General features: G+C 37.2%; 5 protein-coding genes across 10 annotated transcripts in view; 3 read left to right on the top strand and 2 right to left on the bottom strand.

The window, feature by feature from the left end:
* The window catches only part of LOC131436812 (Ig-like and fibronectin type-III domain-containing protein 1), a 380038-nt gene extending 344361 nt beyond the window's left edge, over positions 1-35677 (top strand). For all 4 annotated transcript variants that reach the window (XM_058605742.1, XM_058605740.1, XM_058605739.1 and 1 more), the window contains 11 exons: positions 3822-3995; positions 25173-25307; positions 26089-26919; positions 31034-31623; positions 31686-32186; positions 32248-32706; positions 32769-33015; positions 33078-33256; positions 33316-33812; positions 33874-34321; positions 34425-35677. In XM_058605742.1, the coding sequence (XP_058461725.1) occupies positions 3822-3995; positions 25173-25307; positions 26089-26919; positions 31034-31623; positions 31686-32186; positions 32248-32706; positions 32769-33015; positions 33078-33256; positions 33316-33812; positions 33874-34321; positions 34425-34616 (4253 nt within the window). In that variant the 3' untranslated portion in view covers positions 34617-35677. The remainder of the gene's footprint in view (positions 1-3821; positions 3996-25172; positions 25308-26088; positions 26920-31033; positions 31624-31685; positions 32187-32247; positions 32707-32768; positions 33016-33077; positions 33257-33315; positions 33813-33873; positions 34322-34424) is intronic.
* Positions 35678-60471: 24794 nt separating this feature from the next.
* Positions 60472-62543, top strand: LOC131435334 (retinoblastoma-binding protein 5 homolog). Its single transcript, XM_058603100.1, has 6 exons — positions 60472-60623; positions 60682-61109; positions 61174-61355; positions 61417-61536; positions 61595-62238; positions 62297-62543. The coding sequence occupies exons 1-6, from the start codon at positions 60605-60607 to the stop codon at positions 62380-62382; spliced, it is 1479 nt and encodes a 492-aa protein (XP_058459083.1). The 5' UTR covers positions 60472-60604; the 3' UTR covers positions 62383-62543.
* A 111-nt stretch (positions 62544-62654) lies between these two features.
* Positions 62655-73519, bottom strand: LOC131435333 (inositol polyphosphate 5-phosphatase OCRL). Its single transcript, XM_058603099.1, has 9 exons — positions 73217-73519; positions 72672-72852; positions 72099-72618; positions 71879-72038; positions 71637-71815; positions 71136-71580; positions 70416-71067; positions 63095-63328; positions 62655-63037 (listed from the first exon to the last, which is right to left on the bottom strand). The coding sequence occupies exons 1-9, from the start codon at positions 73292-73294 to the stop codon at positions 62856-62858; spliced, it is 2631 nt and encodes an 876-aa protein (XP_058459082.1). The 5' UTR covers positions 73295-73519; the 3' UTR covers positions 62655-62855.
* A 5138-nt stretch (positions 73520-78657) lies between these two features.
* On the top strand, positions 78658-80405 carry LOC131435413 (B-cell receptor-associated protein 31). 2 transcript variants are annotated; one of them, XM_058603269.1, is made up of 4 exons: positions 78658-78842; positions 78936-79213; positions 79414-79706; positions 79765-80405. In XM_058603269.1, exons 2-4 carry the CDS (start codon positions 78985-78987, stop codon positions 79942-79944), a joined length of 702 nt encoding a protein of 233 aa, XP_058459252.1. In that variant the 5' UTR covers positions 78658-78842; positions 78936-78984; the 3' UTR covers positions 79945-80405. The 2 variants fall into 2 exon arrangements, with proteins under 2 accessions (XP_058459252.1, XP_058459253.1); XM_058603270.1 differs by having other exon boundaries at positions 78664-78842; positions 79417-79706.
* A 1701-nt stretch (positions 80406-82106) lies between these two features.
* LOC131435414 (uncharacterized) lies at positions 82107-125127 on the bottom strand. Of its 2 annotated transcripts, none has more exons than XM_058603273.1 (5): positions 124843-125127; positions 115756-115896; positions 99639-99988; positions 83844-84015; positions 82107-83684 (listed from the first exon to the last, which is right to left on the bottom strand). In XM_058603273.1, the coding sequence occupies exons 3-5, from the start codon at positions 99981-99983 to the stop codon at positions 83569-83571; spliced, it is 633 nt and encodes a 210-aa protein (XP_058459256.1). In that variant the 5' UTR covers positions 99984-99988; positions 115756-115896; positions 124843-125127; the 3' UTR covers positions 82107-83568. The 2 variants fall into 2 exon arrangements, with proteins under 2 accessions (XP_058459256.1, XP_058459254.1); XM_058603271.1 differs by lacking the exon at positions 115756-115896 and having other exon boundaries at positions 82111-83684; positions 124843-124994; positions 125054-125109.
* Positions 125128-144179: the final 19052 nt, after the last annotated feature.

Below are 144179 nucleotides of genomic sequence, written 5' to 3'. Positions count from 1 at the left end.
TGGTATCGAAAAGTTGGAAAATCGCTATAATCGCTGTATCGCCTCTGATGGCAATTATGTTGAATAATTAAAACGAATTTTGGCAAAAAAATGTGTGTTTCTATTAAACGATACGAACTTTTCAGCCGAACTGTTACGGACAGTGTGAAATATTTTACACACTTCAGGACGGGTGCCAGAGAAATTTCACGGTACTAACGCGCAACGCGAAGTTGAAATCGATCTGCGGATTTCTTTTCCGAAGTTCTTTTACGGCTGCCGTTTAACAAGATGGTTTTGAATACTGATATCAAGGCTATTCATTCCACCGCTAGCAGGTGCTTCTATCTTCAACTGTTTGAAGGTGCTTTGTTAAGATTCTGCATATTTTTTATTTTATTTTGTTTGCATATCCAGTTTCTACTCTTTTCACGTGTACAAATTATTGCTAAGTTATTGAATATCTTATACAAAACAAATAAATATAACGTCCGAAAATTGTTGGCATAAGCTTCTCAAACAATAAATTTTCTAGCCACTTCGATTACAGCTTTTGGTTACTGTGAAATAAAAGTAAAATGGATAAAAGGCGGGTGGGTGATGTCAGGGACATAATCGGATTGCCGTGAATACGAATAACATTAGCCCGATGAAACTAGAACTATGCCCTTATAAAGCACATAAAGCTGCGCATGAAAACTACAGGGTAAAATTTTGGCTTAGTAAGACATATAATAATAATACTAATAATAATAGGGGAGAGTGTTCGGTTGCCGCCACCCTTTTATTTTAAGCTTATAACTTCTGACTAAGTGCACATTATGCGAACATATATACATCAATGGAAAGCTAAAGTCCCTAGCTAACAACTGATTCAGAAACTAAGTTGATTCATTTGATTGAAAAAACTTCATTATCAATTTAGTAAAGTGATAAGTTTTGGCGATTTCAAAAGAGGTGTTCGGTTACCGGCACCCGAAGAAATTTCGCTAAAAATGGAAAAATATATGTGAAGATTGCAATTGTTCACAGAAAAAACGAAAAAAAAAATTTTTTTCGGAGGCGTTTTGGACAAAGGTCTTCATTGTCTGATGGTGTTTTCACCTAGGCTCTCTTGGCCGATGATTTGGAAAGTGACGCATTTGATGTTGATTTGGCCGGTCTTCCACGTTTTTTTCTGAACCGGAGTATCTGCTGTATGAGTAGCTAGATGTGTGGACTAAACTTTGGCTTGCTTTATCTCTCTGCTTCTCTGCATATCACTGACAATTTGTCACGATTTGTCGAAAAAAATTGGATGCCGGTAACTGGAAACAGAAATTGCGAAAATTTTGGTAACATTCGGTATTAAATCACGAAATAGATCGATTTCACCTCATAAACATTCAATCCACTCACCTTTTCGATGGATACTCTTCAATTTATGATACTATAAAATAAGTAAAAAAACTGTTGAGGTGATTTTCAAGCAATTAAAATTTGTTTTGAGCGCAGTAAAAAGTACAAGTCTGTTTGCTTTGATATTCGACAAAAAAAAACGTGCTGTTATTACAAAGACATGTCTTTTGTCAAAATGACGCTATCTCCTTTATGTCAAAAAGTTACCGAACACTCTACCCTAATAATACCAATGTCACACAACGAAAATATATGACATAAGAGAAACAGTTCTTAATAATAATGCTTGTGCTATACAAAATAATATACATTTGAGCTAGAGTAGTTTTACAAATCAGGGAAAATATGTGAAGAATATCACTCATTGTATTTAAAGCCTTGATTCGTGGCCTCTACCATTAATATGATTTCGTTAATGTTTGAATTACTGCATGCTTACGTAGCCGATTGAGCCATGTTTTGGTTAGATAAAATTATTATTTTATTTTTTATTTTGGGGGTGGTTTCTGTTTTCGTTTTGTTTTTCTTGTTGATTGCGAGTATGGCGAAAGGGAAGCATGGCGAAATTTTTCTCCGGTATCCGGAATGGCGTGCGAATGTTACGTATGCGACTGCATAAGGCAATTCCATTTTATGTAATTTGTGGTCAAGACGGAGGGCAATGTACAAGGTGCTTCTACAGTAAATAGCAACGAGCCCAAGCCTGCGGGAAAGGTCATGTACACTTACTTTCATGACATCGTCCACCACGAATACAGGGATTTTGTATTTAACGCACCACGTTTTTAATCGAAATGAATGCAATTGCATCTCTTTCACGTTTAAACATAATGTACACATAGTTGGACGCTTTGTTGAATTGAATCTCGCTTACATCATTATCGTCTAGATGCATTCGTTCGGCTGTTCGGCCACCAATGGAAATTGATCGTTATTGTCAACTTCTCTTTCTGAGCAGCCTCGTAGTGTCGGTAACGGTTCTCAACAGGCTAAGAATAATACTACGGTCCACCTGTCCACGGTTCACAAAACCGCATGGCATCCGGCGGAATTATTCCAACCAAGAACTGATCCAATTGGGTTTCCTGTTCCATGTCGTAAAAGGTCACTAAAACGCAAGTAAAGTTGTATTTTCGACCCAATGACTGAATGACTGCAGGAGTCTAAAAGAGGCAGTCGTAAACGGAACATTTGTGGGCTATGCCCTTGCGGTGCTCGAAACTCCGTGTCACAGTTAGGCTGACTAAACGAAGGCATGGACAGAAAATATGTCTATTTTTCGACATAATTGCCGTGTAACTGGTCTTCGCCGAGTGATGACTTCATATTCTTCATATCATAAGAATTCCTGTGGAGCTAAAGTAATTACAAGTATATTCATTTCTATTTATTTGTTCTCTTACAATACTTTGTTGTTTATAGTGTTAGTTCATGACGCTGCCAAGCGAAGAGTGATATCCATCATAATCTTTCACTGACGATTACGGGTCGTTTGTTGATTCAGCAAAGCAAAACGCTTTTAGTAAGGCTTGTTGAGATGGCTATGTATTTCACTCAAGTATCCAAATTTCAAATGCGGAATTATGTAACTATTGCATCTTCATCCTACGGGACAGGACCTCATAAGATGGATGATTCAGTTGGAATTTCACCCGCCGTTGAAAATTCGGATGTTGGAATTTTTCAGTTATCAACTATCTCGGACGAGTTTGCTGAAGCTGAATTCACGAATAAAAGATCCAGCTTTATCACGATAAACTAGCCAAAGATCTTCCCGGAATAATGATATGAATCCTTGTTAGAAGCATGGGACAGTCGATGTTATTATCAAACAAATCAAAAACGAAAAACCGTTGATGGAATATCCGTTAATGTCTTTATTGTTGCGTTTGATAAGTGTCAGGATGACAAAACAATTCCTATTCAAACAGTGAACTTATGTATATGAAATTGTTGTCTCTGTTAGAGAAAACCATGGTAATTAATTGAAGTTTATTGTCTGGAATGTATAGTTTTATCTACTAGAATCAATTCGTAGTAATTTTTACAAGCAGTAGATGTAATGGCATCGGAAATAGATGTTTATAATTTTACCGTATTTTTAATTCGTACACTTAAATACAAAATAAATTCGTAGTCCTATGGTAAAAAAATTTATTATATACATTAACCGTTAAGCGTGTAATGTTAACGAATCCATTCCATTCGAAAAGCAAAGTATATATAAATACCGGAAACTGAACTTAGGCGTGATTTTTGTATTCATTTAATCGGGTACCGTTTACCATTAACATTTACTACAAGAACATTGTACATTATCGTTTAGATAACATTTTAACTCGCCGAACGCATTCTTTTTCTCACCTTTTGCGTAGGATGGAAGCAGCATTAATTTTCGTTACCTTATGAAGCTCACTCCAGCGTTTTCTCTATTCTTCTTCCAGGAACCGGTGGCCCTTCGATGGTACACGAGGGTGAGGATGCCCTGTTGACCTGTGTCGTAATGACACCGTACAACAACGACACGGTGCTGTGGCGAAAAGGTCCGAACGAGATCCTGTCTGCGGGCGTAAATCGTGTTACAAGCGACAAACGCATCAGCATTTTACACGACGACTGTAAGTACCCTCATCGAGACTGCCATTGGTTTAGCTTATTTTCCGATTCGGTAACGGACTGTAGCGTCAGCAGGGCGGTAAAGCAGCAGCAAAGGTATCGTATAATTTCGGAATTGCTCATGGCGGTTGAATGGTGTCGAAATAGTCCCTCGCGAAAAAAAAATGGTTTCGAATAGATGAGCGAGTAAACAGTGAAAGCAGTTTTGTCGCCCATTTAGCACAGCGACAACTTTAGCCGGCCCCCGAAGCAATAATCGTTTCTCATTAACTCACTAACGAACGAAGCGAACCAACACTCTAACGACGGATAATACCTTGTGGGAAGTGGAGCAGATCATGATTCTGACAAAGTTCATGCTATGCGCTTTGGGCGCAGTGTCGTTGCGTTGGATGGGCGCATTCAAGCCACAGCAATAATCGGATTGGCATGGTGTGAATCGGAATTCCGAGGATAAGTGTGGGTCAAATATTCCACTTTTCGGGCGACATTTTAATGATTTCACCCACGCTGCCACCAATCAATCCTCAGTACGATTCAAAAGATTTCACTCTGTTTTAGAAGTGCCTCGCAAATTTTTCACTATGCATAGCAACCCCATCGCATCGAAGGAATTATCAATAACTCCTCTGCAATTTTAATTAAGAGACAGAGCCGCCACCGTGACAAAGCTCTAACACTCTCTATGGCACCCTCCGGGAATGCTCTTAATGGTTTTCACTGCTCCGCTATAAGCAACTTTCCCGGAAAATTTCGGCACGTCATTAAAGTTCACGATGGAATTCCAACCAAATGAAACGAACGTACGGAGGTGTCCGTTTGCCAGGTGAACCTTACCTTTCCTATAATGGCGATGCCAACGAGATGAGAGTAATATGCAAAGAGTTATGTTATTTGCTCATTACCTTTCCCGTTCGGCGCATTAGATAGAACGAACTACGGCGAAGAATAAATATGCTTTACCCTGCCCGAAAATAAAGGTTCATGGTGAATTACTCGACAAACAATTAAAGTTACTCTCGGTGTCGGGTGCTTCTGTTTCGAAGTACGGAGCTGCTTTGCGTTAGCATGAATACACAAGACACTTTTCAAGCTTGTACTTGATGTCGCATTTCTAGCGAGCTCAGGATTTTTAATTAAAAGGTATTAAATTACTTTCGCTGGTTCATCATGAAAAATGGCACGCCAAACAGTGATAAGCACTTGAACCGCACGAAGTGTTAATCGGCGTATGACTGGAGGACGAAACACTAATGAGAATGGTAAAGAGGGCTTAAATTGATGACGCTTCCGATGTGATTAGCAGTTATATTTCAAACATTAGCTGGGTACTCAAAATTCGGAACGTCCTACAGCCGTGAATATATAAAAAAACCTAGTTGAAAATCAACTCTAAATAACAACTACAAAACTACATGATCCTGTTAGTATCCACTTCAATAAAACATTCAGATGCTTATAATTAATTAACCAATTCATGCCATAAGCTTCCTCAATTTATGTATGACTGACAAACAAATCATTCACCCACGACACATTATTGAAACCACTGATAATGAATCAATTGCTCACCAGCCGCAAAGCATGGTATGAGTAAAAGGAAGACAGCAACAGATTGCGATGAACTGCAACTGCAAACCAGAAGGCATTCGAAAATCTCTGTAAATGGTTTAGAACTTTTGTATCTCAATTTCAGCAACGGTCGATTCGATACTCGTCAATGCCATAGAAAATGAATGCTTTTGAAAAAAACCAAAAATTTCACATTAATTCGCACTTTCTTCCACTTGTTTCACATATTTCTCACTCCATTGATTGACAGCGGTTTACCGAAGAAAAAGAAGTGTTTCTGTGACAGTCGGTGTTGAACAGTCGTTCGCACCGCACGCGTATAGCTCTTGGCTCCTGGAAATTTTTTCTGGCTACCTAGAGTTTCATTGATTCAAGGCTTCAGTCTTTTTAAAGACTAACAATTAGTCAGCTTTTCTCAAGGCTATACAAAGAGTGATATTAGAGTGACTAAGTGATATTAGAGTGACTAAGAAATTAATCAGCCTTTTTTCTAAGGCTAGCTAGGAGTCTAATCGAAGACTAATTTAGCCTAGTTAATTTAATTTAAAATTTCATTCATTTCAAAAATGCCTGCGTCCAACCGGAAAGGCAACAAGCCTAAGGCTAAAAATAATTCAATACGGAATAAATCACAATCCGTTATTCAACATTTTCCTAATAACATTCACGATCTTATAGAATCTGAATGTAAAAATAAGAGACAACGGACGGAATTCCCTTCCGTTGATTCTATGCCGTCTAACAATATTTACGAGATTCTTCCTGAATCCGATTGTGGCGACATAGAAGAAAATTCTTCAAAAATTCCCAAAATGGACGCTTGTCGTTCTGGGAAGAAACATCAATCTATGCCACCAGTGACGGTGATGATTTCCGACTTCTAAGCATTCCGTACTGAGCTTTCTACTTTTCTCCCGGAAGTAAAAGTCTCATTTCAAATCGGACGAAGAGGAGAATGTCGAGTCTTGGTTGATGGATTGGAAGATTACGAATGCCTTATTCGATATTTGTCCGAGAAACTTCATAAATTTTATTCATATGATATAAAATCAGACAGACCCTTCAAGGCTGTCTTGAGAGGCTTATCAAATGATCAAAGTATTGATGAAATTAAAAATAAACTAAAAGAATTGCTTGGTTTTGCCCCTTCCCAAGTAATACATATGAAAAAAAGAGCGAATGGTACTTCCAAACCACGCTCTGGAATTTCCCATGAACTTTACCTAATACACTTCAATCGAAGTGATGTAAACAATTTGAAAACTTTAGAAAAAGTACGTTTCATTTCCCACATTAAAATTCATTGGGAACATTATAAGCGGCATAATCGTATTGCAAACTTAACGCAATGTCGTCGTTGCCAAGGCTTCGGCCATGGAACCAAAAATTGTCATATGGATATACGGTGTTTGAATTGTGGTAAATCGCATTCGAAAGACGTTTGTCCAATGAATGAAACCACTGATAAATTTTAATGTTCAAATTGCGATGGAAATCATAAATCCAATTATTTGAAATGTCCTGTCAGGGAAAAAATTTTAAACGCTCGTTCGTTTAGACAACAAGTCGAATCAACGACCTTAAATTTACATAACATACCTGAAAATCAAAAAACCGTTACAAATGCCACGCCTAATTCATCTAAGGCACTTATTTTTTCGAATTCAAAACAAAAAACAGGTACGCCTACCAATTCCTCTTCTAACGAAAACAATTTATTGACAGGTAGATCGACCTCGTCGTCATCTTCTTCTAATGTCAGTTATGCTGGTATATTAGGTAGAAATATACCACCTATTTCTTCTAATGTAAATAATCAAAACGCAGGACCGCCTTGCAGTCCATTTTCTAACGAAAACAATTTATTAATAGATAGACCGGCCAAATCATCTTCTTCTAATGGCAGTCTACCTACAAATATTCCTTCAATGCCATTCGCTTCTTTAAATGAAGTCGATTTAGGCGATATAACTGAAAATAAAATGATCTACCTACAAGATCAATTTTTCCAAATGAATTCGACTTCATCACTTTTTGAAGCATTTCAAATCGGATGGCAATTTGCAAATAATATTATAATGAATTTATAATTTAACAGTGATGTTAAATAATTATTTGAATATTTTAAATTGGAATGCTCGATCTTTGAAATCGAGTGAAGATGAATTTTATAATTTTCTCTAAGTTTACAAAATCCATATTGCCATTGTGACAGAAACTTTTCTTAAACCAAATGTCAAATTGAAAAGTAATCCACATTATGTGGTTCATCGGTTTGACAGGTTTACTGGAATGGGTGGTGGAGTTGCCATTTTTGTCCAACGGCAAATTAAACATCGAATTTTACCTTCTTTCAATACTAAAGTTATTGAAAGCTTGGGAATCGAAGTTGAAACCATTCACGGAATTTATTTCATCGCTGGAGCATATTTGCCATTCCAATGCACCGGCGAACAATAAAATTTCTTTAAAGGCGATTTGCAAAAACTCACAAGATATCGACCGAAATTTTTCGTAATAGGGAACTTAAATGCTAAGCATGTCCAGTGGAATTGTAGGCAAAATAACAGTAATGGTAAAATACTTCATAATCAACTCTCTGCTGGTTACTTCACAGTTCTTCATCCCAGTAATCCTACTTGTTTCTCTTCCGTGAAAAACCCGTCTACAATTGATCTGGTTCTAACAGATCAAAGTCACATTTGTAGTGAACCGATTACACATGCTGACTTTGACTCAGATCATTTTCCTGTAACATTCAGACTTTCCAACGAAGCTATAATTAATCATATTAGTTCTATATTCAACTATCATAGAGCAAATTGGTTGGATTACAGATCTCACATTGAAAATCATGTGGATCATGAAACTATTTTAGAAAATTGCGGACATCGACACAGCAATTGATAATTTGAATCATTACATTATCGAAGCTAGAAATCTTTCAGTTCCCAAAGCTCAAACTAAATTAAATTCTCCTATCATCGATGACAATCTTCAACTGCTCATTCGGTTGAAGAATGTTCGTCGACGACAATATCAACGTTCTCGTGATCCTGCTATGAAAAACATAGTTAAGGATTAGCAAAAAGAAATTAAACAAAGATTTACTCTTTTGCGAAATGAAAATTTCGCTAATGAAGTTGAACAAATTAAAAATTATCTTGTTGAGAATGATGTCTCATATAAATGAGGCTTCAATTTTTTTACAAGAGCAGTTTGGATTTCGTCATGAACATTCAACTACTCATCAACTTGTCAGAGTAACGAACATGATAAAAGCAAATAAATCTTCTGGGTTATCCACTGGAGTTGCTCTTCTAGACATAGAAAAAGCATTCGACAGTGTTTGGTACAAAGGTTTAATAGCAAAAATGTCTGATTTCCAGTTTCCCATATATTTGATCAAAATGATTCAAAATTATTTAACTGATCGTACTCTTCAGGTTAGCTATCAGAATTGTAAATCTGAATTGCTACCCTGTAAATCTGAACACCGGCTCGTTCCGCAGGGTTCGAGCGTAGCTCCAATCTTGTATAATATTTTCACTTCCGATCTTCCAAATCTACCCGTTGGTTGTCAGAAATCGCTATTCTGTGACGACACAAGTCTGTTAGCCACAGGTAGAAATCTAAGAGTGATCTGCAACCGCCTACAAAGAAGCTTAGTGATTATCTGTCAAAATGGAAAAGTAAACCAAATGCAGCAAAAACGCTATTAATTATCTTTCTTCATAAGCCAAGAGCTTCTTTTCTTAAACCAAACAATAATCACATTCTCAAATTGAATGGCTTGGAATTGGCATGGTCTGATCAAGCGAAATACTTAGGTTTAACGTATGACAAAAAACTCGCTTTCAAGGATCACATTGAAGGAATCCAGGCAAAGTGTAATAAATATATTAAATGTTTATATCCTCTTATAAACAGAAATTCTAAGCTCTGTCTAAAAAACAAATTGTTAATTTATAAACAAATTTTCAGACCAGCCATGCTTTATGCAGTACCAATTTGGTCAAGTTGGTGTTCCACCAGGAAGAAAACGCTTCAAAGAATTCAGAATAAAATTCTGAAAATGATTTTGAAGCGTCCTCCCTGGTTTAGTACAAATGAGTTACACAGACTTACAAATATAGAACCATTAGATGTAATGTCACACAATATTATTAGCAAATTCCGACAAAAATCGATGCAATCTTCAATTGAATCGATTCGCTCTCTGTATTAGTTAGTAAGTTAGTATATGAGTTCCTTTTCCCCATTACACAATACAAGTAGGTTTAATTTTCCCTACACAAAAATCTCAGAATTGCGGAAGCAAATAATGTCCTCATGGTAATAACCAAATCATATATATAATAGGGCTGAAAAGTCACCACTTGTGGCTGAACACCCAATTTAAATCTTAATAATTTAATTTTAGCTCATATTCCAATAAATAGTTATTTAAAAAATAAAAAAAAATTGTGTTTCTGTAAGCCAGTAGTAAATTTCGTGCAGCTTTATCGGATGTTTTATATTGGAAACTGTGGGACATATGCTCAATTATTACGCATGAGCTACCTTATTCTTTAATAGTTTGTTTGTTGTTATCATATTTATATGAATGCCGTACTTAACTTATCTAGACAATCTTATACCGTTTTCGTTTTTTGATCAGAGCAGCCCGAGGGCTGCCCTAGAGTCACCCAAACAACTTTTAAAATGTTTGTTTTAGCAACCTGGAGTTGCTCTGGTGTTTACTCTAATAGCCTAGTTTCGCTCTGAATTTATTCAGTTTGCAGTACGACATTCAAATATCAGTCATCAACAAACGAGTTTTGGTATTAAAACATATTGTACTTGAGCTCTTTACTATCTGGATTGTAAGTATTATAATTATAATCGTTCATAAATAAATATTCTATTTTCTTTAATGTTTCGCATTGCGATAGAAAAACGTAACTTGAGACTACATTTTTTCTTCTCCTACAAAATTGTTTTTCGAGGAAGAATACTATTTGATATATTATGGTTATTCTCATGGACCTGTTAGAGTCAAGTTCGAACGAGGATGAATCTGATGAAATGTCATTTCCTTTCCTAGTTTCACCAACGATAACAACACAGAACTTTGTACCAAGAGTTAAGAATTTCATTGAAACGGTTGTGGGAAACTATTCAAACTTAAACCGTTTCGTTTAAAGAATTTTTCGGTGCATATCCGTCAGCTGGGCACTAAACAATCCATCATATTGTTCTGGTGAGTGGCTTGTCCTATCTCGCTGCCGCACGTTCGGGGCTAATTGGTGTAAAGTAGGTGAGTAGACAGGATAAACGAGGCTGTTACAGATTTTGAATGGAATCCAATACCTCGTTCACATGTCCTATTGATGTTGTCGAAATTGATTCAATTTTGTTTTCAATTCAAATTGATATCCATTAGTTGATCTCATGGAAGTGTAATGAATATGAAAAGAGCTGCTTTCATCAAATCAACACTCAAATTGTTCTTATGAAATAAATAAGAAGATTGAGGTCTGAAAGGTTACCCGCTGCGCTCCTTTTCTTTTTATACCGGTCGCATCATTGTCGAGGACAATTTTAACCGGGCTGTTCTACGAAATTCTAGCAACATGTCCGGCCCACCGTAACCACCCAAACTTGGTCGTTTGGATGATGCATTTCACGGTTCATTCGCCTTCACCACGTACCGTCGTTCCGTTCAAAAACACCCAGTACACGTCCACAAGCATTTTCGGGTCCGTAGAGGTAAACCGGTCTAATTCGAGTTTTGTAGTTACTTAACTTCGTACAACGGCGAATTCGACTTGATTGAAGCGTCCTGCGAAGTCCAAAGTTAGCACGATCTCTTGACAAGATGCGGCTCTGAGTTCCTCTGCTGGCGTAATGGGTGGCTGACATTATCTCATCTTAAGCTCCTGCGTTTCATGTGCTTTGTCTCTAACACATTTAAATTATTTTCAATTTTTATTACAATTTCAAAGAATTGCCGAAGAAAATGATGTCATAATGGTAATAATTAAATCATGTTTATTATAAAGCTGAAAAGTTTGTATCTATGATTGAACACCCAACTGAAATTTAAAAAAAAATTATTTATGCTGAAATAAAGAATACTTTTAAAAACTACAAGGATCAGCCCCTTGGGGTTGTTCGAGCCGTTGATGTGGAACAAGGCAACTAAAATTTCCAATGATTGACATTTTCAATTAATCGTCACACTTTTGAATCCGCAAATGCACAAGAGTCTGCTTAGATTGATCCTTATTAGGAATCAACACCGAACACGCGAACCCAGAATATAGACTCTATTTATCGTGATTTGTATTTGTTTCGTAGCCGACGAAATTACATCAATAGCACAAATGTATGCAATTAAATGTTTGTACATGCTTGCGATACGGATAACGATATTTAAGCTTCTCTTCACCAAGCTTGTGTTCATGTTTTGTATGCAAGCAGTTATTTTTAAAGCGTTTCTATACCATTACTACCATTCTGCTATTTCGGTTGAAGCGATAAAATATTTCTCATTATCAATCGAGTTCATCTTATATAAATAAAAAATTAGTCTTATGCACTCAAAATTTACCCTGGGGTAGTTTTCAATTTCTCAGGCGAAACGACATAACATGGGATTTCATCCAATCTTGCATGACACAAGATCAGAGCATACCAATAAAAGCTTCAAATCGTTTATGGCACTTTTTGTCTTGCTGTGTAGTAACAACCTACCTCTAGCAAGCTACGCATAAGACTGAAACGTTAGCTATAATTTCGCTTCTATTTGTAGATTCGCGTGCTTCCAACAGCTTTGCTTTTGCTTCGATTGACCAATCAGAGCGCTGCTTTCCCTTTGATATATCGCTTACTCCTTCAAAACCGTCGACTATGGCAGGGAAATCCGGTATGCCGGAGATTTTTTGCAGCCAAAATAGGACACTGCTAGCTATTAATCAACATTTCAATGATATAAAATTAAAAATACATGGCTATGAACATTCAAACCAATACGTAGAAATATTTCCAATCAAATGGTGACATGAGATTAATAATTGATACAAAATTGACTGAGCTGTAATTGTTCAAAACCTGACCACATTTCTACGTGTAGTTTTCTTGAGTTTCTAATTTGCACCCCTATATAGAAAACAAAAATGTGTTCCACATTAAAAATTGGTAGAATTTAAACATCACTAAAAACCGTAAATATTATAATTTTAACAACGTAGATGAATCCGTCATATAAATATAGACAAATTTCTATTTTTCATAGTGAATTCTGATAATATAGTAGTAAATAAGCAAGACATACGTGAAATTTGTTAACCTTTAGTTAATGACTTTGACGATTTGAATATGATCCCAATATGTCACTATTATGAATTATTTTGCATAAATTCTATTCGCTCATTTTTACTGTAGAAGTCAATTTTATTTAGAAATGTTTAGGGAGTACTCTATTTGTCTTTTAGTCTATATTTAGTAAGTGTGAAATCAGTTTCTGAGAACAAGAACTGTGGATCAAAGCTCAAGCTCTAACACACCTCCATAAGCTGTTACTTCTACCATTTAAAATTGTATTATTGTCTCGTTTATCTCGTCCACTCACCAACTTTACCTCAGTTTGGTTCAAAAGTGCGGTAGCGAGATCGGCATTTTTCTTCTGGTTCCCGGCTAATAGATAAGTACCAATCATTCAATTTGGAAACAAATGATTAAAACATAATATGTGACATTTGTGTTAGGATTTATTTTTTATTTTTCTTTATATCTTAAAAAGTCGAGTTTCACAGTGATTACATACAGTTGTATTTCACAGTTCTAAAAAAATTTTCGTCTCAGTTCTAAAAAAATTTTCGTCGCCAACTGGTTGATTCAGCAGCTCGAAAAATCGCAATATTTTAATTTATATACAGGAAAAGGACGACGGTGTATATCTGCGGAACAGTATACAGTATACAGTAAATTTGTTAGAAAATTCTACACAATACTTCAATCATTAGCTCAAGTTTCTATTTTGAAGGTTTGCCGTATACAAAGAGACTTACAGAGAAGTAGCAAATTTGTTTGATATTGCTTTGTCTATTTTTTTCAAATATCTCAATAATATCCTGGATTTCTTGTACAACATTTCCAAAACCATAATTAAATTTCCTACTTCTACTGAAGAGAAGAGAACAATTGCGGAAGAGTTTGAGCGCGTAAAAATGCTTATTTAAACACACGATCATTTGAAAAGAACAACAGGTTTATAGTTTCTTAACATTTTTAGATTCGAAAATATTTATCAACGCTCAAGCAACGACGTTACAATCTGAAGCATTATTATTATTATTAATATCATTTATTTTACCCCGGCTTTAACCTTTTTGTCTCGACTCGAGTAAAAATTGAAAACGCTTTCGGAACTCTTAAATCTCGGTTCCGCCAATTAACACGTCTTGATTTTTTCACGGTTATGCGAATGAGCCCATTTGTACTTTCATGCTGTGTATTGCACAATATTTGCATGAATAGAAATGATTTCATGGATAATGAAGACGAAAATCATAAGGTGCCAGCAGAAGACACAACACAATTTTCAGTAGCCGTTCCATCTATTGGTTCAAGATATGATGCCCTTCACCGGTTAGGAGTGCTGAAACGAAACACAGTTGCTGGCATACGATGAATATATTAATTTTAAGAGATCGCATTGATGCTTCTAAATAAAAATTTACTTTTCATTTTTTTTTTGTCATTTTAAATTATTTTTTATTATTTTGAGTCAATTCATAAAAGCTTGTGTAAGTTGCTGCACGGCGTTCTCGATGTCTGTTCTCGCGTTTTTCTTCGTCGTATTTCTCCCATCTCTCTCGCACCTCGCATTGTTGTACATACAGCTCCAAAACTTCGTCCTTACGGCATCTCTTTCTTAGTTTTTCATCGAAGTATCCGGTTGTCGTCTCTTCCGATGGACCAGCTGAAGGTTCATCTGAAGTGCATGTTTTTACCCTTTTCCGTTTGATTGTTGTGGGGGTCATTATTATCTCTGGTTTTAGAGAGTCATCGAGGGCAGCGATCATATCGATCTCCTGTTCGAAAGTTGAAGTTTGGCGAATGTTTCCAGAAATAGAGTTCTGTTTCTTTATATTTTTGTTGCATTTAATTACATTTCTATATCTGAAAATTGATCGATAAGAGGATGGATAGTGTTATATGGTGAATTTTTTACCTGTTCTCTATTTGAGAACCGGAGAAATTCTTTTTTTGTTTTGAATTTTTTCATTGGTTCAACGGCTTCCATGTTTTGCTTGTACACACTTACCATGAATTTTGTTTGCATGTCGTTCCATGCAATAACTGTTTTCGTGAATTGGACTTTTGGAAACTGGAAATGCAATTTGTGGTGCATTAAATTTAGTGCATTTGTACAAAACATCTTTTTATACTTTCAGTGTTGGCCATTGCAAAATTCGGCAGCGCTGCCGATGGACCATCAGAATCGGACATTTGTTCCGAACACGATTCATGTGCTAACGACAGATTCTTTACAATTTTTTATTTAAAAGATATTTTATTCAGGCCTATTTGCGTACAAGCTTTACGTGGCCGATTTAGCTAAGTTTTTAGATAAAAATTTTTTTGTATTGGATCTCGTTGTCACCCTTTTTCTAGGGGGAGAGGAGCTTCCATTTTCCTCCTGCGAGGATTGAGGGGCAGTTTGTTCGTGGTTCGTCTCGTCATCCATTGCCGTGGTATTGTTGTTGATTTCGTTGCTAGTTGCTGTAGATGCGCCTTGTTGTACATTGTTTGCAGTTGCTGGTTGGTTGGATGGTAAGCTGTTAACTGCAGCTGGTGTACTTTGTTCTATAGGGGTTACGTTGGATGGTTCCGTTGAAGGGGATGCTTCATTGTTGTTGGCGGCTGTCACAGGTGTACTGGGGTTGCTTGGGGTTGAAGTGAAGGAAGCACCGATGTCCTTTGGTAGATTCTTTACAATGTCAATTGGCGTTTTGTAAGCTGGAGAATCTGTAATTGGCAAAATTAGCTATTCTAATACATATATGCATATTTCATTATTACCTGAGAGATGCTGTATAAATACCGTGCCAACAGGTTGGAACCACATTCCATTTTCTGTTCTCATTGCCTGAAATTCGGCCAAATTGAACGTTTCCATTCCCTTCAAAATATTATCACTAGCGAGAAATCAAAGGTTTGTTGAAAATACACTTGTTGCTATGATAAATAAAACCAATACCGTTAGACGAGCAACCCAACGAAATTTCACATGTTCGTTTTACTCGGAGTCAGAGTCGCCCGCGCGTAGGTTCAAAAACGAAAACGGTATTAGGAACGTTATAGCCCTGAGATTAATGTCGTTTTCGCTTGAGAAAACTGAAACTGACCCAGGGTAGTTCCATCAAACAAACGCTTTTCTCGAAACTGTGTTAGGTTCGCACTTAGCAACGGGGGTTTGAGCAAACCTGATATAAAAACTTCGAAACTGACTGGAATTTCAGTTTGTTATTGAAACTAGGTTTGAAACTAGCTTCAAGCAAATGGTTTGACAGCAGTTAGGGTGGAAACTGGGTTAGATTTGGCATCAAGCGAAAACGACATAAAAGAAAACGCGCTCCATGGTTATATGTTCTTTGTATCCACAAAAATACAACCTCAGATTCAATCAAAGCAGGCGATACACAAACTGACTTATTCCCTTTTCAAGTTGGATCTTCGAAAAGAACAGAAGTATAAGTACTCGGCTCTGAAACAAAACGGACAATTTGTGCATTTAATGTGAGTCACAAAAGATATATTTTCACATTGGCGATCCAGCCAGAATTTCATTTTGTCTTTCATTGGTTAAATAGCAGCGAATATTATTCAATAAATAGATTTTTAACAGAAGCTAGAACACTTTTCAACAACTTTACATTGTTATGTTCGAGTGAAATGATGGAAGATTTAAAAAAAAACAACATCAATTGTGCAGCACGCTGCTCCTACCCGATTAGAAGCACATAACAAAATTGAAAAAATATAATTATGTCAACCTTCTATTGACCCTTTCCTAGGACAGTCGCGATCAATTTTGTAGAAACAAAGTATGCAATGCGGCTTTTCGTAGCAAAGTCTACGTATCCATGAAGTGTGATTGAAGTCTTGGAAGATGCTGGCTCGGTTCAAGTGGGTTCAAAAGAATACTAGATGATTATGACCGTTTTTGTTGAAAAAACTTATTTCCTTGTAAACTCCCACCAAACCTTTTTTTTTTGTGAACCGATGTTCACATTTTAAATCAACTTTTTTAGTGAGAAACTCAATTTGGAATTTTGCTTCTCTCTATAGAAAGGTATTAGAATTGCTGGAAAACTAAATCCTGGACCGGAATTTTGCTGCAGATCAGCAGCCTGGTCCAGAGTTCGGCGTTCAGTCCCGAACCAGAATCCTTTTCTCGAATTCAATTCAACAATCCAATCCAACAATCAGTTCCTGAGTTCACATGCAGAATTCAGTTCCAGAATTATATTTGAGTTTCAGAATTCGGTTCAAGTATTCGGCATCAAAGCTTCCTTCAGAATTCCAGGTCCAGAGTTCAGATTCTTTAATATCAAAGAAACTGATCCATCCATTTTATTCGTATTCATATCATCCAGTTATGTCACTAGCATTACCCAGTCACCTTTTTTGGGGATTGCTGACTTTACCTTTTCAAATGAATAAGAAATGAAATGATGTCCAAGGATAACGTTGCTAAGTACAAAGCTCACAAAATTGAAAATCCTTTCTAGCACAAAAAAACAGCGTAACTTTTTTTGCGGATGCACCAAGTTCACCTGAGTTTCCTATAAATTGAAGGACATGAACCTGTCGCACAACAACAGTTTCTCAAAAAAAACAAGAAAGCATTTTCCTTCGCTGGACAAAAAACTACGGGATTTGTGCAAAGATTAAAATGTACTAGAAGCATCAGCAGTGCCAAGCTTGGCCAGTGTAAAATTCGTTTTTTTTCTCATATGACTGCTAAACCAAAGAAACGGTTGAACAATGATTAAAGAGTACACACAACAATTCCCGTTTATCCCGAGCTAAAAAGCGGGTTCGACTGAAGAAAGGAAAATGTTGCACAAAAGGACGCTAATTACTGCCATGCAGCTACTTCTCCTCTGGACAAAATGTATAGTTTGTTTGAAGAAGAAACGGAAGCGGACTCCCCCAGTCTGTCAGTATCCCTCGTACGGTAAAAATACCAGCAAAAACATTTGCGGTAGAAACCGGAAAAGAAAAACTCACTCTCGTGTTAACGATTGAAAGTTATACCGGCAGTGACTAGCTGTTTGCGGGATACTTCAATGCAACGGTGCACATGAACATACGGAAATGATTCATTGGTTTTGGACTGGTGCAAAGTGTAACGGTTTCAACTTTTGGATACAAGTTATTTAATATATTTTAGAGGTTCTGAATTCTGGGTCATATTTTTTGTCCCAAGCATGCACCAACATCAATGAGTGGAATTAGGATAAGAAACAAAACATTAAACAATCTTGATCATTCATGAACCGAACGGAACAAAATTTAATTGTTCGCCCTGTATTTATACAACAATCCTACGAGCACTAGAAGACCGTAATGATATGAAGCTCAAAAGCGTATCCTCCCACAAATACTTTCGGAAACTTTCGAACTTTGTCTACTGAATTATTGTTGACATCAACTTCCTCTAGCTCAGTGCAACGCCAGGGTTCATTTTCAACCATCCGAATGTCACTCCAATCAGCCTGCAGTCTCGTAGCTGTGTGACTTCGTACAAATTGCCTTTCAGGCTTGATGACACCACCGGGGTCAGTGCTTGATAGCGATGACGGTATGAGCACTTCAACAAACAACATAAATGAAATCGCCCTCTTGCCATGAAGGGTTGAAAATGGAAAACAAACATTCTTACCTCTAGTGGAGTAAACTTGAAGAGAACCATTCACCAGTTTAGTCGTTTTTCATTGAAAACTTCACATTTAAACAGAAGTGGCAGTGTAACACGAGCAATGCGTCCGTCTGCCTGTACGGTAGTCAGTCACGTACCAAGGGGCCCTGGTCCCTCCTGAAATTAAAATTATAATATAATTACATTAATACAATAGCAGTGTCAATGGAAAAGTTTTAAGTGTCTGTCAAAAACACCCGTAAAAGGCACACCGAGAGTTAGGTACATAAGTAATCTTTAGTAGCATTATTTTTTTTATCTCTGGGCCCCTCCCGAAACGAAACCCTGGATACGGGCCTAACGATAGTGAAAGGTACTGTTCGGATATTCTCTAATCGTTACTGAATCGTACGCAAGGGATGACAGCACGGCCTGAAGTAAAAGTATGGGATACATTTTCCGGAGCATACACACATGAAAAATAGGCAACACTGTACTGGTTATTGTGAAGTTTGCCGAATTTTTTTGGTGGATTTCAGTAGAATCGCTTTAGATTGTGAACCATTTCGCGAATGTTTATTTTTATTTTTCGTGTACCTAAATTTTCAAAATCATTTGGATGTATTCTTAAGTATAAAAACTTGAGAAAAACTCACTTCGATTGACAATATATTCTCTTTTTTTAGATAGAGCTGTTATTAAAGCTTGTGTCGTTTTATATCGAGACACATTGTTCCTTTTATTCTGGTGCTGTTAGTTTTGTTTTGACAGAAGTTCATTTTGAAATGTTTCCTCTTTCTATGTTAAAAATTTCGAAGAAGAAGCGAATCGAGAATTAATATTGGACGTCTACTCCAAAAATCCAACAAGATCAAATTCAAAAATCGCGAAATCGTAATGGAGCTAAGAATCGAAAGCTGCACTTGAAGGTGTTAAGAGAACAGTTAGGGCAAACCAAGAGCTGTCAGATTACGGTATCACCAGGAAATTTAATGTCAATTAAAGTGCCGCCCGGAATTCGTTTGCAAGGAGGATTTCACTTTTTCCAGACCAGAAAGCAGCCAAAAAGAACATTGAAGCAGAATCTATTAGCCAAGTAAAAAAAACGCCACTGGTCAATATGATGCCCAAGAATAATAAAAATTAAATTCTCCAGAAAGCTTAAGATCTGACAAACTATTTGCAGCTGCAGACAAAAACTTCCATCTATCACGCAATGTTATCAAGAAACTGTTCCTCAGATTCCTGTCTGATTAGATTTAGTTATAGTCTAATCAGTATTAATGTAGTTTAAGTCGAATTAGTCAATAATAATGAATTGAGTATAAGAAAAATGTGTCATTTGGATGATTAAAATCTGTTGATGCAAAAGATGAGGTGGTTTCATGCCTGTTGAAGAGCAAATTTGACAGAAACTAACTCCAGTGCGCTTTTCCCTGCTTTCAAATAATCAAAATAAACAAAACACCTAGAATTTCGCGATAAATAAAACTATAGATTCCCAAATATGCAATGCACAAACGATCAGAAAATTCACTGCGGAAAAGTAATGAACGCAATCCTCACTAAAACTGATTTTACATGGCAAAAAATCAGTATTGAAAAGTTCACTAGCACACATTCTCCTTGATAATATTTAAGAAAAAATTTCACATTTTTAGTATATCTGATGTGGATCTCGAACAGAAGAGTTTTAGGAAATGAATTTTCATAGCCGTTATATCTTAACCCTTTGCGGAATACATGATGGATATATTCACCAATGAACAAAAACTGAACCCTTCTGAAAATGTGCAATTTATTCAGCAATATTGTGGTGGTGGTGATTGATAGTATATAATAATGAAAACATTAATAAAAAAACAATCAAACAATTTATTATTTTTACGTTTCGTCTTTGACTCGTCAGTTCAAATTGAACTGCTTAGTGCTAAACTCGGCAGTTCAATTTGAACCGTTAGGCAGACGTAAAGTTTCTGCTACTTAAAATTGTCGAAAATACGTTTTCGTTCGGCACGTCAGAAAAGACATTGCACTCCGTTGCAAAACAAAAAGTGTTCTGTAAATAGCAGAAACTTTACGTCTGCTTAGCGGTTCAAATTGAACTGCCGAGTTTAGCACTAAGCACTGATGAGTCAAAGACGAAACGTAAAAATATTAAAAACGGTTATGTGCCCTAGCACAAAATTTGGCCTAAATGAATCAAGCAATACTTTTCTTTACGTTTCGTCTTAGACTCGGCAATGGCGAGCGGTTCAAATTGTACAGCTTAGTGCAAACTTAAACAGTTCAATTTGAACCGCAAAGCAGACGTAAAGTTAATGCTATTTGCAAAACACTTTGTCAATTGGCACCGAAGTGTCATGTCTTTTCTGACGTGCCGAACAAAAACGTCTTTTTCGGCTAATACTGGCCGATACAGGAATGGTCATTTAGGAGTTATCCTAAGTCTAAGACGAAACGTAAAGAAAAGTAAAAACGGTTATGTGCCGAAAGCACAAACTTAGGATAACCCCTGAATGACCATACCTGAATCGGCCAGTATTAGCCGAATTTCATATGCAGAAGTAACAGGAGCGAAGGCTATCGCTACGCCAATTCAAACGTTACGCCTGCTGTGTATTCGAGACTTGCAAAAGACTGCGCTCCTGTTACTTCAATAAATCAAATTCATGCTAAATAGCATTTTGGGTTTAATCTAGATAGTGCAGTGTAATCAACCAGCTGGAATTAAAACCGCCTTTCGTCGTTATAATCACTGTTTGGAATGAGGAAAAAAATATTATGATCCATACTGACCACCCTACGTATATCGAAAATATCGCAATCATTACTGCTCAGGTGCGATTCAGTTGCGAATTTATTATTAGAGATTTTATTATTGATTAAAATGTAATAATTAACTCTTGAACAAATCACTTCGGTGCTGAACTGAGTGTAATGGAAATTCAGCATCGAAATATCATCGGTGACTTTTCTTCCTTTCGATTATGTCTTTAACAAAATTTATGTGGGAGAAAACTCGTCATCAAGTTTCGCTGACACAAAAAATCATTTATGGATGTGAATTTGTATTAAAATTCTCATGAACTCATTATTTCACAATACTAATAATAATAATAATAATAATAATAACAATAATAATAATAATACTAATATTATTATTATTAATATAATTATTGTTATTATTATTATTATTATAACGATAATACAACATCAAGTTCCAATCATATTCATTAGACATTCTAAAATAAACAATGGAATGTAACAGAAGTGTATTACTGAAAGTTCTATAAAAACGATAGAAATATATCGCAAAATTCTGAAAAATGAAGGGAAACAACCCCAATTTTTTAGAATTATCCAATTAACAAACTATAGAAACTCACAGAATATTCTATAAAGTTGTTCATCTTTAACACCGATAGAACAAATTCGAAATTTCCAGGATTTTTCAAATAACAATCCAAGGAAACTTGTGAAACATCCCAGAAATCCAATAAAATTTTATCGAAATTTCTGGAAATTAATGATATCTGCATCTAACAATCCTGAAAAAAAACATCTATGACCTAACAGATCGGCTGAAAAGTTCGTATCGTTTCTATGAGAGGGCGCCACTAGAATTAAATCCATACCATTTTCAGTTAGTACCAACCTTCAAATGATACGTGTATAAATTTGACAGCTGTATGATTATTAGTTTGTGAGATATAACATTTTGAGTGAAGCTACTTTTGTTATTGTGAAAAAAATGGAAAAAATGGAATTTCGTGTGTTGATGAAACACTACTTTTTGATGAAAAAAAGTGCCGCCGATACCAAAAAATGGCTTGATGAGTGTTATCCAGAGTCTGCACCGGGCGAAGCAACAATTCGTAAGTGGTTTGCAAAATTTCGTACTGGTCATATGAGCACCGAAGACGATGAACGCAGTGGACGTCCAAAAGAGGCTGTTACCGATGAAAACGTGAAAAAAATCCACAAAATGATTTTCAATGACCGTAAAGTGAAGTTGACCGAGATAGCTGAAACCCTAAAGATATCAAAGGAACGTGTTGGACATATTATTCACGAATATTTGGAATGAGAAAGTTTTGTGCAAAATGGGTGCCGCGTGAGCTCACAATCGATCAAAAACAACAACGAATTGATGATTCTGAGCAGTGTTTGGAGCTGTTATATCGAAATAAAACCGATTTTTTTCGTCGATATATAACAATGGACTTCACTCCGGAGTCCAATCGACAGTCAGCTGAGTGGACTGCACGCGATGAACCGAACCCAAAGCGTGGAAAGACTCAACAATCGGCCGGTAAGGTTATGGCGTCTGTATTTTGGGATTCGCATGGTATAATTTTCATCGACTACCTTGAAAAGGGAAAAACCATCAACAGTGACTATTATATAGCGTTATTATAGCGTTTGAAGGACGAAATTTCAAAAAAACCGGCCTCATTTGAAGAAGAAAAAAGTTTTGTTTCATCAAGACAATGCACCGTGTCACAAGTCGATAAAAACCATGCTGGAATTGAACGAATTGGGCTTCGAATTGCTCCCTCATCCACCGTATTCTCCAGATTTGGCCCCCAGTGACTTTTTCCTGTTCTCAGACCTCAAGAGAATGCTCGCTGGTACAAATTTAGAAGCAATGAAGAGGTAATCGCTGAAATTGAGGCCTATTTGAGGCAAAGGACAAATCGTACTACAAAAATGGTATCGAAAAGTTGGAAGATCGCTATAATTGCTGTATCGCCTCTGATGGCAATTATGTTGAATAATAAAAAGGAATTTTGGCAAAAAAATATGTGTTTCTATTAAACGATACGAACTTTTCAGCCGAACTGTTATAAACACTCTGAGCATTTCCAGGAATGAGTAGACGAAAAAGTGACAAAATCAGAATCGACCTTCTCCGATTTGGATGAAACTTTGCTCATGGCTTCAGTATGGCAAACCATAAGTTTTGAACCGATGGAGAGGTCAATCCGACTCATGACTGATTTTTAAAATGGGCGTATGTAATTTTGCATTCCACAAAAATTGCCTTTTTCAAATCGTTGTAACTCGGAAACCGTTAATTGTACAAAAATGGCGTTCAGGAAGAAGTTGTAGGGAATCGATTGAGCACTCTAAAAAAATATATACTGAAAAAATAATTACAAAATAATCCGAAAAAGTTAAATAAAAAAAATCAGGGTTTTAATTTTTTTTGATGATTTACATTTTAAAGCTATTATTAAAACCTACAGATTGATGGCTATCCCATCCGTGCTTTTTGAAAAATGAAGAAGTTACAGCTTAAACACTTTACGGGTGCATGCAAATGATCAAGTTCTTCTCGTTGTAATTCGAAAAACCGTTCATCGTACAAAAATGGCGTCCAGGAAGAAGTTGTAGGGAATCAGTTAGGCACTCTAAAAAAATATCCACTGAAAAAAGAATTTGATTTTTTTCTCAATAATTTCAAAATGAACCAAAAGAATTAAATTTAAAATATCAGGGTTTTGATTTTTTTTGATAATTTTTATTTTGATTGATGGCTTTATTTTTTTAATATATACCAATTTTTATGGTTGTAATTTACTTAATAAATTCCAATTTTTCGTTCATAAATGTTTTGTACACTTTTAGTGCCCTTTTGTGGGTGCCCCATAAATTAGTAATAATGTTTCATGTTAATCAAATTAGTTAACAGGACAATTGGAAATGTCACATAAACAGGACAATTGGAAATGTCAAATAAATTTTTTCTTTCTTTTTTCATCATGGTCCTTTCATTGTTAATTATTGTTTAAAGCGCGTCACAGCAATTTCTAACCATTGTTGATTTAAGACAAAAGAAAAGTGTCTGCTCTCAAACAAAAACACACTAAATCGAAATCTTCGTCATAAATATTCCTTTCTCGAAAATAACAAAGAATATGCAGAAAATGTGATAGAATTATTCCAATTGCATTGTCATGAAAAGTTCAACAAATTTGACAGTGTCATTGACTGTGCAAAATAAAACGTGCTCGGAAGTATGAATATGTGAAGAATATTTGTGCTTACACGACCTATGAAAAATGATAGAGAGTATTGCTTTGTAAGGGTTTTCTTGTATCAAAATTAAATTCAAAACATCGCGTTCGCTTTCTTCTGACACTTCTAACATTTTGTGTAAGTATCTCATTGTTCTCATTACTCAAGCAACTTCTAATGGTTAAAGCAAATTTTATTTCTGATCATAATAATCTTTTTGTTCTGATAAACTCTTTCACCGAAAACCATCGTTAAAAGTTGCATCGCAGTTCAGCGTGTCACAGCGAAGCAACACGCAACTTTGCAAATAAAAACATAGAATATCAAAAAACTTTTCCTCCAGAGAACAAACGATTGAAACTCAAACCGCACTAAGAGTTATCTTCCGAATTAACCTAGCTTAATTTGTAGCTACCGTTGCGAATAGCAACACAATAGCGGGTGAAAACTAGAAACAAACATCCTTCTTCACCGCTCTACTGAAATCCCTCGCTACGCCAGAAACCGCTAGCAGTTAATTCCAAACTAACTTTCCTCATTGTCTTTAGGTACTTCCTCTTTACTCCATCGCTCCACCTCTCTCTCTCTGTCTCTCTGTCTGTTCCTATATCTAGTAGCGATACATATGTGTTACACCTTTTCCTACATAATTCTCTCTGTTTTTCAGCTCCCAACGGCAGAACCCCCCTGGGCGGCGACGTTTGGGTACTGCTAATTAAAGACGCCCGTCTAAACGATTCCGATGTTTACGTGTGCGAAGTGAATAGCGATCCGGTGGTACGAAGTTTCCATCCCCTGCGAGGTAATTATTACTTTCCACTGCTCAGCCGTGCACGAAACCCTCTGTCCCCACGAAGGATACCCGGAATGTATGGCAGTGGAAACTCGTACATGTGCAGCCAACTCGCGATCCATATCCCTGTGGCTGCAGGTGACAACAAGAAAGACATTGACTATGCTTAGGGAAAATTTACGAACATAGTTGAACTTTTCCTCCACGCGAAGTGCTATCGAAACGGAATGTCGTTGCCGTCAGTCCCTGGTACGTCCTGGTTCTGGTAAACGAGGACATGTGGGCGGTGAAGACATCTTCGTGATGTACTTTCAAGTGGGACCAACAAAAACTTTTCCTAACAGCATATTTGCATCCCTCGAGCTCTGACACATAGAATTCGCAAGTTTCGAATCGTTTTACACTCGGAGTCCACCAGATGTGTACATAGATCTTCCGCTACGTTTGAGAAGACTGTGTTTAAAGTATTTGATACAAGCAAATTCTGAAACTATATATATACAATTGATTCAATCAGGATAAAGTTATGTTTTTGGGATAGACACCATTAACAGGTTAGAAATTTATAATCAATTTGATGATTTTGATATCACCAACTATTAGAAATGGACAGTTTCTCTTTGCCAGTTGATTTCAATGTACACCATGATTATCTCCTCTCTCACTTTTCTAATCAAATATTTAAAAAAATATTAAACTTATGGGTATTCCTCGAGCACTGGCTTCAAATAAATAATGAAATTAATGTTTTGTTTTTAAATAACAACTAAACATTTTTCTCATCTCACAGTTAAAAAGTCGAAGAAATCGAACATAACTGAGCTGACAGCAGCATCTGAAACAACGACGTTAGCCGAGAGCAAGCAGCGCAACTCCAATGAGCAGGACGATGAGGAAGATGATGAAGTCACTCCCCTTGGAAGTCCACGACTCAGTCATGACTTTACCGGTTGCTGTCAGTCAACCAACGTCAGCGAGGCGTGTTTGGGATTTTGTGTACTGCACAACATTCTGGAAGGGAACACCGGGGTAGAACCAGAACAGTGCGAAAAAGACTTTCCCAACATTGTGAAGTGTATGGCAGATGGTCGAAACCACGTACCTTGCTGTGTGGAAAAGGGAATACCGGATCTCTGTCAGGACATGTGTCGAGGAGAGTATACTCCATTCACGGATCTGCTGAAATCGCGTGTGTCCTGTGTACAACACACCCTTCCCGGACTTCAATGTATACTGGATAACATTAAGAAATTACCCTCCGTACCACAATCCGTCTTTGTTGAACCATTGACAGAACGATCTCTACAAATTAGTTGGTCTCCACCGGAACAATTGTCCAAAACAGTCAAATACTACCAAATCAACGCAACTAAGTTACACTCTTTTGATCAGGATTTCCTGGCAAATGCCACCAAAGATAGTTTAATAAGTATTCAAGTATCGGCCGATCAATACTCGGCTATTCTCAGCAATCTGGAACCGTTTACGATGTACACGGTCACTGTGAGTGCTCACAACGATTTAGGGTCCAGCCTGCCCAGTGTCCGGATACGAGCGTTGACTTTGGAGAACGGTGGTGGTAGCAAGCAGACCAGTGTGGCCGTCGTTCCCGTACTGCCAGGTGAGTAAGGATCAGTTTTCCAGAATAGAAATGTACATCAATTCCCAGTGGTCGTCCGTATCCACTTTCCAGAGCCGAATTGTCAAAGGTACGCTTTACAATTGACCTTGAAAACAGAATATGTTTTAAAACTAAGATTTCACACGAAAACAGCTATCCAACAAACTATAGATTGTTAACACTCGAAACACCAAGCCTGGAAAAACGTTGGAACGGTAACTTCGAGCTGTCATAGCTCAGCTGTTTTCCAGCGAATCTCATAAAATTTTACACCCTCGAATTTTGTGAAGTTCGTAGATTGATTCAAAAACTTTGTAGCAGACGATTGGTAAAGGAAAACCAATGATTTTGATTTTTCCCGTTCCGGGTTTTTTTTCACGCGCCCAATATGCCCTATCTGCTTCCCTATTTTATTTCCTTTGGCTTCGACGTTGAATAGAAAATATTGAACTCTTCAACTTTACCGAGTCATAACTTTGTTGTTAGTCAACCGATTTTTGAAATTTGTTCGTCATTGGAAAGTTACTACTTCCAGAAATAAAATGCACTGGAAAAAACGAAAGATAGGGTTGTCTACTCAAAGTTATAATAGAAACTGTAGATAGATGACCTCAGAAAAGAGGAGACTGTTTGCAATAATCGTAAATATGATTTACACATCATTCGATTGCTAGTGATACCAGCTACAATTTTCGCACAACTATTATTCTTGCATATTTTTTCACAAAAACTGAAACTTGGATTTTACTAACAATCTTAAAAAATTTGGTAAATATACCTAAACTCTAAAAATAGTTATATTCTTGTACTGGTCAAGAAATCTAAACAATTTTTATGCACAACCCAAACGCAATTGATAACTACTAAAATTTTGATTTTGTTCTAGGTTTTCCGTAGAATCTCAGAAAAGTCGGTGGAATTTCCGATATATATTACGTTCCAACGTTTCTGCAAATCAAAGTGAATATATTGCAATCCGTGTTAATTTCATCTATTTCATAGAGACGTAAAATTTGAATTTTACTGATAAAATAAATTTTAAATAATTTTTTTTTAGAAATAGATCGTGAAATTATATGAATTTTATATACTAACCCATGGAAAAAGAAACCAACTACAATTAAAAAATAATACATTGCTTGATTTTTGTTTTACAAGCAATTAAGAACAAAAACATATATCTTAAATTTTCCGCGATCCTAAGCGACATCAACTATAATCGATAGAATATTAAAATTCAAATTTCACAAACTTAGAATTATTTCGGAATGTATAGAATTCGGAAATTATTTGAAATTTTTATTAGTAATCATCGAAATCCTTGGACATCATTTCATTTCTCCTATAGTTAGGCCTTTCTTCGTAATGTCAATCGATGTTCATCAACCGCAATCAGCCTGCTTTCGGTATGCGAAAGAAAGTTTAACCAGAAATGCGACTTATAAAATAAATTGGGGTAAAACGGTATAACAAGATTCGTGCGGTCATTGAATTCGTTTGTAATCTTATGTCTGAATTCATTTGTAATCTTAGGTCTGTCTTTCTTCGTAATATCAATCGATTTTCATCAACCGTAATCAGTCTGCTTTCGGTATGCCAAGTAAAGTTTAGCCAGAAATACAACTTATGATATAAATTGGGGTAAAACGGGTTGAACAGGCTAATATTGTCATTCCCATTGTGTTTAATTATATTACAGATGTTTTGTACGTAATATGAACCAATATTGGTACGTCATATTGGATCTGCTTCGGGATTGTACATCTGAACTCAACATAAAATTTTATTTGTGGGCAAATTGGGGTAAAACGATGTAGCACGAAGCTTGGTCTTGTTTAACCAAAATTGGTCCAAACACCGATCATTAGAACTTTTTTTTCTGTAAATTCATGGAAGAAGATAACTGGAGGTAAAACAGAATACAGTTATTTGCGGTCCATCTGATTAAAAACAATGCATTTATCTAACTTATGAGCATGTCATGAATACCTTCCGAATGGTCGAATTGAATTTTTTCCAGAGTTTCACAGTTAGTTTTCGAAATAAAGTCAGAAAAAAAGAGGAATTGGGAGAAAACGGACAGGATAGTGAATTTTGCGGATAACTATCATAAATCGATTATACGGAAAAATTTGCCTAAGAAATACTAACTTTGAAAATACTTGCTTAGGTTTTCATAAAATTATTGAGCAAAGTCGCGTTTTTGACCGTTTTTTCCCCACTGGGCAATGTTTTGTCATACCGACATGTGCGAAGTTTCATCGGAATCGAAGCAAGTCGATCGTGATTCCATCAAGGATTCTAAACAATCTGATCTTGTATTTATTGCATTGAAAATTATTTCTTGCAATAAATTTTGAAACATAATTCAATCTTCAGATTTTTAGTAGTGAATAAATCATTTTCGAACGCATCAAAATGCATCGGTTTCATTTTTTCTTCAAGAACTGAGAAAAGTACGTTTAAAACGAACATTTTTGAATGGCATACCACTACTTGCTCATCGATTATCTCGACTTTGAAGACGTATATCGTAAATCTATGGTGACGAAGTCTAGATAATTTAGTACGATTTAGTACGATTAGTACACGTCCGCCGTTTTGTCCGCTTCAATTTCCTGGTAGCGTTCGGAAAAAGGAGAGGAGAGAAATGAAATCGACTCAGCAAAGTTCTTAAACACACAGACGTAAAGAGAATTCAAAATCTCTACGCGACCCGCCGTCCTCAGGCCTTAATGTTAAATTAACAATCAACCATGCGTTTCCATTGAACCTATATTAAATGGAAACGCATGGTGCTAGGTGCTAGTAGCTATCCACCATGCGTTTCCTTGTAATAGAACTTCAATAGTGCTAATTTTGTTGACAAAAACTTAAAAAATAAAAAAAATATGTAACCGTAGCCCTTTAATGTGTCCAACAATTAATAATTTATTACTAAAAATACAGAACGATTCCAGAATCGGAAGAGTGAACAAATAATTCTCAAAATTCAAAGTATTTTTAATACATTAAATATTTTGAAAGAATTAACATGTTAAATTTTTTTTAATTCGATAAAAAAATTATTCTGGCCTATTCGCTTACAAGCTTCACGTGGCCGAATGAGCCATTTTTTGTGAACAAGAATTATTATTTTTGTTATTGTTTCTCGTTGTCATCCTTTTTTTTTGGGGAGGGTAAGAGGAGCTTCCATTTCAATCAAACGAGAATTGAGAGGCATGAACAAAATTTAACCCTTCTTGAAATTGCCCGGTTTGGCGATTCCAGCCTCGACCTGGAAGGATTCTTAGTGTTTGACTTAGTTCCGAATTTTGAATATTTAGTTCCGAAATATTCACGTACTAAAATATTACAGATATAATTCCTAAACTTCGTTATGGTAATCTCGTCATGCAGTATGAAATTATTAAAATTGGAACTACGAACAATTTCAAGGATTTCAAGGATCTTCAAAATTAAAGCAGATGTTACTATTCACGAGCTCATTCAAACAAACTGAATGGATATCCATGAACGCATCACACCACACCATACACTTCCGATTTTACCCAACTGTAATCGTTATCCACTCGTAACTGATTGTTCGGGGATATGAAAATACACAAACGTTCTGTCACGTACAATGCCCCATCAGCCGAGCTTTAATACGTTCAGAAAGGATTTTCATCCGACTGGGCCCCAACTCCTACACCCGGTCTACCACCGAAAGGCACAAATCATGAAGCTCTTGAACTTGAACAATGTAATCCTCAGCCTTTCCTCTATCGAAAAAACGACCGCCATTTCCGGTTTTCAGCGTTTTTTATTTTCTTTTTTTTTCTCGATAGTAATAGGAGGACGGCATCTTCTGCAACATACTTTATGTCTGATGCTCATCCGGAGCAACTGGGGCAGAAACATCAAAGGCAGCGAAAGGTTTGCTGCACCGTAATTTCTAGAGGATTATAGCGGAGAAATTCTTCCGGCTTTTTTATTCCTCTTGCAATACTGTTTCTCTTGTGAATACCACTGCGCCCACAACTCTTCGTGCTTTCTGTCAGAAGAACATTTCAATTCGAAAAGCTTTACTGAAAATAATTTCCTTTTTTCCTGCACCCAACTGCTCCAACAGACGTTCGCGGTTGCTGCATAAAGAATGGCGTTACCCACCGGACCTGTTTGGATAAAATGTGCGATCCGGTAAAAGCTGATTTCACCGAGGTCCCGGATCTGATGGTTTGTGCTCCCTGGGCTAATATCACATTCGGCTGTTTGGCTAACAAAATAGATCACACTTCGTGCTGTAAATCACGTGGAATTGCGGACGGATGTTTGGCATTCTGTTCCGGCACAGTAAAAGCTATCAATTTCAACTATTTCAAGTGTCTTCAGTACATGTCCGACTATAGCAGCTGCCTGCTTCAGGGCTACGGTGTACTGTCGGGTCCCCCATCGAAGTTGAAGGCACCGCTGATTGCGTCACATTTTGTGGTACTCGAATGGAAACCACCTAAAATTCTTCCGGATACGGTAACATCCTACCATCTGCACTACAGGCGACTGGGTAGTGGTGAAGAATACAGCGTTATGGAGAAGGATCAATCACCAGTCATCATTGAAGATCTGGAAGCGGGACAATATTACGAAGCTTTTGTAGTTGCAGCGAATGCCCATGGAAAGGGCGGACCCTCTCCGCGGCTGGTGTTCCAAACTAAAAGAGAAGTAGTGCATTCGAAAACAGGATTTCCGAACATTTAGTTAATTGTTTGCATTGTTTTCGACAGACTCAAATTGAACCGGTGACTCCTGCATACAATATCTCGTCTTGCTGTCACGCTTCTGGATTACTGCCGCAGTGTGCTCCGCTCTGTAGTTATGACGTGAGAATGTCGGATCTGCAAAAACTGGGAAATAGCTGCAGAGGACAAATTGGAACTATTGTTCGCTGTAGCGCCGGTGGTCGCGATCACTCTTCCTGTTGCGCTCGTCGAGCCGTTCCGCCCAAATGTCAGTCACTGTGCCGTGGGGTAATCACACAGTCTCCGGCTGACTGTTTGCCATACGCCGGAAACATCATCCAGTGCTTTGAGGAAGGAATCGGTCACATCCCATCTCCGGTGGAAGATCTACATGTCACCTCGGTTACGAATACTAGCATTTCGCTTGCCTGGGTTCCATCGGAAGTTGATCCGAATAATACGGATACACAGGCCTCTGATTATGTTGTTCAGTATGGAAAGGTCGATAACATGACCATGTACGAAACCATCATTAAACTGGATAATGTAAGTATATCAGTATTTTGTTGGAGTACACGAACTACAAGTCATTCTTACCGTTCCGTAGGAAGTAAACACGACAGAAACTGACATCGAACTAACTAACCTAGAACCGAAGGGTCTCTACAGAATAACCGTTATCGCTCGAGGGCTGCATGGGTCATCTCTCCCATCTTCCATGCTACTGATCAACACTTCACGAACGGACGCTGCCAGTACCGTGTACGGTGCTCCTTCTCCTCCACATTCACTTTCCGTGTCATCTCACAGCGCCACCTGGATAACAGTAGCGTGGCAGCCGCCTGAATTCTCACATCCTCATGAAACCATCACATACAGGGTGATTCACAAGGTGGCTAATAATTTCACGGTCATCGATACCAGACTGTTGTGGGTCCGAATTTCAAACCTGCAACCGAATACTCAACACATCGTATATGTGGTAGCCTTGGGCGCTAAAGGAACTAGTCTACCGTCCGAGACATTAGTTGCTTGGACGGACCCAGCACTTCCAGCTTTTGTTGACGTGAGTAAACTTTGAATGTTTAATTTTAAAAAGCCTAAAATTCAAAATCATTCCCCAAACAGCCTCCAACAGTGCACCCTTCGGATATTATCTCAGAAGGTGGTTCGATGACAATTCTGTGTCTTGCCTTGGGAAATCCTGCCCCAACGATCTCACTTTATGTTGGTGGGCACTTGGTACGACAGGACACCTCACGGCACATGATCACAGTCATTCACAACGTAACCATCGATATGGAACACATATCGTGTTACGCCGACAACGGATACGGAATTCCGATGCAGGCCTCCAAAAAAGTGAACATCAGTTGTAAGTTTCTATCCACCTCATTACTTTAGTCAAATCACGGAATGCTGAAATATTACTTCTAGTTGCTCCTCGGATACAAGCTTCGGGAATCACGGTAGCATCTGTCGGTGAATCAGTCGATCTGAAATGTACGGTTCGAGCAAGACCGATTCCAAAAACGATGTTCTGGCGAGATCACGATGGTCGTGTTCCAGTTATTCAAGGGGGTAATTTCGATATGTCAATGAGAAATGATGTAGACGTAAGTGTCATTCCTTCAGACGTATTAAAATTGGTTTTACAGCTAAGTTCCATTTGTAGGACTCCTCGCTTTACACTATGACCCTGACTATTAACAAACTGACAGGCCAGGAAGTCGGTGATTATTTCTGCCACGCAGAAAACGCTCTCGGTTCATCAACCCGCGCCGTTTCAGTGCGGATTCGTAACACAGCGGCCGCTTCCAACATATCCGAATGCTGTGTAGCACAAAATGTTTCATCGGCCTGTATGAGCGCATGTTCGTTCTACATCGACATTGAGAGTGTCATCGATCGTCCGGAATGTCTGGTGGACTTCGACAAACTGATGAAGTGTGCCGCTGATGGGTCGGATCATCGTGGATGTTGCGCTTCGAAGGATATTCCTAGACGCTGCCTAAATTGGTGCCGAGGAGAGCCAATCAATCCCCCCGGAATATGTGCATTGCAGCATACGCGAACAATTGTCGGGTGCTTCCAGGAAAATCGAGAACGTCTACCGGGTCCGCCCCAGAATCTTCAAGTCCAGATTTTGAATGATGAGGAAGCCATCATCAAGTGAATGCTTTAGAGGATTTTTGTTTTGGCGTTAGATTAAAATATATTCTTCCATTTTCAGATGGGATCCCCCAACCAAAAATCCTCACACTGTCGAAGGATACCGGTTGTTTTGGCACGATATGGAACCGGTGACGGATAACTTCTCCAACGTTATCAGTGGACTCGGAACAAGCCGACTTGACGCTAAGGAAACCAGCACCAAACTCGAAGGACTGAAACCAAACGTCATGTACGAATTGGTGATCAAAGCCGGAAATCATTTCGGAGCATCGATCCTATCGGAACCGCTGCGATTCACTCTAGGCGATAATCATATCACATCGGCTTCGCAAGCATCGAATGCCGGTGTGGTAAGTGGAATCATTGCCGGTATTCTGGCAATCGTGCTGGCTATTGCAGCGCTGGTGATTATGAAGAAGCGAAAGTTTGGTCAGAAACAGGCCAACGGAGGGGTGGCTTTCGAAAATCCCAGCTACCTCCGAGAGATGAATGTGGAACATGTGCAGGTAATTGTTGAACAGATGTGCCTAGAATCTACCAGTTTTATTTACTACATATATCAATGGCCCAAAAATTCACTTCCAATCATATTTCGTATTGTCGTTTCAGATCCCTGCTGTTTCCGGGCAATCCACTACCGACTGGCGGCAGGAGTCTCTGCATTCGGCCAACGGAACTGCCACCACCGGTCTCAACCAGGACAATTCTGTTGTACCAATGGCAACCGAAGTTAATCCATCGCTTTATGAAGAACTTAAACTCGGTCATGATCGGGCCGGGTTCAAAAGACTTGTTTCTTAGGAATTGGTGAACACTGCTCCCTAGGACGAAAGATCAATGATGACCTATTTCGTGCTGAAAGGAGCTTCGGGAAACATGATGCAAAGTGTACTTGTAAATACCAGTGGACAGTTCTAGATGTGATCAATTGAGATGTATGAGGTTAGGAGAATTGATGCTGGACCGCTATATAAGGTCACAAGTCGTTCTCCATTCGTCGTCAGCAGTTTTTTGTACTAGTTGTGATCGAGGGAAAGATGGTGATGAACTTTTAGGTGCTGAATAAGATTTTTTATAGGATTAGAATAATTTTCTATAGCGAAGGTTTAAGAAGAAAACTCTTCGCATATCAGGAGCAGGTAACTCTTAGCACTAACACACATCACCCAGCAACCGTATAATTATGTAGTACTGTAAATTTAAGTTTACTTGATCCAGTAGAAAGAAGACCAGATTCCGATAATTAGACACTTACACCACCACCATAACCACAACAATCTAGTCAAAACGATGAAATCAGCTCACCGTAGACGCCAGTTCTCCAGTAAAATCTGAAACGAAAACAAACCAGTCGAACAACCTTCAAGGTAGTACGAGTAACCAGTGGCAATAATTTTTTAAGTTACCTAAACCCTCAAGAATTAGATAATTATTTCTTATACCAATAAAGGAATACTGACCGAAACAAGTACTTCTATACATCATGTAAAACATCGAACACTTTATTTCATTTTTTACTTTGGTTAGTGATGTGTGTATGATAATAAAAAAAAATCGATAAATCTATGCAAAGCCGTTCTAGGAAAAAAAAACATGAATAGTTAATTAATTGAGAAATTTATGTTCGGCATTCTCTGCTGATTTTTCTTCCACATCTGGGCTTTATTTAGAAGAAATGCGTGTATTAGTGTGTCAACGTTGTAAATAAAGTCCACATGGCAGATGATTTTAATTACGTTTAGGAAAATAGTTGGAATAGAGAATAGATAAAACACATTAAAAACACTATTGCGTAGATTATGAAGGAATTCTTTGTAAGAAAACCACTAGAGATGCAATAAAAAACATTAGTTTTATATAAAAAAAAATAATGCAGTATCATTTCATCATCCGAAACTACTCAATACATCCGAAACTACTCAATACATACCGCGATACCCATATGCCAACACCAACCCAATCTTCCATACACTTTTTGAGGTATGGCTCTCAGCTCCTTCAGCGAATTCTCTTTTATCGGTTCATTCGACTCAAAACACTTACCACGAAAGGACAATATAAGTTTCGGGAACTGAAAAAAACGAAAGGTGCCAAATTTGGCGAATATGGTGCTTGAGCGATGACAGTGGTGCCGTGTTTGGTATAAAAACCGTTTTATTTTGCTAAAATGCAAGGTATTTCGATACAAACAAATATATCATATATCAATAATGATGACTCTAAGGAATCCAATACAAATCGAAACCTGTTTTAATCCACCTAGTGGTGGTTTTAATGCCAGTTTCATGCTATTCATTTTCTCCTATATATTAAAGACTGTCCCAGAAAGTATGGATGCAACCAAAAACCGCTGCCATTTCGCAATGGTTCAGAATCTGTCAATTTTTATGGCTGCGTCCTGTTGTTTACACTCTTCTCTAACCACTTATGCAGTTGTTTTGTTGGCTCAGTCATTTAACGGACGATTTTTGTGATCTAATCATTGTCGGTTTTAAGTTGCAGCAGTTGTTATTCTCCAATCGCCCAATTTCACATGTTCTTGAACGTAAATTTGCGTAGTAAGCGACGCTCCATTTATATGCATCATATAAGGTGTAAAATCACAATATTTTTTCTTACTTTGTATGTTATGTTTGCAGTTAATTTCATCAAGTTTGACATCAAAATAGACACAACTTTACGTGTTAATAGGTATGATCACATACAAATAATAATACTACCCTAGGTACCATACAAACGGATCGTCAATATTTTGTTCACCAAATCAACAAGTGAGTCTAGCCCGTTCTTATAATCAGCTTCGACAAGTATAAATTACTGAAAATGTTACTAACTGGCATAATTAGTTAATGTTGCTATGGTTATGTTAGTTTTATTATTTTCATTTATGGCGTTTTCGTTTTTAATTTGCACTACACCGGTGCAGTGCTACACTGAGGCATGAATAAACGAACAAAAATGACGAAAACATAAACAGTAACCATTGACTACAATAAACGATTCCATTGAACAAAGCTACACCAAACTTTTGATGAGTGCTACACCAGTGGTTTCGGTGCAGAAAAAGTGTAGCACTGATTTCGTGCAATTGGTAAAAACGAACGGTTTCAGTGCAGCTTTCGCTACACCAGTGTAGTGTAATTTAAAAACGAAAACGACATTAAACAAACTCAAATATTCAATCCACTTCAAGATGTTATGTTTTATCCCTTATATGTTCCAAATTTCAAATGAATATCTTGAGAAATCAACTTCTACAAACAGTGCTGTAAAACTTCATTCAATTCAATTGAAATCGAATATGTGCACACACTGAGAGCAAATTCAGCAGCTGCAAAATTCATATGGGTGGTCTATAATGTAAATGAGACTGAAACAAACGTATGCCCAGCAATCCGTTTTAGTTTTATTTATTCGACCAGTTCTACTGTCAAATTTAAAACTGGTATACATTGCCGTTCTATTTTTTCTATATTTGAAACAAAGATAGAACGCTGCTGGGGCTGCCAGTTTATTTTGTTATAATTTCATAAACTGACATAAATTATGCATCTAGAACTAGAACACTCCTGAATAAGCCCTGACGAGCACTCTACTGCAGGAAATTTCACATTCTAACACACGCATTCGCATGAATCGGGACCATCCCGTCCTTCATTCGTTTCTCTCTCTACCGAAGCTCAGTTTAACTACCGTCAGTTTATCTCTTGAAGTAACAAAATATCTCTTACAGTTGAGAGCGGCCTTCAAGTGAGGTTCATGTAAACATTCGAATTGGTTCAAGATAATGGATGAATGGTAAACCAGTCATGATAACTGATATATCAATTAAAAAATAAAAATAAATTAATTGTTCCCTCGTTCAGTTTTCATTTTCAATATTTCGAAACACATCTCAATACATTTCAAACAGTCGAAATTTTGTGATTTTAACTTGCTGGTGACAATTAAAAACTCAAAAGAGAACCGCCACCCTCTATTAATCATTAACAAAATTAGTCCCAAAAATATTTAAAACGCTTCAGTAAGATTAGATCTAAGTGAAACATTTGGAATAGGATTAATTTTGTTTGAACGCAAGAAATGTTAACTTAATAGTATTCCCATGAAACAATTGAAAATCTAGCTATCAAAAATATTAATTAGCTTTATTTAGAATCTATATTCGTAGTAACAAAAAAATCTGCTTCCCTGCTCATGTTCTCTGCAATGAGCGTTTTTTTTCTTTAAAGAAACCTTAGTATAAACTTTTTCCTAACACAGGGTTCGCCATGTACCTTTTTTATATACGCAATAAAACACAAACGGTTCATCCGATTTCAAAATTTATTTTTTCATATTAAAGTACAAACCTTCCGGTTAATTGTGGAATATAATTTCATTCAAATGGCCGCCTCGACTGGCCTTGCAGTACGCCATACGGTCGGTCCAGTTTTTTAGTACTTGTTCGATTGTATGCAACTTTATTTCAGCTATGGCTGCACGAATGTTGTCCTTCAAGGCTTGAATTGTCTCTGACTTGTCCATATAACACTTATCTTTGACAGCCCGCCAAAGATAATAGTCTAACGGCGTCGAATCACAGCTCCGAGGCGGCCAAACGACATCCGAATTTCGACTGATAATTCGATCTTCGAAGACTGTGCGAAGAAGATCGATCGTAGCGTTGGCTGTGTGGCACGGAGCGCCGTCTTGTTGGAACCAAAGGGTGCACGGGTAAAAATCTTTTGCCGGTACCATGATTTTTTAATTATGGAATTATGAACCATGGCTTCTCATAAAATTTCATGAGCAAAATGTTTGACATCATGAAAATTTTCATGAAAGTTGTGTTATTGTTCATGATATCAATTGTTTTGATCATGATATCATGATTTATTATTCATGATAGACATGATTCATGATTTCATGATTTTTAATCATGGTTCCGGGAATAGATCTTCAAGTAACGGGAAGAAACAGTCGCTAATCATGGTCATTGACCGTGGCGGCGGCTCTTGCCTCATTTTCGAAGAAAAATGGCCCAATGATGCCGCCAGACCAAAATCCGCACCAAACCGTCACTCTCTGAGGATGCATCGGCTTCTCCATAATAACGTGCGGGTTTTCCGTCCCCCAGATGTGACAATTTTGCTTATTAACATACCCGCCGAGATGAAAATGTGCCTCATCCGAGAAGATGATTTTTTGCAAAAATCGGCGTCTTTTTCAAGCTGATCGCAAGCCCAGTTTCAAAGTAAAACTGCACTATTTTCACGCGTTCCTCAAGCGTATACACAACCATTTTCGTTCAGCGGAAGGATAAAACTAAGTTTCTGTCAAATCAGAAGTGACATTAAGGTTACCAATGTCGAAATAACCTTTAGTTAAAAAAATGTTAAATGGCGGACCCTGTTTTCCACAGATGCTACTTAAACCAACTGAGATTTAGTTTTTTCTTTGCGAAAAGCACCGGATCGAAGACATTGATTAATAGCAGTTAGAAGACGTGAATGTGGTTTCATGTATCGGTTTAAGCTAGCAATTCTTGGATAAATCACAAACACTTCGTATTATAATTTGTATTTGGTATAATGTCAAGAAATCATCATTAGACATGCTTTGATTTGTTCTGGAGCTAACCTATTCATGATGATTTGCCAAACAGTACTGAGCAGGGACGTCACTTTACACTGCCAAAACACCCATTCTCAACATTAAATTTGGTTCCGCATAACTTTCTTTTTGATATTCCCACTCAAATTCAAATCGAATGTTCATGTTCTGTTATATAAAACGAATGCTGAATTCTGTTACACCTGATTCAATGGCGTTTCACAGGTTTTCACAGGGTTCGCTGATTCGGAGTCCATGGTGCCACTTCGTTCTTCGGTCAAATATCAAACGTTGTCAGAGCAAATTGGAATTAAGGTTCTACTGATAACTTTCGAAAGTCAGCCAGTGTTCAGGCCAGGCTTAAAAAAGAAAGTATTTTACATTCGTTGTTTTGGCCCTTTTCATAATTTTCTCAGAAATAACTAAACTAACTAAACCGATGTCTAAAATCTTAGACTTAGATCGCCAGATCATTCATCAAGTAAGAAAGGCACAAGGCGAACAGGTATAATTTCAAATATATGTTCGTATAAGTGCTGTAGTCTTTACAATTGAAATTAATTTCTTAACAGATTTCAGCAATTTTAGGAGGATTTTTTCTGAAAGCTACTACAAGGCCACAGATCGCATTTGGAAGGCTCATGGTGAACATTTCCGGTTCCGATATAATATATAATATAATATAATATAATATAATATAATATAATATAATATAATATAATATAATATAATATAATATAATATAATATAATATAATATAATATAATATAATATAATATAATATAATATAATATAATATAATATAATCATATGAGTGATGTAACCGAAAATCCGCACAATTTTCCTACAGATGGTGGCAGTGATGACTGAAGCCCATTTAAAGCTACACACAGTGGTCACAGAATTCATTCAAATTGGATTATATAGGACTTTTCCAGTTCTGGATATATAATCGTATAAGTGACGTAACCGATAAAACCCACTACTTTCTCTGAGATGTCTCATCCAATTACGACAAATTTTAGCTCGGTTGAAATTTTTAATATGGTCTCAAAACACGTTTTAATAGTTCGTTCCGAAGAATAAATCAGATAAGTGACTCATCCGACAAAGCGCATGGCTCCAGGTGGTTTGGAAGTGTAAAAAACTACCACGTGAGCTCGAATCAAATGTTATTAGATCGTGATGAGCACGTAGAGTTTTAGGAAATATTAAATGTTTTACGTGTGATATAGGGCTATTGTACCAACAGTAATCTCATTAGTAAAGTCGGATCGGATACAGTATCCAAACTAGGTTTATTTCTGTAGTATTCCTTGAATATCAAAAAGCTTATCTTCTTGTGAACAAACCCAGACCCATCAGTATGTTAATGAACGGCTGATACCTCGAGGATATCGTCAGTCTAACTGAACGAATATCAACAATTTTCTTTTTCACCTGTCTGAGTAGCACGACTAAAATCAAGTCGAAAATAGTTTTTCTGCATTTGAAACAAAGACGGTCAGACAAAATCTGATGCTGGCGAGTTTTCCTCTGCCACGAATGAAATCTTTTCACGTCTACGGCAGTAGTCTATTGTAATTTGAGTTTAGCGCATGGTTGCGGAGTGAAATAAAACTTTCTCGTAGGGATCGAGAACTATTTGCGGTAGATGTGCACGCTAGGTTCAACAAAAGTACTTATGCATGAAAAAAAGCATGGAAATAAAAATTTGATATAATCTCTTCGTTCGTTTACCAAAGGAAATGTTGTTGCATTCACACTCTTATTTTAACCGTTGTGGAAATGGTTATAGGTTTTCTTTATTCAGTTCAGTATTCCATAACTGAAGAGACAAACTTTAAAAGGATTACTTTTAAAAGAGTGCATAATATATATTCGTATTATGCAATATTTATTATTCCTGTTTATTCAGTAAATTAACTGTTTATAGAATCATACTCTCAAGTACTGAAAAAAATGCTTTACTATATCCCTACTCTCAAAAACTGTCAGAAAACTTCACTTTGAAATCAAAATCACTTTTCAGCGGTTACGTGGGAAGCAGTATTTGCAGCTCTTGGCTATGTACAATATATTTTTTACGCCACTGAATTGTACCAAAGAGGGGGATGGGTGTGAATATTTGCTTGTGCGATATGAAAGAAAACGTTTTCTCAACAAGTCCGGATGCTAAAAGTTTACTTCTTAACTTTCTCTCATACTTCCACGTCGGAGCTCTTTGAATCATTCGAAACTGCATTGAGCAAGCGAAGAGTTAGTTTCAACTGGAAGTACTAGTATTCAGATAGAGTTCTGGCATGAGGTACACGCAGAGAAAACAATTGTAAAGATAACTAAATGTGGGGTTCATACAACGATTTATTTTATTGAAATAGTGACAAAAAAATCAGGTTTGATACAGTAAATATTGCTGCTTGAAACACCAAAACATGAGAACTAATTTCTTTTGGTGAATTAGTTTGATTCAATCAATATCTTGATAACAATAACAAATATTTTATTTGTGTGTTTCTGTCAATTTCTTGACAAACAATTCCGTAGTAAATTCAATTTGAAAAATTAGTTTGAAATAAACGAACTCTAGTTAAAGTTAATAATTGTAGCGCTTTGAATTTCCTAACTTTTTAGTTGTAATAAATGAGTTTGAATTTTGTTATTTCAACTAACGCTTTTGTATGTTACAATCTAACATTTTTGTTTCATTTCTTTCAAACTATTTTGCAAGGTAATTTATGATTGCACTTTCGTTTCGTTTTATACTTATAGTTTTTGATTGAAATTACCAAATTTCAAGACATGTAGCTCTTTTGTCGCAAAACGGTCGAATCATTCACATACCACAAGCCCTAGTACTTAAATTTGTATCAAATGATTAGGTGCTTCATCAGTCCGGTCAAGGTCTCTGCATCAAATACTTTGTTGTTAAGAAAATCTGTTAAGTAATGTTATGCAATTTTCAAAAATATCATTAATTAAGAACAATACATACGCTTGAAATGTTGAAAATCCCTAAGAAATGAAAGAAACAGATAAAGTTTCACTTGGAAAACGCGCACAAACTTTATCCGCGGGAGAAAAAATACCCGGGTTTATTTGTGCGGGAAAAATTGCTATAGTTTACAAGAAATAAAATTGGTATGGTTCATTTAAACAATAAAGTTAGTTTTATCATTACACAAATAAGATCATAGATAAATTGAACCAAATGTTTTCTTGAAATAAAGGAATAGCAGGATTGAGTCAACATAGACATGGCCGATAACATCAACTCAACTATGGTTGACATGTAATAAATAGTTAGTTGATTTCATCAATAAAATCATCCGGAACAAATACTCCGTTCATTTGACTAGACCAAAATTTTGGTTCAAATCAAACAGAGAAAATTGCTGATGTTGAAGGATAAAAATAGTTCAAAGCAAACATAATCTAGCTAGATACCATCATAGATTGAATTTGAAAATATACTAACAGTTTTGTTATTTTAAACATGCTCCATTTCTCTACGTGTATGCTTTATGGATGAAGGATGACTGCATTTTTGGAATAAAGTGCATTTTCAATATTGGCAAAAAACGCTTCTCACATTTTCACGTTCATGATCCATGTTTAGCCAATGCTATATAGACACATGGAATACTACTAAAATTAGAAAAACAAATCGAGAAGAACACAGCAACACACTGAAATACTCTGATGGGCAAAATAAAGTGCCCGCCGCATCACTTTTAGACATTCCTTTTAATAGGCAGCAGGGATTCGCTAGTAAGAGTATGACTTCAGTCCATCTTGCGAATCGTATTCGTTGTTCTGACTTTATTAATAGGATCGATTCGACTTGCACTAGATTGCATTTATGTAAATATTTTGACGTAGAACTACGTCTTGTTTACTATCCTAACCTGTTGCATTTTCTAAACTTCACAACAAGAAAATGTAACGAATTTACTCCAGTTGTGATTTCTTCATAACTTTTTTCCCTGTTTTAGTATTTTCTCTAATTCTTCCATGAAACGAATGTAAGAAGGTGTAAGATTGTTGTTAATACCACATTGTTTAAATAGTAAAAAATAGGTCCAAACACGAAATATCAAAATCAACCGAATCTATTAATAGACCCTTTTGGATGTTTGCTAGCTTTAGTCTATGATAATCCCTGAACGGAAACACATCGAGTGCGGAAGCTACCGTATATGCCAAGACCAGAGATGCCAGGTATTTTCATAGGAAATCTGTATTACTCTCTATAAAAAATCTGTATTTATATGTATTCACTAACAAAATTAAGTTTCAACAATAAAATGATGTTAAAAGATGTTATTCCAACACATTATGGCTGTAGAATGGTAGATTCAATGATACCAAGACCTTTCTTCTCGTCACTGCAATCAAATACTAATAGATTGCTCATACGAAATAGTTTTTTTTTTGCTTCTTGGGAGATTCGCATTAAATTTAGGAAATCTGTATCAAATCTGTATTCTGTATGCGTATGTAAAAATCTGTGTAATACAGATAAATCTGTATAAATGGCATCTCTGGTCAAGACAGTGGAACAATTATTCAACTGATGCTTCAGACAATGGCGAATAAAGGGTTCCGTTCCTCAAGCTCAAACACAGAAAAACCAACAACTAATTCTTCTGTGAGCATATATGCTGTTGGACGTTCGCAGGGTGAGTTTCACTTCAAACAAAATCGATTGGGTCATCCAGCTGCTGGTCGTTAACATTAGAGAAAAAATAAACGAAAAGTGGACAACGATGGGGAACATTATATTAAATCAAACGTTCTAATGGCTCTAAATGTTATCTAAAGAACTATTAAAATTACTTCTTTTCAAATCGGAGGTAAAAATCATAAATTTAGAGCAAATCTAGAATATTTTGGGTAGCTTTATGCTATTTGCAGTGAGAAATTTGAACCGAACGATCGCAAATAAAGCTAGCATTTGGCTGCTTCGCGTTCAAGAAAAATTGTTCGAAAACTGTTTAATATCGTAGAGAATTTGAATTTGATAATGATTTTTTCTAGGTCAAGGGGCGAACCTACAAATGACTTTGACTGATGCCCTTCGTCCTGCAATATGAACGTAATCATCCGTAACAAAAAAGTCATTTCCTGGACTCCAACGCCACTAACGGTCCTTTTCAGGACCGCAGAAGTAACGCAAAGAAATTATTTAGAAAACTGTCTGAACACATGGGCTGAAAAGTCCCGGTCCTAACAATGAGAACGCGACTTTTTTGGTTCAAAATTAACTTTATTCATCAACGATATTTCCATCAAGAGTAATACCATCATTCCAGCGCCGCTCTAGCATTTCAGTACCACTTTTATAGAATGATTTATCTTTTGTCTCAAAATAGGCCAGTTTCAGCGATAACTTGTTCATTCGTGCGAAATTTCTTACCGGCGAGCATATGCATTTTCCATATGCGGTCGTTTCATTGAAATTTCAGCCTTCAAACGCTCCAATAACGCTATATAATATTCACTCTTAATAGTATTTCCTTTCTCAAGATAGTCAATAAATATTACATTGCGCACATCCCAAAATACCGAGGCCATAACCTTTCCAGTCGATTGTTGTGCTTCGTGCGCTTTGGGCGAGGTTCACCAGCTACTGTCCACTCAGATGACGATCGTTTTGATTTCGGAGTGAAGCAACGAATCCATGTTACATCCATTGTCACATATCGACGCAAAAATTCCGGTTTATTACAAATACTGCTCAGAATAATCAACACATTTTCGGTTTTGGTCAATAGTGAACAAACGCAGCACCCACTTTGAACAGAGCTTTCTCATAGTCAAATGCTCATGCAATAAAAACAACTTCAGCTAACTCACACAACTTCATTTTTCGATAGTTCAATACAATTTTGTGGATTTTTTTCATGTTTTCTGGTGTTAGCGCCTAATATGGACTTTTTATTCTCCATAGCTTTTCAAGCCATTGCTTTGCTTGAACGATATTTGTTCCCACCAAGGAGCAGTGGAAAATCAAAACACGAAATTGTTTCCGATTCATTGTTCTGAAAATAACAAAAGTAGCGTCACTCCTAGCACAATAACTCTCAAACTAATGAATAGAATATCATGAAATTTTAACAACTGTCTTTTAAAGGTTAGTTAAGACTGCAATAAAACTAGCGCCATTTATGTGTTAGGCCCAAGACTTTTCAGCCCATGTGTTAAACTGCCGCTCTAATTCCTAGAATACAAACGCAATTGTCCGAAACCGAATGTTTTTTTTCAGGGCTACAAAATCTTAAACGGTCAAAAGGGTATCAAATCAATTAATATCTATACACATCTCGAATGCAGTCCTACAACAAACTCTCGACTATGTTTCTGACATAACCTACTCCAATTTTTTTTCGTTCGGTGAAATAATGCGCCGCATATACGTTCTAACAGGTGTACTCCCAAATGATTCCTGGTTTTCTATTTTGGTGAAACATAGTTGTCAATTCCCTCCGTAATATTGATAGTCGAAACTGTGTACACATTATTTGTTTGTGATGGGACTAGACCGGTGTGTTCTACTTTGAGCTTCTGAAACCTGGTGAAACTAAGGAGTGTATCGATAAGTAGTTACCTACATTCAAACAGTTATTACTCTGAAATGGCTTAATTTTTTGCTGCGTGTTTTGCGGTGACATGTTTGTTTACATGTCAATAACAGCTGCGCAATCGATTGGTTTCGGTACGATTTATCATTTCAATGATGAGTCGAATTGATCCGGAAACGCGAAAGAAAATTCTGCACACTTGGTGCTCAAAAAGTGGTGTCACGTACAACGAACCAGTGTCCAAAATATTATCGAGAAGTTCGGTAAGACCCTTTCCATGAAGGATTTGCCCCGATCCGGTAGGAAAACGGATCCCAGCCAGCCCGGCCGGGACTTAAAAGAGGTTGAGTACATCAGGAAAAACCCATCGGCGTCGACGCGGGATTTGGCCAAGCAATTCAACACCAGCATCGGGATGATTCAATGGATCAAAGTTCGGAACTCCCTGAAAACGTACAAGAAACAGAAGGTGCCGAAATAGTCCCTGGTACAGCAAGTTCAGGCCAAACAAGAGCGCGAAAACTGTATAACCGGTTTCTACAGAAAAAAGACGGATGCATCCTGATCGACGACGAAACCTACGCCAAGGAAGACTCTCGAGCGCTGCCCGGACCGAAATTTAATACGAAATCGGTGTACCAGGACCTGGACGACGCTGACACCATGATGGCGATGGAAAAGTTTGGGCAGAAGGTGTTGGTCTGGCACGAGGTGTACGAGGAAGAATGTTTGAAGAAGAGAATGCTGCCACTGTACAGAAAGCATAAGGCTCCTCCTCTCTTCTGACTGGATTTGGCTTCAGCCCACTACGCCAACTCCGTTCTTCAGTGGTTGTCAAAAAATAATGTACAATTCGTGGAAAAGGACATCAACCCACCGAACTGCCCGGATCTTCGGCCAATTGAAAGGTATTGGGCAATTGTCAAGCGGCACTTTCGGAAGGAAGGTACAGTGTCCCAAAACATGCAGGAGTTAAAATAAAACTGAACAGCTGCCACCAGGAAAGTCACAAAAGTAACTGTGCAGAATTTAATGAAGAATGCCAAGTCCAATGTGCGAACGTTTCACAGTAAGGATTTTCTTCAATATAATCAGTGAAATGCAAAAAAATGTATTTTTACTACAATATATCGAAAACTGATGTCAACATATGTTTTTTTTTTTTCGCTTTTTTATTCAATAATCAATGTTGCTAACTACTTTTCGATACACTTCTTATCAGCGATGTTCGCTATCAACAACTAATGAACGATTTGGACCGAACTATTGCAAAATAAATGAGATACGCATATAAGGGGTATTTCTCCACGATAAGGCACCATCGTATAAGTCGAAAAGGTTGAAAGTCTCCAGTGGGAAGTGTTTGACCAAGCAAATCACTCTTCAGATTTAGCTCCATCATACTACCACCATTTTGGCACGTTGGACCTCGCACTTTCTGAGCAGCATTTTGATTTTTTTTCCGGAAATTTGTCTTTTAATAAGGTGTTCACAATTATCCAGAAATTGGAAAAAAAATTGTGTATAAAAACGATGGAAAATATTTCGATAAAAATAACTAATGTGTTTTCTTTAAAAGCAAAATCTAAAAATTTATTAGGAGTGCAGCTGATACTTCAAACGAAATTCGACACGTTCATGAAGGTGAACAACTATAACGCTATCGTTTCTACGCGTATTTAAGCGTATATATTTTAGTAAAACGCACGTATACCTACTTATAGAAATATATGCAAATTTTAAGTGATATCAAACCAGCAAACTTCTACTAATACCGCTATTCGATTCTTATAGTAGATCAACGTTCTACTTAATCTGAGCATATAATTGTGTTTTTCCTATCTCGAGTCCCACTGCACAGTGGGAAAAAAATCTATGAAAACCCGCAAAGAATTCTGTAACTCATGAACTAATTGAGATAGGTCAACAAACTGAAGCGTTTCTTATGTAAAAATGTCCAAGAAATTCAATGGAATGGTTTACAATGACCGCACGAATCGCAATCCTGCTCGTTTTACCCCAAATGTACCGCAGTTTTGGGGTTTCCTATAACATTCGCTCTGTAACTTGAAAAGAAGTCGAGTGTGATATTCTGGAATAGCCTACTTTCATGAAAAAAAAGTCTGGAGAATCGATTAGAAGAACCCACACTGGCCGCACGAAACGTTTTGGTGGCTATTTTACCCCAATTCCTCTATTTCATGAGATCCTTATTGTAAATCGTCCTCAAATCTTGGTAAAACTTCTTGCAAGTTTGCTAAATCAAGTTTATGTTATGTAAAAACCTGTTTGAATCCACCTAGTGGTGTAATGATGACTGTCGCGCCCTGTGCAACGAACCTCCATGGAACCAGCAACCTTGCCGTATATAGTGATGCTACCTGAGCTCTCGGTCAGTAAAGTTGTCGAAAGAAGAATTAAGAGTCGTTGAAGTGAAGCGTAGGTGACCTAATTCCTCTGCCGTTGAATAATTATTATAAACCCAAAATTACATACTCTTATAACATTTTCAATTGATAAGTGCATCTCATTGAATTATATAGAAATTGAATTCGTATCTAAGCTTAACAATAGGTAACAGTAATTAATATGGTGAATGAGTAGAACTTAACCTAAATATGAATTTCAGCACATCCGCGTTAAACGTAGCTTATAGCTAACCTAAGCAGGGAAATACTAAACGTGAGTACAAATGGTCACTTAGATGGTCTGCATTTATAAATAAAAGTCTAGCTAATTTGTACCGGTTCTCTTTCTCCAAAAGGTATTTTTTTAAACCAGCCTCATATCAGAAAAATAAAGTAGTTTATCAAATCGGAAAGTCTCTGTTTTCAGTTGCGCTGCAACAATGCCTTTTTTATATTACTTATATTTTAAAAAATATCACCAGAAGACTTTGTGAAGAATTTTTTTTTCAATCTTGAATAAAATAACAAACTTTCTTTGGGTATAAACTAACATAACCTTTTCAAATTATAAACAGTTATGTCAAGTTGATAAAAAATTTTCCTTATTTTGCATCGTTGCACTAAATGATAAAACACTCTTTACCCTATGGTTCTGGAACCGGAAATCGGACCCGGATGAAATTAAACAGCAACCTATGAGATTGTAGGAACTTTTATTTGAGTCTGTTTGTGGAAATCGATTAAATCTCTAATCGATCTAAGAAAATAGAGTGAGCCTTATATTCAACTTTTTGACCACTACTTCTGGTACTTTTGGAACCAGGAACTTGGAACCAGTATAGCCAAAGTCGGATCGTTTAGTAAGTAACTAATATAGCCTACGAATTGAATCAGTTTTAATCCAAATCTAGAAGAATTTTACCCTTCGTCGCTCTAAATGACTGTGTGAAATTCAATAGCAACCTACAGGACTACGAAATTTTTTTCATGAGTGACATTATTTGACACATACTCACACACAGACACATACATTGCTCAGCTCGATAAACTGTATCGAATTACATAGAACATATTGTATAAACTTTCTATATGAGAACGCCAAGAAGTGCACTTTGATTGAAAAGCATCGTTACCATGATCTTGTAATAACACAAACAAGTAGGTACAAATTGAATAAAAGGATTAGAAATTTACATATTTTTCTCCTGAAAAATATAAATTTTAATGTGGCAACCCTGCACGCTATCCGAAATTGAACAAAGCACGCTGTGACTGGAGCAAAGCCGCACGTATCGTCATATTTTTTTCGATTATAGCGGTTTTAACATTGTTGTCATTCACCTCTCCGGGCCAGAAAAGTTTTCTGACCCTATGTGCGCGGGGTTAGGAATCGAACCCAGGTGGGCAGCGTGAAAGGCATCGACTTACCCATAACGTTATACCCGTTCCACTGCATCGTCATTTTGAATTTGAATGTTATGACACTCCTCGCCTTATAACTTCGGAACCGGAAGTCGGATCAGGATGAAATTGCACAGTATGTTTAAAGACAATGAGAGCCTTTATTTGAATAATGAATCGTGAAAAACGGCTTAACCGTTGCTGAGAAATCGACGAGAGTTCCGTTTTTGGAGAATTTCTTCACTATTATCGGTGCTTTCGGAAGCGGAAACCGGGGACTAGTAGTTTCAAAGTAATTTTATAAATTCACTAACTAATAAGATCCGTCAACTAGATCAATTTAGCAGTAAGTTTTATAACAATGTGCACCTCGTTTCGCCATCGCTAGTGAAAAAATACTCATGAAATTGAAAATTTTCACTAATCACTGTAATACCGGAACCGTAAGTCGGATCTGGATCAACTTTTCGGGAACTTTTTAAAAAATTTCAAAACCTTTTATTTGCTTCTTAGTTTGTAAAAATTGGTCAAGAAATTTCCGAGAAAATTGATTGCATATTTTTTCATAAATTTTCACATATTTCCTTGTAATTCCGGAACCGGAAGTCGGATCCAAATGAAACTCAGGAAAATTGTATAAGGTCATAAAACCTTTTATTTGAATCTAAGTTTGTGAAAATCGGTTCAGCCATCTTTGACAAACGTATGTGACTATTTTTTTCCTTTTTTTATGCATATCACCCTGTAATTCCGGAACCGGAAGTCGGATCCATATGAAACTCAGGAACTTTGTATGCGACCTCAAGACCTTTCATTTGAATCCAAGTTTGTGAAAATCGGTTCAGCCATCTCTGAGAAAATTGAGTGACATTATTTGTCACACACACACATACATACATACACACACATATACACACACAGACATTTTGAGATCTCGACGAACTGAGTCGAATGGTATATGACACACGGCCCTCCGGGCCTCGGTTCAAAAGTCGGTTTTCACAGTGATTGTATAACCTTTCTATATGAGAAAGGCAAAAAGTCTGGAGAATCAAATGGAAGAACCTGCACTGGCCGCACGGAACTTCTGGTGACTATTTTATCCCATTTCTCCATTTCATGATATCTTATTGTAAATCGTCCTTAAATCTCGGTAAAACTCATTGGAAGTTAGAACCTACACTGGCCGCACGAAACGTTTTGATGACTATTTTACCCCATTTCCTCTATTTTATGGTATTTTATTGTTAATCGGTCTTAAATCATAGTAAAACTTTTTGGAAGTTTACTAAATCCAGCTTATCTTATGTAAAAAAGTCTGTAAAACCGAATGGAAGAACCTACACTGGCCGCACGAAACGATTCCGTGCGGCCAGTATAAGTTCTGACATTCGATTTTCCAGACATTTTTACATAAAATCAAGCTATTTCAGTAGACCGCACTCGATTTTTTTTCAAGTTACAGAGCAATACTACAGAAAACCCTAAAACTGCTGGGCATTTGGGGTAAAACGAGCAGGATGGCGATTCGTGCGGCCATTAAAAACCATTCCATTGAGTTTCTTGGATTTTTTTACAGAAGAAACACTCTTGTTTGTTGCCTTTTTCCATGATTCCCGATTCTTTGCGGGTTTCCTGGGTTTTTCCCACTGCACTGGTTGGAGTATAAATGAAAGAAATGGTTTCCATGTCTCTTTACACATGCCAATCCTGATAGGTGTCTGCTCAATCGTATGATACAATTCGTGTAAAGAGTAAATCGTGTTCCGAAGTCATCGTTCCATTGACAAGCCTCATCATTATGCAATGTTAGTCCCAAACAGAGCATGTTAGGTTTATTATAAATTTCATTAATTAGGAACACATTCTATAATCGCATCAACAAACCGATTTGCGCTCAATAATAGTATTCAATCGTATACATTCGTGGGTTCGAATTTTACGATTGAAATCGATTTATATAGTAAAGTCGTATATTGGTCGGATAGTCGAAGTCGTATAAAGCTGAAGGTTATAGAAATCTGTTAAGTTACGTTACGATTGCCAAACTTTTCATATGCCCCCAACTCCCCTACAAAACAGAAAAACGATTGACAATGGGATATTCCTTGAAGCGTTTCAATGTTGTCTCCTTTGCGAATGTTATATATCTTGCAGCTATACTTAGAAAAAACGGAAATGCATCTACCTAACATCCGATGCTTCCTAGGCGCACAGTCTTTCTTCAATGAGTTGACATAGGGCAAAATGCTGTATCTTTTGTTCGATATTCAGTTGAGTTTGGCTCGCTTAACTGATGGCAAAGTAAACTCCGACAAAAAACTAAGTGATATAATTTTTCCATAGTGAAACAATCGCGTTAAACCAAATATTTGATAGCTCGACTGTGAAAAGATTTTTATTCAACAAAATGAGTTGCACAGCATCCGTTAGCTACACAGTTCATTCGATTGAAAAAACATTTAAAATATTCATCACTCTTGTTTACATTCTATTTGCCCACTGAAAAAATACGGAAATCTTGCAAGACTCGTACTAGAGCACGCTGGGGCACTTGCCTCTGGCTAAGCAAAACAATATCTTGGTACATACTACATTCCTATGTGAAACTTTGTTCTTTTGTTTCAATGAACTTCATCGGAGATCCTGTAGTGTACAGGACAATTGCATTGATATGATACTACAAGCACCAAGAAAAATCGTTACTAATGGACTTGCGTAACTTGAATCATCGTGTTAAGGATTGAGTCGCCCTAATAAATAACAGATCGGCTGAAAAGTTCGTATCGTTTCTATGAGAGGGCGCCACTAGAATTAAATCCATACCATTTTCAGTTAGTACCAACCTTCAAAAGATACGTGTATAAATTTGACAGCTGTCTGATTATTAGTTTGTGAGATATTGCATTTTGAGTGTAGCTACTTTTGTTATTGTGATAAAAATTGAAAAAAAGAAATTTCGTAAGTGGGTGAATCGTTTTAAAGAGGTGAAAAATATCGGCGACTTTTCAAATCGCAGCTCTATCGGTGTACCTTATGATAAAAAAAGAATCGGAATTATATTAAAAACGTGTTTAATCCACCTAGCAGTGAGATGATACCTTTTTTTATCAATCCGCATGTGTTTTTTGCATGAATAATCTTCGGTGTTTAAGTTTTCATGACATTATTTTAATGACCGTAGTTTTAAGCGACAATTTGAGATTTTAATCACTCATTACTCTGTAATGTCGAAACTACAAATCGGATCGAATGTGAATCTAAAAATGTGATAATCGATTAAGCATGCCTTGATATGTCGAAGTAAGTTCCACTTTAGAGTTTACGGTAATTTAAGGTACTTCCAGAGCCGGTATTCAGGAACCAGCATAACCCAAACCGATTCGTATGGCCATATGACGAATAAATTACAACAGTTTTGAGTCCAATTTTGAAGCTTTTCGGGATTGTCATCTTCTATATCGGTTTGAATTTTAAAAATTCATCATCATGTAATTCCAGAATCGGAAGCCATCATTGGATAAAATAAATTAATTTTGTAAGGGACTATAAGTTTATTTTAATTTGAATTTTTGTTTCTGAAATTCGATTAGGGTTTTTTTTGAGAAAACGATTGAGCTTTGAGAAAGTATTTGATACTGGAACCGGAATTCTAAAATTGGTATGGCCGAAGTCAGATAAATTCACCTGGGTAGCTGTATAGTTTACATTTGTTTCAAAATGTTTGGAAATCAGTGTAGACATCTTTGAGAAATCATAGCACGAATTAAATTTTTAGGTGCCTTCTGAATCGAAAACTGAATACCACTAAAACTGAAAAAAGTTTATTTGGTTCCACGACTATCCAAATCTGCTAACCCGATAAACCTGATTAATTTATGTGAAATGAATATTTTTATACTAATCACCTTGTATCTCCGAAACCGGAAGTTGGATCTGACTGAAAAACAAGATGTTTTATAGAATCTTAAAACTTTTCATTTGAATCTAAGATGATTCTTTGATTTCATTTGAATCTTAGATCGGTTCAGCCATCTACGAGAAAAATGAGTTAAACAATTTTGATTTCGTTTCACATATCATCTTGTAGTTCCGGAACCAGAGGTCGGAACCAAACATAATTCAGGAGCTTTGTTTGGGAGTATACGACTTTTCATATGAATCTGAGTTTGTAGAAAACGGTTGAGTCATCTCCAAAAAAAATGAGTGAAATTATTTGTCACACATGCATTTTCTGATCTCGACGAACTGATTCGAATGGTTTAAGGATGTTATGTTCTTCCAGCATTTAGTGCTGTAATTAGTTTAAAATAATATAATTAAAAAAATCCTGCCATCATCTGGTTTATATATGTCATATTCGAACGATTATGTTGCCAAAAACGAGCCGTGCTAAAATCGGCCCGAGGCTAAATGTCATGAAAAAGGATGCTGTACACGGTCTTTTTGGTGCTTAGAAACAATTGTATGTAACAGTATAAAAAATCGTGTTTTTCGTTGCTCCCAAGCATTGCTTTATCATATAGCGCTCAAAACTTCTACTACTGGAATAGGGGGAAAAGTCGTTTACACAAAAATTTCGATATCTCCGTTAAAAATGGACGGATTTTCGCAATCTATGGCTGGTTGGATAGCTATTAACGTGCGGAATCTAAGTATGAAAACATATTCTGTTTTCAAGGTCAATTGTGACAGATACTGTCAAAAAACTGAAAATTTTGACATAAAACTTCGTACAACTCAAAAAGTAAACATCCGATCTCAAAACCATTCAATAGCGTTTTGGGTGACGGGGAGACCTTTCATTTGCGACTAGTTTGATCAAAATCGATCCAGCCATCTCTGAGATCTCGACCTCTTAGTTGACAACACACATACAGACACACACACACATACACACACACACACACACACACACACACACACACACACACACACACACACACACACACACACACACACACACACACACACACACACACACACACGGACATTTGCTCAGTTCGTCGAGCTGAATCGATTGGTATATGTCATTCGGCCCTCCGGGCCTCGGAAAAATTTTCTAAAACTTGAGCGAATTCTATACCTATTTTTTATGTATATAAAAAAAGGTAAAAATGCAAAATTTCAATTTTTAATAAATTTCTTTATTATCACCTTCAAAGTACTCTCCTCCTGCGGCAATACATGCATGCCAACGCTTGATCCAATTTTCCATACAAGTTTTATAGGCCGCCGAAGGTATGGCCTTTAGTTCACGCAGCGAATTCTCTTTTATGGTCTCTATGGTCTCAAAACGCGTTCCCCGCAATCGCAATTTGAGTCTGGGGAAAAGGAAAAAGTCACACGGGGCCATATCTGGAGAGTACGGTGCTTGGTTGATGATATTGGTTGAGTTTTTGGCCAAAAACTGCGACACAACCAACGCTGTGTGAGCCGGCGAAAAAAAATTCAGCTTTTTTGGCACCAGCCGAGAAGCGACGCGTTTCAAACCCAAAACATCAGTTAAAATGTGTTCGGCTGATCCATAAGAGATGCCCAACAACACAGCAATCTCTCTAATTGGTACAGAACGATTTTGCAACACGATTTGCTTCGCCGATTCAATGTTTCTTCAGTAACAGATGTTGTTGGGCGGCCAGGGATCTCATCATGATCCAAGCTTGTACGACCACCTTTGAAGTTTTTCCTAGACACGATTCACCAAAGGCCTTTTCTAACATTTTCAACGTTTCCATTTGCAACACAAAATTTGATGCACGCACGTTGTTCTAAATTTTCATCCATTATAAAAATCGTCACACGAAAATTTTTCAACTTCTTTGTATAGACGTACGATATGCGTCAAAATATGACAGAATGTGTATAAAAGTGTTGCCAACGTTGAGAGAATAAAAGTTTACCGATTGGACAAGCGCGGGAATTTTAAAACGATAATTCCGGTTCTTTTTTGATCATAAGGTATTGTCGGAAAAAGACGAAAAAGTTATTTGTGACCTGTTTTTGAAGAATCCGACTTTAACTTTACGCGAAGATGCTTCAAAATTGACCAAAAAAGGTTTAAATAGTTAATTCTGGTTATTCTTCATTCCGAATCGACAAAAATCTTGCCGATTCATCATCCGCAAGAAACCAAAAATCACGGCAAATGCAAATTATGTGTCATGCTATAAACTCTGCTGAGCACTCGGCTGTTCAAATCTCGGTATATTTTTATTCGAAATTCGGAAAAAAAATCTAAATTTGAACTGTACGCCAATTTCACTAAAAAATAATCATAGTTGCTGTAGCACAATATAGTTTTATTTAGACTTTTTTCCGAAATGTTTAACCTTCGATTATTAAATTAGATTTAGTTCAATATATTAAGCTGCATTGCGAATATTTCTTCAAACAACAATCAAATTACGAAGCATTTTCTCCGGATAATCCAATTCCTTACTTCACCAACGATATCAATATACTCCTCGTTTCTTCGTTTCGGAAAAGTCCTGGTTGAAATTTCATACCAAATTTCGATTATTCACCGCTGCATATCTACGTGCCATTACACGGAGGCAAACCTGTAAATATTGGCACAAAATTTTGATTCATTGCCTCGTATGTCGGAATTTATTCTAACGCGTTGAATTACGACGAGCCCAATTCTGAGTAAAGCAAGCCAAAATGTTAAGCTATAGCATCCCTTTTCGGATCAGGATCTAATCAGCGCTACGGGAAATATAACGCACTTACAATTTTCCACAAAGCTAACCAGGGCTCTACCTTTATCCGCTATGAGTACGTGACCAGCAAAACTTATCTCAATTGACTAAATTAACGCTATAATTTGAATATGGGATAAAAAGTGCAAATAAAATGTAAATTTCAATTGCCTTTTGAATGATTGATCTTTCACGCTGCTCAATCAACCATAGGTAAAAAATGTAATTTTAGAAAGAGCCGCATTGAAAATTTTTACCTTTTTGACCATTTTTGAAAATCAGCACATTATAGCTTCCATTAAAAAACCGAGCAAAACAATTTCAATGACATTAATCTTCAGTAATTGAATCAAGTGAAGGTTTTGCACGATGACGACACAAATAAACTGCCGATGAATCAAGTTCATCTTTGACAGTTGCCGTGTACTTGTTTTGTTATGCGACTGCAAGTTAAAAATTGAAAAAATGACGAAAAAGTGCCTGTTAAAAACGTATTCCACAGTGAAAATAACTAAAAAGATCGCCTTGTATGTGTTTCCAGCATCAAGGAGCGATATATGTATGAATCTGTTGAGTGTGAGGCGACTTGCAATTTTTACATTCGAACGATGAACTTTTGATGAACTTTTAAACTGTAAACAAGTACACGTCGACTGTCAAAAAAAGTTCATTCTGTTCATTTTTGTTAGGTTATGTCATGTTCGTGCAAAACCTAATTAGCGGTTGTCTTCGCGATCGACCGGAATGGATGCGTTATTTTTTGTAAGTTATAGGCGTTACAAAGCGTAGCTATTTAGAAAGTTACAGGCGTTACGAATCGTTAGAAACGTTACTGTTTTGTAAGTTATTGGTGTTACAAAGCGTTACATGTGTTACTTTTCAGTAAGTTATATGCGTTACGAAGCGTTACTATTTCGTAAGTTAGTCTATATGCGTTACGAAGTGTTACTTTTTTGTAAGTCATAGGTGCTACAAAGCGTTACATTTTAAAATTATAAGCGTTACGGAGCGTTACATACGTTACTTTTTGTAAGTTATATCCATTACAAAGCGTTACATACGTTCTTTTTGCTTTTCTCATATAGAAAGGGTGCAACCACTTGAAAAACCGACTAGTGAGAAGTGGCCCAGAGGGCCAAGTGTCATATACCATTCGATTCAGTTCATCGAGCCGAGCAATGTCTGTGTGTATGTGTGTGTGTCAAATAATCTCACTAAATTTTCTCGGAGATGGATAAACCGATTTTGACAAACTTAGATACAAACGAAAGGTCTTACGGTCCCGTACGGAATTATGTGGTCATATATTCCAAAATGCATCTCACTCACTTTTCTTCACGATGGTTTGACCTTAGGGTCAAATGACAGGTCTTATGGTCGTACCAAAAACTACTGCATATCTTTGGATACAATCACAAATAAATTTAAATCGTCGTTTAGAGTACGATGGCAAAATTGTATGAAATCTTCAAAATTTGAATAAAAACTAGTAGAGTTTGTACGTCATGTTAGTTGGTGGCCGTACGAACCGACTCCGATTATACCGGTTCTCGGGTTCCGATGCTGGAAGTACATATAATAGTGAACCCACTTCGTTTTCTTAAGGACGACCTACGCGAGCAAAGCGCTGTTTCATTCTGTATGTTATACTAGTTAATGCACAAACAAACTCATGGTTTCTTTCAAAAATCGAAGAGAAACATTATGAATAGAATACCACAGTATTATACATGAGAAAGGCGTTACGGAGCTTCACATGCGTTACTTTTTTTTGTAAGTTATAGATATAATGAAGCATTACATGCGTTACTCCCTTATGAGTTATAGGCGTTACAAAGCGTTAGAAGCGTTACTATTTTGTACGTTAAAGGCATTACGAAGCGTTACATGCTTTACTTTGTTGTAAGTTATATCCGTAACGCGTTACAAAGCGTTACTATTTCGTAAGTTAAAGGTTATAGGCGTTACGAAGCATTACATGTGTTACTTTTTTGTGAGTTATGACGTTACGGAGCAATACGAAGCGTTACTTTTCTCCATTATATGCGTTACGGAACGTTACATGTGTTACTCTTTATAAGCTTTTGGCGTTACATGCGTTAGTTTTTTGGTCGTTGTAGATGTTACGAATAGTCATTACTTTTTTAAAATTAGAGGCGTTACGAAGCATAATATTCGTTCCACCAAATAAATTTTACATGTTACGAAGTATTATATTCGTTACACTTGTGTAAGAGTATTGTTGCACTTCCGGTAAAACTGTCAACGGGTGAGCACGTTGTATCGTATTAGTGCGGAGAAAATTCGAGTATTTCGCGAGAAAGAAAGGATTTTTAACCGTACATTGACGATTCGACGAAGCCACACAGAGATTTTTGCTTGTAGTCCAATGAAAAGAAAGTCCATTGGACTATGAACGAAAATTAACTAGCAATGTAGTCTAAGTTGCTGTGCCATGAAATCGGCGTCATCTCAAGTGAGGAGACGCCAGCCAGAAGAAAAAAGAAGAGTATTGTGGCGGATCCGTCAATTTACAGCAAATCAAAGGAGTCTGTCTGTGTCGAAGCATAGCTTAGCCGATCAGAATACTCACTTCAATTCTGATTGCTTTGCTTCAAGTATATTTCTCGCTTTTGGTATGTAGATTTGTCTTTACATGCGCATACAGATTTTATACAGCATTCAGATTATGTACATATTTCCTAAACTCAATACAGATTTCACATAAAAATGGGAAAGAACAAATCGGTCTTTTTTGTGTAAGCTCTCTCTGGTAACAGGGACGAGATAAAAGTTTCGTAATCAATGGACGCAATACAAATTGATCTGTAAATCTTAAAATGGTATCAGTATTTGAAGTTGAGCGCTGAGATCCCACAATAATTTACCAGGTCATCATTTTGAAAGTATATTAAAATTATATTTTGTTGATTTCTGTTGGTTATGAAACATTGCAAACATTTAATTCTATCTTTGTAGATAGAGATAAAAATATTGAACAATTATTGAATTTCTTATTATAAAACAATAAAATGTTGAAACAACATTACATATTTTCACTATAAACAATAACATTACTTTAACATATTTTACTATTAAAATTTCGACTGAAGTGAATACAGATAACTACAAAGAATTTCAGAGATGACATTATGAATTACGACATAATCCTAATATTATGTTACATTAGGATTATGTTATGTTACGACATATCCGGATTATGTTACAACTATTATGCAGAAGAATTTATCATCATGACCCTTGACATCATTAAGCACATGATGCATGGATCCAATAGTTTTTTAACCATTTAATGAAATTTTCGTCTTCAAATGTTCATCACCCATTTTGCCTTTTATTTGAATAAGAACCAGAACGCTGTTGTTTGAAAATGCATTTGAAAATGCATTCCAGCCTGGATCATGCAACTAAAGAAAACCGTTCGCTTCTCGAGTGGCTTGATTCAGAACAATAAAATCTCAATAGTGTACACAGATGGTTTTGAATTCAAATTTGTTGCAGGAATATTCTTGTTCACCTGCTTGTGCAACACTGAAAGAATCATGAAAATTTCAGAACAGACAAATATAATATTATTAAATACCTCACTGTACGGAAAATAGTTATTTGCTGTGAATGTAGTCAACTATCCGCAAGTTTGTTTTTTTTTTGCGATATAATAATTAATGTCCATGAAAACGCAGCTTTTTCTTCACTCCAATATTTAGCGTTGCTTGTTGTATATAATTCATCAAAGTATATTGTCACCCTGACAGTGTACTTTATAGTGTAAAACGTGTCCACGAAAATTCGCCTCAATAGTTCGTATTGTAATTTGTATTTGCTGCTACTGTTCAGTAACACACAAGGATAAGTTTTCTCACAGGGCTTATTCCCATGTCATTCTTTTCAGTGTATTACATTTATAGTGAATGCATTTATAGCAAATTTTTTAGCCCCTGTAACTGACGTTTATATTTTTGTTGATGAATTTGTTTGCAGCCTATACCTGGATGGCGTCTGATTTGTGTTTCAACTATTTATGCGACATTTCTTCTTAGTTTATTGTTTGAAATACGGAACAATAGAAGTTTACTATGAACTTGCAGCTGTTAGGTAAAAACAACTGAACAAATGCTTATTCCCACATGTGCCTTACATATTTGCTCTACAGAATCTTTCGGTCAAAACTACCCCGAAGAATTTGATGGTTCGTTGGATTGCATCTCACTGGCGGTAACCTGCGCTTTCAACAAATATGGAACATTACTTGCTGTCGGATGCAACGACGGTCGCATCGTTGTGTGGGATTTCTTAACCAGAGGAATCGCCAAGATCATATCAGCCCATGTTCACCCGGTATGCAGTCTCTGTTGGTCCCGGAATGGTCACAAACTGCTGTCGGCATCGACCGATAACAACGTATGCATCTGGGACGTTCTGAGCGGAGACTGTGAACACAAGTACCGATTTCCGTCTCCGATCCTAAAGGTACAATTTCATCCGAGGAATGACAACAAATTTTTGGTTTGTCCTATGAGATACGCGGCAGTTCTGGTGGATATTGGGGGAAAGCATCAGTGTTTGCCATTGGATAACGATGTATGATTTGAGGGTTCGGGGAATTTGAAACGATGCATTCCTGACTGTAGCGATCTATTTGCAGGGAGACCTGAACATCGTTGCGTCGTTCGACCGACGAGGTGAACATATTTACTCTGGCAATGCAAAGGGAAAAATACTGGTATTGAACTCGGCCACATTGGAAATTATAGCCAGTTTCAAAATTGCGGTGGGGACATCGAGTGCGACAGCTGTTAAAAGTATAGAATTTGCGAGGCGTGGAGAGTAAGTTTCGGTTTGCAAATGTTTTTTTTTGCTCAATTAAATGAACGAGACCTGTTTTTAGAGCATTTTTGGTTAACACATCGGATCGAGTCATTCGGGTGTATGATTCGAAAGAGGTCGTAACATGTGGAAAAGAAGGCGAACCGGAGCCCATCCAGAAGTTACAGGATTTAGTTAACAAGTAAATGTCTTATGAATACGCAAAAAAAATACAAACGGAAAAATAATATTAATTCTAGGACAACTTGGAAAAAGTGCTGCTTTTCAGGTGATGGCGAATATATTTGCGCTGGTAGTGCCCGCCAACACGCCTTATATGTATGGGAAAAATCGATAGGCAATTTAGTAAAAATCCTACACGGCACTAAAGGTGAACTGCTTTTGGATGTGGTTTGGCATCCAGTTCGTCCAATCATTGCCAGCATTAGCTCTGGGTTGGTTTCAATCTGGGCACAGAATCAGGTTGAAAATTGGTCAGCTTTCGCACCCGATTTCAAAGAATTGGACGAAAATGTTGATTACGAGGAACGAGAGTCGGAATTCGACATAACGGACGAAGATAAATCAGTTGATCTGGCTGCCGAATCCAAATACGACGAAGAAGTTGAGGTGGATGTAGTTTCCGCGGAACCAATCGCTGCATTTTGCTCATCGGACGAAGAGAACGAAGATGAAAATGCCCTTCAATTTCTGCCAATGGCACCAGAAGTGGAAGACCCGGAGGACGGTTGGGGTTCTCAGGACAATTCAGACTCTTTGCTCACAGGGTTTAACAATAACTCGGCTGGGAATGATCCGCTATCGATGAAAGAAAACGAACCATCCTCTAAACGACGAAAGACCAGCGCATACGATATTGCTCTGGACAATGCACCGATTGAGGGTAATATTGTTTTCTCGAAAAATTTCATTTTTCAAACTGTGTTTCTTTTTCGTTTTAGACGTTCATCCACTTTTACAGAACAAAGCAAACAAAGATAAGGTAACTGCAGCCAGTAAAAAAGCTGCAGGTCGTCCGCGAAAATAGATGAAAAATTTGCCGAACATATTGGAATACCATAAGAGGAAAACATTGTTAGTTTTAACAATCCTAACAATAAACCAAAAATTGGTTTCACTGATTGGATATTCTCGTTTACTTCAAATGTAAATAAATCAACGTATCCGACTTTCGGGAAGAATGTTTTCCATCGCGAATTTTCTTGTTTCTTCATTTTCTGCAAATACTAGATGATGCAAACCGATTTCACCTCGCTAAATTGAGGTACTCTGATGTTTATTTTCAAGGAAGCACTTAAATTCAATCAAGGATATAGGCCAACATGTTGCCATTTATTCTAATTATAATTATTTACATATAAAAGCTTGTTTATCAAGAGATCCGTTGTAGCAATTCTACTAATGCTTGATCCACAAAACTTAACGTTTCTCAAACGAAGTCGAGCTGTTCGCTTCAGATCTCTTTTCTTTAACTACGTACTTAAGTGCTCGAATACATGTTTAGAGTCCATTACTGTCCATCTCTGCACGAGCGAATTCCTGTATTTTGCTGGTCAAAAAGGTCATCATGAATCGTCTCCGTTGATCGCGCTCACCGTCGGTATAAGCGTACACATCATTTCCCGTTGGTGTCCGTACCAGTGGTGTCTGACTTCGAATCAATATTCGACCAAAAACAGTTGCTGAAAAAATGACAAATGTAAAAAAAACAAGCAAAGGCGGAAATTTATATTAATTACCAAGCATTTCTAGACGAATGGAGGGATTTTTACGTCGCAATTCGATTAGAAACATGCAAATGTACAAAAACACCAGACGATGGACAGGTTTTAGCTTTGTCCGTATCAGCTCCCGGCACCGATCGTAATTGTCAGCGTTAACCAAGCATTCCCGCTCGTTTATGGTAAGCACCGGTTCCGGTAGAGACTCAAGTAGAATCAGAAGTGCTTCCGCCGCCGTTTTCGGTATCCCAGCTGAAAATGGTACGTTAAGGAATGTTCCAAAATAGTATTTTTGAATCGAAATTTGTTTCGATGAATCTATACAGACGAACGTTTTCTTCAGTATGTGCAACACATCTTTGTTTTCTATATCGGGGTGGTAATTACAATATCAAGAATGTAAACGTATAGAAAAGGCAGTTTTTGAAAACACTTACAGCTCAGTCCGTTTCGTTTCGATTGGTAATAGTATTGCACCTCCTATTTGGAAATGCTTCTATATATATGATTATATATGATTGAAATTTCAATTATTTCGAGACAACTGAACCTACTGTTATAATTTCCAGAATAAAATTTAAAAAATGACATATATTATGTATTTACCACTAGAACAGTCCTGAACATGCCCTAAGACTCTGCAGAATTTTCCTAACAGGGACGATGATTTTGAAGGACTAGCCGACAACATATCAGTTGGCTTAGCGATGTACGATCTCCAGCAACTATCTGGCATCGCTGGTTGGCTAGCATCGCTTTGATTGGTCATTCAGAGCAAAAGCAAAACCACAGAGAACAGACATCCAAGTTAGTACAAACTTTTTAAAAAAAGCTGTGTAAAGCATACAAGTAAAAATCCGTTAAAAGTCACCGTTGCGCACGACTTTGCACGCATGTATTACCATTGTATGAAAGCTTGAACTCAAGAGCCCATAAGGGATTACTGGCCTGGTCGTAGCGCCTCTACAGGAGAAATACTACTTGGTGATTGTTTTTTAAAAGGACCGTTAAATTTCTTACACAAATTGAAATCTCTACTTGGATGTCTGTTCTCTGTGGCAAAACTGTGAAAGCGCACAAATCTATGAATATAAGCAGAATTATTGCTAATGCATCAGTCTCACATAAAACACATCAGAGGAAGGCTACGGCCATCAGAGCAAGCATCACGCGAAGCAATTCAAAATGAATCGATGCTCTTAACTTTATAAATATAATTGTTTAGAAACTAGGTTGGTAAACGCCTCTTGTCCAGTAACTCCTATCCCCACCTCCCCGCGGTGCCGGCTGAAGTACGAGCAACCATAGGAAAGATCGGGTAACCAATACCGGTGGGACCTTGGTCGTATGCTGACAGGGAAGGGAGTCCTCTTTAGAGGATGTCGGAGCGTCTGTACTCCATGTTAGGAGCGGCTTCAAACAGCGTCTGTTCTGGTATCCAGCGGCTGAGTATGAAATGCTGCATCCCGTCCAGCTAAATCCAAGGTGGCAACCCCACCAACGGGATCGTCCTAGTGCTAGTTGGGACGTTAAACAGAGCAAGCACGATGATCCTCCGGCGAGACAGGGGGTTGGCGTAGGCCTAATAAGCCGCCCATAAAACATTTATTACTAATAATACAGGAGAGAATACGACCCGGAACAATCGGCATAGACCCACGCGACGAAATAAGGACTACGATTGCAAACTTGGAACATGGATCTGCAAGTCGCTAGGTTTCGCAGGCTGCGACAGGATAATATACGACGAATTAAATCCACGCAACTTCGACGTCGTAGCGCTGCAGGAGCTTTGTTAGACGGGACAGAATGTGTGGAAAAGCGGACATCGAGCGGCTACCTTCTAGCAAAGCTGTGGCACAACGAACGAGTTGGGAACTGGCTTTATAGTGCTGGGCAAGATGCGTCAGCGAGTGATAGGATGTGTAAGTTGAGAATTAAAGGCAGTTTTTCAATTACAGCATCATTAACGTGCACTGCCCACATGAAGGGAGACCCGATGACGATAAAGAAGCGTTCTACGTGCAGCTGGAACAAGCCTATGACGGTCGCCCACGCAGATACGTAAAAATTGTCATCGGTGACATGAATGTCCAGGTAGGAAGAGAGGCAATGTACCGACCGGTAATCGGGCCGAGCAGCCTGCATGCCGCATCGAATAACAACGGCCAACGATGTGTCAACTTTGAGGCCTCCCGATGTATGGTAGTCAGAAGCACCTTATTCCCCCGCAAGGATATCCACAAAGCTACCTGGAGATCACCTGACCAACACACTGAAAACCAAATCGACCAGTGGCACTACCAACGGAAGAGCAGCTTGGTGCAGCTACTCTTGAAGATGGCTGAAGAGACATCCGTTTTGTCATAGGTAGCACTGCATCAGTAACGCTAGGTACGGCGGCTCCGAACTTTAGGAACGAGTGGTTCGACGACAAATGTGAACAGTTAGTGGCCGAGAAGAATACAGCTTGGGCGAGCAAGCTGCAACACTGGACGAGAGCAAACGAGGAGCGATACAGACAGGCGCGGAACAGACTAAACTCGGTATCCCGTAGAAAAAAGCGCCAACAGTAAGACCGAGATCGCGAAGCGATGGAACAGCTGTTCCGTGCTAATGACGGAAGTTCTACGAGAAGGTGAACCGTTCGCGCAGAGGCCATGTGCCACAGGCAGATATGTGCAAGGACACCAACGGGGATCTTCTCACGAACGACTGTAGGGTGATCGAGAGGTGGCGGCAGTATTTCGACGAGCATCTCAATGGCGATGTGGCGGAATACGAAAATAGCGGCGCGGTAATGAACTTGGGAACGCGTGCGGAGGACGATAGATTGCCGGTTCCAGACCTCCAAGAAGTCGAGGAGGTGGTAAGCCGCTTGAAAAATAATAAGGCCGCTGGCGTTGACCAACTACCAAGCGAGCTACTAAAACACGGTGGTAATGCACTAGTGAAAGCACTGCACTGGGTCGTTACCAAGATCTGGGAGGGCGAGATTTTACCGGAGGAATAGATGGAAGGATGGAAGGGCGATAAGCTGGATTGCTGCAATTACCGCGCGATAACTCTGCTGAACTCCGCCTACAAAGTACTCTCCCAAATCTTATGCCGTCGACTTCCACCGATTGCAAACGAATTCATGGGACAACATCAGGCAGGATTCATGGGCGAACGCGCTACCACGGACCAAGTGTTCGCCATCCGCCAGTTGTTGCAAAAGTGTCGCGAATACAATGGGCCCACACATAACTTATTCATCGATTTGAAAGGCAGGGACTCGAGAGAAGATAATGGCAGCCACCCATTACGAGTTCTGATTGTTGGTGATGAAATCGAAATGGTCGACGAGTTCGTGTACTTGGGCTCACTGGTGACCAGGGCTTGCAAATTGAAGCAACGAATATGAACGAAAGGGTTTCACCATCTGTGCTATTCACACACATTCGTATGTCAGGTAGAATTCACAGCGCAACCCAAGCCAGGAGAGCTGCTTCGTTCGTTCATTAGTTCATGAATATGCCCGCTTGCTGAGACCTATGCTTCATGAGGTTAGCATTTGATGAATGGTTCTCATATTGTAGATGCCTATGAGGAAACTAGTTTCATAACTTTTAGTTCCGATGAATATTAATTTAAAGAACATTGCTTTTAGTGTTTCTAGGATATATACATAGTGTAAACTGCCAAGAAACAAATTGATCGTTTTGAAAATGGGCTCAAATGCAAAACTTCTGCTATAAAATGTTTAAAGTATGTTCGAAATGTGATCAAATTTGGTCTTGGAATGCGAACATTATGTTAAAAATGATTTTTGTAAACCTACTTTTTAAAAATAAACCGTAAACATTGCCTATATGACTTTGCTTCGCGTCATGTAGCACACCGTGAGGCAAGGTCTTCTTTCTCGTACAATACTAACGAGAGCGAACCCTTCATTTCATTACATTGTCATGGATTGCTTAGTTCATGTGTTAACTGAGACTGAGAGCACAGGCAGTTTACTTGGCAAGGGGAATTGGTCTGCTCAGTAGCATATACTCTCACGCATCCAGTTTCTCTCTAATATAGGTCTCTCATTCAGCTATGTCAAGCAAAGTGTTCACAGCAGATATTTTTTGTTGCTTCGTTCGTTTGAGGATTCACAATACAAGCCCTGCTGGTGACTGCCGATAATGACACCAGCAGCGAAATTCAGAGACGCATATCGTCTCTGAATTCGTGCTTACTTTGTACTGCGCAGGACGCTTCGATCGAGCAAAATTTGCCGTCGTACGAAGTTAACTATCTACAAAACGCTGATTAGACCGGTTATCCTCTAAGGGCACGAGTCCTGGACAATGCTTGCGGAGGATCAACGCGCACTAGGTGTTTTTGAACGGAAGGTGTTGCGAACCATCTTCGGCGGAGTGAGAATGGAAGACGGTACGTGGAGAAGGCGAATGAACCACGAACTGCACCAGTTGCTGGGAGGACTAACCCTCGTCCAAACGGCCAAGGTCTGGCGGTTACGGTGGGCCGGGCATGTTGTTAGAATGTCGGAGAACAACCCGGTTAAAATGATTTCCGATAATGATCCGACCGGTATAAGAAGAAGAGGCGCACAGCGGACAAGATGGATCGATCAAATTGAGGACGACCTGCGGACCCTTCGCAGCTACCGAGGCTGGCGGCGAACAGCTATGAACCGAGTTGAATGGAGACGCCTCCTGTATACAGCAGAGACCCGCGTGGTCTACGACTGAAAGAGTAAGAGTAAGCGTTTAGAAACTAAATTTAGTGAACTCATTCATAATTGAAAATTCGTACAAAACACCACATAAAAAAGAGATTTCAGTATACAGTGGTTATATACAGGAACCTCGAGCTCTAGTCTGCGCTATAAATATACACTCGTTTTTTTATGCGCTTTTATAGGATTTGATGCGATTTTATAGGGTTTGATGCGACTTTTGAAAACTATGCTGTTTTTTTTTCATGCGAATTTTCGAAGTAATTCATATAAAAAAAGGTTATGCAATCAACGTGAAAACTGATTTTTCAACCGAAGCCTGGAGGGCCGAGTGTCATTTATCATTCGACTTAATTCGTCGAGTACGCTACATGTCTGTGTGCTTATGTACGCATATATCGTTTTTTGCACTCACTTTTCTCGAAGATGGCTGAATCAATTTTCATGAACTGAAATTCTTGTAGCTTTATATTAAGTTCCTGAATTTTATTTCCATCCGAATTCCGGTTCCGGAATTACAGGGTGATTAGTGCAAAAATTCCAATCTCAAATTACTTCCTCACTTTTCTCAGAGATGGCGTGACTGGTTCACGGATTTCGATTAACGACCGAAGATTGTAGCCATGGACTCAAAAACGGATCCCAATCACTTTTCTCGAAAGAACTGCGAATCTACCGGTTCCCGGAATCCGATTTCGGAAGTTCCTGCAATCAGTGCGGTAAAATTTCATTTTCAATCGAATAATATAAGATGAAAATGAAATTTATGGCCGCTGACCGTCAGCATATCCCTACTAATTCATTTGACTTTTGCTGCCATTTTCAAGTGAAGCTCCCGGAATTCATCGTCAGTTGAATAATCGTTGATAGTCATTTGAAGTTTTGCTTGCTCAGTTTCAAGTGCCAAGTAGTGTAACTCCTTCATTGCCTTCGCTCTTGGTAGTAAGCAAATTCGAACGAATAGAATTATAAATGGAGTAAAGTATTAAAAAAGAAAACTGAAGGAGGAAACAATTAATTTATGTGTATTCTGTGATTGATACTTCAGCAATCTGGTTTGTATTTCATCTATTATCTTGAACCAATTGGAATGTTTACATGAACCTCATTTGAAGGCCGCTCTCACACTATTGAAAGAGATATTTTGTTACTTCAAGAGATCAACTGACGGTGGTTAAACTGAGCCTCGATTGAAGAGAAACGATTGATGACTGAATGCTGCCCGTTCGGGCCGTCAGCAAACATTGTGTGTGTCAGAGAGTGAAGTTTACTGCATTCGAGAGATCGTCAATGTGTTCCACATTCAGTTTCAATTGAATTGAATGAAGTTTTACAGCACTGCCTGCAATAGTGGTACTCGCTTCGCTTTTTCAGAGATGACCAAACCGATCCGAATACTGTTTCACTGTGTAAGTTATACTAGTTTATGGACTAACCTTTTTGTTTTTCAAGAATCAAAGAAAATATTTTGAACAGCAAATATTTACATATGAGAAAGGCATCATCACACTACTAGATGGATTACAACAGGGTTTTAAGCAAATTTTCAAAATTATGCGGTTTTCTGGTTCCGTCTTAGAAATGCACGAAACTTCTAGATCTTAGTGTTATGTCGAAAAACTCCGAATATCAATAATCGTTCGTATTAGTTGATCGATTAAGTGAATTTAGAAACTTTTACTTCTTCGCTTCAATAATTGTAACGGTGCATCTACACTAAAGTATGACTTATTGATGACAAACATATTCTACCCCACAAATAACACAGCACAAATAAGAGTAAAACGTCGTCGGTAAAACAAAACAACAATGTTATAGTTGATTTTTGTACATTTACACACTTAGTGGAGGAAAACTTGTGAAACCTATCCGATGTTCACAACTGTTGAATAATTTTTGCCACCGATTATTTATCTACCCCAAAGCCTGAACTCTGGATATTCGGAAATTAGTACCTGAATTCTTCGGAACTTGGGTCTGGCTTCGAATTCAGTTGCAAAATTCAGGTTCGAAATCCAGATAAAAAATTTCAGTTCTAGGAACTCATTTTCAGAATCCGTTCCTAATTTAATTCTAAAACTACATACTGTTGAACACATTATTATTATTGATATTATTTATGGTTAAATGTGACTGCTCACCACGACATCCGAAAAGCGAATGAGAGCATAATCTGAGCGAATGGCACTTTATACCACGCAGAAAGTCTATTGTTTTTGGTGAAAGATTCTCGCCCCGACATCCAGTCCCGTCTAACCCATGATATAGAGAAAAAAAAGTTGTTTCGCTTAGTACAACTCGAGATATTCGCAATTAAGTTCTACCCATTCTTCACAGGGCGAATTTAGAAAAGGCACCCCATAGTGAAGTACGACGTATTCATGTCAACGACTTGAGAGTAGTTGCATACATTTGGGATATAGTACATTCATGAAAATTCACGAAAGCTGGAAGTTCTTTGTAAGGATCGTTCAAATGTGGCACATTAATAAGTATTTTGATGACTGATTGAACTGTTTGAAAGAAAATATCGATAAATTAATTTGTTCCACATCAATGGCTCGAACAACCCAATAGGGCTGATTTTTATATAGTTTTTGAAAAGGATACGAAACGGTTCTGACGACCAACTATCCAACCAATCCCGTATTTCCAGAATGTTTTCATGCTTGGAATGCGTTCTATTGAGACAGAACAACTGCGGATTGTCCATGCCGCTGTTGTACAAGTAGTCTATTAATCGCCAAATTTCTCTTGGAATCTTCAGCTCTGACTCTCCGTCGCCGGTTAGATCGATCAATTTCTCTTCCTTCTCCAATGCTATCAATTCATGTATATCGTACTCAAAGATTGGTTTGTTCAGCTTCATCAACGTTTCCAACGAAACGCCGAAGCAGCTTTGCTTGTACTCTCCGAAAATGGTGATGAAAATGTCACGACCATTTTCCACGTGTAGCACCAAGATGTCGAGTGGAATTTTAACACCAGCCTTAGCATCCTTAAGTTTTTTCAGCATCCGCGAAGCAGCTTTGGCATCCACCAGAATGTCTATCCGTATGCTGAGACTATTGCCGGTGATGAGTTCGCCCGCTTTGTGACTAATGTGAATGAAATCCTCGCACACTTGACTATTGCGATCGTCTTTGGCAGCGAACCGGAACCGAACCGGGAGATGACAATTGTTCGCCACCAACAATTCCCGGGAATATTTCTCGTTGAACCGGATTAGGCCAAAGTCAAGATCAGTTTGCTCCACCGTTATCTGTTAGCAACAAGGTCAACCAATAATTCGGTGTTTTAGGAGGAAAATACGAACATCACTTGTCTTACCTGTGGTTGGTTATCGTTTTCATATTTGTCGACAGTTTTCAAAACTTCTTCGTGTACTTTTTTGAACTTTTGATCATCTTTCGTCTCTACCTCCATTTTGAACACGGCATAGACCGGTTTGTGATCACTTCGTCGCAGTTGCATCACGCTGTCGTACTTCAGCAGCTCCGTACGGGATCCCTTCCACAAAATCCTATCACACCAGGCAGGACAGCGACTCTTTTCGCTACTGTCCCAGTCATCCGTGCCGGGGTTGTACTTGTACGTTGGTGCAAACAGAATCTTACCCTCTTTGTACTCACGAAATATTCGTTTCCGTCCTTTCTCCATGTATAACTGATCGTAAGAGTAAAGTTGATTGTAGTCCCGATCTTTGCCATTCACATGTTCCTGGGTAATATCACCATTCAGACGATAGTTTAGGTCTCCGATCCAAAATATGTGACTAAAAACAAACAAACAATTATCAACTGAAAACACGTCATGCCAAAAACAACTCACTTATGCTCGTCAATTGAACGGCCACGGAATGTTTTCTCGAACGACATCCGTCTTATAATTTCATCGTGGTCTTCATTTCGACGATCAACTTCCTGGGTGTGAGCAGCCAAATGTGAGTTGACAAAACACAACAGTGCCTCGTTCAACTGGAAACTCACACCAACTCCGCCTTTGTTTCCCTATAAATCAAAATGACTCATCTAGCAACCATACCACAAACCACATATTGCAGCACCACAAACCCATTTCAAAGTTCCCGTACCGACGGCGGCTGTTAGACAATCCGAAATTTGATCCCGCAATGTCCTTTTAACTGCCACCGTCAACATCATGCCAACCAATCGAACCGACGCAAGTTCTTCGTATTCAGCACCCTTGTGTAATCCCGTCATTACCTTATTACTGAACAAAATAAACTTTCAAAATCAGTTCGTACGAAACTGTCCCTCCCGAAACACTTACACCCACGTCCGGTCAATTTTGGTTTCATTCATGATAATCTTCTCCGGTGTCCATTCGATTTCCTGAAAGCCAACGGCGTAAATATCCGGTGGATCGTCCGTCGTCGACAACCATTCCGGCAGCTCAATATCCTCCGAGGTCTGTCCGTTGACATTCCACGTCGCCGTGTAAATCTTGTACGGCTCGTAGACAATGTACTCGTGGCGTCTTCGATCCAATTCTTCCTTAAATTTAGAATCACGCGTTTTCGGTGCCTGACTACCATCAGCAATGTTTCTATCGATCGCCAGCATGTCTGCCCGTTTATAATTTTCCAACCACTTGAAATCCAACGGGAATGATGCGGCCGCTGCCTGAGATGCCGCACTCTTATAGGTAGAAATTAAATTTTTCAGTTTACTTATGAAGTTGTCCTTCGACACAATCGCATCTTGCGTTGCCGGGTAGTAATACACTGTTGGTTCGTTTTGATAAAATATTGTAAACTGATGGCTGGAGATGGAACCAGCTACACCGGATTCTAAAACAGTTCAATCATTATATGCTGCTTAAAAATCAATGGTTATCACGTACCTGGATTCACCCAAAACGAATCATCGATCGGATAAACTGCAGCGATCGTCAAATCGGAAATGCTCTCCGGTGGATATCGAGCTATCGAGAAAGCAAACAATGCTGATGTGTGATTAGAGCTGGCGATCACCAACAAACGATTCTGGTGTTTACTCCCTACTACTTGGTAGCCTTCAAATATCTGGATCCGACATTATTTATTTGGTTAAGGAAATCTCTGGACCGAATGATGTCATACAAATGATCTAATGATGTTTACACTTGTTTTCCCGGTACGGTACCATACATTACAAAAGAAACGTTACACATATGATGGCCAATCACTCAGCATGAAAAAATGCTGATGTAAACAAACGGCTCTCAACTAACACTGTTAAATATCCATCAGGCACAAAAATGTGTGAAAAATCGATTTTTTTTATATATAGACCTGGCACAGACGATTTATTAGTTACAATGTTAGCAGTAGATATATTATCTAATTGTAAATTTCAAGTATTTAACTTCTTAGTTACAAACAATTTTTTATATTCTCAAAAGGATACCGCTAGAATGGATTCATCCTCACGGAATTTCTGCGTGACGGTCGTGATAATAGTGGAATCATAGCTTCCGGAGTTCATTGTCCGCTGCTGACTACAAGACTTTATGACTTGACTACTTCTATCAAATTTACACTTATCACAATACCTCCTACTTTAAGGCGAAGCAATTATGAAACTGTTTGATTCAGATAACTTGTTTTATGCAGATATTTAACATGGTTCGAAAATTCTTCACTATCAAAAATTAAACTATACAACATTTCAAAGGTTTCTTTTTTCGCTAACTGTCAAATTAATTATGCCAAAAATACAGGGATCGAGAATTTACACATAAACACGTCGAGCATAAAATGGCCTTGGTAGTGACACATGCTATAAATTGTAGTGGGACTATCAAAATACACGAAAATTTTCCGGTAAGGAACAGTAAAACATGGTAAGAAACAATAAAACAGCGAGACACTGGGCTATCAACACAGCACGCTATCGGGGCGATCTCCCACCCGACAAGGTCGATGCGTTTTAGGTTGACGCAGTTGATGTAAATGGTGTAAAATTGCCCGATGAAGGCCCGATCGCAGTGCTATAATTTATATTGAATGGAAAATTACAGTTCAATGTAAACTTTGAAAATGAAACAAAATCTTGAAAAGCCATTTTATTCCTGTAGTGGAATTTGACCTTCTGTTTCAAATATAACAGTAACCGCAACCTGTTCCTCATGGTCATTTCAACTATGCACTCAAATAATAGTAACGGCCATGATATCAGATTATTCACCATCTATATTGTAATAAGCACTAGAACAAAAACTCTACTACTGGACTATACTATTTGTCTTTATGACTTTTCTGGCGTGGTAATTCTGACAATCATTCAAATAGGAACAAAAAAGTCCCAATGACAATTACAAGTATGGTGAAATTGAACTTTGGGTCACCATAAAGTTGAGAAGTGATATAGTTATGACTACCATGTGAGTAAGTTCTTCTTCAGAAAATAATAATGTTACCATGAATAAACATATAGTTGGATAGAGATTGTCAAGTTTGAAAGCACTATACATATTGTTCATATCAACATAATTTGTGTTTTCCAACCGACTATGTATTTTCTTAGTGCGACTATCAACGACAAATTGCCATTGTGCGATTATCAACGACAAATTGCCAAAATTGACAAATTGCCAATCAACGCATCTGCTTTTTTTAGTGTCACATAAAACTTCATTAGAGCGGCAGATTTCATATTTCAACGACGAAATCGCAATATCTTGTATTAGTGTTTAATTTTGTAATAAGGCGCAGTTGTACCAAATACAAATTATAATACGGAATACTTCGACAAATTTTCAAGGACACATTTTGCATCGTGCGGTACACTGTCATGATACACTGTCAGAGTGACAATGTACTTTAACGAGTTTTCTATAAAACTAGCAACACTGAAGGGTAAGAACAAATTCACCATGGTTACTGTTTATTGTAGTGGAAAATAAACTTGAACTATGTTGTTGTGCATGAGATATGGTTATTCCATATCGGATTTTGTTTTTTGTCCTCCTTGGTTTTTCAGAAATTTGCTCCTTGGCTTTTCGGGAATTGCTCAGTATTACATGTTAGAATGTCGGCACTGTTCACCGAATCGTGATGGTAGCCACCCGTTCTTCTCATTGCAAATCACTCCCGTCAGAGGAGTAGGAATTTTTCCAACATCTGCTAAATGCGGGGAACCTTTACGTCATAATACTAATAGAAAATAATTCAATTAATAAGTTTATCCATTGTGAGAGAAAAACTGCTGTGTCTGCCACCGTTCGTGCTATAATCAATTTGTCTGGGTCACGCATAGATGAGTGACTATTGGGAAAACGCATACACAGCTTGCATTTGTTTCTCTTTTAACTTTTATTTTATCGTGTAGAGCGCTAATCGCTGTTTCCGTGGTACGTATACGAATCGTACCCATGTTCCACGCACTGCCAAAATATATCGCAATTCTTCATCCATCGATTAGCTGGAGTGTACCTTTGAATTTGTTGCAATACAGCAACGGAAAACATAAACAAACAAATTTGTTTTGCGCCGTAGCAACTAGCATAAAGCGTTGCCAGAAGCGATCTCCTTCCACATTTTCAAACTATCGCAACAGAAGGGAGTAATTAGCTAGGCTTGCTTGTTCAGGCTGTGAACCAAACATTGGCGGTTCGTTTGTATGGGACTTAGGGGTATTATTATTTGTATTTGGTTGTACTTCAGCATTGGTATTGCAGGTGAGTAAATTGCATAAGAAACAATGATAAAGGAAAAAGGTTACAAATTGTTTCAAAACATGGAGAGCTTTATTCGGAGCATCGTAAACACTCGGCACATGAATATCTTTAGCGGATATGGAAGGTTTTTCGGAAATAATATCCGTAAAATTTGCTGAGTTTTCCGTTAAGCTTCTGTGTAAATACTTCTATTAGTAATTTTTATATAACGTGTCTTCTACACTTTTATAGGAACAGTATTATTCCTTAAGAAATTCGCTGGTAAAAAACCCGAACGATTTCATAACAGAAACATGTTAAAGAGAGCAACGAGTTGATAATTTTGAATACCTACAAGCGTTAAAAAACAAACTCTTACAAATATTTTTTTTAAATTTTATAGAAAAAGTTTATATATAATGTTAAATCAGTGAAAAATGTATTAGAAAAATAAAGCAGGTTTCAATGTATTCTTATTATTTTTGCATCGAAATTTCAATTAACATAACATTTTGAACATTTTTGTATGTTCGAATGATCTTTCCCATTGCCAAATTAACCAGATTTTCGTGTTTCGAAAGAACCAGAAGTGAAATGTCCAAAATACCATAGCAATAGTTAAAACAATAAGTACAATGTAAAAATACGATGCTTTGACGGTTATGCTAAACATTCCAATTGTTAGTTAGTTAGTTAGTTAGTCCAATTGTAGTTATTCATACCATATACCAGTTCAATGCTACTATTCTAGAGCCAAAACCATTCATAGTAAAAGTGAGCTTGCATATTGTTAACATCATCTGATTTTATTGTGTGCTGAAAACCACTATACTTGTATGGTTAAACTAACCTCCCATATAGTAGCTGTTACCATCTTATTTTTCTGAGTGTACGAATCCTTCCAGGTCGGGGCTCGAACAAAGTCTTGAAGAGGTCGTATTTCACTGGTATACAGAAAAACGATGACCTGTCTTCCTTGAAACATATCACACCCTGTCAGCTTAGATAGAAAGCAGTCTTCAGTCAAAGGCATCATATTAACAAGATATCCAGCTCTCACATTTCACGAACAAATCACTGGCAACATCCTTTTTAGCGAGCATGGTGCCCTCAGACGAGTCCGCATCGAATCTCGTACATAGAAGTAGGGGAGAGAAATGTCAAATTCGTGTGCGCCAAAATAGCAGCACTGCGCGCCCATACAATTGACATGATATGTTGAATGTGATGCCGTGCGATGGCGTTGTTGAACTGAAGATTGATTTCGATCGAAGTTGACAGGGTCTGCTTCAGTTCAACTACGCCATCGCACGACATCACATTGAACATATCATGTCAATTGTATAGGTGCACAGTGCTACTATTTTGGCGTTCATGAATTTGACATTTTACTCTCTTACTACTTCCATGTTCGAAAAAAGTATGATGCTTGCGATTTGTTCGTGAAATCTGAGAACAAAGCAATGATGATAAAAAAAAACATGATGTATAGAATATATAGAACATTCTTCGATCACTGTGACCACAATGCGACATTACCGTATAGAAAATATTGTAGAAAAATTTATTATTACACTCTTTCAAAAAAAAATCCACCTAGCGGCGCAATAATGCTCTCTCGTAATCACTAATAGAGAAATTAGTACAAGTTTATTTTCAGATTTTCTGATGACTATTTCAGGTATCGGAATAGTAAATTGGTACGGCCATCGGTTAGCAAAACCAATATAATGGATAAATTTAAACGTTATTTACGTATTTTGCATCGTCATTTTAGGTCAAAGCTTGAAATTTTTGACACTATTTTTCAAGCTCAATATAGGAATAGGTACTCCATGTAATAATAATGGTCGCATGTTTGTCCTTGTGGGCCCGCGAGAAACACCCCGGGGTCTCAAGAATCGGCGGGTGGCCCGCGTGCTTCCCATCGATGGGAGTGGTTCTCCGTGGGCGTTGGTGATGAAAACTGGTTGGAAACTGGAACGTGGAAACTTATCGGAGGTTGCGCATCCTTCTGTGGGTCCGCGGGAAACACACCGAGGCTACGAGGACCCGGTGGGTGACCCGCATGTTTATCATCGACTGAAGCGGCTTTCCATGAGCGATGATGGTGATGTTTCCGAAGAGATGAAAGAAACATAGATAGTAAAATGTTGTGGAAAACGGAGTAGAAAAGGGGGGAAGGGACACCGAAAAAGTTAGTGACAGCAAAAATATCTTGTTAGTTTCGATTGAGACAGGCAGGGGATTGGAACAACCAGCCACTACATAATCAAGTTATCGTTTTAAATAATTATAAGAAAATGCCCTTGGCGTCATAATACTAACCCATTATGCTTAATAAATACAGCTGAAAAAACTCTCCGAAGTGGATGTTTACAGATTGTTCATTAATTGTTATTCAAAAACGCGTGAATTGTTAATTTTATTACTCGTGGGGTATCACTTCCCGGTGGATGTTGTCGACCCGCATCGGCCCGATCAACGGGCCGATTATCGGACCGATTGAGCACGATATAGGGCCGATTGTAGCGCTTCGATCGGCCCGTCATCGGACGATTCTGCACCATTTGCATCAATCGCGTCGACCTAAAAAAGCTTTATGTTTACATTATGTATCGCTAGAGAAACAGAGCGAAGGAATATCAAACAAGGCATTTTCGAACCGACGTCTCCCCGATAGGGTGTGAAAGAGTGTTAAAATTCTTTTGATTCCATCATAGAGGCTTTAATCTTAAGGTCATTCGCCTCTTAGGGCCAGAAAGACTCTGGCCCTATGTTCGGGGTTGGAAATCCAACCCCGATATATCTCATCACCTGAGTATTGGATATCCGCTCTCTGCTTTGGTATATCTTCACTCTTTTGTTCTACCGATACACTATGTAAGCTCGAAACGCAATCAAAAGCTTTCGTGCACGATGCGTCCGATGTTCGAATTTACTGGGTTCTTGGACGCAGTGAACACGTTTATAGCAACGGAATTTCGATGAATCAGACTATCGCCAGCATAATTCGAAGCGAAACGTCAATTTAAACCATGCACACAACTAACGCATATTCATGGTACACGTATTTTTATTCATTTTTCTTCCTCGCACAAAGCGAAATGCTTCGGACGGTCTCTTTTCGTCATATGCAAGACCCTTTGAAAAAACTGATGAAACGTCATGTTGAACGAAAATATTCGCTCAACTCTCACGTACAAAAGCTTCCGAAAACAGAAAGACGGAGAACATTCATCGCTGTCGTCATTTTGAAAGAGGTTGCGTTTTTACATTGAATTCTTATCGAAAGAAAATAGAACTTGTTTTCAAAATTGTATTTTAAGCTCGTAAAGTGATCAACAATTTTGTTAATATTAGTTGAGAAAGGAGGTAAGTTATAAAACAAGTACCTTTAGGGTAGCATTAGTATATTGAGAAACATACCGGGTCCGATTTTTCCATTAAGGTGAATTCTATTTTTAGAAGTGCCAGCCTAAATATTCGCTTGCAGTAAGTAAAACCTGGAGATACGATGAGTCTTGTGTGGAGCCTAATAGCCTCATTTCTGTACGTCGAAATCGTAATCGTTTTGCTACTGGTTCTACCTGTGGCAAGCCCCAAGCGATGGCAGCGATTCTTCAAATCCCGGTTCCTGGAGATGCTGAGTAGACAAGCGCATACATATTTCTACCTGCTGCTTTTTGTATTGGTTCTGTTCTTGCTGGAAGCTATCCGAGAGATGCGGAAATACTCGCATACTGGTGAGTCATCTGTTATTGATCCCAAATCTCATTTCCACGTCATTGCTCAACATTTCATCACGCTTCGCTCATAAAAAGTTGACCTTTACCCTGTGCGAAGAATTAGCGATCTAATGTCCTGGCGTTATGAATAGTTGTTGATTTGAAAGAACACAGTCGGTACAGATACTATAGTTTTACATGTTTTCTTAAAATGCCAGCAGATCCAGCAGAGGAACATCATTTGAATGTAGGCATGCAGCACAGTATGAGACTATTCCGCGCCCAACGTAACTTTTATATTTCCGGCTTTGCGATCTTCCTTTCATTGGTCATACGTCGCCTAGTTTCTCTAATCACAACGCAGGCTCAACTTCTGGCTCAATCAGAAGCATCTATGAAACAGGCACAAAGTGCCACTGCTGCTGCTCGTAGTCTTTTGTCACAGCAGAAGAAAGAGGAACAGGACGGAGACAAACCAAAACCATCTGCTCCCATAGACGATGACGCTAATGTAAGTTACATTGGATATCATGCTAATTTACAGAAAATAATACTATATTTCGTCAAAGGTGGATGAGATGAAAAAACGCATTGTCGAGTTGGAGAACGAGCTGGCCCGCGAACGCAAAGACAAGGAAGCTATGAAGTCCCAGTCCGAGAGTTTGAACCGTGAATACGATCGATTGACTGAGGAATACAGCAAGCTACAGAAACGAATCACTATCAGTAGTGATAACAAAAGTGACTAAAATGTCATCGGAATGCCGAAAGTAGTGATAGTATGTTTGTTTTTACCATTTGTTCTTATCTTTGTTTCGCATTTTGTCATCTGTTTCACTTAAACCATTCAGTCATCTATCGATTCCCTTCTATTCTGAAGTAGAATGACACAAATACTGCATATTGCATATTATAATATTACTCAAATCCCTATGCTCAGTTTGGTAACGGTTTGTTAAAGTTCATAAATGACTCGTCTGTATAAAGAATGTGACAAAAACAATTTATGTTCAGTTTCCAACAAAATTAACATTTAAACTCATTTGTATTGAACTAAAATATGTTTGGTATGCAACGGTTGTAGCAAATACTAACTTTGTGACATGTTTTGACGAACCCTGAAAAAGAACGCATGAATTGGAAGACTGTCATCTGTTTGTGAATAAAATGAATATTAAACACAATAAATAAAAGTTATTTAAAGAAGAAATTTTTTTTGTCATGCAAAATTGTTTCACAGTTCCACAGAGTTTTCAGAATTTATGGAGAAACATAAGCAGTTGTCATGTTCAACAAATACTTGGTTGTTCAAATTTCGAATCAAATTTGACGAAAAGCATCATTTGAAAAGCCTAACGAATAGCGAATGATCATATTTTCTTGTAGTTTCTGATTAGTTGCATTGAATTTTCAATAAAACAGTGCAGTGCAATTAAACCGGAGCAGAACGCCGACAAAGTCTACAAAGTTGTCGTTGCTGCTGCTGACCGTCGAGTGGATAGGAACATTACCACTGGCAGAGCTTCCCGATGAATATCGTCCAATTATAATGGTTCATGAAAACTCAGGAACAGTGATCACAAAAGATAAAATCTGATTTAATCCACCTAGTGGTGTAATGATGCCTTTCTCATAAATAATACTGTGGTATTCTATACAAAATTATTTTTGAAAGAAACCAAGGGATTTTTTGTGCATTAACTATCACTCACAAAAATCCTCACTTCAATGGTACGTGAAAACGTATCTGATTTTTATCCATATAACTGTTGTAATACTTATGTGAAGTATACTGCCAATACTCGCATATCAGTCCCATATCGATTTTCGCCAATTTTGAGATATCGGGAGGAATGAAATCTATCCTCAATATACTCTCAGAAATTGCAATAAAAGTTGAGGGTTTGTTCAGCAAAATGTGAAAAAAGTATCAACTGATGTCTGTCCCATATGCAAAGTACTCGCATGTCAGTCCCATTCAGTGCAAATTTCAATAATTTCATTTGTTGCAATATTGGAATAGCAAAGGTGTATTACCGATATTTCATGTAATAATACCAAGATTTAACATTGAGTAGCGCAATAAATATAATAAGTCGGAAATAAATCTTTGACCGTCTTTTTGTCGACATGCCGATTTTCCATATAGTACTGATATGCAAGTAGATTTTTTATCATGACGTCACAAATGAACAAAAATTCATCCTTGACAGTTCAGCGGTACTGTTTACAAACAAGCTTAAATAAAATCGAGGACCACATCGCAAATAAGCATTTTTACACTTCACAACTAGCCACTTTTATTTAAAAAGTCTCTGAAACGAACTGTATCGAATCGTTGACAAATGTTTTGAAACTACTTAGGCAATATGGACCGTGAACGTTCTCATCCGTTTGTCAACAGACAAACAGAAAAAAAGTCTGTTTACAAACAGTACCGCTGAACTGTCAAAATGTGTTCATCCGATTGAGGTTAGCAGTGACGGTTAAAAAAACTAAGAGCAAATTCAGCAGCTATTAGGTTTTGCACGAACATGCCATAACCTCACAAAATGAACAGAATGAACTTATTTTGACAGTCGACGTGTACTTGTTTACAGTTTAAAAGTTCATCAGAAGTTAATCGTTCGAATGTAAAAATTGCAAGTCACCTCACACTCAACAGATTTATACATATATCGCTCCTTGATGCTGGAAACACATACAGGTCAATCTTTTTTAGTTATTTTCACTGTGGAATTTTTTTTTAACAGGAACTTTTTCGTCATTTTTCAATTTTTACCTTGCAGTCACAAAACAAAACAAGTACACGGCAACTGTCAAAGATGAACTTGATTCATCGGCAGTTCATTTGTGTCGTCATCGTGCAAAACCTAATTAGGTTTTGCACGATGACGACACAAATGAACTGCCGATGAATCAAGTTCATCTTTGACAGTTGCCGTGTACTTGTTTTGTTTTGCGACTGCAAGTTAAACATTGAAAAAATGACGAAAAAGTGCCTGTTAAAAACGTATTCCACAGTGAAAATAACTAAAAAGATTGCCCTGTATGTGTTTCCAGCATCAAGGAGCGATATATGTATGAATCTGTTGAGTGTGAGGCGACTTGCAATTTTTACATTTGAACGAAGAACTTCTGATGAACTTTTAAACTGTAAACAAGTACACGTCGACTGTCAAAAAAAGTTCATTCTGTTTATTTCTGTGAGGTTATGTCATGTTCGTGCAAAACCTAATAATTTTTTTTCTCTTTTGTGAATTTCAAAATTAACTTCATGTATTTATTAAAGTAGCTTCGATTTATAGTACATTTTTCTCTGTGTAAAATGACGAAGATTGTATTTATTTTATTTTTGTTTTTTTTTTTTCAAGTAAGACGCATTAGGTTGTTATGTTCTGTATGATGATGATGGATTTTTAATAATTTGTTTAGTTAAAAAAAAATGAGTTGTCTACAAAAGTATGAGCCTCGCGCGCGCAAAGCAGGTAGAGGCAATCTGGAAATTGAATATGACTGAAACTGGATATGTTCTCTTTTATTTTTGAGAGCTTTAGCATTCTACGTGTCGAGATCGAATCTTAACTTTGTAAGATTTGATGAATTATTTATTGATTATATTTCGGAAATAATAAGGATCGGAAGTTGTTGATGGAATTGGGCTTGGCTCTGCTCATCCGCAGTCTCGTTACTCCATCGTAGCTGATGTGTGTAGCGATGAACTGGTCCGGCGGGAAGGGCCAGGTGAATTACTGTCTGATACTGACAAAGATATCGGGTTCGATTCCTGATTTGTTCAAGGATCTTCCCGGGTTGGAAATTTTCTTGAATGATCCTGGATAGTAAATCGGAAATATTTGAATGTTTTCTTGTTCTCAGTTGTACTTTAGAAGGAGAATCTATACCTGCTGGATTAACCAGATCGTTTTATGTTTAGTTAACTGGTTAAAATATGTGATGCAATATTTATTATCATTTAGATAAATCGTCCAGCTCACCCCTTTGTAGGGGTATGAGACGGGACCATCATCATCATCATCATCCTAAATCTTTTAGGCACTAGATAAAAATTATGCTCTGACCAACTTTCCAAAAATTAATTTTCAAACATTATGTATATTGCTATGATTGTTTAATATAATTGGAACTTGATTGAGAGTGTTTTATCTAACCTGAAAACATTTTGATTCAGCAAACAGATGTTTGCTGCCCCCTGTGAGCTTTGAAAACAATTCATACCACAAAATAAAATTTTATTCCGCCTAAGCATTCAAGACTCATACCATGGTGCATCCATGATTTTTAGATACACTTTAGCAAATTTATTTACCTTTTGTATAGAATAAAGAACAAAGAAACCAGCTCCTTTCTACTTACACTAGCACCAGATTCGGTTCGGGATAAATCATAAACACGCTACACTTGATCAGCAGCATATTTTCCTTTTCAGCATCGTTCTCATAGTGAAGTAGCAGCGCCTTCTCCGGAACTAACAGTTAGCAGTAGCAGCATCAAACATTCGAGGCAGCAAAATCAACAGAATGAATCAAATTGGAGTATAGAAGGTACGAAAATAATCTACCTCATCAATCTTCGCCTATTACGGGAAGCTGAAAGACTGCGAGGGTACTGAGAGGGATATACTTACCGACGATTTGAAATCGAGCAGCCTTACGATCGAACGATTCGTACGTTTGTACCGAGCACATGTACTCGCCACTGTGGTTGAGCTTCGGGTGCTGTATTACCAGCGCCCGGTATTTGTAATTGACCGAGTCCGACATTGAGTAGTTGGTTCGGAGTTCCCCTTTAAATTGGTTCTGGTCGGATGGAAAAAAGAAAGTTTTTACACTTTACTGTGCAGGGTAAACAATTTCAGGACATTGATTGATTGGTCAACACACTAAAACCCAATTCTCGATCTCGGAAAAGTATAATACCGACTCAGATCGATATTACACAATTTTACTGATTGCTCCAGTAATCAATATTATGTTTTCCCAGATTTGTTAAGTAGATTTACTAATATTTCGGCAAAGCATACCTTTTTACTGAGATTTGGAAAAATCTTGTGCTGAATTCATCGGTGATTAACAATTATCCCGACGTCGGCAAATGCGTTTGCCGAAATTTCTAAATATGCGTTATCTTTTGCCGAAATTCGGCTGACGGGTGGCATCTAAAATTTTGGAATTTTTTCGAGGCCTGTATGCTTAACAACAAACGAGCTCAGAAATAAAGAAGAGTGTGTATGTGTTAGCTCTCTCTATCTCTATCTCTCTCTCTCCTCTTTCTGCTAGTATTTTCTGTTTTGTTTATGCTTGCTCAGTTTTGCTCAAAATACCGTCGAAACAAGAAGTATTCCGCGAGCGCGTTGTACAGTTCTACGAACTGCAGAGAAATCTCGGCAAAAAGTATACGGTACAAAATTTTAAAAGCCAAAATGTTGCGGCTTCGACTCTTACCATATCCTAAGATGCCCAATAACTGCTCGCAAGAAAGTTAGTGGAAGACCCGCCAAAATTATGGACGCAAAAGGACTTCGTTCTCTTTCTCGTGCATTCAACAACAAGGATTCACTGAGGCAACGGGATGCATCAAGAAAGTTCAACTGTTCTCACCAGTAAATCTGCAAAACATTGAAAAGACTCAGAATAAAGTGCCGAAAGAAGACACGAGCCCCGGAATATACTGACGCACAGATTTCAACGCTGAAGTCCCAGTGCCGGTGGTTGATCAAAAATTATTCCGGAAAAGGTTTTATTTTGGATGACGAAAGTTATTTCCCTCTTTCGAAGACGTAGATTCCCGGATCGATACTATTCGAGGGATAGTTCTATTGCACCTTCTAACTTAAAATATAAGTTTAAACAGAAGTTCGAACAGAAGGTGATGTTGCCATTTCCGAGAAAGGTATTTCTAAGTCATGGTTCAAGCCCTCTGGTTTGCAATCAATCAAGATGTGTACCAGAACGAATGTTTGAAGATAATTTTGATCCCGTTTCTTCAAAAACATCATGCTACTGGACAATACGTGTTTTGGCCGGATAAAGCATCATCGCATTGCGCCAAAAAACATAATCGTTCCTGAATACCCATTCGATCCCATTTGTACCCAAAAACCACAACCCGATAAATCTACATCAGTGTCGCCTAATTGAAAATTTCTTCGTGGGTTTGAGCTCCTTGGTATACAAAAATAACTGGAGAGCCACGAATTGCAAACAGTTGATTGGAAGAATCAAGAGATGCATTCGCAAAATTGACATGAAGGCCGTACAACGCTCCTGTTCCGACATCAAACGGAAGCTTCGCCGAACATCCGATTACGGACCGTTTTAATTTCAATAAATCAAATCTTCTATCATTAATTTCAATAAATCAGATCTTCTTTATATATGTTTGTCTTTTTTTAACAGCTTGAGGAAGAAATTCCAAAATTTTAGTTGTCACCCGTTAGATATAATGTATATTTTCTGTATGTTTATACGGAAATAAAATGAAATATTGATACCTAATTTTGTTTGAATTGAAATGAACATCAATAAAATACCCCTTTCTACAACATTAGCTCTTGTGATATTAATTTCATACAAACATAAAGAAAAATCTTTCCTTTTTTCGATTATTGATGACTCGGGAATTCATGATTCCATCTTGATAACTTTTGCCGAGCTGACAGCAAAACTTCTGCTGACAAGTTCGGCAATAATTGACAGTTAACAAATTTTGGATTGCCGCGATTCTCAGTAATTATACATTTTTTCGAGACGATTTCCAAACACTAGGCTGTGTAATTAGTAAATCTATGCCGAACAGACAGTAAACTTTTTGCAGGTAATTCCGGTAATACTCCTTAGTACTCGGCGGTACAAATTTCGGCAATTATTTTGCCGAGGATCAGCGAAAAAAAGTATGTAAGTGAGCACAGAACAAAAGGGCGTAGATCTCAGAGATGGCTGGACCACTTTTGTTCAAACTAGTTCCAAATAAAAGATCTTTTTGTCAGACAGAAAACCATTGTTTATACATTTTGAGCTAAGAACATTTTTATTTCTAAATTTGCTGTTTGACAATTTCTGTCTCGATTGACCTCGAAAACCAAAACAAAATTTAGATGCCTCGTTGTAATACCAGCTAAAGTCTATCACGCTTCATGATGAAGCGCTGTTTGGAAGTAAAGTGAAACATGATTTTTAATACGCATTTGAAAACTGTGTACATCACTTAAAAGACTGCGTAAAACATTCTTTTTCATGACATTTTGTGCAGTGATATCAAACCTTTCTACCTTTCTTATGCATAAAGGTTATGCAATCACTGAGAAAATCAACTTTCGATTCGATTGTCATATACCTTTCGAATCAGTTCATCGAAATAAGCAAAGGTATGTTTGTGTATGTTTCAAAAATATGTTGATTTTAGTGAACGATATCTTGGTACTATAACCTGCTATTGAGTTTTATCTGCATTTAACTTCTCAGTTTTCTCAAAAATCGCTGAACCGTTTAGATTCAAATGAAAGTCCCTTATCCTGCTATTCATTTTTATCTGAATCCAACTGGTTGTTCTAGAGGAAAGGGGTAAAATACACAAAAAAAACTACAAGGATCAGCCCCATGGGGTTGTTCGAGCCATTGATGTGGAACAAGGCAACCAAAATTTCTAATGATCTACAATCAATCCTCACACTTTTGAATCCGCAGTTGCACGAGAGTCTGCTTAGATTGATCGTGAATAGGAACCAACATTAAACATCGTTTGTCTTAATTTGTATTTGTTTTATAGCCAACGAAATTACACCAATATCCCAAATGTATGCAATTATATCTTTGTACATACTTGCGATACGGATTTGAATATTAAGGTGACCGTGGACAGAAGCCAAGGAAAATAAATGGAAAAGTTTTGGTGAAACAATACTTTTTCATATAATAATAGTATTTGTGAATAGAGAAAAATGAAATAACAATATTTGTGTGCTGAAAGGAATACAGATGCAAGAACAAAATGTAAACATTGAAACTATTCAAATCACCTAGCAGAACAGAGTGGACTTATCTCATATTCATGCTCATTCTGGAGTTAACAAATTGCAATCGTGCGACCAAAAGAATATAATGATTGTGCCAAAGAAGATAGTTTACTGTTTGCCTTCGCTTGGTTCTTGGCGTTTTTCTCACATTACAAAGTAAAAAGGAAGCTGTTACATTGATGGATTAAGTATAGTAACACGAAATCAGAACAAACTCTGTTGCAATAGCTTTTTATATAAATTTTATTTTTTGAATATGAAGCTCCTATATTAAAAAAATACAAACCAACAAATTTTACATTTTCCAATTTGTCGACAACATCATCGTTTTCGGATAGGAAAGCAACCTTTTCCAGAGAACATTCAAGTGGCACTTGACGAAAGGGCTTGATGACAAATCGGCTATTTGCTCTGAAAAGATTTGTCATGCACATTTAAAGATATAATTTCATATATTGACGAAAATATTTTAGAACTTTACCTATTGATACCAAATTATTGGATCCAGTACAGTTTCTAAATTCCGTGGTATTGTTTTGAACCGGCACTTCTGCAGTTCTTCCACTGTTTGAACTGATGAGTCCCGCACATACTCACTAACCAAAACACACTGTATCAACGTATTCCATCTATTTTTCTATTGATTTTCGCGAATGAACGCTGCTTTCCTCTTCTTAGATGGACGAGGCATTTTGAAAGGATTGCAATACTTGAACTGTTTGTGTATTTTTTGCATTCCATAGCGACGGTAAATAAGACAACAGGGTTGCGGATAACTTGGAGGGGAAGCAATGTTTGAAATGAAAATAAGGGAAATGTTATCGTTTATTTAAAAAAATATTTAAATTTTAGATGGTGACGTACGAAAGTAGTTTTGATCCGTAAATTTAAATATTTTAATTAGCGACTAATTGAAAATAATGCCATTTTTATTGCATTGTAAGGTTTTTTTCTCTAATTATGTATGGTATCACTGCCAATATAAAAGGGTGGTATTACCAATACTAAAGCAAACTTTTTATCGTGATTTTTTGTAAAATTTTCAAAACCAGAACTGTGAGTTATTTAAAGGTTTTATGATAAAATGTTTAGATCAGAGGATAAGTTTACCGGTGAAGAACAACTCAAAAGTATTTCATAAAGCTTACTTATGTCATAGAGCTATAAACAGCAGTTTAAATGTTGAGGTGAGCGAAAAATAATAACATTCTAAGAAGAAACCTTCTAATGAAGGTCCGAAAAAGTTTTGCACGAATCATTCTTCAGAGTTGATAGTTTATCATAAACATATATCAATACGATGAGTGATTATGTCACCAAATTGCAGTAGCAATTCTACGCAACATATTTAGTCCTACGCGTAGAAAAAATGTGTTTTATGGTTTGTTTACATCCAGATCAGGGTAAAATAGCGGAAAGTGGAATGGGAGGGTAGGTGGTTTCTTGGTTGCCATTTGTGGCTCGCTTCCATGGTCACCTTAAAGCTTCTCTTCGTCAAGCTTGTGTTCAAGCTTTGTATTCAAGTAGTTATTTTTATAGCGTTAAGTTTCTCTACCATTCTGCGATTTCGGTTGAAGCGATAAACTTTTTCTCATCATCAATCGAGTTCATCTTATATAAATTAGAAATTAATCTTAAGCACACAAAATTTACCCTGGGGTATTGTCAATTTCTCAGGTGAAACGACATAACATGGAATTTCATCCGAGCTTGCATTACACAAGATCAGAACATACCAATTAAAGCTTCAAATCGTTCTATGTCACTTTTTGTCTTGCTATCTAGCAACAACCTACCTCTAGCATGCTACGCGTAGGACTGAAACGTTAGCTATAATTTCGCTTCTATGTATAGATTCGCGTGCTTCCAACAGCTTCGCTGTTGTTCCCTCTGATATGTCGCTTACTCCTTCAAAACCGTCGTCTATAGCAGGGAAATCCGATAAGCCGGAGATTTTTAGAAGACAAAATAGGACACTGATCGCTAATAATCAAAATTTCAATCATTTATAATTGAAAATACGTTGATACATTCAAATCGAAACTTAGAAATATTTCCAATCAAATGATGAAATAATATTAATAATTGATGCAAAATAAACAGAGCTGTGAGTGTTTAAAACCTGACCACATTTCTACGTGTATTTTTCCCTGAGCTTCTGATTTGCACCCCTATATAGAAAATAAAGATGTGTTCCACATCAAAAAAGTAAAAAAGTGAACTCAATTTTCTCAAGGACCACTCGGCCAATTATCATAATCTCAGGTTCAAATGAAAGATCTTTCAATTCCAAAGAACCCTGTCGGATATATTTTCGGGATTACAGGCTGATAAGGATAAAAAATTAGTTTCAACAACGCGATTTTCCTTTTCACTCAAACTTTAGATAAATTTTCCTGTTGTATGTAATTGTTTCTGTGTATCAAATAGACTGTGTACAGTATTACTTTTCATGGCATTGTGTGTGTGTGTTACAAATAATTTAACTCAGTTTTCTCGAAGATGGCTTGACCGTTTTCTACAAACTTAGATTCATATGAAAAGTCCTTTGCTCCCATACAAGATTCCTGAATTTGATTTGGATCCGACTTTTGGTTTCGGAAGTACAGGATGATATGTGCAGTGGTGGTAAATTGCGAACCGAACGCCGATGCTTCTGCAAATTTTCTCAAAAATGTTCACCGAGCGTAAGCATGCGATAGGTTCGAAAACTATTCCCTCGTTTAATGCGAAGGTGTTCTGTGCTCGGTGTTCGGCGAAGCAATCTGTTTCGAACCGTTCGGTTGACGGACCATCGGCGAGGGTCGAGTAAACTGCGTTCGATACGACGGTTTGTTGATTTCAATTCTCGCATCCTGGTTTTGAAATTATCAATGCACACGTGATCAGCACAAAAAAAATTGTTTTGTTCGATTGATAAATCGATCAATAGCAATTCAAATGGTATTATTTTGGACATTATCAGTGTGCGTGGGGTGGCTCGATATGGAAAATAGTAAGTTTTGGATCTTTTGAAAATTTTATGGTTTTGGTTATAGAATCTATAATAATAATAAGAATTGAATATTTTGGAACATTTCAGCAATCGTAGAGTGGCTCAATATAAAAAGGGATTTTTTTTTACTCTTGCAAATTCGATGTTTAATGAACTGGTGAGTCAATAGCAAAGAAAATTAGGTAATTTCAGGTATTTTCAACGAGCGTATTTAAATTTGATGTTCTATTGATTGTTGAATCAATAGAAGTTCAACTTGGATAATTTAAGACATTTTCAGAGAGCATAGAGTGGCGAAATTTGAAATTTGGAATTTTTTTACTAATTCGATGATTATTGAATAGTAAAAAATATTTGGAAATTATCTGCCACCGTAGGGTTTTTCTATTTGAAAAATTGTACAATTTTTGACTAATACCAATTCGATGGTTTGTTGATTGTTGGATCAATAGCAGTTCGAAATGAATAATTTTGGGCATTTTCGGTGAGTGTAGGATGGCGCAATATGAAAACTTGTAAGTATTTTGACTTTTGCTGATAAAATGTTTCATTTAATAGTGAATTAATAACAATTACAAATTGCTCATTTTTGAGATTTTTAAGGATCATAGGATGGTTCTATCTGTATAATGGTGAAGTTTTTGACTAATGTCAATTCTATGCTCTAATGATTGATGAATTAATAGCAGTTCAAATTAGATGATTTTCATGATGATGATAAGAACATTTTCAGCGATCGGTGGGGGGGGGGGGGGGGGGGGTTTAATATAAAAATTTGAAAATATTTTGATTTTTGGTATTTTAATGTTCAATAGATGAGCGAATCAGTAGCAGGTAGAATTAGATGATTATGGACGTTTCTAGCGAGCGAGCGACGTTTATTAATTTTGGATATTCTCAGCGAGCGCTGGATGGCTTAATATAGAAATTGTAATTTTTAAACTATTAACAATTTCATGCCAGCGGTAAAGCGGGAACCGAGCACCAATGCTTTATACATATTTGTTTAGAAATGTTTTCCTATCAAAAATATGCAAAAGCTGTTCATTCGGTTTATGGTAAAGTTCGCTTGCTGTTCGGCGGAGCAATATGTACCAAACCATTCAGTTGGCAGACCATCGGCGAAAGTCAATTGAGCTTTATTCGATGCTTAGTTTTATTATTTATGGTTCGATGAAATGCCTACCTACAGCATCAAAAGTAAATTCTATTTCAGTTGATGAGCAAAGCAATAGCGCATTAAAAATTACAATCAAAATCACAGACACTTCGACGATTTGCATGTTTAAATCCGATGGTTCACCACCACTACTATTTATATATTAATCAATACAGCATCCGATTTGGAAAAATAGTTCACAATTTCTCATATAAAGCTGCCTTACCACCGAAAAAAATGTTTAAAATTCTAATATTACAATTGCTATCTATTAAACATTAAATTAGCAAAAGGTAAAATATATATTCCCAAATTTTTATATTAAGCCATTCCACGCCCACAAGATATGTATAAAATTATTCTATTCGAATTTAATTCATTCATCAATCAATATAGCATCGGATCTGCAAATTCAAATACTAACATTTTTCAAATAGAACCACACTACGCTCGCTGTAAATTGGAAATCCTATTGGAACTGCTATTGATTCATCAATTAATAGGACATTGAATCGACATTAGTCAAAAATTTTAAAATTTTCCAAATAGCACCACGCTACGCTCGTGGAAAATGTCCAAAATTATCAAATTTACATTGCTCTTGATTCACTATTAAATGGAACATGAAATCAGCAATAGTCTAAATAAATGCAAATTTTCATATTGCACCACCCTACGCTCGATAAAAATGTAAAAAATTATTTCCAGAATCAACAGACCATCGAATTAGTCTAAGATACAATTTTTGTCGATTTTTCAAATAGAACCACCCTACGGTCGCTGAAAATGTCCAAAATTGTTAAATTTTAATTGCTTTTGAATCAATATTTAATAAAACATCAAATTAGTAAAAATCAAAAAATTTACAAATTTTCATATTGCGCCACCCCCGCTAGCTGAAAATGTAAAAAATTATCCAATTCGAACTACTATTTATTCACTAATCAATAGAGCATCGAAATGAGATTAGTCAAAAAAATTTCTATTTTCCATATACCGGCACCCAACGCTCGTTGGAAATGCTCAAAATTACTCAATTTTAATTGCTATTGACTCACCAATTTATTCAATATCGAATTTGCAAAAGTTAAAACATTTTCAATTTATCATATTGAGCCACCCTACGCTCGCTGGAAATGTACAAAATTACCATACTCTGCTAAGCTACCCAAAAACTGAAACGTCCAGCCGCAGCTGACAAAGTTCGGTTCATCCGAATCAGCAGCCTATAGTACTCGAATCGGAAGTTCATGAACATACTAGTAACCATAGGTTCACAAACTAAAGCATCGGTTCTTTCACCATCAGCATCGCTTCTTGGTTCGGCGATGCTTGCTCAAACGATGGTATCGGCAAATTTATACTCGCGATGGTGGTTCGCTTTTTGGTTCGGAACGAACACGTTTTGCGTGTTCGGAATCGATGCTTTACCACCACTGGATATGTGTAACGAAATCAAAACAAAGTCACTCATTTTTCTCGTGGAGTGCTAAACCGATTTTCTCCACCTAAGATCTGGATAAAAGGTCTTAAGATTTCTTAAAAACTTTTCGTTTTTTTAACCAAATCCAACTTCCGATTCAGAAGATACAGGGTGACTAGTGTAAAAATGTCATTTTTATAGATATTAATCGGGTTTGCAGATTTTGATAGTCGATTACAGTTCTACCGCTCTTCGTAAGGTATCAAAAAATTTTGTTTGGAACGCACTACGATTTCTCAAAGAAGGCTAGACTGATTTTCAAAAATTTCGAATCAAATGAGATGGTTTACAATCCCTAACATGAATTTAACTGACTTCGATATCAGGAATAGAGGAGCATGCAATCGTTTTGTCAAAGAAGACCAAAACGAATTTCAGAAAACAAAAATTCAAATTAAAAGACTTCTGGTCCCATATGAAATTGATGAATTTTATACGATTTCGACTTCCGATTCAGAAAATACACGGTTATGAGTTTTTAAAATTCAAACCGTCATAGTAGAAGACAATAGCAAAAAATCTTCAAAGTTGAGCTCAAAACTATTCCAATTTATCCGTCAATTCATGACCATACGAATGCTGGTCCCCGAATACCGGTTCTGGATGTACCGTATATAATTACCAGAAACTGTAAAGTTGAACTTACTGCGACATTTCATGAAATGCTTAATCGATTGTCACACGCTTAGATTCAAAGTAACAATTTTATGGTTTCTATTTTTAACGGAGATATCGACATTTTTGTGTTTGATAGGTTTGTAAAAAATATTCGAAATCAGTGGATCAGACGCTACTAGGAGTCTATAAAAAACATCTGTCATCGTTTTTGCACGGCTGTTTTTCCTCGCGAAATCACGTCGAATTTTTTTATATATTTGTTACAGAACTCTTGCGCCTCCTCGGACATTTGTCCGATGGACAAGAGAGAATTTTCAATAACCATGAACCACAATTTTATGCGCTGTGGTTGGCATTTAGTACCATGGAAATAATGCAGCAAATGTCCGTGCTGTGTCAAGTGCATATTTTTCAAATTCTTCGACGTTGATTTTATGCCCACAAGATATAACTAGTAAAATCGAATGGAAACGTTTGATGTTCTCCTCGTCTACGCCAGTTATAGATGCCGAAATTTCGAAGTTCTGGAAAAATCGGCGAGCGGTATTGCCGTCATTTGTACTACCATATCCTGGTTTAGGTTCATCGACTTTAAGCCCAAGTTTTTATCGAAAGGCTTCCTGTATGATTTTTTTCTTATTTTCTACGCTTTTTTTTGTCTTCGCCGCGAGCCTGCCATTTTTTTATGTCTAATTTGTATGACAAATGTAATAAGCATTCAAAAAAACCGTATCCACGCATGAAGCGAAGAAATGCCGAAATGCAAATGTTCATCAACAATTTACGTGATCGATATCATTGAAATCCATAGACAAAGATAACAGCGTTGAGTTGACGAGGTTTCTGTGAGAGAATTGCACACTTTCCCATCCACCATCGTTAAAGCCCGCTTGAAATAAAAACTTCATCTGTTTTCCCTCGATAGTTTTTTCATAAGGGTTTAGACCTTTTATCCGATTTCCTATATTAGAAACAACAGTTTTGGTCACTTCTATTGTTTCTCGCACGAACTCAATCTTTATGGGCCTGTATAACCGAGGTGGTTGCTTGAATTTGCTTTGGAAAAGATGTTAAGTCACAGCCCAATTTGTTTATAAGGTGAAAGGAACGGACTTATTGGACGAAAGACTTTTAATAACGTTGACGTCTACTATTGATAAAATGCGTTCAACTGTGTGATTTAACAAAGACTGTAAACTAACTCCCGCATGACATTCACTAACTGAAATGTTTGACTTTTCAGGATAACACTTTTTCTTTGCATTCTATACAAGATATAGATCGTATACCAGTGTACTGTTTTTTGGATAAGTTTTTCTCAATAATAAATGCAAGAGCAGGATCACTAGAATGCTGACTTACTGGCTTGCATTTGAAACAACTTCTGTATTTTGAGACTTTTGAAGGAATCCCTAGGACGGCATCTTGCACCACTTTGATTGCATCGAGTTTTCCCTCCGCTCTCAAACTCATTTGTGTATCAAAACCTAATTCTTCAGTGCGATGCTGTACACGCATTTCCGCAGTTTTTCTCCGTTTTGTATCAGTATCATCGTTACTATCGATAGGCACTGTTATGGTTAGAGTTGCTTTGAGCCATTCATCATTGTTTTTTAGAAACTGATTTTTGATGCGGTGATTTTTTTTGTAATTTCGCTTTCAGTTTTGTGAGCAACACTTTTATTTCTCCTTTTAAACTTTCTGTCATTTCAGTCTTTGTTTCAAGTCTCCTCGATAAGTCATTTTCATTTATTTTCAAACAAGTAGTTTTACTGCCAAAAATTTCTTTTTTTTCACGAGAGAAAATATTTCTTTCCTTGTCAAAGAAATGCTCCGTGAGGAAGGAACGGATACTGGAAAAAATAGAATTACATTACCGTTTAAAATTTTCCAATCACTCCATGATTTTCAATTCAAGAATTTTGGTTTCTCGGCTGGAGTGACATAAAAAATCTCATGGTTACATCACGCCACGTTTTTAAAATTTCTTCCAAAAAAATCGTTGGAGTCTCATGTTACGCAATAACTTGTAGTTCATTTTTGCATAAAATTATACCTTATGATAAAAAAGAACCGGAATTTCCATTTTAAAATTCCCGCGCTTGTCAAATCGGTAAACTTTTATTCTCTCAACGTTGGCAACACTTTTATACACATTCTGTCAAATTTTGACGCATATCGTACGATTAGTTTTTGTTTGGCGTCTATACAAAGAAGTTGAAAAATTTTCTTGTGGCGATTTTAATAATGGATGGTTTCGGCTCGCCTTCGAAGCACCATTCGGTCGATTGTTGTGCGGTTTCAACGTCATGTTCATATATCCACACCTCATCACCAGTTATGATACATTCGATGAATGTGGGGTCACTATCTGCGTTGGAAATCATCTCTTTGGCCACATCAACTCGACGCTGTTTTTGAATGATATTCAGCTTTTTTGGCACCAGCCGAGAAGCGACGCGTTTCAAACCCAAAACATCAGTTAAAATGTGTTTGGCTGATCCATAAGAGATACCCAATAACACAGCAATATCTCTAATCGGTACAGAACGATTTTGCAACACGATTTGCTTCGCCGATTCAATGGTTTCTTCAGTAACAGATGTTGTTGGGCGGCCAGGGATCTCATCATGATCCAAGTTTGTACGACCACCTTTGAAGCGTTTACACCACTCGTATGCCTGTGATTTTCCTAGATACGATTCACCAAAGGCCTTTTCTAACATTTTCAACGTTTTGGAACACTTAAATCCATTTGCAACACAAAATTTGATGCACGCACGTTGTTCTAAATTTTCATCCATTATAAAAATCGCCACACGAAAATTTTTCAACTTCTTTGTATAGACGCCATACAAAAACTAGTCGTACGATATGCGTCAAAATTTGACAGAATGTGTATAAAGTGTTGCCAACGTTGAGAGAATAAAAGATTACCGATTGGACAAGCGCGGGAATTTTAAAATAAAAATTCCGGTTCTTTTTTTATCATAAGGTATGTTTGTTTTTTTTTTTTTACGATAGCAACGTTGAACGAATATATTGCTGTAGTTTTAGATTTCACACACACGCAGACCTGCTAACATGTATTTTTAAGAATAGTTGAACTGTTATTGTTTTAAAATGTAAATATTTCAAATTAAAATTGTGTAATTATGTTTCATTTAAGAATCTCGACGCAACGAATGTTTTTTGATTTTTGAATTCATTTTTACATCGCAAACTTAATTGCTAATATATAAACTGTCAAAGTTAGGATTCAATCAGTGGCGTGACATGTGTCGACAAGTTAAGCCCGTATTCGAGCCAGTTGCGTTGCGGTACATTCCGCGCGTGCGGGTCGTGATTGAAAAATTCACTGCTCCGAAAAAACTTTGCTCACTCTAAAACTTTGCCAAGATTTAATTAAAGCCCTAAGGTATCTTTTTTCAACAAAAACAAAAAAAAAATAGGCCCAAGTTTGGATTTTTTTTATTTGTTTATTAATTTTTAATTTTTTTCATTAAATAAACTATAAAGGTTGTTTTATGGAATCGCTTATTTGAAACCTACATTTCATGCCTTGGACGAATTTTTGTATCTTAGTTTTATTTTGCAAAAATTGCTTTTTGCTTTTCAAAAATAGTTTTAATTATTGAAAATCCGATAAATTAACAAAACTTCAACACATATTTAAAAAATGGAAATATGTTTTCTAGACAAAATATGATAAAGTATTGTAAAAGTACAAACCTTTACGAAGAGATTCCATGTTTAAACGTGTAAACAAATTGAGTTTTCGGGAAGCAATACGTTTTTTAAGATGAGATGTTGATCGTGCGACGCTCACTGCAAAAGTGAGTTACAGAAATAGCAGACGCGTGACGCCCTCCGTTTCTTAATCATTCACGGTTTCAGCATGGCCATAGTGAAAATAGGTCACACGAATAGTACTCAAGATATTCTCATTAGAAAATAAATTGGATAAGGTACATATTCTCCATTAGTATGATAAAAGTTTGCTGCAATAAGTTGCATATTTCGCTTCGGCACAAGGTTTCCTAGGTAAAAAAGAGGTAAAATGTTGCATAACTTTGCCAGGAAAAAACAAACCTATGTACTAGATTTTTGTTTTTTTTATGACAAAGTAAATTATTTTCAATAGTTCTAAAACTTTGTAGAAGAAGAAAAAAATCTATCTCTTCAGAAAAAAAAGTTATGGTTACATTTTTTGTCAAAGTAGGCCATGAACAATTAGTGATAGAATCAAATTACGCGGTATATATTTGTAAATATTTTCTTAAAAGCAACAATATGCATTAAAAGAATGGTTTGGCAGTTACTAAGACGGGGGGGTGGGGGCTGGTATGGTCTAGATGATGAAAAAAATCTTCATTTTTGCGAATTTTTTACAGAACTATCGTTCAACAAAATAAATTCTAATCCTTTAAAAAGATTAGAAAAAGAAGCATCATTCAAACAACATTTTGTCATTTTTTCATGGAAAAATATTGAGAAATAAGTCGGTGAAATTCTTGAGAACGCTTCTTAAAAATCATGATTTGTGGTGTCCACTGTATCTCAACGCAGACTCAAAGCAGCATAGTTAGAGTAGAAGTTTTTCTAGACCTCAACGTTTCTGTTTGATTTTTTTTAATTTTTTTAATTTTTGGTGGTTGTTCAAAGTGAAAACTACGATTTTTCACGAAAAAATCCGCCATTTTGTAGCTTTACGCCTCCCCAAAGTAACAAACAACGAAAATAAAAACGTTGGGGTCTAGTTTTTTATATTAGGAAGTGTGTGCAAAGTTTGAAGCAAATCGGTGCAGTAGTTTTTGAATGACGATGAACACGGACTTTCAAAACCTGTTTTCGATGAAAACGCGTTTAAAGTTTTTTGTCTATAAAATCAATGGAAACAATTTATTACTCAAGGGAGCCCGTAGGGTCGAACATTTTCAAACTATTGTTTCTTTTATAATTTGTTATAATGAATCATTTCAAGAATGTTTTGTCAAGTTTTCAAGTCAATCGAAGCAAAAATCTTGGACCTGTGTGCCGAGCTCTTACTTCTTCTCAGTATGAGATAAATAAAGATAAAGGCCCATAACTTGCTGAGTTTTGTTTCGAAAGGCTTGAAAATTTCACAGAATATTCTTGAATTGTTCTACTATCAGAAAATAGAAAGAAATAATAAATGATTTTTCAGAAGTGCTAGACCCTACCCGCCCCTTAAATAATGTCATGAGAACTAAAACTCCGAAGAATATTCAAAGTGGCTCCACGTCTTAACAAGACTAAAATAAATCATTGAATAGTAATGCGGTTCGAGTAGATTTTAGCTTATTGCCAAGCAATTATTACCACAGTTGCTTTCTCAGATCCAAAAGTATAAGCAATAATGCATTTGAACTTAATCATTGAACCCCTTCTGAGAAAATAGATTGCGAATGAAAAAAGTGCAATTTATAGCTTCAGAACAAAAAGTGTTCGCTATGGGCATAATAAACTTATCAAATGATAATAACCTAATGATTTCGATAATGATAATAATTCAGTTTAGCCTTCTCGGAGAAAATTGAGTTGTGAGAAAAATGAGCGTTCTGTGGGTTACGTCACGTATAACATTATATTGAAAGTGACAGCTATTTGATCTTCAAACTTGAATCATGAACCAATAATAGCTTTCAAACGAGCCAAAACTTTTTGAAATGGATTTAGCCATCTCCAAAAGAAATAAACGGGAAAAAATTTCGTATCGTCAGATACGTAACTTATAGTTAGGAACTAAACAGCCATTTCTTCTTCGAACTTGATCAATCACTCAATAGCATTGAAACGAGATTAGCTCGCGGAAATATATTGTGTAACATAAATTTGAATATTTTCAAAATATCACACAGATATTTTCAGTATTCTTCCAGAATGTGCAAACAAATTTCGACTTTCCAGTCCCAACTTTATATATAACACTTTAAAAAAGGATGGTTTCAAAATGTAGTTTCCGTACATTGCGCGGATATTAACCCAATTTGTGAAAATAACGGCTTTAATCTCATGTGAAATGAAAAATTGAGCTACAATCAACATATACTACAATATCCTAAAACACAGAGAAAGTTCAATGCACAAATAGTAGAAAAAGAAAACCGGAAACTTCAACAACCCACTAACCATTCCGATGGGGTTCCTTGCCGGTATCCACTGATATATCAACTTTCGGTTGAAGTACCACTTGAGCACAAAACCACACTCATTAGCCTTGATCTCGTACTGGCAGTCCATTATGAGCGGTTTGACCGCGGCAGTGCTACTGTTAGTATAGCTTATGTTAGTGCTAGCTCTAAAGTTGGCTCGTCCATTCAACGCTTCAGGGGTGGTGCGGTCTGCCTCATGCTCATCCCGGACGAAACGTTGGTGCTCCCCCCATTGGTGTCCTGAAGAACTGGCGGTAAGAAAATCCTCCCTTTCGAGGATGTATGTACGTGGCACTTCGAGATTGGTGATGTGAACCGACATGTAAACTGAAAAAGATAACGAGAAAAAAACCTGTCACAATGATCTACATCCTGTATAAAGTATTATTGCTGCGTGTTTCGTGGTTTTGGTTTATCTCGCGATTTCTATTGCTACTTTGTCTAGTAAAGTTCACATAAATCTTAATGTTACGCACCACAATCTTCTACAAAACAACATTATCGAGAGAAATGCTCTTCATTCTGCTAACAAATTCTCATTATACATGACAACTAATCCTTGCACGCCGCGCTGTGTGAATATAGTAAAATATGCGAGCTCACATTTCACCGCAAATAAAAAAAACTGTACTCGAGAAGCAGAAGATCATGCCGCTTCATTAAGGCGTAGAGAAATTGTGAAGTGCAATAGTTTTCTCGTCGTTATGGTATCATTTTGTTTCGATGAGAAAGCTACAGGACTTACTACATATCTCTTTCGAAAACCGGAACGACGTACCGTTCCGTATCTTGAGAATGAAACAGAACAGTACACTAGCAACCGCGTAAAAAGCACAAATGAAAGCAAGTGTTCTATTGCATTATTTTGGCACAAATAGATCCCTCGTTAAATTGTTCGCTCGCTTTTCAGTGCCGCTTGGAGGTGGGATTCCATCTGCTGTATCCTTGTAGGACTGATTACGGAGGGATGGGACTTGGCAATGATGTTTAGCATTTTCTAGACGATAAAAAGCATTATGTAAGGATATCTTTCCTTTTCCATAAAACTCAGAAAATCAAGATTTAATACATCAGCGTTGTGGGTTTTGCGAGCTCACTCATCTTCGAAATGCTACACGTTGCTTTTATAACTACGGTCTAATATATTATCTTCATTTGCCAGATGGAATTGAACTCTTTTTTTTTCATAAGTGAACTTAATTACAATCATGAATCAACAGTTGAGTGATATGATGCTCCTAGAAATTCTTTTATTTTACATACCAATATTAAAGTAATAGAGGAGTGCATCAGAGTAATAGCAAAATTTCATACTAAAAATTCTGAAATCTCGGGGAAAGTTTTGGCTTTCTTCGTTTGGGGGCACTCCATAAATAAATATATTTACTGAGAACATAGTTGCAAAGTTTCAAAGCCGAAATTCGAATACTCTTAAAGATATACCTAGTTCATTAAATTTACTTGTGCTCAGCCAAGCTTAGAAAGAGCCTAAACTTTGAAACCCAAATTCAAGAAAAGTGTCGCTTAATTCGAGATTAGTGTCACTGAAGCCCAGCAAATGCTCTCGAATATGTACGGCGTAACAGCTCTTAATTAAAGAACATCTAAGTAGTGCTCTCGAGACTCGTCAAGTTGATGGACTCTCATGTCTCTTGTTTAATATTACTTTGGATGGTCTGATTCGAACAGCAAAAATTGAAGAAGTGGCGCGATATTCCGGAAGTCCGATCAGCTTTTTGATTTCGCTGAAGACCTGTATATTGTGATACGTAACTTTGAGATTATACTGGAAACATACATCAAACTGAAAACCAAAGCTAGGGTGATCGGATTTCTAGTCCTTAAGGCGGAAAACTTTATCTAGTGGCTTTCGGCATCCTCAACTGAATGAAATGCTTCTCCGTTTTAGGAATTCTGAACAGAACAAAACTAAAAATAATAGACGATACCCCTTCAATTCCCCCAAACAGACTGCAGTGCCATTTTTTGTGAGTATCGGCCTTTAATGCGCTTTTAAGCGATTCATCTCTCTTGCTTCTGACTCGTTTTCGGTTCACTTTATTTTAAACAACTCATTTCGCATCGCCAATAATCGTCATTTTCAATAATTATATTCGATACGCTACACTCTCCCGCAATCCTTTGTGTTATACACCATTGGTCTACATTTGTATTTGGTCTACAAAGGTCTCCGTAACGGTCATGTCTTATCTTGGTAGATCAAATGTTCTATTTATATAACAACCACAAAACTTCTCGCTGACAATTGTGTGTTCAAGACGACACAATTTATTATCGGAAACAATAATCGTGAACAGAAAATCATATCGCAATTTCGGTCTACCAGAGAAACAATTTCATCGGGTTGCATACTGGGCCTACTATTCCCCAGCTTGTCATAACGAGGCATAGTTTCCAATGAATTTCAATATCCGAAAGCCATTTGCACACACATATCTTATTACAGTGCGAATTGCGTAGCTTGTGAGAGCAACGGTTACCACGAACATTGTTTACTGTAAGCACAGATAGACAAATGACTACTGATTCAAAACAACACCCGAAATAGTTGCCCATATATATAAGCATCAGTTAAGCCACAAAGATGGTAAAGTGTCATTAATAAAACAAAACTACAAGGATCAGCCCCGTGGAGTTGTTCGAGCCATTGATGTGGAATAAGGCAACCCAAATTTTCTAATGATCGACATGTACAATCAAACAGTTCAATCGTCACACTTTTGAATCCGCAATTGCACGAGAGTATGATTAGATTGATTTTTTTCAGGAACCAACACCGAACACGCGAACCCAGAATATAGACTCGACAAAATAACATCAATACCCCAAATGTATGCAATTATATCTTATACTTGCGATACGGATTTCGATATTTAAGCTTCTTTTCGCCAAGCTTGTGTTCAAGCATAGATATCACATTAACAAGATATCCAGCTCTCACATTTCCCGAACAAATCATTGGCAACGTCCTTTTTTGCGAGCATGGCGCCCTCTGGCGAGTCCGCATCTCATCTCGCACATAGAAGTTCGGAAGAGAAATGTCAAATTCGTGCGCGCCAAAATAGCACCACAGCGTACCCATACAATTGGCATGGTATGTTGAATGTGATACCGTGCGGTGGCGTTGCTCAACTGAAGATTGATTCTGCTCCAAGCTGGGTCTGGTTCAAGTTTTGTATGCACGCAATCATTTCCACTCAGCAGGTGATTATATTTTGTTGGTCGTTGAGCGTGTGTTGCGCGGTTCAATGCATAGGACGCTGGTCTTACAAGCCAGTTGTCGTATGTTCGAGCCCCGACCTGGAAGGATTCTTAGTGTCAGTAGGATCCATAGTACTAGCCATGCAATAATTCTGTACACTAAGAATCGGCTGCGAAGTCTGTTGGAACAGAAAGGCCAAATTCCACAAAAGGAATGTAATGCCAAGACTTTGCTTTGAGCGTGTGTTGAACGGCATACTGCACGAAATAATCGATCAGTTTGCTGGAACGGTTTGTTGTTATTTTTCCTCCTACAAAAATAGTATGAAAATTACCCTAATATAGAAAGAAAATTTGTTGTTATTCTACGTGAAGTAGAAGTATTGTACAGGTATGTAGTGTTAGTTTAAAAAATAAGTGGAAAAAAAAGTACGGGTGTGTAATGTCAGAGTCATAACTGGATGTCGTGAATACGAATAAAACTGACACGATTTCTTTACACTTTCGAATTCGAATTGATAGTTGATTGTGTGAATTGCGAAATTTTCCCCCTTTTCACTATTAAAATTTTCAACGATTTTTGACGTCTATTATCTCATTTCGGATTTGCATATTTCATTGAAAGAAACTATCATGATGCTGTACAGGATTCATTTCTGCCTTTTAGAAGGACCAAATTGTGGAATTCTCTACGATATTTAGCACAGTTCGAAACATTTTTCTCGAACGATTTTCGCACAGCGAAAAGTGCACGAAGCAAATCAAATTATTTTGGATTTTCACTAAACTGATGATTTCCACCTTCGATTTGCAAAGAAGTAATCTTAATAGTTCTTTAGATAACATTTAGAGGCATTAGAACGGCTGATTTTATGTAATTCTGTCCACTTTTCGTTTCTTGTTTTCTTTCTCTTCAATGCAAAGCACCAGCAGCTGATGCAATCGTTCTTGCTTGAATTGAAACTAGCTTTGCGTACAAACCGACAGATCCGCTCGCAATGCCAATTGATGCGAGAATGATGAATGAATGAAGAACTACGACCTGAGCGTTTAAGGTTTTTAACCACGCAGAAGTTGAGCTCTCCGATGCCGCTGTTTGAATGCGTCTTCTCGCCCCGATGTCTGCTTGCATCCAACGTACAAGAATAAATGATCGATTTTCGACCACGGTTCCCCTTTTATAACGTTCAGTTGAAGATATGTGCCTGACTACCTCAAAATCGTCGTCCTTGCGCGAAAAACCCAAGCAAAAGTAAAGAGTTTTCCGCGTTGTTTTAAAATTTTCAGAAAACTTAATTTTTGAGTTGTTTGTGGTTATCTCACACTGTTTAAAATATTATCCTAAATTCCTGACCATATTTATGATGAAATAGTGAAAGAATTATGTTGCTGCCATTAATACAAGTCGAGATATTCACGATTATGTTCTGCCCATTCTTCCATATGGCTAATTTTGAAAAGGCGCCCCATAGTAAAGTAAGTCGTATTCACGACAAAAACTTCGGAAATTTTCCACTAACTAGTCCAACTCCTCATATTAAAAATGGCTCATCAATGGACCTCTGTCTGCGGGTTTGTTGAGGGGCTGTCCATAAAAGACGTCACGCCGCAAGGGGGAGGGGGGTGTTTAATAAAACGTGACCTTTTGTGACAGGGGGGAGGGGAGGAGGTTTTTGGAATGTGACGTCCAATATTTTCAATGAGCGAATTTTTGAAATACCTAATTATATTACTGCTTTGCCCTATTTCCTGAAACAATCTCCACAATAAACGTTTACATTCTATAGGAAAACGTGTATTTGTTGATGTAAAAGCTACTTCTTGTAAATTCGGAAATGAGTGATGCAGGAAATCATTTCTGTTGTGATCAGCAAAAGTGCACGGAGGAGCGAGTAAATTAGCGAAATTAATAAATTTTGCCTAATATGAGTAAAAAAGAAAAAGATGCCTTCAAACGGTTTAACTTAAGTTATGCACTGACAATTTTTTCAGTAATTTGCTTTTCTAGCATTGATAATAGTATATCATAAGAATTTCTCTTATCTGATTCTGACGCAGTTTATTCAATTGTACTCCATTTGAAAAAGGGCGGGAGATCAACGATTTCAGACGTAGATTATGTCATGTCTGTGTGATACCAGCTGAAGTACTAAAGCCACGGTAACCCACGCTGAACCTTAATAAAACAACCTTATGCGCAAACATCCACGATGAGAGCTGGCATCACAGCTTTGTCGTCACAAGCGCGGTCGTTACCGCCACTTTCAGTATACCACTCTTGAAGAGGTAAGACGTGTGCTTTACATTGCTGAGAGCCCCTTTTCGTGCGATGCAAATCGGAAATGCACAATGGCGATCCTGCCAGGAGCAGTCTTTTAATTCATTATAAATAAATTAGAAATACATAATTTAAATCAGATATCAGTGCACGAAAAGGGGCGACTCAGATATTAAGATAAAAGTGAAAACCATAAATTGAATGTTGATTACTTTTTCGTTGCTTCTAATTTGAGTCCACACACAATGTTCAAGCGGAAAAATGAATCAAAAATACTTGAGGGAAGTTTACAAAAAAAATCATTCCGTATTGATAAACTTGAGTCGAGCCTGGTTAAAGTTACGTGCAGAGCGAGTCAGAAGTACTGCGCTGAGCGGGTCAGAAGCACCGCGCAAAGCGAGTCAGAAGTACTGCGCTGAGCGAGTCAGAAGCACTGCGCAGAGCGAGTCAGAAGTACTGCGCTGAGCGAGTCAGGAGTACTGCGCTGAGCGAGTCAGAAGCACTGCGCAGAGCGAGTCAGAAGTACTGCGCTGAGCGAGTCAGGAGTACTGCGCTGAGCGGGTGAGAAGCACCGCGCTGAGCGGATTAGAAATATCGCGCTGAGCGGATTAGAAATATCGCGCTGCACAAACTAACGCATTTTATTTAGCGGGCCAGAAACCCTAAAAAAAAGAAAAAAAACAACAAAAAAATAAATATTCTGCAAGTATAACGAATCTGATTTTGAAGACATGCTCCGGCGAAGCAACCCTTTCAAATGTAAAGTGATAAAAAGAAACAATGATTTCAAATATTAATAACGCTTTGAACCGCTTTCAATCCCCACCGGCACGTGTTGATGAGATCGATAAAAGCTGGAAGTTCACTAATAGCTCAGACCAATGTGAGAGAATCGAAAGTACCTCATCAAACATTCGTTGGGACCACCTTAAACATTTCCCTAGTGGAATAGCAGCAAACAAGATGTGGGAGGAGTGGAACCGATACGTCGATAATTTCGAAATAGCGGCTTCACTCGCCAACGTTAACGACCCCGTTAAAAGAACCCAACTTCTATTCCTCTCTATGGGAGACGAAATGCAAGGAATCGTCAAAGCCGCTAAGTTGCGCCCGAGCCTGGCAAACTCCAGTTGCTACAACACCTTCGTGACAAACATTCAAAGTTACTTACGGTCAATGACGGATACCGCTGCCGAACATGAGGCTTTTTCAAAAATGACACAGGAAAATGGCGAATCAGCAGTTGCCTTTCACGCTCGGTTAATGTGCAAAGTGAGATCTTGCAATTACAGTGTCGACGACGAAGATCGATTCGTTCGAGCCCAGCTCTTGACAGGCCTCAGAAATCGAGAACTGGTGAGGCAAGCTAGAACTTACGGCTACGACACGAATTTCATTGTTCAATCAGCGACACGCAATGAGGCATTTGAATCCGAACTTAAACAGCGGGATGAACCCAGCCTACTGGAAATTCGAAGCGATCAGAGCCGACCACCGCAGGATTCAGCGAATTGGAAGCGTCCGAATGTTCGTTATAGTGGACCTCCAACAAAGCGAAACCGCAACGAGGAATCTAACCGGCGACTACAAAGAAAGCGTTCACAATGCTCCCGATGTTTCCTCTACAACCACAGAAACGGAATATGTCCCGCACTAAACCGGAACTGCAACAAGTGCGGTAAGCGTGGCCATTTCGTGGCTGCCTGTCAACAAAAACAGATCAACAGCGTGCAGAATAGACGAGAAATCGATACTGATGCAAACGATAATAAACAGATAGTCAATGCTCTTTCACTCGAAGACGTCGTTTTCCTTTGTTCTATTGGATCATCTGCACCTATACGCTTCCTCGTTGATTCTGGCGCAGATGTTAACGTAATTGGAGGAACGGATTGGGCTCAACTGAAACGTGAATTCCAAGCAGGGGAAGCAAACCTGGAAATCGTCAGGGCACCCAATAGCAGACTGCACGCTTACGGATCTCGAGAACCAATGTGCATCGAATGTTCCTTTAAAGGAGTTATCTCCGCTATAGGATCCGCTGAGTCTGGTATACCAGCCGTTTTCCATGTTGTACCGAAAGGTGCGCGGTCGTTACTAGGGCGATCAACCTCAAATGACATGGGACTATTACACATAGGCGAAGCAGTAAACCACTGCACTACATTACAAAAACAACATCCATTTCCAAAAATGCCACAAGTAAAAATCAAGTTCAGCATCGATAAAACCATCCCACCAACTAAAAGCGCATATTATAATGTGCCAGCAGCTTACAGAGAAGCAGCACGACAGAGGCTTGATGAAATGGAATCACAAGGAATCATCGAGAAAGTGACATCTGCCCCAAGTTGGATTAGTGGCATGTCCGCAGTAGCTAAGGGGAAAAATGATTTCCGACTCGTGGTGAACATGCGTGCTCCCAACAAAGCGATCAACCGCGAATACTTTAGGCTACCGTTACTAGAAGAAATGAAAACCCAGCTTTACGGAGCTAAATATTTCACGAAACTCGATTTACGAAATGCATTCTATCACCTAGAATTGTCCGAAGAATCAAGAGACTTGACTACTTTTTTGGCAGAAAATGGTATGTACAGATTCACCAGACTCATGTTTGGTGTAAACTGCGCTCCAGAAATATTCCAGCGGGAGATGATGAGAATTCTCAAAAATGCTGGTGATAACATTATCGTATACATCGATGACTTTCTCATATTCTCGGATACCCTGGAAGGACTCCACGCGACGGTTGCGAAAGTATTGCAAGTCTTGAGAGCAAATAACCTGACTTTAAATACAGCCAAGTGCGAATTCGACAAAACCAAAATTCAGTTTGTAGGTCACGAACTTGATCAAAATGGATTTCACATTGACAATGAAAAAATTAAATGCGTGCAAAACTTCAGAGAACCAGCATCGTTATCTGAACTTCGTAGTTTTCTAGGACTAGCATCATTCCTTAGTCCGTACTTGAAAAACTTCGCCGACATCTCTAGCCCATTGTGGAGTGCAACGACATCAAAATCGTGGTCATGGGGTATTGAACAGAAAAAAGCATTTAGCATTGTCAAACAGAACATTATTGACTGTACGATATCACTGGGATTTTTCTCAGAAAACGACAAAACGGTCTTATATACGGATGCTTCCCCCGTAGCATTAGGCGCAGTTCTTGTACAAGAAGGAACAAATCAAGCACCTCGAATAATAAGTTTTGCTTCCAAATCTTTGACACCTACCGAAAAAAAATACGCGCAGAATCAGCGAGAAGCTCTTGGAGCTGTTTGGGCTGTAGAACACTTCTCGTACTTTTTGTTTGGAAGACGTTTTACACTTCGCACCGACGCGCAAGGGGTTGCATTTATTTTAAACAGATCGAGGGAGAATTCAAAGCGTGCTTTGACTCGTGCCGATGGGTGGGCTCTTAGATTAAGCCCATACCGGTACGATATTGAATATGTTCGCGGTACGGAGAACATAGCAGACCCCCCCTCTCGACTCTACAATGGAGATGATGCTGCATTCGATGAAGAAAGTAGTCCATGGGAATTAGCAACTCTCGAAGCAAATTCGGTCGTATTCTTAACGGAAGCCGAAATTCGAGATGCTACAAATCGTGACAAAACATTACAAAATGTTGCGGATGCCTTAAAAACAGGAGATTGGCCTCGTGAGTTGCAAAGATATCACACTGTTGAAAGAGACCTATCTGCGGCCAATGGGATGATTATAAAAACCGGCTGTGCAGTAGTGCCAAAAACTCTTCAAACTCGAGCTCTAGAAGTAGCACATGAGGGACATCCTTCGATAGCGAAAATGAAAAGTATCATGCGACAACGTGTGTGGTGGCCTGGAATGTCAAGAGACATAACCGACTGGGTCGAATCCTGCAAACTTTGTTGTGTCAACGGCAAACCGGAGAAGACAACACCAATGCAGCGAATATTTCTTCCTAAAGTGGCTTGGGATACGGTGGCACTAGATTTCAACGGACCCTATATAAAATTTGGAGGCATTCTCATCTTGGTTGCAGTCGATTATAAATCGAGATACATCATAGCTAAACCTGTGAAAACGACTAGTTATAAATGTACAATAAAAATACTCGATGACATATTCGATAAAGAAGGATACCCAAAAATCTTGAAGACAGATAATGGACCTCCATTCAATGGGAAAGATTTTGCAAACTATTGCGAACAACGCGATATTGCGTTAATTTTCTCGACACCTCTATTTCCACAACAAAACGGCTTAGTAGAAAGTTATATGAAGTTAATTAATAAAGCTATGGCAGTGGCTAGTTCGGATAAAACAAGCTACATTGAAGAGCTTAAAAAAGCAGTTAATGCACATAATGCAGCAGCACACAGCATTACGAAAGTACCACCAGAAGAGATAATGTATGGTCGAAAAATTAAGCGAGGTTTACCCTTGCTTCAGCCACGCGAATCAGATTACGACGAAGATCTTCTCCAACAAAGGGACCGCGAAGCCAAACTAATTGGGAAACAACATGAAGATGCTCGACGTGGTGCTCGTCATTGCAGAATAAAACCGGGAGATGAAGTCGTTGTTGAAAGACAAAATCGTTTGAAAGGCGATTCGCGATTTTCCCCGACGAGACACACAGTATTGGAGGAGCGGAACGGTAGCCTAGTTCTCACTAATGAGCATGGCAAAATAACGAAGCGGCATGTATCCCACACTAAAAAGATTAAAGCTTGGCGTGGTACACAAACGAATGTTCCTTCTAATGGAGATAAACCAAAGACTGCTGCGTCTTCTGAGCCGAGTTCTAATATATCTGATCGGCCGCCCCGAACTAAACGAACACCAGCTTTTCTGTACGATTACACTCACTAAATTATTCCGTGTATCCAAATCCGGTTGATCTAAAAGAAAACAAAATCATATGAAAATTGAAATGCATTAATTTCCTTTCTATACACTCAACAAATTATAATAAATTAAACTTAAAAACTAAAGAGGATATGAAAACAATTTCATCAAAACATACACAACATTCAAACCAAAGATGCCAGATTAACTCTACATTACAACAACTTGTCACCAAAGTACAGGAAGAGTGGTGAAAACCACTAGAATATAAATATAAATTGTGCCTCCCCTACGAACCACGTAATATCTCTTTTCATGAATAATGGAGATAGCTCATTAAAGTTAGATATATGAGCAGAATCATGAATGTTGCAACATTCGAAGAACCTTCAATTGCTGCTTAACTTTCGCATAACTGGCACTCCTGCTGATGTCTTTCACAACCCTACACACTAACCACAAAAGATATACATTTTGACAATTTCGACTTGCTTTCTTTTAACTCAATCAAATTAAAGAGCGATTCAGACGCTACACATTGCATTTCGGAAAGAGCGAATCGCAGTGAGCTCCCGTTTCCTGAAATGATGTTCTAAGTCGAGCTGAGCTTCGAAGCTGTAACAACAGGCTATTGTTGCTACTAATTCATAACCCTTATTTTTTTTTTTTTTGGGAAAGGAAGCGGATGTGTGATACCAGCTGAAGTACTAAAGCCACGGTAACCCACGCTGAACCTTAATAAAACAACCTTATGCGCAAACATCCACGATGAGAGCTGGCATCACAGCTTTGTCGTCACAAGCGCGGTCGTTACCGCCACTTTCAGTACACCACTCTTGAAGAGGTAAGACGTGTGCTTTACATTGCTGAGAGCCCCTTTTCGTGCGATGCAAATCGGAAATGCACAATGTCTTATCTTGATCATATGTGCAATGATTGCACTTACATAAATCAAGAATCATTTTAGCCCTAAATCACTACCCATTGTGTGACGGAAGATCAGTACCGATATTGATCGATGTGATTTAAAATTCACTGATCAACTGATCATGAAAAGATTCTCCGGCAGTGATCTCGTTTTGATGAGGTTTTGGTCTTTATTTTCTCAGCCCTGTATGCTACACTGAGGAAATATTATTCTTTACCTAAAACAATAATATATCTGTGTACCCCTAGGAGGAATAAAACAGATGATTTAAATGTTTCATCAATTCCAACCAAATACTTTTGTTAATTTATATAATTGATATTAATAAAATAATTCCGATGATTTTGTAGTATTAGGAATATTTTTTAATCTAATGACAGCATGTAATAAATCGATTTTTCCCTCATATTTGTATGGCTTTTCATACATATTGAGAATGTATTGAGATGAATTTTATTTATTTTGAATTCGTGACATGTGACATAGGGGGGGTGGGGGGTCTTTGCTTCTGTGACAATTTGTGACAAAGGGGGGATGGGGAGTCAAAAATCGTCAAAAAAAAGCGTGACGTCTTTTATGGACAGCCCCTGAACGAAAAAAATGGCACTCGGTTCAACGGTCTGTTTCAAAATCGACAAACGAAGGTCCCGTGTTGAACGATTAATTGGACGTTGATTGGACCTACGATACAACATATTGGACCAATGAAAGACCACCGTCGAATGTTTGCTTTCTAAGAGGGAGGCTACACGTAGGTCTGAAACGTTAGCTATAATTTCGTTTATATTTATAGATTCATGTGCTTCCAATGAAGCTGTTTTTGCATCGATTGACCAATCAAAGCGATGCTTCCCAATGATATCTCGCTTACTCCTTCAAAACCGCCGTCTACGTTAGGGAAATCCGGTATACCGGAGAGTTTTAGCAGACGAAATAGGACACTGCTAGCAATTAATCAACATATCAATGATATATAATTGAAATTACATGGCTATGAACATTCTAATCAACACGTAGTAATATTTCCAATCAATTGGTGAAATAATATTACTGATTTAAACTAAACTGACTGAGCTGTAAGTGTTCAAAAGCTGACCACATTTCTTCTTGTATTTGTCATTAAATTTCTAATTTGCACTACTATATAGAAAACAAAGATGTTTTCCACATCAAAACCTTTCTGTACATCATAAAATAATGCCACAGCCGACTATTTTAATTTATTTCGAAATGATTGCTGCACAAGTATTAATTGATACTTACAGGTATCGATACTTACTGACTTTTGATAACTTGTATCGATACCCAAAATAGGGTAGGGTATCCCGATACCCTAGGTATCGATACTTTGCCTTCCAAGTACCATCCCTAGTATGCCGTTCAACAAACGCTCACCGACCAACAAAATGTAATCGCTTGCTGAGTGGGATTGTTTCAAAGAAAGACACGTTTTTTTGTTTTTCAAGTACAAAGATTGTACAAAGGTACGATTTGTTGTTGTAATATATCATATGGTTATTGTATAATATACTGTAGTAAGTAAAAAATGCAGGTGTTTAAAACAATTATAAAGAACTTCAGCTAAATCATCTGACATGAATTCACTACAGCTATTATCGTTGTAATATAGTTTTGCATTGTTTTATTTTATAACGCTCCAATCTCCTACTGTAAAAAAATTTAATCGCGTATGGTTAGAGTAGCTCCATCTTCTATGGAACATAAAATTTTCTATTTTTACTGCCAGCAATACAGCAAGCATAAGAAATAACTAGTTTTTATTACTTATTACTTTTACTTCTATTCATAGCTCTCGTTGAAGCGATTTACAAGTTACGGTTTATTTATATACTAAATCTATTTTTTTATTAAGTTTATTAAGTAAATTTATTTGTTTTGAAGCATTTATTTATTTATTTATTAAACAACCTGATATTGTATATTTATATCACTGGAATCGTAATCATTATCACAGGAAACATAAATACAAATGGATTAATTTTTCAAATCAAGAAATTGTAATACTAAATTCGGAAATGTTGGTAAAATTCCGAAATTAGCATTAAGATTAATTTGTTTAGTTCTGCGTTTACATTTCACACACATTCATATAAAAAGGAATTTTTGTATAACAATGTGTTCTCTTCCGAGTTTGTATCAGATTGCAATTCTAAACCGCATTTACAGCTGATTTTTCCGTGCAGTGTATATCGAGAAATGTTCCATATATTTGGGGCTGTTTGGTTCAGTGTACTGATTGGGGAAGCTGTCATATGTGCATTAAAAAATTTGTAGTGTATTAGTAACCTTTTTTGCCACCGCACTTTACTGTGATGTCCCTCGTGAATCGTAAGAGTGATCCATATTGATATACACGGAGGCCTTTTTTTATGCGGTCTCTTTTTATGCGGTTTTTTATGCGACTTTTTTATGCGAATTTTCAGAGTTATGCGGTTTTTTTCATGCGAAGTTTCAGAGTAATGCGGTTTTTTATGCGAATTTTCAGAGTTATGCGGTTTCCCTTCTGCGGTTTTTTTATGCGAAGTTTCAGAGTTATGCGTTTTTTTATGCGGTACGTAAACTCGCATAAAAAAGTACGGGTTTGTAATGTCAGAGGCATACCTGTATGTCGTGAATACGAATAAAACTGACACGATTTCTTTATAATTTCGAATTCGAATTGATAGTTGATCGATTGTGTGAATTGTGAAAATTTCCCCCTTTTCACTACTAGAATTCTAAACGATTTTTGACGTCAGTCATCTCATTTCGGATTTGCATATTTCATTGAAAGAAACTATCAAGATGCTGTACAGAATACATTTCTGCCTTTTAGAAGGATCAAATTGTGGAATTCTCTACGATATTTAGCATAGTTCGGAACATTTTTCTCGAACGATCTCCGCACAGCGAAAAGTGCACAAAGCAAATCAAATTATTTTGAATTTTCACTAAACTGCTGATGTTTACATTCGATTTGCAAAGAAGTAATCTTAATAGTTCTGTAGATAACATTTAGAGCCATTAGAACGGTTGATTTTATATAATGTTGTCCACTTTTCGTTTTCTTTCTCTCCAATGCAATGCGTACAGCAGCTCTGTTGCATGATGCACTCGCTCTTGTTTGAGATGAAACTAGCTTTGCGTACAAACCGCAAGACATCCGTTCGCAGTGCCAAATGATGCGAAACTGGTTTAATGAGTCTTCTCGCCTTGACGACCGGAATTTAATTTCTTTTTATTGCGCTGAGAGAAGACAAATTTCCATGTAAGAAAAATTTCCATGTGAAAACCAACGCATTTGCTCTGCTAAGATTTCATCCGGTTATCCATTTCAGAACTTTTTGCCCGATTCTTGCACTAAAAATGGCTTTAAACGTTTTCTGTTCTGGAAAGTTCAAGTCCGATTTTGGCATACAAAGTATTAATTCGATTTTCGTATTCGAAACTACTTAAAGGGGGTTTCAACGATAAATGGCACTTATCAGCCGTTTACTTTTTGAAATCTGCACAAAATGTTATAAATCTTCAAAACTGATCTCATATATTTCAAATTAACTTCTATGTCGAATATATAAACTGAATAAGAAATATATTTAAAAAGTGCGATACTCACTTGTAAAAGATTCTGCAGTTCAATTCTTAAACTTTACGCGTTTGGATGGTGCGATTGAATTGCCGTAGCAAAACCTGCCTTCCTGTAACTTCTGTGTATGATATTCAAGCTAAAAAGAGTAATATCAATCAGCTGCGTAGCACGTTTTGTGATTGAGCATGTTTTCCTGATGATATTACTCCATCACGACGGTATTACTGAATAAATTTCAAATACTACCTACGCGAACTCACCCAACGAGCCTAAAAATTTTAATATTGGATAATCCATATCCGAGAAAATTGAGCGGAAATCAGTTTTGACCTTTACGTCACTTATACCATTTATTACCGGAACCGTCAGAGACAATCATTTGAACTTCAAACCTGTTTAATGAACACAAAGTAGCATTAGAACGAGCCTAACTTTATTTAAATGTTGATTCCGAATCAAACAGTGATACTGATAACGATGAAGACATTTTTAAACTCCAAGTAAAATCAAAATTTATCTCATCAAAAATCATTCGTTTCAAAATCAGTATAATATCTACAATAAATATGTGATATGAAAAGATAAAACTGACTATTTTTATTTACTGTGAATCAAAAAATTTGGTTATTTCCACCCCTGGTATATAGCATATTTGATAAAACTCATACATGCATACTAAATAGTATCCGCAATCCACAGAATATTTTTGAGTTGAAATCAGTTTTAAAAAATTGGACACTAAAATATTGAAACAGTACAAACCCTAATAACTATGAATCAATATAAACGACTAAAACTCACATATTTTAAATGCAATGGCGTATTCAGAGGGGGGTCGAAAGGGGCAAAACAATATTCAGTGGGGCCTTTCTTTTTGCTCGCTTATCGGTGCTAAAGACTGTTGTTTTTTTTTTTTGCTCGCTAACCCGATTCCCCTACGATGAGGGGCGGTAAATCATATTTAGCCCCGAGCGCTAAGCATGCAAAATACACCCCCCTGCTTACAGACGTCTAATAAGCTCTTTATTATATGGATGAAACAAATTTTCAGGCAAATAGCGTGTGCAATTAATCGATTCTACTTAATGTGATCAAAACAGACAATCTACCTTATGCTCATCTCATTATCAATGCATGCTCAGTGAATGTTGAAAAGCTTTGGAGGAAATTTATTGAGGCGGAGACACAGCAATGCATGCACCACTCGAGACACTGACCCATAACATGTTTACCTTTCGCCTCTTCTCATCCATTCAACTGTGAAGTACTCTCCATTGATGCCGATACGACATATTTAAAGTAGGATATGTGAAAAGTAGACTCTTTGTTTTTCGTTTCAAGCTAGTGTACATGTCAAGGCACAACACGAACTGCTGAATACATCAGAGAGTAAAAATATTTGTCAATGTCAACTCTCATCTCTTATAGTCATTTAAATTCGGTGAATTAGTTATTTCAAAAATGTAAATACTAGTGTGAATTCGTAGTAGTTATTTTTTTTACTTAAATGATTCTGATGGTAGTCTTCCTGGTTGTATAGCCCTGCTGGAAGCATGTATCCTTCGAATAGCAAAACCAGCATACTGCAGTGTCACATGAAAAGAAAAGCAGGATCCGAACGATATAATCGGTGTCAGAACTTCCAAAGGTTGTGGCTGGATACAGTTACTGCTGCCATGGTTATTTATATGAAACGGTTTTGCGGTGGCTTATATTTTTACGATCCAAAAGGATCGAGAAGAAAGGGTGACCTCAGACCAGGATTTGCTGTTTCGTTTCCATCATGTCAACATATATGGCGGCGAGGGTATAGTTATTCTTTGCAATGTAGTAAGGTAACCATACCGACACTCATCTCAGCTTCTTTACTTGTCTTACCAATTTTAGCTAACACCAAGAACGAAATCTGCCAACTCTATTGAATGCCTAGGCTCATATGATAGAATATATATGTACTGGATGTTGACATCTATTAAATCACAATATATCAGTTGCAGACTGCCTCAATGATTGAAAAAGGTACAGTCTTAAAAGCATGTCTGCGTTGAACATGTTTGCCTAACGGTAGGGACACTTCCTGGGAACTGGTGAATTTGCTATAAATTGTGTTAACTAAGGCAAAGGAACGAGCACTAGGAAAATCATTTTTACCGGAAATTAGAATTTAAGTCTATTTCCTGATTGCAGGTAAGAGATTCGCTCGCTCCGTTGACTATCGACGATCTATGCGTAACATAAGGAACAGCACAGAGTATGCAATAGTCAGGACACAACCTGCTGGATACATCAGTTAAAGCAATTTCTCTACAGGAATATTTACTTCACTGTTCATGCGCTGATTTTGATTTATGATGAACCAGATTTCACTACACATGATGCTATTAAATTTCCCATCAGGATGTCTGCTCGCTGAATCCTGTTTCGAAGGATGCTTCTAGCAATAAAGCCAGGATTGATAGTATGATAAATGTTCTATATAAGATTCTCGTTGGGGCGAATGGAATTCGTTTTTAATTTATTTCATTTTTGTATTTGAATCTAGTGCCTTGTGTAACTGTCGAATATTCTTTTAAAATTTTTACGATTAGTATCACATTGCACAGAATTCTTTACAACATCGTGATATTCTATTGATTTTAATACGAATTGTACACGACGTTCTAAAGGGAATAAAAATTTTTGGCGCGAGAAAATAAGTTATTCGTGACATCTAAAAAATTAACAATTAATTTCAATTCGATGAATTTCAAAGCATCGAATAGTACATGCTTCGTTATGTTTGTGAAACAAATTTATCGTCATATGAGAAAGGGAAAAAAATTCATTAATATGTCAAATGACGGAAAATTTCATTTGTAATGACTTAATGTTAGATTAGCTTGAATTTTACAGGTTTCGTCAGTAACTTGCAATTTGCCAGCAGGTGCGACTGTATGATTTTAAATGCACCTTTTACCAGCCAAGCAGGTGTGTGCTGCTGTGACTCAATCGATTAACAGGCGTACTTTGCGATCCATTGATTCTCGGTTTAAATAGCAGCGGTCGGTACCAGTATTCGTTTTTTTTATTTCAATGAATTTTAGAAACAATATTAAATGTTTTTTCAAGTAAATTCGCGCTCCATTTATGGGCATCTAATATAATGTAAAATGACAGGGTTTATAGAAATTTTTGCCCATCATACGCATTATTTGAGGCACGAAATGCAGTCTGCGATGGTGCATTATCGTGGTGCAAAAACCAAGAGTTATCGGCCCATAATTCCGGCCTCCCCTCTTCGCAAGCGGTTCTGTTTGTTGGTCGTTGAGCGTTTGTTGAACGACATACTGCACGAAATATTCGTTCAGTTTGCTGGATCGGTTTGTTGTTGTATTCTCTCTTGCAAAAATAGTATCAAAATTAGGTGTTACCTTCGCTTTTAATACTTCAGACAGACAGGCGTAATCTAAACACTAATGAATATTTTGACGTGATACTTGGCACAGCTGTCACTGACAGTCATACCAACCTAGAAAAAATATCGACGAATAAAGTTTCCGCGCGAAGTGTAATTCAAAATTCTTCCCAGCTTTTGCCCACAGTAGTACATGAGAACAATTTTTTACTTGTTATAAACAAGGACAATAAGCTACTGAAGCTTGTAATTCTAAAAAAATTGTAAAATCGAGTCGAACCGTAAGGGAAATATTCAATAAGATTACCCGGAACGTCAATTTATCGTTTTGAAAACAATAAAAATATGGCACGGAAGAATAATTTATCCTCTAAAATACTATTTCTGCCCACTAAGAAAAAACATACTGTTTTGATCCACCTAGTGGTGTAATGATGCCTTTCTCATGTCAATCATACTATCATATGTAATACTGTGGTATTCTTCAAAGTAATTTTCTTCGATTCTTAAATAACCGAAATCGGTTTGTTTGATAAAAACTATCAATTGGAGAATATTTGGGGTCGATTTAGAAATTTCTTTACGGGTTTTCGCCTTTTTCAGTGAAGGTTTAAAATTTTAAACACACTTTACCCTATATATCCGGATCCGAGAGTGGGATCCGTATGAAATTCAGGAATTACGTATGGGACCACAGGACCTTTCATTTGAACCTAAGTTTGTGAAAATCGGTCACGCTATCTATGTGAAAACTTGGAACACATATTTTCATTTTTTTTGCACATTTTACTCCATTACTCCGGAATCGAAAATCGGATCCAAATATTATTCAGGAATTTTGTATAATTGTATAAGACCACAAGACCTGACATCTCAAAAAAAAGTTGGTGCACTTATTTTCACAATTTTTTGCACATTTTACCCCATAATTCCGGAACCGGAAGTCGGATCCAAATAATATTCAGGAATTGTGTATAGGATCACAAGACCTTTCATTTGAATCTAAGTTTGTGAGAATCGGTTTAGCCAACTCCGAGAAAAGTTAGTACAAAAGACGTTACTAACACACACACACACACACACACACACACACACACACACACACACACACACACACACACACACACACACACACACACACACACACACACACATTTTGCGCACTCGACGAACTGAGTCGAATGGTATATGACGCTCGGACCTACGGGCCTCGGTTCAAAAGTCGGTTTTCAAATTGATTGCATAACATTTCTATATGAGAAAGGCAAAAACGTCCAACGGAACAACACATTTTCTTTTTACATGAAGAGAACAGTTCCCACACAATTTTTGTAGGAAAGAAAACAACAACAAACTGAACAAGTATTTCATTGAATATGTCGTTTAACAAACGCTTAAGGATCAAGAGTTAACCAAATAACTTGTGTTGGTAATTTGTGTATTACGTACATTTTATTTGGTACGTATGCCATAGATCTGTGTATTTATATATACAGTGCACCGAGTTTATCAAAGTGGATTGCACGATTAAGATTCAAACAATCTTTTTTCACAAAAATTTATTCTCAAATGAATGTTAAGCCTGACATCTTGAATGAAATATCAGTTTTGATCAACTTTTCACCAACGTTTGATGGAAAATTGCTTACTTTTTATGAATGTAGATTTAAATTCCCTAATAAAAAAGTTAGCAACACAATACAAAATAAACAAAACTAAATATTTTCTGTTACAAAAGCAGTTTGCCGGAAAAATAAATAGTTTTACGACAACATTCCATATCCATTGCCTTTCGCGTGTTAAATTCAATGTTCCTTTTTTGCCGGATTACTAATAGAAGGTACGTAAATCTTTACATCGCAAAAATTTCTACAAAAGGAAATCCATATAGGAATGTGTTTGTTGATAATCAAATGTGTCAGTGGAAGTAAGCTGAAACTGAAATATTTTTTCTCGAGCAGTTTTAAAGAAAACGAAAGAGTTTTAGACTAAGATTTTCGCTTTTCTTGAATTGCAATTTTAAGCAATATGAACCGATTCGTTTATTTTTCAACCATATGGAAATATGGAAAATTTATTGAGTTAAATCAGAAAAAGAAGCGCCGGAATTTGTTTTTGCGCACACATTGTTGGCATTACTCATACACTTGCAAAGAGTCTTGCTCCTTAACAAGATCTAACCGCTTTCTCAGTGAGTGTGGACGTAAAAGTATTGTTTCGATTTATTCGGAAGATTTCACCTAGATGTGAAGTACAAAGGTGTAAGAGGTAAGGTTCAAAGGGGGAGAGGTGGTGTTGAAAAAGGCGGGTGAGTAACGTAAGAGACAAAACTAGAAGACGTGAATACGAATTACACTGACATCATTTAGGGGTTAGCCAAATTTTGTGCTAGGGCACTTAACCGTTTTTATTATTTTTACGTTTACTGACGGCTAAATGATCCCTAAATGACCAAACCTGCATCGGCCAGAAATAGTCGAAAACACGTTTTCGTTCGGCACGTCAGAAAAGACATTGCACTCCGTTGCAAAACAAAAAGTGTTCTGTAAGTAGCAGAAACTTTACGTCTGCTTAGCGCTTCAAATTGAACTGCCGAGTTTAGCACTGAGCAGTTCAATTTGAACTGCTCTGCACTGATGAGTCATACACTGACATGTTTCTTTCACACTTTTGAATATTAATAATTGTTCTCATTAGTTAATAAACTGTGCGCATTTTGTAAATTTTACTGCTTCGCTTTCAGAATTGGAACGATGCATCTATACTAAAATACGACTTATTGACGATAAACATATTCTACCATACAAATGATGCTGAACAAAAGAAAGTAAAACAATACAACCAACAATGTTATAACGGGTGGCAACTAAAATTTTGGATTTTTTCGAGGCCTGTATGCTCAACAACAAACGAGCTCAGAAAGAACTAAGAGTGTGTATGTGTTAGCTCTCTTTCTCCTCTTTCTGCTATTGTTTTCTGTTCTGTTCATGCTTGCTCAGTTCTGCTCAAAATGCCGTCGAAACAAGAAGTATTTCACGAGCGCATTGTACAGTTCTACGAACTGCAGCAATCTCGGCAAATAGTATACATTTTAAAAGCAAAAATGTTGCGGCTTCGACAGTTTACAATATCCTAAGATGCCCAACAACTGCTCGTAAGGAAGGTAGTGGAAGGCCAGCCAAAATTATGGACGCAAAAGGACTTCGTTCTCTTTCTCGTGTCTTCAACAACAAGGATTCACTGAGTCAAAGGGATGCCGCGAAAAAGTTCAACTGTTCTCACCAGTACATCTGCAAAACATTGAAAAGACTTGGAACACGCAGAGAAATGGAGCTTGTTTAAAATAACAAATCGGTTAGTAGATCTTTAAATCTGATTCATGTTAGTTTCAAGCTAGAATATGATTGTTTTAAACCATTTTCTCCCTTCAACATCAACAAAGATCTCTGTTCAATGTGAATAAATATTTTGGTCTTGCCAAACGAAAAAAATAATTGTTCCAGCTGATTTTATTATAGAAATAATTCATCAATATATTGCGTATCAACAAAAGCAGAGTTGATTTTATTCGCAATATCTATGTTGATTCAATTCTGCTTTATCTTTATGTCAAGAACAATATTTATTCATTTTATCTGTTGTCTTATTTGTGTAATGATACAACAAAGTTTATTGTTCAAAAGAACCGTATCAGTCCTATTTCTTATAAGTCAGAGCTATTTTTTCAATCGTGAATGAACAGAAAAGTTTCTTAGGCGTTTCAAAAATAAAATTTTATTTGCTTATATATTTTTAATCGGGCTTTTCATCAATCCAAGCGTAAGTATTGATAGTTAATAATATTAGAAACTGCAATAACACGCTTTCTTGACAACATATATTTGGTGCAGATTATCTCTGTCTTCACCGGAAGGGCAATGAGAAAGGGTATCGAATCATTGGATACTATAAAAAGTAATATTGGATTGATTGTGGTATGTAGATAAATATTATAAATGTATGGAATATAAATGTGATTGGTATTCCTTACAAATATATAAATTGAAGAAAAATGTACTAAAAACAAGCCTTCAAATTATTTCGAAAGAAATCATTTTACTCGTAAAAACAAAACAAAATGAATAATTTTTACAAACAAAAGCGAAAGTTGAAATACTATTCATTTTAAGTTGATATCGTATCATTTATTTCAACTGCCAAGTTTATTAATTCAAAACACTACAAATATTACCTTTATCCACAATTAGTTCATTTTAAACTGATTTTGCAAGTTGAATTTACTATGAAATTGTTTGTCAAGAAATTGACAGGAACGCACAAGTAAAATATTTGTTGGTATTAACAAAATATTTATAGAAACAAACTAATCCACTGAGCCAAATCAAATACCTAGTTTTGTTGTTTCAAGCAACACTATTTGCTATATTAAAACAATTTTTCTTTTGTCACTATTTCAACAAAATAAATCGTTTTATGAAACCCAGATTTAGTTACATTTACAATATTTTTCTCTGCGTGAATAAAGTACCGAAAGAAGACACGAGCCCCTGAATTTACTGACGCACAGATTTCAACGCTGAATTCCCAATGCCGCTGGTTGATTAAAAAATTTTCCGGAAAAAGTTTTGTTTTGGACGACGAAAGTTACTTCCCTCTTTCGAAGACACAGATTCCCGCAAACGATCGATACTATTCAACGGATAGTTCTACTGTTCATCCGAACATAAAATATTAGTTTAAACATAAGTTTGAACAGAAAGTGATGCTGTACATTGTCATTTCCGAGAAAGGCATTTCTAAGCCATGGTTCATGCCATCTGGGTTGGCAATCAATCAAGATGTGTACCAAAACGAATGTTTGTAGAAAGTTTTGATCCCGTTTTTTCAAAAACATCATGCTGATGGACAATACGTGCCCCAAAAACACAATCGTTCCTGAATACCCATTCGATTCCATTTGTACCCAAAAACCACAACCCGATAAATCTACCTCAGTGTCGCCTAATCGAAGATTTCTTCGGGGTTTTGAGCTCCTTGGTGTACAAAAATAACTGGAGAGCCACAAATTGCTAACAGTTGATTGGTAGAATCAAGAGATGCATTCGCAAAGTTGAAATGAAGGCCGTACAACGTTACTGTTTCGACATCAAACGGAAGCTTCGCCGAACATCCGATTACGGACCGTTTTCGAAAGTTCACTATTTTTTTTTCAACAATGAACAATGTATCTTTAATTTCAATAAATCAGATCTTCTCCAAGTATGTTTGTCTCTTTTTGACAGCTTAAAAACAGAAATTTCAAAATTTTAGTTGCCATCCGTTAGTTGTTTTTTTTTTTGTAAATTTCAATTTAGTTTTGGATGAATTCTGAAACTAAATTTAGGAATTAAATTGTGAAACTGAATTCAGGAAATAAATTCTGTAACTGAGTACAGGAATTAAATTATGGTTCATAAGTCATTTCCTAAATTTTGGTTCAGAGTTCAGGTCTAAAATTTGGTTCCAGATCTAGCATTCATATCTCGAATTTTGTTCAAGAATTCTAAAAAAAAGTTCCTGAATCATAATTCTAGATACGAATTTTGAAATTAAATTAGAGCAGTAAACTCAGTTCCAACATCTAATCCTGATACCAGTTCCAAGTATCTAGTTCCAGAGTCTAGCAATGGGGTTCAATTCCAGAGTCTTAGTTTGAACTTTTAAACTTATATTCTGGAACTTATTTTGAAACTAAATGCTAAACCTTATAATAAGTTCAGTATTCAGGTTAACCAGAAGCCAGCTTGCTGTCTAACGCACAAGTTTAAAATTCTTTAGAGCTTTTACTAAATATAGCAAAAATGAGTGATTAAATTCTACTACAGTGTATTTACTTTGATTTGAATACAGTAAATGTAAAAAAATATACAGTTCAGAAATAAAAATTAGAAACCGTGTATTAAAAAAAAAAAATATTTGTCAATTCATTAGTTACGATCCATGTTGCCTCACTGGTCCTTCCATTTGAATTACAACCGTCCGCTGGCACACATGTTGACTTGTGCATTTCCCACATTATTGCTAGGCATGCGGGCGTGTGTAAAAAACATAAGAAATGAAATTCTTTTATCATCATTGATTACGTTAATACCTAAGACCTGCTCTTAAGTTGTAGATGCAAACGCATAGTATTTAATTCTGAATGTGAGTGATGTTTGATTTTAGAACTAATTATCATGCGTCTCCGACTGATGATATTTCTATGGAAACGCATGGTTTTTCGATTAATTTTTTTTAAAGCCTGATATTATCCCGTTCACATTTTTTAAACACCTGAAAATAATACAGCGTAATAATAATGAATAATTTATTTTTGATGTAAAATCTAGATTGGTACCAAAATTGTAAGTGCGAATAAAAAAGACCGAATATTTTGAGCATATTTTTTACGTGAAACACATTTTCAAAAATTCTGACAAAACAGAAAGGTGCCTAACATATTCCACTTGAAGCTACAGTGATTCACGAATATTGATTATTTTCACAAACCAACTGAAATTAACTTTGAAGTTTGTTGCAGTACGTTGTTGGAGCTTCGTGGGTTTCAGATAAATGTTTTTTTTTGTAAAATGTCACAGTTACATACATTCGGGTGACTTCAAAATTATTAATTCAGAAGTCAAATTCTAAACTTCGAACCCTAAAAAATAGCCAATAATCATTTGAGATCATCAAAGTTCGCATCATAAAGTTCTCGTAAAACAGAATATTTTTGAAAGTATCCTTTTGACGGTAAGCTAGCCACACAACAGTATCGAATCGATCGAAAAGTTCAGCGTAACGGTTAGTTGCGGTTACCAATCTGTACGATAGATAGATTCCAAAATATTTACGAAGAGAAAGTTTTCATGTTCCGTTAAATTGAAATACATAATACCAAGACTACCTTTCAATAGCACACAGAAGATTATCAGCAGCACGCATTTGAACGCGGTAATCCCATCCATTGCGTGGTCAATGCGGTTAAGATACAGTATTTGCTTAGCCTCTAAGGGCAACTTTTCACATCACACCAGCAGCTCATAAAACCTCCATGAGCTTGAAAACAAAAAGTTTATATATATTTTTGGTAATTCGTCGCTTGACTCGCCACTCACTCAACTTCTAAAATTCACTGCCAGGAAAAACACGTCCGTACCGGTTGAGCTGCCGATGTTCAACTGAATCTCTTTTCCGAGCGGAACCAAGCGAGAAGTGTGATAATATAAACAGGATATCGTCTAAATAAAGCATTATAAAGTGCGCTTATCCAAAGCCTTGCCTCGTGGAGGGTTTCGTTCTTTGCGGTGGGAAATGTACACATGAAATGCTGCGCAGAACTGGTGTTGTGACAAATGTATCGGAAAACTGAAGGGAAGAAGTTTATAAGAATAATTAAACGAGCGAAAGTCATTCGACTGCCTTCTAACTGCAGTTAGAAACTAGTTTCTTAGTTTTAAATGGTCGAATTTTGTGTCATCAATACATTTGCGGGAAGCTCCCCTTTTTTCATTTTCATTTGGAAAAAGGAGGCAAAACTCAAGCCTCAATCTTGTGAAATTTAAATGTGAAACAATCTGGATAAAAAAGAGCAAAAACACCTATAATATAACTGAAACTGAAACAAACGGATCCTCAGCAAGCCGTTTTAGTTTTATTTATTCGAACAGTTCTACTGTCAAATTTAAAACTGGTATACGCTGCCTTTCATTTTTTTTTATATTTGAAACACTGATAAAACGCTACTGGGGCTAGCAGCTTATTTTGTTATAATTTCTAGATTTAAATTTTAAAACTGACCAGGCCCGTACCCAGGATTTCGTTTCGGGAGGGGCCCAAAGATTAAAAATAATGTTACTGAAGATTGCTTATATACCTAATTCTCGATGTGCCTTTTACGGGTGTTTTTAACAGACTCTTTAAACTTTTCCACTGGAGCTGTTATTGTATTACATTTTTTCACGTTTACTGTCTGGTTATTTCTGCAAACCATGTCTTAGACCCAGGCCCCTCGGGCCCCCCCTCTGGGTACGTGACTGAAACTGACATAAATTATGCATCTAGAACTAGAACGCTCCTGACCATGCCCTAAGAGTAAGTCGATGAAAAGTGTGAAGAAAGTGAAAAAAAATCAATAGAAGAATTGCACATGTCTTGCATGAAGTAACCTAATGCATTATATCATTGCACATTTACATCTTTAATATAAAATCGTTGATGTGAAATCACATTAATTCATAATGCTTTAAAACAACGTGCATTAAATCAGCATTTAAAATATAATATAACATGATCTTACAGCAGCTTTTTGTCGTACTATATATTGGCATTTACTGCTATATTCTAATGCAATCAAACATTATCAATAACAGTGCATAGAAATTGAATCGCTACATTAAATCAATACATTAGGAGGGTTTATGCTCATGGAATATTGCAATCCTCTCGGGCCCGTATTTTCTCTCGACGGTCTTCAGTGCAAATAAAATAACAGTTCGGCTGAAAAGTTCGTATCGTCTAATAGAAACACACATTTTTTTGCCAAAATTCGTTTTTATTATTCAACATAATTGCCATCAGAGGCGATACAGCGATTATAGCGATCTTCCAACTTTTCGATACCATTTTTGTAGTACGATTTGTCCTTTGCCTCAAAATAGGCCTCAGTTTCAGCGATTACCTCTTCATTGCTTCTAAATTTTTTACCAGCGTCATTCTCTTGAGGTCTGAGAACAGGAAAAAGTCACTGGGGCCAAATCTGGAGAATACGGTGGACGAGGGAGCAATTCGAAGCCCAATTCGTTCAATTTCAGCATGGTTTTTCGTTGTTGTTTTTTATCGATTGTGAGCTCACGCGGCACCCATTTTGAACAAAGCTTACTCATATCCAAATATTCGTGAATAATATGTCCAACACGTTCCTTTGATATCTTTAGGGTGTCAGCTATCTCGATCAATTTCACTTTACGGTCATTGAAAATCATTTTGTGGATTTTTTCACGTTTTCATCGGTAACAGCCTCTTTTGGACGTCCACTGCGTTCATCGTCTTCGGTGCTCATAACAGATCGGCTGAAAAGTTCGTATCGTTTCTATGAGAGGGCGCCACTAGAATTAAATCCATACCATTTTCAGTTAGTACCAACCTTCAAAAGATACGTGTATAAATTTGACAACTGTCTGATTATTAGTTTGTGAGATATTGCATTTTGAGTGAAGCTACTTTTGTTATTGTGAAAAAATGGAAAAAAAGGAATTTCGTGTCTTGATGAAACACTACTTTTTGATGAAAAAAAAGTGCCGCCGATACCAAAAAATGGCTTGATGAGTGTTATCCAGACTCTGCACCGGGCGAAGCAACAATTCGTAAGTGGTTTGCAAAATTTCGTACTGGTCATATGAGCACCGAAGACGATGAACGCAGTGGACGTCCAAAAGAGGCTGTTATCGATGAAAATGTGAAAAAAATCCACAAAATGATTTTCAATGACCGTAAAGTGAAGTTGATCGAGATAGCTGACACCCTAAAGATATCAAAGGAACGTGTTGGACATATTATTCACGAATATTTGGATATGAGAAAGCTTTGTGCAAAATGGGTGCCGCGTGAGCTCACAATCGATCAAAAACAACAACGAATTGATGATTCTGAGCAGTGTTTGGAGCTGTTATATCGAAATAAAACCGATTTTTTTCGTCGATATATAACAATGGACGAAACATGGCTCCATCACTTCACTCCGGAGTCCAATCGACAGTCAGCTGAGTGGACTGCACGCGATGAACCGAACCCAAAGCGTGGAAAGACTCAACAATCGGCCGGTAAGGTTATGGCGTCTGTATTTTGGGATTCGCATGGTATAATTTTCATCGACTACCTTGAAAAGGGAAAAACCATCAACAGTGACTATTATATAGCGTTATTAGAGCGTTTGAAGGACGAAATTTAAAAAAAACGGCCTCATTTGAAGAAGAAAAAAGTTTTGTTTCATCAAGACAATGCACCGTGTCACATGAAAACCATGCTGAAATTGAACGAATTGGGCTTCGAATTGCTACCTCATCCACCATATTCTCCAGATTTGGTCCCCAGTGACTTTTTCCTGTTCTCAGACCTCAAGAGCAATTATGTTGAATAATAAAAACGAATTTTGGCAAAAAAATGTGTGTTTCTATTAAACGATACAAACTTTCCAGCCGAACTGTTACGAGCAAGCATGATATTCAAATGATTACCAATCAATTTATTGAAATGAAATACCTAGAATAAGTGACATGTAAATTTATTACACTAGTTTTAAGCACACCTACATATTACACTATCTTGAATTCAGTGAACATCACACAGTTAGCCACTTACCGTCACGGATGACGAAAGAGTAGGATAGCGATAAGTGTGACATGTACCGATATTGATAAAAGGTTTAATAAACGGGAGTTGAAAACGTACGCTCATAGAGAGCAGACCTACTGCTATCACTCGGTAGGTAGACCGAACGCCCGCCATCGCTGTTTCGTACAACACGTGGCATATAATATTTTGGAGTCAAGTCCAACCAAGGGATTCCCAACGACGGGAGACACGCACAGCGAGCAAAGGCTCGTACATGGTCCTTCGAGCCGGATTTCGGACAATTCCATTCATCGGATTGAAATAAATCGGACTCCATTTTGTAGCCAACGCGGACGCCACGCAAGTATAAAAGATAAGTCTGGTTCCAATCATCTTAATTGCGGAGAAGTGGAAACTCATCGATCTTTCGATACCATTTCAGGGGGAGACCGGATTTCGAGTACAACTTTAGCGTCAGACGACTGAGTAGGTTAGTAGAATAGACCATTGATTGAATTTCGAGCATAAGACGGAGAATCGAATTTGAATCACCAACGTCCAATACATTCAGTAGCAACACCGTCAATTCACGGTGAGTACGTTTTTCCGTACGTGATTTCGGGCATAAAAATTAACACCACCGACGCGCTTGCCTGGAGGTAATTCACGTAAGTCACCATTTTTATTTCTGTGTCCATGATGAAAAAGTCTGACAATGAAGATGGAAGTCCCGAGCCTAACCCTTGTTCTAACAATGAACAAGAGATTAAAAAGCTTGTTTTCACCTGCAATCGTGCCCGCGAGGCTTTAGAGCGGGGGAAAAAATTTGCCGGTTCTTTCGACCCGACAAAAATCGCAGAAGCTCATTTACGATTAGCGCGGTTAGACCAAATTTACGCTAGCTATCAGGACAGTTCAGCTAATCTCGAACTTCTTACTGATGGGATAGTCACTGAATATGAAATGGACTTGCAAAAGGATTTAGAAGAATTTGAAGATGATTTTTATGCTTTGAAAGCTTGGCTTACGACACTTTGCACGAGTCATACAGAGCGAGAGTCTAATCTTACCCCGATTGCAACGTATGGTACACTCCGTCTTCCTAGCATCTCAGTTCCCGAATTCAATGGCGATATTGAACAATGGTATTCATTCTACGACACTTTTCGCTCATTAATACATCACAATCCAGAGCTCTCCGATATACAAAAATTTCATTACTTCAAAGCGTCTTTGAAGAGTACCGCTGCTAAGCTTATTGACGATATTTCACTTTGCGCCGATAATTATACGGTGGCTCTAAAAGTCATCACTGATCGATTTGAACATCCTAAAGTTTTGATTAAAAGTCATCTTAATGCCTTATTTGCCATCCAGAAAGTACAATCAGAATCGGCACAATCACTGTCGACTCTTCTAGATGATTTTCAAAAGAACATCGGAGTTCTAAACACGCTAGGTGAACCCTAAGACAAGACCTGACAACTGGGGGGGCTGCTTTTGTTCCAAAAATGGACCAGTTTCTGATTGGCTGATTTTGATGTTGCTTCCCGCACAATGTGAAAAGAAAAAACTTTTGCAGGGTACGCGAGCAATGATGCCAAGTATAAAGAAAATTAGAAAACAAGTTTATTAAAATGTATAATTTTACCTCACCAATGCAAATGAAAATTTTCAGAGAATGTTTCACTTTTTTTCAATCTCATTTGTAATAAATGTTTATAGTGGCAGCACTATGTAATTAAAATCGTTTTTCTTTTTAGTGAATTAAAGTGTAACCAAAAAAGATTTGTTAAATTAGTGTAAACTCGAAAGTGCGTTTAGTTTTACGAGAAGAATGAACTGTTGTGTTCCACATTGTGGTCACACTAAGCATTTCTATCCAAACTTGACTTTTTCTGGTTTCTTAAAGATCCGGTAATACGTCAACAATGGATTCGATTTCGCGTTCAACATGAGATATTTCGTGTTTTGTCATCAACGCTCAATTAATTGTTTTAAGCATTAATATATAATAAAAAAATGCATCCACAAAACATTTTTCATGTTTATTTAAAATCAAAAACCGAGTTTAAAAATTTAAATTTAATAAAAAAAATTCTCTTACCATAGAGTTATTAGAAAATCTGTAAATATGGCTACACTGTAGCCGATTCGTTTGTATTTATTCCACAGGGCGAAAATGACGAGAAGAATAATTCGGAAGGAAGAATAAGAAGCCAGTTGTCAGGTCTTGTCTTAGGGTGAACCCACGAATGATTGGAGTTCACTGCTGGTTCATATGCTTACTTCACGCTTAGATCAATCTACAAGGCGGGATTGGGAAAGGACAACTGATCCGAAAACAATGCCTAAATTTGAGGAACTTGTGATTTTTTTACAAAATCACGTATTGCAATTACAATCGGTGGAAATTGATGCTCAGCGAAACACGAAAGCTCAAAATCCGAAAGCATCACTCGCTACAACTTCGTCATTCAACAAATTCTGCGTCTTCTGTAGCGGGAATCACTCTTTATTTTACTGCGGTAAATTCAAAGCACTCTCTGTTCCAGAAAGAATAAATGTGGTCTCCAGTAAAGGGCTGTGTTCGAACTGTATGACAGAAAAACATCACCCAACACGTCCCTTTGATATCTATCTCGATCAACTTCACTTTACGGTCATTGAAAATCATTTTGTGGATTTTTTTCACGTTTTCATCGGTAACAGCCTCTTTTGGACGTTCATCGTCTTCGGTGCTCATATGACCAGTACGAAATTTTGCAAACCACTTACGAATTGTTGCTTCGCCCGGTGCAGAGTCTGGATAACACCAAAGACATCATATTAACAAGATATCCAGCTCTCACATTTCCCGAACAAATAATTGGCAACATCCTTTTTTGCGAGCATGTCGCCCTCAGGTGAGTTCGCATCGAATCTCATACATAGAAGTAGGGGAGAGAAATGTCAAATTCGTACGCGCCAAAATAGCAGGGCTGCGCACCCATACAATTGACATAACATGTTGAATGAGACGCCGTGCGATGGCGTTGCTGAACTGAAGATTGAGATCGCTCCAAGCTGACAGGGTCTGATAACACTCATAAAGCCATTTTTTGGTATCGGCGGCACTTTTTTTCATCAAAAAGTAGTGTTTCATCAACACACGAAATTCCTTTTTTCCATTTTTTTCACAATAACAAAAGTAGCTTCACTCAAAATGCGATATCTCACAAACTAATAATCAGACAGGTGTCAAATTTATACACGTATCTTTTGAAGGTTGGTACTAACTGAAAATGGTATGGATTTAATTCTAGTGGCGCCCTCTCATAGAAACGATACGAACTTTTCAGCCGATCTGTTATGACGGAACGAATGCGACAAATACTAAATTTACGAAAAACTCCAGTCAGTACAGAACTTTATGGAGTTGGGGCTGAAAGAAAATCAGTTTCCTTTTCAACCGTAGCAACCATCTGTTCGCGTTTTAACAATTTTCGGTCGGTATTGGAGTTACTAGTTTTGCAAAAAGTTACTACTGATCTGCCAACCGCTTCAGTAGACACTGCAGAGTGGAGTATCTTTTTTGATCTTCTTCGTAGAGGTCACATGCGAATTGATGATGCCAAACCACTACTACAAAATTCCGTGTTTGGCTGGTTAGTTGCTGGAGCGTACAGGAACTCTTCTTCGTCAGTATGCTTGGTCACTCACGTTACTACCTTTGAGAGCTTAGATAAACAGGTAGCTAAATTTTGGGAAATCGAATCTTGTCAGTCAGATTCGATTTGGTCACTCGAAGAGCGTATGTGTGAGGACATGTTCAAATCAACTACTGAGCGTGATCCTAGTGGTTGTTACATCGTTGCATTACACAAACGAAGAGAACTTGTCGGGCATTTGGGAGATTCACATTCAATCGCTCTGAAACGGTTCCATGCTCTAGAGCGACGTTTTGTTCGCGATCCAGAGTTGCACAAGCAATATTCCGCATTCATGTCTGAATATCTCTCATTAGGCCATATGAGGCTTGTTGATGTCGCAGAGGAATTACCTGGACAACATTATTATCTCCCTCATCATGCGATCGTTAATCCAGAGAGTACATCAACAAAGTTACGTGTAGTGTTCAACGGCTCGTGCAAAACGACATCTGGATTTTCTTTGAACGATCTTCTTCTAAAAGGGCCCACAGTTCAGGATGACATGCTATCTTTGGTTTTTCGTTTTCGCATGAAGCCAATTGTCATTTAAGCGGACATTCAAAAAATGTACCGCCAAATCAAAATATCGGAGCTAGATCAATCGTATCAAAAAATACTCTGGCGAAGCTCTCCGGACGATCCGATATTCACATACCAGCTTACTACGGTGACGTATGGAACTACGTCTGCACCTTTTCTTGCAACACGCTGCTTACAGCAGCTTGCAGAGGATGAATCATCAAAATTTCCTGCTGCTGCACCTGTCGTGAAAAACGGATTTTATGTTGATGATCTCCTATACCGATTTGAAACCCTCGAAGCTGCCTTGACCGCAACGAAACAGTTACCCAGAATGATGGCATCAGCTGGCATGTCACTCCGTAAATGGTCGTCAAATAATCAAAATGTTCTCAACGAAATACCGCGTGATCATTGGGAAACCGATATTGTCTTGGAGCTAGATAATTCTGCCACCATTCAAGCCCTTGGCCTGTTGTGGGAACCGGCTTCAGACGAATTCTTGTTTAAAATACCTGCCTGGAATACACTAACCTATTCTACAAAGCGAAGCGTTCTGTCACAAACGGCCAGTTTGTTCGACCCACTAGGGTTAGTGGGACCGGTAGTAGTCGTAGCAAAAATATTTATTCAAGCGCTGTGGGAGTTAAATCTTGATAGGGATCAACCCTTGCCTTCGGAGCTTCATGAACAATGGACAAATTTCATAAGCGAGCTTCCTGTCCTCAAACAAATTCGTATTCCGCGATTTGTTCTGACGGAAAATATTGTGTCTCCCCAATCGCATGGATTTTCCGATGCATCACTGCGAGCATATGGTGCATGCATATACTTTAGAGCTGTTTCTTCATCGGGTGCTGTAACGATCCGTCTTATGGCAGCAAAATCACGTATGGCTCCACCAGAACGAGGACGACCGTTTAGAGCTGTGTGCTGCCCTACTGCTGGCAAACTTACAGAAAAAGGTAGTAGATAGTGTTGAAGTGAACTGTTCACGTTATTTTTGGTCGGATTCTACCATCGTTTTACACTGGCTTGTAAAAGAACCTTCTACCTGGAAAATATTTATCGCAAATAGAGTAGCTGAAATTCAACAATTGACGCAAGGTGGTATCTGGGGCTATATATCGTCTAATGATAACCCAGCTGATTATATATCTCGCGGTCTGAGTTCAGGTGACATTGTTCGTAAATCGTTATGGTGGAATGCACTCTGTTGGCTAACTGACCCAGCGCAGAACTGGCCTACATGCTCCTATTCCTGGAATGTTCATTCTTTTCCACATGCTGAACTTGAATTTCGTTCGACTGCCATAGTAACCATTACAAACAATAGAAAACACGAAGGTTGGTTTAAACGAACATTCGAAAACTACAAGTCTTTTCATGATGTACTGCGCGTTATGGTCTTTTGTCGACGTTTTGTTCTCTGTCAGCGTAAATTGGCTCGCATCGAAAAGATACCAGGTCCAATATTAGCATCAGAAATCAGATCAACAGAGTTGTTACTTATACGCCAGATACAATTGGAAACATTTCTGGCACAATATCGCCAACTATTGGCAGGGTTGCCAGTACAAAAACATTCTTCATTATCAGCACTTAATCCGTTTATTTGTAAAAGTGAAGATTTAATACGAGTCGTTGGAAGGTTAACGCATGCTGTCATGCCGTTTGGACAGAAACACCCGATTCTTCTTCCCAAGAATCATCATGCAGTCACTTTGCTTTTTCTTGATTTTCATCGAAAAACTTTGCATTCGGGGCCGTCACACTTACTAGCAGCAGTTCGCCAAAAGTTTTGGCCAATAGATGGACGAAATACAGCTCGATCTATAACACGGAATTGTATTACTTGCTTCCGCTATCGCCCAAATGTTGCCGAACAAATTATGGGTGATTTACCATCAGCGCGTGTGAATCAGTGCAGAGCCTTCAGTAATGTGGGGGTTGATTATTGTGGACCAATTTTCATTAAAGGAAGAAGAAATGAACCACAAGTAAAATGCTATATCTGCGTTTTTGTTTGCATGGTAACCAAAGCGGCTCACCTTGAGCTTGTTACTAATTTGACGACAGATGCTTTCATCGGTGCTTTGAAGCGATTTTGGGGACAACGTGGCTTCCCACAACATATATATTGCGATAACGCCACTAATTTCACTGGAGCCGATCGTGAGCTGAGGAAGTTAAAACATCAGTTCCAGTCTCAACAACATAAAGCTGATGTCTATAATGAGGCAGCTCGATCTCATATCGAGTTTCATTTTATTCCTCCTCGAACTCCGTCGTTTGGAGGACTTTGGGAAGCATGCGTCAAGTCAACTAAGGAGATTTTAACTAAAGTTACGATGGATGCACGTCTTACATACGAAGAGATGCTCACCGTATTAGCACTTGTAGAAGCCTGTCTCAACTCGCGGCCGCTTACTCCGATGTCTAGTGATCCCAACGACATGCAATCGTTAACACCAGGCCATTTTCTTATTGGTAGCCCTTTTGAAGCAATCCCTGAACCAGATCTCCAACATATTGTGTGCAACCGTTTGTCACGCTGGCACACGGAACCACCCGCGATCCCATTTCAACCAGAATATTAGTTGATTTTCTGAATTCGATTGGTTAAAATTTGGTACAACTAATCGATTGTTGTTTTAACTAAACTGTCATTTTTGTTTTTCGATTAGCAGAAATGATGGTTGAAACAACTAATTCAATTGTTTGAAAAAGAATGCTGTCAATTAGTGAGGGCACATACCTTTCAATTTCAACAATTATTTTAGTTGAAATAACTGGTGTTGTTATTAAAACAAAATTCTATTAGTTGAAAAATAAATCGGTTTCAGTTGTTTGTTTGTTTTGAGATCAGTAAAGATCTAAATTCTATAAAAAATACTTCTGATTCGATCGGAAATGATTGATGTAGAAAAACGTTTTTAATCAGCAAAAGTGCCCGGAGGGGCGGGTAAATTAGCGAAATTATTAAATTTACCTAAAATGATGCCTTCAAACGGTTGAACTAAAGTTATGCACTGATAATTTTAGTCAATTTATATGAGCTTGGGTGCATCAACCGCTGGGAATTGGAATATTGCGACGGCGTCATTCAAACGCGCCATTCAATCGCAGCGCGTTCTGTGCGTTTGAAACCCTTCGCTCCTGTTACTTTTATAAATTAAATTCATGTCAAAAAGCGTTTTATCGCTAATGCATGAACATTATCATCGATAACAAACAGCTGGAAGTAAAACAGTCTGCTGGAAGTAAATAATGATCGAATTTGAAGCATAAAATTTCTGCGCATACCTGAGAGATTACGAGATGATCATTCATAAAAATTTCTAATTTGTCACCAAATCTTTTTCATCTCAAACGAGGTTAACTTCATCACAACACCGCTGTTAGATAAACACTTGTTATCATAAAATTCTCAAATCGAATGAACACAATTTCACCAAACGCTTTAACCATCGAAGCTGTTTTCATTGACATTTTGAAGCGACGCGAACAGATTTCAACTAAAAAAGTTGTTGATTTTGCATTGCGATTATTGTTTTGCTTTCAACTGTCTCCGGCATTTGACAGCATTCAAAACAACATATTTTCCAACTACTTGAATATATGCAAATCAAAAACCATTTTGGTTGAATCAAAAAGAAATTAGTTAAATCAACTATCGCAAAAATCAAAAACTGCGATATCGCAATTTTATGATCGAAGGGTTCTCCGTGCAGAAAATGCAACCCCCGAAGAACTTCCGAAGACCTTACACTGCATATCTACCATGTTGAAACCGGATGTTTCAAGGGGAGCGGCATGTACGAGCAAGCATGATATTCAAATGATTACCAATCAATTTATTGAAATGAAATACCTAGAATAAGTGACATGTAAATTTATTACACTACTTTTAAGCACACCTACATATTACACTATCTTGAATTCAGTGAACATCACACAGTTAGCCACTTACCGTCACGGATGACGAAAGAGTAGGATAGCGATTAGTGTGACATGTACCGATATTGATAAAAGGTTTAATAAACGGGAGTTGAAAACGTACGCTCATAGAGAGCAGACCTACTGCTATCACTCGGTAGGTAGACCGAACGCCCGCCATCGCTGTTTCGTACAACACGTGGCATATAATATTTTGGAGTCAAGTCCAACCAAGGGACTCCCAACGACGGGAGACACGCACAGCGAGCAAAGGCTCGTACAATATACATATATATACATATATATATATATATATATATATATATATATATATATATATATATATATATATATATATATATATATATATATATATATATATATATATATATATATATATATATATATATATATATATATATATATATATATATATATATATATATATATATATATATATATATATATATATATATATATATATATATATATATACTTATATATATATATATATATATATATATATATATATATATATATATATATATATATATATATATATATATATATATATATATATATATATATAAGAATTATTATTTGGGATGCAAAGATTAAATCGATAAAAAATAATTTTATACTTTATTTTAGCATTATGAATGCAACTAACATGTTATACACAGATAATCATTTATTAGTCGAATAATTGCCCATTTCCACTTTGCACTTTATATTTTTATTATGAAAGTTCTTAAAGTTTTATGGCATTTATAGAAAGTCATACTGAATTTATATATGATTGAATTATTGTAGATATATAACGTGTTGTTGGGTCTGCAAACTGTTTCATTTTGGCTCAAAGTTGTGGGAATGGATCAAATAAAGTCATGGGGTGCCGTACGAATGGGAGGAATGGGATGTTGAGGAGTGTTTTTTTTCAGTTCACTTTTCAGTGAAGACCCAATCGAAAGGGCAATTTACATCGTTTCATTACAAGTCTCATACAACCCCGGGGTAAAACCGGTAACGTAGCACCATCCTCATCGAAGCCCAATATCCTCAGCTTCAAGGTGATGGAATGCATTTGGTGAACCCAGAAGGTCACCATTCTTATGAGATTTCAAAACCCTTAAAAAATCATAGGGGAACACTTTCTTACCTTACACACTTAAAACCATTTCTTGAGCTCGGCATAATAAAATGCCGAAACTGATCAGCAACACCTAAATTTGCTGATTGCTCAGTAATCAATACGCATGTTTCTGAACTTCGTTAAATGCATTCACTGATATTTCGGTAAAATGCTTCACTTTGCCGAAATTTGGCATAATTGCTTGCTGAATTTATCAGTAAACAACAGATATACCGACATCCGCAGAGACGTTCGCCGAGATTTCGGAATATGCGCTAGCTGTTGCCGAGATTCAGCACGACAGCTGTCATTTATTGCCGTGTTACATTTTCGCTTCGCATTGCGCGATTATTTTCTGAAGAAATTCTCGAGTGAAAAAATGGATAATCTTCGAAGAAACGTGGAGCCACTTGCAAGTAAAAATATTGAATAAATATAGTGACATGTTTCGCTTTATAAAAAGCGCCTTTATCAGATCACATTATAAGGGAAAAACACCCAACACGGGGCTCAAAGAGTCCTCGAGACAAAACTTTGCAGGATATGCGAAAAAATAACCCGATGCATGGACAAATTCAATAGATCAAAGTAAGTTTATTTTTTTTAACAATACCGTATATGCATCATTAAATATTGAATTTTTTCGTATATGTATTTTTATTTTCATATTTCCAGCTCGACTGGCCGCATCCGGAAACGCCGCTTTTTATTATACTACATGTTTTAAGGTAGAGGCTTTAAGCACTACTGGCAACAAATTTGTAAGCCTCCTTTAAGTGTTAATAAAATGAATATTTGATCCTGAATGGTGTGTTTATAATGTTTAAAAATTACAAACAAAATTAATTGACTAGATTTTTAATTACTGATGATTCGGTAATTTGTTTTTTTCATTTTTTCGTTTTATTGGATTGCCGAATATTCAGCGAACGTTTCACTGAGCAAACAATAAATCTTATGCTGGCGATTTCGGCAATATTAGACGTTTGTCAAATTTGAGGGTGCCGAGACGCTCAGTTATTTTATTTTTGCCGAGATGATTGCTGATTACTCGGCTGTGCGAATCTCGGCATTTTTTTGCCGAGACTCAGCTAAAAAATTTAAGTGTGTACCTATCAGCCTAGTCCTGTGGTGCTCTTTGCTGTATCTAGCAAACGTCTCCATGTAGCTCGATCCATGGCCGCTCCTCGTCAGCCCCTTAAGGTCCGGATACTGCGTGAATCCCCCTCCACTTGATCCGTCAACCTTGCTCGCTCTGCTCCTCTTTTTCCTGTGCTTACCCGATCAGATTCAAGAACCATTTTCTCCGGGTTGCCGTTGGACGACATGGGCTAAGCATGTCATCAGGATGCCGAGTTGCTGTCGTCCAACTTTTGCTGTTCGAACGATAGCTATGATAGGTTCTCCAAGGAACTGTTGCCATTCGTGATTCATTCGCCTTCTCCACGTTCTTTCTCCATCCATCTGCACTTCGCCATATATAGTAAGCAGCATCTCTCTTTCGAAAACACTTAGAGCGAGTTGGTCCTCTGCTAACATAGTCCAGGTCTGGTAGCCATAGAGAACAACCGGTCTAAGGAGCGTTGTTCGTCACCTTCTATCAAAACTCGTGGTGAGAAGCGTAGTGTTTCTTCCTTAGAGCATGCATTTATAGCCATTCCGATACACCTAGCTTCGGCGTTCAGTCTGATATACGATTTCATCATCTTCTCAAAGTTATGTGTCACAATATAAACGTCGTCAACGAAGCCAAAATACTGTACGGACTTTTTCCTTGCTCTTCGAATCATACCTTCCAAAACATTCGAAGAGACTCGACAATGCCCCAGATACTCGGAGGTAACACATGACTATGTCCACCGTTGCTTTGATCATTTGCGTCAGTTTTTCTGGAACACCGTACTCGTGCATAGCCTATCATAGCTGTTATCGACCGATTGTGTCGTATGCCGCTTTGTAGTCAATGAATAGGTTCTATATTCTTTATACTTTCGATATTCTAATGAATAGGTTATGCTTAACGTCCTAACGCGGTTTATGCGGTCGCCTTAACGCGAATATGTGATCTGTAGTGGTTCGGGCCCCAGTAAATCCAGCCATCGATCTAACGACGCCGCACGCTCCGGCAAAAGAAAATTGTTTTATGACGCCGTAATGCAAGCTTCAAATTTCAAGATGTTCTACAATTGCATTAGAATTGTTATTTATGTTAGATATGTTCAGAAATATTTTTAAATATTTTAAAGTTTCACAATACTGCCGAAAACAATCACTGTCGAACGGCTTTACGTACATCTAAAACAATTGTGCAGCAAACCACCAACTTGTTCATGTTTCACAAGCAGTTATAGAAGCTCTGAAAAAATTTCCACATCGTCATGTATGTTAAAACGGAAGTAACTATAACAATTGTGCAACTTATCAAAAATTTTCCAAACGGCTATCATAATTGTATCGGACACAATATACGTCGAAATTGCTATAAATCTCTAGTGGAAGAAAAATTAGCGAAATGATGCTCTTCGCAAAGCAAAAAATGATAAGCCGAATTGAGAACCTTGCTGTAAAAAAAATGTTTTTGTGCTGAGTCCGCATTGTTTTGGCTGCCTCATGAATTTTTAGGTCAGTGTGTGACGTTTTTCTTCAGTTTTGGAAAAACAATGATAAGAAATTCAATAATTGCAAAACAGTTGTACAAGATTTATTTGTTTGAAATGAACACAAACCTTGCAGACATGAGAATATTATCATAAAAGTTGCGGAAATAGAGCATTACATACGCAATGAAAACAAAAATCAATCAAATAATTTGTATTCGGTTTTCATATCGCGAAAAAAATAAGCAGACCTGACATCACTGTTTAAAGATATTAAACGAAAAGTTAAGTTCATCATAGTTACTCTCATAGTTATATATCACCGCTTAAGTAACTTGTTTTTGCAACTACAGCACACGGGCTTACCAGAATAATACCCACAGTGCGTATCACAAAAGTCGGGCCCGCTAAGATGAATGCCTATAATGTAATATTGTTTAATTCAACTAGAAGATTTAAACTGATAAAAAAACAAAATGGTGAGCACTTCCCTCCGAAACCATTTTTAATTCAACTCACTGTTACCATAGACGCCATAAGAGCAGTTCTATTGAAAATCAAACGTGGAACTTATTCATTAGGAATTAAGTTTGTTATGCTTTTGTAAATGTCATTTCATTTCTTGTTTTCATCACGTAGTAGTTTTCACGAGTTTCATAATTGTTTTTTTATCTATTTTATTACTACATTTGAAATGGAATTCGTAATAACGGAAGAACTTAAAGATATGTTGCACAATACAGAAATATTGCGCTTTTACCATGACACAACAGATACTACAACAGTATTGACATATTGTCGCAATACTGAAATGTAGAGGCGCTGCTTGTTTAGAGATGATACTTTCAGCAAGAGCTGTCAAATCGGTAGGAGAATTTCTAATTACTCCACCTTTTCAACGATTTCTTATGAAAACGGTCAAATTCATTTGAAAAATCATAGTAGAAGTTGAAGAAAAAGTTTTTACTCTGAGGTGGTAATGTTGATCTTAGTACATTGTGCCAAATCTACCGGTTATTCAGAATAGAGCATTAAACTTGGTTTGATAGCATTTTTCAAATGCCTGGAAATAACAAATAATGTATCCAAAATAAATAGTACTCGATTGCTATACATTCTAGTACTTGAGAAATCAACATTATACTGGTTTCTACCTGATACTGGTTTCTACCTACACTCAGAAAAATAAGAAGGTAACTGCTACCATATGGGAGGTTAGTTTAACCATACGAGTATAGTGGATTTCAGCACACAATAAAATCAGATGATGTTAACAATATGCAAGCTCACTTTTACTATGAATGGTTTTGGCTCTAGAATAGTAATATTGAACTGTATATCGTATGAATAACTACTACAGTTGGAATGTTTAGCATAACCATGATAGCATCTTATTTTTACATTGTACTTATTGTTTTAACTAGTGCTATGGTATTTTTGATATTTCCCTTCTGGTTTGTTCGAAACACAGAATTATGGTTAATTTGACAATGGTGAAGATCATTCGAACATGCGAAAATGTTTAAAAGTTATATTAATTGAAATGTTGATGCAAGAATAACAAGAGTACATTAAAACCTGCTTTATTTTCCTTATACATTTTTAAACTGATTTAACATTATATAAAGAATTATTCAAAAATTTTTAAAAATTTATTTATACAATCAGAAAAATATTATGGTAACAGTTACTATATAGAGGGCCAACTTGACCATGTGGGTATATTGGTTTTCAACCGACTATTAAATCAGATGATTTCAACAATAATCAAGTTCATGTTTACTATGAATGGTATCGGCTCTAGAATAACTAATACGATTAAGATAGTCAGCTTAACCATGACCGAATCTTTATTTACATTGTAGTTGTTTCTACAGCGACCGATAATGAATAATGAACCGTATACGAGACGTCAATTTCCTTGGAAAACATAGCCATTGCCGGCAAACATGTTGAAAAATTTAAATTCAACGACGGAAACTGTTAAGGCTACAAACTTTACTCACCTGCAAGATCTACCAAATTACACAATATAAGTCACAATATAAAATATTGTTTTCAAATCAATCACTGATGTGTTATCCACGTACTAAATTTCCTGCTATATTGTAACTCTATGTAACAATAACAAAGTACACCCGTTTATTGACAATTAGTATAGTCAGCACAAATGAAATACATACTCGATTAAAAAAAACTATACGATAATGTGCTTACTACTTAAATTATGTTGATAAGGACTACATGACTAGTGTTTTCAAACTTCATAACTGTCTTTTAAACCATGTTTCTATTTATGGTAACATTATTATACTGTGAACATGTTTACATGGTAGCAATAACTATTTCGCTTCTCATATATATCAAGGCTCGAGAGCAATTTCATCTTACTAAAAATTGAGATTTTAACTATTTGTTCTTATGTTTGAGATGACTACCATTGTCAGGATGACCATGCCAGAAAGTCATCAATACAAATAGTTTAGTCAAGTCGCAGTCTTTGTTGTCTAGTAATTTAAACAAAACAGATGGTGAATATTTATATATCATGATTGTTGCTACTATTTAAGCGTATAGTTGAAATGACAATGAAGAACAGGTTACGGTTACTATGGTTTTTTCTCAGTGTAACCTTACCCAATTTCACACATTTCTGAAGATTTTCCTAGTTTAATCGTAGTTCACACTAAAAAAAGTAGTAGTAATCACTTTGAAATTGATTTTCTTCTACTCCGAGTGTACTTTTATTGCTGATATCTATTTGTACTCTTGAATAAACGATAGAAAATGTAGCAAATCGCTACTGCCGATATGAAAATTTCCGAAAGAGGTGTTTTCATTGGCAGGTGTCGCTGCCGGTAAATCAACTTTGCGACAATGTGCCAATTATGAACTAACTTGATAAATTGCACAACCAGTAGAAAAATACAGGACAGCAACTTAACATGCTACTTGGGTTAAAATTTATTGAGTTTTATTGAACTGTCAATTATTGCCGAACTTGTCAGCAGAAATTTTGCTGTTAGTTCGACAAAAGCGATTCGGATCGAATCATGGATTGCCGCGACTCATCAGTAATCGAGTGTAGAAAGGATTTTGCTTTACTATTGCACGAAAAACTTATCACGAAAGCCAAGTTTAGGGAATGAGTGTATTTTATTAATGCTCACTTTAATTTTGAAAAACCAAATCCCGAAAAGAAATATTATAAATAATAACATTTGTTTCTAGTGGTCGCCCTACCTGGAAATAAACAAATATTCAGAAGCATATATAAAAAGAACATTTTGGTTCCACTTAGCTTTTCACTCTTTCATTCGCCGAATTCGTATATATTTTTCAGCTCTAAGAGAAATGGCGACGTCCGGTGCTGTACAAAATCAATAGGTGACATTAGATGACAAGTGTCGTGTCGAATTTCAGTAAAAGCTAACACATTGTTCGTAATCTCGGCAAACTGATTTGCTGATTTCGGTATATTTGTTGTTTACGGACAAGTTCAACAACATATCATGCGAAACTTCTGCAATGAAATCCGCATTACCGAGGTATCAGAACTTTACAACAACGATTTTCAGCAATGAGCATGTGAATTATAGCGATTTTCACTGTCGGCTAGAAAAGATTGCGATGCGATAAGATAGCGACAAAATGCCGCAAAGATAGCGAAACTGTCATTCGCATCGATTCAACCCCTTCGAGACCACAAACCAGAAAAAAATATTTTTTTTTAATTGACCGTTACAATGACTAATTTATTATTTATTATTAAGAAAAACTCAGTCATAATGAATTCATATTGATAATGCGTATGTGGCAGATTACAACTTGCACAGATTTTTTAAGCGTGTGCTATTTATTTGACATAATGTTACGATTCAGACGATCCGCCTCCTTCCGTCACCGTCACCGGAACGTCAGCTTCCGTCAAAATTAGTTTATTACTTTCTTTACCGGAACGTTCACACGCTCCATCCGTCAAGACGTTCCCTGACGGTGACGTTACGTGTGAATGGCTCCATAAGAATGCATG

Source organism: Malaya genurostris, chromosome 3 (assembly GCF_030247185.1).
Source record: "Malaya genurostris strain Urasoe2022 chromosome 3, Malgen_1.1, whole genome shotgun sequence".
NCBI classification, from domain to species: Eukaryota; Metazoa; Arthropoda; class Insecta; order Diptera; family Culicidae; genus Malaya; species Malaya genurostris.
This window is presented reverse-complemented; position numbering and strand designations above follow the sequence as displayed.

What these genes read in the sequence shown, in the direction of transcription:
- LOC131435334 (XM_058603100.1), top strand. An exon ending in GTTTGCCATTGGATAACGAT is followed by an intron (nt 61,110 to 61,173) that starts GTATGATTTGAG and finishes ATCTATTTGCAG; the next exon opens with GGAGACCTGAACATCGTTGC. An exon ending in GGACAATGCACCGATTGAGG is followed by an intron (nt 62,239 to 62,296) that starts GTAATATTGTTT and finishes TTTTCGTTTTAG; the next exon opens with ACGTTCATCCACTTTTACAG.
- LOC131435333 (XM_058603099.1), bottom strand. Translation starts at nt 73,294, where the DNA reads ATGAACTCCGGAAGCTATGATTCCACTATTATCACGACCGTCACGCAG. An exon ending in AGGATGAATCCATTCTAGCG is followed by an intron (nt 72,853 to 73,216) that starts GTATCCTTTTGA and finishes TGTCGGATCCAG; the next exon opens with ATATTTGAAGGCTACCAAGT. An exon ending in AAAATTGACCGGACGTGGGT is followed by an intron (nt 72,039 to 72,098) that starts GTAAGTGTTTCG and finishes TATTTTGTTCAG; the next exon opens with TAATAAGGTAATGACGGGAT.
- LOC131435413 (XM_058603269.1), top strand. Translation starts at nt 78,985, where the DNA reads ATGAGTCTTGTGTGGAGCCTAATAGCCTCATTTCTGTACGTCGAAATC. An exon ending in GCGGAAATACTCGCATACTG is followed by an intron (nt 79,214 to 79,413) that starts GTGAGTCATCTG and finishes TTAAAATGCCAG; the next exon opens with CAGATCCAGCAGAGGAACAT. An exon ending in CCATAGACGATGACGCTAAT is followed by an intron (nt 79,707 to 79,764) that starts GTAAGTTACATT and finishes ATTTCGTCAAAG; the next exon opens with GTGGATGAGATGAAAAAACG.
- LOC131435414 (XM_058603271.1), bottom strand. Translation starts at nt 124,903, where the DNA reads ATGGATGGGATTACCGCGTTCAAATGCGTGCTGCTGATAATCTTCTGT. An exon ending in CTTCTGTGTGCTATTGAAAG is followed by an intron (nt 99,989 to 124,842) that starts GTAGTCTTGGTA and finishes TATCTTTTTCAG; the next exon opens with TTTACATGTCGGTTCACATC. An exon ending in TGCTCGATTTCAAATCGTCG is followed by an intron (nt 83,685 to 83,843) that starts GTAAGTATATCC and finishes GCTAACTGTTAG; the next exon opens with TTCCGGAGAAGGCGCTGCTA.